The sequence below is a fragment of the Hirundo rustica genome, chromosome 24, assembly GCF_015227805.2.
Source record: "Hirundo rustica isolate bHirRus1 chromosome 24, bHirRus1.pri.v3, whole genome shotgun sequence".
Taxonomy (NCBI): Eukaryota; Metazoa; Chordata; class Aves; order Passeriformes; family Hirundinidae; genus Hirundo; species Hirundo rustica.
The window spans coordinates 447,545-555,234 of NC_053473.1; the positions used below are offsets into that span (position 1 = coordinate 447,545).

Consider the following 107,690-nt stretch of genomic DNA (forward strand, 5'->3'; position numbering starts at 1 on the left):
CACTTGCTCCCAGAGGGGTCCAGATTCCTTTCTGCTCCCTGGGCTGTGGAGGTGACTGCATCAACCCACAATGTTTGGGTCAAAAGAGTTTGGCTGCACAGGGAGGGTGGGAGGGAGCAACACGGCAGGTGTGAGATGAACATACTGGGAGAGATTTGCTACTGCTTTCCACAGAAAACAGCCAGAAGAAAGGAGGGAAAATGACTCAAAGCCAGAGTAATGGGAGAGAGAAGACAGTGGAGAGGACGCACTCCCTAGATGCAGCTTGCAGGGGTAGTGGGTGCTGCTAGAACCCATAGGGAGCCATCGGGGAAGCAAAAGCGGTTTCTGCAGAGTTCTCTGGGATTGTGCATAAGGGTTTCACCAATACCCACCTCTGCCTACCTCTCTGGTAGTGCTGAGAGCTGGAGGCTGACCCTCTGCTCTGCAGGGTGGTGGGTTCACCACCCTGTGGGTGCTGGCAATGCCATGGGGAGACTTTTCCTGTCTCTTCCCATGTCTCAGCCCAGCTCACCTCTCCCTGATTACAGAGGGGAAAGACAGGGCTTTCCAACTTAATTTCTTCAGAAATCACACTGCCTTGGACTCTCCTGGTTCTCAGCATTTTCATTTACACAGGGCACCCCTTTGTCCCAGTGGCCAGGTAGCCCCATGGCTCCATGGACATGGGGCCAGGGCATGAGGTACCCCCAGCACCACGAGCTGAGGGTCTCATCAATGGCAGGGCATCTCCTGTGTGGTTTGGATCACTGGACTTTATTTGCATGAAGATAAACTGTGCATTTGTCTGTACAATTTCTCCTTAAATACTTGGCAACGCTTAAAAAAAATGAAAAACAAAAACAAACAGGGAGAAAAAAAGTCCTAAACCAGAAAGGAACAGTGCAGGCTACAATATCCAAACAGTACAATGCTTGTGAATAAATAACCTCCCAGGGTGGCTGTGGGGACTGCAGGGGGCTGCTGAATCCAGAACTCATCGAGTCCTTGCTACCCCTTCCTCAGACAGCAGGAACAGCGTCCGTGTGGGGATTGGGTGGGCACAGACGCCCACTCTGCCCTGTCCCAGTTCCTAGTTGCCTGCCTCGGCTGTGGTGGCGCTGGTGGCGTTTTTGTTGGTTTTGCAGCAGAAGTACTGGTTCCAGATCTGCAGAAAGGCTGTCCGGAACTTCTTGATGCGGAAGGCGTAGACAATGGGGTTCATGGCTGAGTTGCCATGGGTGAGGAAGATGGCGATGTAAGTGAGGATGTGTGGGGTCTGGCAGGATGGACAGAACAGGGTGATGCAGTTGAGGATGTGCAGAGGCAGCCAGCTGAGCGCAAACAGGAAGAGAACCAGCGCCAAGGACTTGGCGATCTTCAGCTCCTTCCCGTAGTACTTCTGGGGGTCGTTGGAGCTGGAGGACACCTTCTTGTTGAGCTGCTTGCGGATGAGGTTGAAGACCTCCAGGTAGATGAGTAACATCAGCAGCAGGGGAGGCAGGACCCAGACGAAGAAGTTGAAGTACACCATGTACTCCATGCTGATGACTGTCTCAAACTGGCATGTGATGACGAACTCCGTGTGGCTGCCATTCAGCTCCTGAGTCCTCCCCATCTTATTGAGGTTGTTCCAGCCAAACATAGGAGTAAGTCCCACCAAGAAAGAGACTATCCAACAGCAGGCGATGGCCACGGCTGCCCGCCGTGGTGTCACCACGCTCTTATACCTGTGGGAGAGACAACAGCCACAGGAAGGCGTTAGACCTGGGGTGGGATGCTCTGCTTGGGGGTTGTGTGGCTCCAGGTGGAGCAGCAGTGGTGGGGTGGCAGTGCCCGTGCTGGGATAGGAGGATGTTCCTCCTTCCCTCCCCTGGAAGTGGGTAACAGCTTGTTCTGAAAATTGTGTTCACAGGCTGCTTTCCCTGCCTGTGTCCTGGGATGGCAGAGACCCCAGACACAATCTGTGAACTCTGGGGGATGATGCCAAGCCAGGGAGGGCATCAGCACCTAGAATGTGCCCGAGTGTCCAACCCTCATGTCTTGGAGGGGGTTCATGTGCTCTGGAGCCCAGCTCCCATCCAAGTACCTGCACCCAGAGCAGCAGGTCACCCTCTCCTCCCGCTACACACCGACCCTGCCAGCTCACTGTCCCAGACAATTGCCCTGTGCCTGGGGAGGAAATCGCCAGCAAAAGTATCCTGTGGGATGGGCTGGGGTGGAGGAAGGATCTGCGGGTGCTAATGGACCCCTGAGGAAACTTTGGGCACAGCCTGTTCCTCTCCTAATGTGCTTGGATTGACGAAACCCTCTTTCTTGATGGGCTGATGCCAGGGGTGGGAGGAGGAGGAGGAGGAGAGTTGTGTTCTGGCTTGGCTCTGCTCCCTCCCTGATGCCCCTGGGGAGCCACCGGGGCTGGGCTCATCTCCCCAGAGCTCTCCAAGCGGGAAGTGCAGTCTGCTGGATTGATTTTTCCCCTGGCTCTCCAGAATGCTTTTCTTTGGAAGCTGAGAAGATTCTCAGCCCAAGAGTTATTGCTTTCCACCAAAGGGGATTGAACAAAGAATGTTTTTCTGACTGTTTACTGGATCTCTCAGTGCTGCTGGTGTTAACACAACCACAGGGACCATGTGGAGGTGGCTGGCAAACCTGGATTCCCAATCCTGCTGCTCAGAGCTCCCTGCTGCAGGTCTGCAGCCTCTACCTGAGATGGAAATTGGGCATGGAAATTGGGCATTTGGGGCCTTTTTTATACAACCTAGGACCCAAACCCACTCTCCCTTCTCAAGATCTCTCTCACGGGCAAGGCATCAAGGTGGAGCTTGGAGTGGCACAGGCTGGAGGAGAGGACATCAGTCCCTGTGAGTCCAGAGGGTCCAGGGCCATTGGTCCCCCACAGCTTCCCTGAACAAATCTCCTGAGCTCTGGGAAAAGCTTCTCAACATCCCGGTGGCAGCCAGGTCCCATGGGAAAGAGGGGACAATGTGGGCAGCTGTTTCCGCTGAGACTCAAGCTGGCTTTGGAGAGTGATTTATTCTTTATGGGTAGGAGCGAGGGCAGGAGACCCTGAGAAAGGTGCAGGGCAGGGAGAATTGGGGCACAGGGAGGGCAAAGGCCGGTGGGAGAGAACCGGCACTGGGGGTCAAGTGGAGGGAAGGGAAAGGAGGGTCCAAGGGAGTGGGGGGTGGCAGAGGGATGCCAGAGACTCTCACAGGGCTGTGTGCTGACCCCTGCACCCCATGTCTGGTTGCAGGTCCTTGGGGAGGGCTGATGTGCCCTCCAACTGTGACACCCCACTGCCACCTCCCCAGGCTTGAACAGCTTGGGGGGTGACTCCAGAAATAACAGGCCCCCCCCCCCGCCCCGCCCCCCCCCCCCCCCCCCCCCCAGTGCCCCAGTGTCTTCCCCCTTTGCAAACCCTGCAAACTGTGTCCCATTTCTCACTCCTGGGGGTTTCAGGGGTCTTCTGTTGATTCTGCTGGACATACACCTATCCTGGGTGCTCCCTGACCTGCAGAGCTGTGTGGGAGCCGTTGCCCAACAAAGCTGCTGAGCAGCAGCAGTGTCACCGCGGTCCCCAAACACAGTCCCACGGCTTGCAGCTCTAGCTTACCTTGGCAGACAACTGCCTTTCAAAACCAAGACATTATGCCATAAAGATGACTGATTTGTCTCATTTTGCATTAATATGAAAGGGCTGGAGTTTGGGACAGTCTGGGAGGCAGAAACACTGGAAAATGCTGATAATGGCTCATAGTTAATAAATAATCTTATTATTCTCGTCATCACCAGAGCAATTACTAGCATCATTGCAATTTTATTACTGCTGTTATTTTTATTAACAGCTGTGACTAAAACATCCATGCTAATCATCAACCCTATCCTCATCCACTTTGGGTTTGTTTCCTCTGCCTCCAGGGGTTTGAGCCTGACTATAATTGGTAGATGTTCCCCTTGCCCTCCCTCAGTTGTGGGTTTTGACCATCCCTTCCCCAGGAAGATGGGCATTTACCCAAGCCCTCCTGGGTGCCGAGTCTAGGAGAAAGGACCAATGACCACCCAGCCTCATCATGAGACGCTATGGGCAGGAATTGTGGTGTGGAACAAAATTGCCTTTGAGGGTTTGGAAGATAAAGTCAAGAGGCGAAATGGCAATTATTGATAGATCTGTTTGCTCCCTAGGGGAAGGGAAGAGGTGATGGGTGGAGACTGAGGCTGACAAATTGTCCCCAGGGGCTGCACAGAGCTGAAAGGGAGACAGGGAGCAGCTCTCCACGGCAAGATGCCATCTCCAGGAGAGACTGAGGATGGAGCAGACACTGAGGCCCTTTTTTCTCATGGAGATCATAGGATCGTAGAATGGTTTTGTAGGGAAGGGATTTAAATCCCATCTCCTTCCACCCCTGCCACGGGGCTCCAAGCCCCATCCAACCTGGCCTTGGACACTTCCAGGCATGGGGCAGCCACAGCTTCTCTGGGCAGCCTGTGGGCCCTGGTGCTGAGGGGCCTCAGCACCCTCCCAGGGAGGAATTTCTTCCCAATATTCCACCTAACCCTGCTCTCTGGCAGTGGGAACCAGTTCCCCTTGTCCTGTCCCTCCAGACCTTTGTAATGGCCCCCTGGCCATCACTCTGAAGACACCCTCCACCCTGCTTTCCCTTTGGTCCTCATTCCCAGACTAAATTTAACTTCTTCTGCCACATCTTGATGTGTCCAGACCCCCGCAATGCTCTCTGCTGCAGGCATGGGAGCCCAGCTCAGCCCAGGTCCTGCTCTGGAGATGTTCAGCTCTGGGCAGGCAAAGGCCCTGGGACCATTTGAGATATTAGGGCATGTCTCAAAGCACCTAGAGAACAGAGCATTCATTGCTTTCATGGATTTCACCTTTGCCTTCACCTCTGTCCCCAAGAGAGATGAGGGCTCCTTTCCAAGATCCCAGAGGTCAATCCAAACCCAACACTCACCAAACATCTCTTGTTTTGTTTGAAAAAGCTTCAAAGACTCTAGGCCTGGTTTGAATAAAACATGGAGGTTTTTAGCAGGTCTGTGATTAATTTTTCTCTCCACAAAACACTTGCTGTTGTCCAGCCAGTGCCAAGATGTGGCTTTGCTGGTCTTTGCTCTGGAGAGTTTATTGCAGTGCAGTTCCTGGGGAATTAATTCACTAATGAAGACAGACCATTACTAATGAAAAGAAGCTGGAGCCAATGTGGCAGGGGGGAAAGGAGGCCAAGCTGACATGAAGCTCATCTGCAGATGAACACAGCAAGAAAAAGCAGCCAGACAATGTCCTGATCTAATTGAAAGTCTCTAGACAAAAGTGCTTTGATCTCAGAGGATTTGGATTCCTGCTCCTTTCTCCTGGTTGTATCTTCCCTTCAGATCTTTCAGTGTCTTGGAGGCTGCTGGGTGGGAAAAGTCAGATTGTTGGTGTTCAAAGCTGCTCAGAAATGAGAACCTGGAAATGCAAAGTGGTGTCTGGGTTCTGCAAGGGTGAGGTCAGCCACAGCTCAGGGCTGGACAAGGGGGCCCCTGAGTACTCACACAAAGTGGGAAGTGCTGCAGAAGGATCTCTGATCGTAGAGCCTTTGTCATTTCTGATCCTGGAAGTTAAAGGTTGGTTCCTCATAGAATCACAGGATGGCAGCTACTGTGGGTTTGTGGCCACTGGTGGGTGTGTTACCATGTGAGTGGTGGCCTTGGGCGGGACAGAGGTTAACCAACATCAGCCAAAGCTGGTATTTAGATGGACACTACAGCTTGTTTGTACAGATGCTTGGAATGAAGAGACCAGTCCTATCAGCACCCCCTTGGGATACATTGGGATTGTACTGATCCCCAAATCCCAGACTGACCGCTTCTCAAAACCCAGCTGGCAAGTAAAGGCATAAAAAACTGGTCTGGTCTTTCAGACGAGTTAGAAGAGCACATCCAGCAAGGACATTGGTGTTTGGTGGTGCTGGAGCCCCTGTCCTGCACCAAAGTAGCCCAGCAGTCTCGATCAGCACAGCACTTTCAGCCTGACATCTGCATCCTGGCACAGAGCCACTTCCCAGCTCTCCAAAGGGACCTGGTGGACCATGTGTGTGTTGTTTCCCAGCATCTCTGGCTGGTTGGTCTGCAAGAGATTTGAGCTGTGGAAGAAACCTGAGAAGTGCCAGCGGATCCCTGGGACAAGAGGGAGTGGGAAACATGGTGGGAGGGGATGGGCCAGGTGGTTGTGACACTGGAATCCTGGCCTCAGGCTCTACCTTGGGGACCTGATTTTAAAGGAGCTGAGGAGAAAAATCTCTTCCTGGTGCCTCATCCATGTCTGTCTGCTAGGGGTGAGGGACAGTCAGATGAGGACGAGGGCGCCTTTTCTACAGATGCCGCTTTTGGAGGGTTCCCAGGGCAGGAGAGGCACCAATGACAACAGTCACCTTTTACCCACCACTGACATGGGTGGGGCTGCATCCCAAACCTCCAGCTGGAGCCTCTCTGGCAACCACTGAGCGCAGGTCAGAGCTGCTCTGCTTCCATTACCACCAGCTGCCCAGTCCGGAGCTGGCACTGGGACAGCCCAGGGGGCCATGGTGCTCCCGGGGCCATGTGCTGCAAGGAGAGGAGGACACAGGACGTCCAAAGCTGGGAAGGAGTCCAGGGATGGATGTTCCCCACAGCTGCTGGGTCCTCCCACCCACACTTCTGTGAGTGTCCCTGTGTGCTCTGAGCTATGATTCCAGAGATCATGGCTGTCACTGGAGCGCTCTTGGCTGTTACTCTGCCTTGCAGGACACCCAAGCACAGCCAGGACCACCTCACTGAGAGACAGGGAAGGATTTTCTCACCAGATGGTGTCTTTCCTGCTTGGCTCAGCTCTGAGAGCTGGCACCTTCCTAACCTGGCAGCTCAGCCCACACGTGGTGACCTGGAGCTGCAGCCACTGCTGCCTCCCCAGAGAGGACATGGGCATGAGAAGCCTCTCTTCTTTGAGGATCTCTGCTCCCAAAACACTGGGTCTCCTCCACTGTAGCACGAGGACACGATTCCACACCAGGAGGCTTCTTGATGCAAACCTCCCCCAAAGCCACCAGGAGAAATCCCAGAAGCGTGGGGGAGAGTGGGTGTGTGTATCCCACTGCTGACCACCCTGGTCCATCTGCGCTCAGGGTTTGGTGTTACCATCCCAAAATGGTGACTCCGTGTAGGAATGATTCTGCAAGGAGTGCCTGCAAAGCACAAAGAGCTCCGGCCGGGCAAAGCATCTGGCAAGACCTCGGGATGTTTGCAATCACCTCTAATAGCCAGTAATTCTCTAATGGATGCGGGTGAGTGTGATTATGAGGCTGAGGAGAACAAATTCATGCTGCCAAAATTGATGGGCCCCAACACACTGAAACATGGAGTCCCCGGGGCTTAGGTGAGGGCTTCATTAAGTGGTGGTAGAAGCTGGAGCTGGTTCAGCAAATGGCAAGAGAATAACACAAAAAGGGGGTTTTGTGCTTTGGGCATTGTCATGGAAGGTTGTGGAGGGATCTGGAGCATTTGCAGATGTCCTGGGCTCCAAGCAGGGCCTGGGGAAATGCTGCTGCCTTGTTGTGGATTCAGCCTTGATGTGGGTTCAGCCTGCCCTAATATCCGGAGCATCTCTCAGGACCTTGGAGGCATCCTGAAGTCCTTGAGGACTGCAGAGGGATGTGGGCACATCCAAAAGCAGCCCCAGGAACACAAACATCCCCACAGGAAACCAAAGAAATAAGATAGAAAAGAGCTTTATGTGTTAAAATGGTTGGAAGTCGGAATGAAGCCTCTATGGGGCAGAGTAGCCATGCCAGGTTATCTTCAGCCCAGACTGGCAGTACCAAAATGAGGCTCCATCAGGGATGTCCATCCAGATGGAGGTTACAGGAATGGGAAAAGGTGACCCCGCAGCTCCAGCAGAGCCCATCCATGTCCCCCCAACTCTGCCACTCTCCGGATGCCACCAGTCCCAGTAGGACCTCAAAGCACAGCACACCCCAGAGATCATCGATCCTGAGCTTGGCACCTCCTGTGTGGGCATCACCCAGAGCCTCAGGAGGTTTCTCTGCTCCCCCATATCCCCCCACACCCCCACAATGCCCAGCTGGTTCTGAGCCAAACCTGCCATATTCCAGGTTCCAGTGACAGGATTCTGTCTTTTCTTGCAGAGCCAAGGACACTTGTCCTATCACACCTCTGGTCCCTGGGAGCTGGGAGCAGCCACAACATCCCACCAGGCAGGCTGAGCTCCCCACAGCCCCTCCTGGGACTGCTCCTGGCCCCGCTGGGGCTGGATCCGTGCCTCCCTCAGCGTGTCCGTGCTGCTGGACTGCCCCAGCTCTGGTAATGAATCACAGCCTCTGGGAACAAACCACAGGCTTCCAGTAACTGCAGAGCTTCTTTCAGATCACTTGCCCAGCTGTCCTCAGCTCAGAGGTGGGGGTTGAGTAACCACAGAGGCTCCACCACAGACCAGTACCGACAGCTCCCCTGGGGTATCCCAGCGGCTCCCACCGTGACCAGGTGCTGCAGGGGAAGGGGGAACATGGGCGAGCTGTAAACCTCAGGGAGGGAGGGTGGGAAGCACAGAGACCTCACACTGAAGCATCCATCTGTCAGGTTCTGCCCTGGTGTGGAGGAGATGTGGCTGCTGTCCAAGGAAGGTAAAGGAGTGCGAGTCACACTCTGCTCAGAGAGGATTTTCCTTACATCCTACAGCAGCATCCCTCACCCCAACAGCCAATATCAATCCTTTCTGCTCAGAAAACTAAACTTGTTTCCAAACTGAGCTTGCTTTTCAGCCTGAGGCTGCAGCCTTATGCAGACTCTGTCGGTGCACACTCAGATTCTCAGCAAGGACCACTCACCCCGTGCTCAGCCCCTCATCCCAAATGTGTGTGTGGAGGTTAAGCAGGGAGCTGAGATGCCCAGGCTGTCCAATGCCGGAGGGAAATGACAATTTAGTTTGTGTCTATCACTGAGCACTGCTCTCCAGCCCCAGAGATATCCTTCATGCCCCAAAGGAGCTGTGAGACCCTTGCTGCCAGGGGCAGAACCGAGTCCATCCAAGGGTGCTGAGTAGGTGGCTGCTCTGGAGGTATCACCCTCCTGCTGCCGTGTGACAGGGTGAGGGTGCACCCAATGGCCCTGGGCAGTGGGGCACAAGTCCCATTGAGCCATAGTTTTGCATCCAGACATCTCCGGGGCTCCCTCCCAGCTCTACCATGTGTGGTCAGGGCCCTCTAGGACCCCTGAATTTTCCTGAACCTCCGGCTTCTTCCTCCAGGACCCTGAGGTAGGTAGGAGGGAAGTGATTTAACACTATTGGCAATGGCTGCAAAATCGTGAAATGAGCTGCAGAATCTCAGAACTGGTGATGTTCTCTGAAAAAATGTGATTCTCTCGTCTTTTGGCGGCTGCTTTCTGGCAACAATATTTTAAGCAAAGCAAAGTGTGAGAAATGCTGCTTAAAAAAAAAGAAAAGAAAAAGGAAAAAAAAATAAAAGAAAAAGAAGCAGAAGCTGAGATTCTTTTATAGCCCCGGGACTTTGCGAATTAGGACACACAGAGAAGGATAGCTTGGTCCCCAAGAGATGGGGGTGAGGTTATGAAAGCTGCTGGACAGTGTGATGAGCACCATGGACTTGTCTTCAGTGCTTTCCCTGTGCAATGGATTTCCCGGACATTTTTAGTGTCTAAACAGTTTTGTTGTCAAAAATAGGAATTTGCTGTGTGAGCGTCTCCTTGGAGAAGGGTCAGAGTCTGAGGGTGGCTCCCACACAACCTCATCACAGGTGGGGGCAACCCCACCTCCAGCAGAAGACAATTTCAGGCAGAGATGCTCAATCCCACGTGCATCTTTCTCTGGCCAGGATGGACGGGGTTTGGAGCACCCCGGCCTAGGGAAGGTGCTCCTGCCCATGGCAGGGGATGGAACAGGAGGAGCTTTTAGGCCCCTTCCCACCCAAACCATTCCATGATTCTATGACAGTGCTGGAGGTATTTCTCAGCCAGTGTTGTGGTAGGATATCAACCTGCTTGGCCAGGAGTCTCAGGTCATCTTCCCTTGCCATGCTGGGCCATCACCCTGGGGATTTGGCATCTCCAGGAGTGTCACACAACAGCCCTGCCTCTTCTACATCAATTAGCCAGGAGCTGATTGTCCAGACCCAATTCAGCAGAGTATCTGTGTGATTGGATAAGTGAAGGTGAGGGATAAGAAGGGATAAAAGGCAGCTTTTGCCAATCTTCAGTGCAAATCCAGGGCTTGGCTGGATAAAAGCGGTGGGATTTCAAAAGCGGTGGGATTTCAATTATTTCTTGTATTGGACTTGATTTTTCTATGCATTGCATATTTTGGTTCTTTATGCAAAAAAACCTCTTTGAAATAAGGACTCTGAAGTCAGTCATCAAAATTTAGAAGGGAGGGGGAAGAGGGAAGGATGAAGAAAGAAAGTAGCTCTAAAACCCACTTAAAATGCCAAACATGACAAATGTGGCTCTGAGAAATGGAAATGGGAGAGCAGATGAGAGTGCCTGATGTGACTAGGCTCCCTGAGCCTCTGTGGCTCAGAGTCCATCCCACGAAACACTGCGGAGGGAGAACAGTTGTGCTGGGAGGGAGGTGGCAGCTGAGGAAGTGCCCAGTGCCACCACCCTTCCCTGCCCATCAGCGCCACACTGCTACTCAAAGGCCAGCGGGGTGTCCAGGGGAGACCCACCAGGGGAGTCTGAAAAACAAGAGCCATGAAGAGGTAGGAGCAGATGAGGGGCCCCAAGGAGAAGGGAAATGAGGGGGGGTCTTGAGAGCTGCCGTTGTTGTATCTGCATTCAGCCGGACATTGAGATCTGCTCCCCAGATAAATGGGAGACAGGAAACTGGAGATAAAATCTCGATTAAGAGGCACCAAGCAAGCCTCAGAGCAGGGCTGAGGTGGGTCTTTATCTCTCCAATGCAGGAGGACTCAGATGCAGAAAAAAAAGAGAGATCCTAAATTACACTTGGTACAAGAGATTGGTATTGGCTGCCTTTTAATTTCTTGGATTTTACACTTCTCTTGCTAACCTGACTCCTGATTTTGCAGTCAACAACTAAACCTCTCAGTTTCTTAGGCTGCAACTTGTTATTAGATCAGGATCCTCACAGCACAATTTGTCACTGCAAAGGGAACATTTCCTTTCTTGCACTTGACCCAGTTCAAAGATCAGGACATTCAAGACTGAAAAATTGGCTGGAGGTTCCCAAAATGAGGGAGGTTGTTTTCTCCATCCAACGCCGACAGGAGAATTAGCAGTGCTGATGAGATCTACGGTTTCTAAACCTCAGAGGACACAGTAACCCAAAACAACCAGTCCAGCACCTTCTGTCCAATGCAGATTTCCCCTGATTAAAAGATCAATTTCAAATGCAAAAGCAGCTGGATTCATTTAAGTTTTTTGTTAATGAGTTGGTTATATGTAGTTTCAACTGGTGGAAATAATTTTGGAGGTACCAATTTGGGCTAAGGTTGGCTTCCAGCTTCTGGCCAGACACAGTTCCCCCCAAAACCTGTGTAATTACCCCCTCCACACACCATAAAGATGGAAGAAGTAGTGATCAGAGGACATGTGTAAAGCCATTGAGTTGTTTATCTTGGAATGAGCCTGAACAGTGAATCCATATCTCAGACAGTCAAATTGTTAGTGAAGGCTCCAGTTAACACCACAATTAAATGTTCCCTCATCTCTGAGAATCTGTCACCAGGAAAACAAATAAAAAGTGCAAATGCAAAGCAAACCTGAAGTTTATTTGCACTCTGTTTTCTCATTTAGATTAAAAGATTATTTATCCCCTTGGAAGAAAACTGAGGCGCCTTGTTCCCTGGGAGGAAGCAGCTCCATATTTTGATCAGGATGGTGGAGATCTGAGACCCAGGATCAGGTATTGCAGTGAAATGCCTCAGCTGGGCCTAAATTACAGCCCTGTGCATGTTCCTAATGACTCTGGTCTAAATTCCCCAGCAAGGAAGAATGGGCAGACACAGCCCCAGGCTGTCCAGGCAGCCTGGCTGGCTCAGGTCACAGAGGTGAGGGACACATGGACCAGGCAGGACAGAGGTCATGGATATGCTCCAAGGGCTGGAGCCCCTCTGCTCTGGAGCCAGGCTGGGAGAGATGGGAATATTCACTTGGAGAAGAAAAGGCTCTGGGGAGATCTTAAAGCCCTTTCCAGTGCCTGAAGGGTCTCCAAGAGAGCTGAAGAGGGACTTTGGACAAGGGTTGGAGGGACAGGATAAGAGGGAATGGCTTCCCACTGCCAGAGGACAGGGTTAGGTGGGATATTGCTACGGAATTGTTCCCTGTGAGGGTGCTGAGGCCTTGGCACAGGGTGTCCAGAGAAGCTGTGGCTGCCTCATGCCTGGAAGTGTCCAAGACCAGGCTGGATGGGGCTTGGAGCAACATGGAAGAGTGGAAGGTGCCATGGCAGGGGGTGGAACAGGGTGAGCTTTGAGGTCCCTTCCCAACCATACCGGTCTGGAACTCCAGGATTCTATGAAATGCGTTTCCCTCTCCCGAGCCTTGGCAGAGCCAGGGCTGCCTGTGGGTGGGAAGCAGGGGTAGAATGTGGGGAATTCCCACAAGAGCCTCTCATGTGTGGGTCACACAGGGGATGGAATTAGATGATTTTAAGGAGCCTTCCAATCCAAAGCATTCTAGATTCCATGATCCCCTGGAGAAAAGGGGTGTCAGTAACTGCCCATTCTCAACCCAAGAAACTTTGCAGCACCTCCTGGATTCTGGGATTCCTGGTCTTCTGCTATTGGAGCCCTTTGAGCTCCTTCAGAGCAGACAAACCTCCTTGAGCCCATAAAGAAACCTGTGCCCCAGCAGTGCTGAATGTGGGGAATGTGCTCCCTGAAATTAGACCCATCTGAGCTGCACCCATGTGAGACTTTTCTGAATCTGCTCAGGCTTTTCCAAGTCCACCTGGGCCCAGGCTGAGACCTTGGCTCTCCCAGTCAGGACCAGTCAGTGGAGAATGGAGCCTTTGCACTGAGAGAAATGAGTGTTCATTTGTGTATTTCATGGGTAAAGGCACTGAGTGTTGTTACCAGAGCAGAAAAGAAAGAGGAATAATTTAATCCATAGGACTATGCTAATTCTGGCGATGCCTGAGACAGCATTTCTCAGTATTGGCCCCTCACTGTTAGAAAGAGAGCATCACTCCCTCTGTGAACAGATGGGGAGACTGAGCCGCGGAGGGGAGCTGTGATCTGCCAAGATAGACCAAGCTGAATGAGAAAACATCCCTGGTGCCAGGAGCTGGCACTTCCCGTCTTTGAAGGACACCTAAGAAAATCATCCCCATCTCTGGCTGCAGGGAGAGAAAAGGCCTGGAGAAAGCAGCCATGGCAGCAATGTCCCAGCTTGCTGTGCCTTCCTTAGAGGAATGATGGAGAGGTGACATTACCACCCCGGGCAGGGGGTGGGACAGGGGGATATCACCTCTACGTCCCCACAGACTGCTGAGTGAGGCTGGCACCTGGGATCTGTGTGCAAGAGCACCATGGCTGGTGCCAGGGACAGCACACAGGGAGGCAGGCAAGGCACACACAGGAAGGAGGCTGGGGAAGAAATCCCTTGTACTCCTCCAGCTCCTTTTTGTAATCAAAGACTTTGGTACCTGACAAAAACCCAGTCCGAGACTGTGACAGCTGCTGGTCATAGCTGCCTGCTCAGTGCGAGGGGGCAAATCCCAGGCAAGGAAGGGATGGGGTAATAATGGGAAACGCAGTGAGAGGGAGGGTGAGGGTGCAAGGGGGAGGTGTTGCATCCCACAGTGCAGAGAAGGACAAACCGAGACGCCCCAAATCTTTCCAGTGCCTGATCCTGCTCTGCTCTTCCCCACATCACCAAATGCGACCCTTCCTCCCCTATCTGCCCCCATCGCCCACCAGCCCTCAGCCCACAGGACTCTGTGAGGAGGAGGATCTCAGTCTTTCAGGGTTATTTCCTCCTCTCCTCTCTTGCTGGTGGCATCACCAGTGATGTCCCCCCTTACCCCTGCCCTGCCCGTCCAGCCACCCTTTGAAGGGCACCTCTCTGCAGGGCCGGAGGTGCCATGGGGATGGCTCAGCTCGTTGCTGTTCTGCAAGACAGCCCTGGCTCTGGGGGCTTTGTGTGGCTGCCTTAGAGAGCATCCATTGTTCTTTCTTGCCACTGGGCAAGAGCTGGCCTCAGCAGCTGGGTAGCTGCACTTCCAGAGCAGGAACTCCCGGTCAGAGCCCAGGCAGCCTCTGGGACAGCACCTTTCCCATTTCATGGCCTTGAAAGTTCAGGTCACCTTGGGTGAAGAGGTGTTCCAGAAGGACCAGCCCCCTGGGACACTCCTCCCAACCCACTGCCAGTCCCAGTGCTGGGCTCTGCCAGTTCTTGGCTGCTGTGTCCACCCCTGCTGCTTTGGCAGGATCACTATGAAAAATCATTCATTGGTCTCCAGGATAATCTAATGCTGTTCCTATCAGCTCCGCTGTGCTGGCTGTCATCTCCCCAGGCTGAGACAGTGCTGTTGTACCCAAGGGGAAGAACATCTTGAGTTGTCCCCATCCTTCCCAGGAGTCTCTCACTCCTGTGATCCCTTCCACGCTCTGTGTCCTGCTGTCTGCAGAGACCACAACCCTCCCTGAGCAGTGTCTGGGCTTCCCTCACAGCCCTGCAGGGTTTTTCCCTCTCCTTCCAGACAGAGGTTTTCTTCCAGCCCATCAGTTCCTCTCCCGTCTGAGATTACTCTGCTGTGTGTCACGATGGAACTCATCTCCCAGGTTTTTTCACTGTGGTGCCTCCCACACATTTCCCTCTTTTTTTCCACTCTTCTTTGTGTTGCTATGACCTTTCTCTCCCCCCTGCCAGAACACAGACCTGCCAAGCACCACTGTGACACCTTGGATGAGCCATTCCTCCCTGTCAGGCTGATTTCAAGTACAGTCATTAGGATGCAGGAGCTCCATTGATCCCATCCCTGATCCTTTGTCCAGCCCTGTCTGTTCTGCCTTGGAGACCCATGGACCTGCATGTCCCAGGCCAGCCAGACAGGTCCCCTCAGAGCAGATCCCCACAGCCAACAGTCCCTGGTGTTTGGTACAAGCTGCTCTGAGGTGTCCTAGGAGATTTCATTGAGTCTGGCCTCACATGGGTCCCTTCAGATCCGAGTTTGGAAGTGGAGGCTGGTGGGCTTTGTCCCAGCTGTCTCCCACCTAAGCTCCTGGCCAAAATTCCCTTCCTGGTCAACAGAGCCAATCTGGCCCTTCTATGACAGAGTTAAGCTTATTGTGACACCACAAATGGACTAAAAAAACCCTGGTATGATTGACCTGGGGGTGTAAGAGGAGCTGAGGGTGGTGTGGCTGTAGGTGGCCACATGGCACATATCCAACCAGAGCAAGACAGAGGCCACATGCCCGTGCCAAGGGCTGGGCAAGGACAAGAAGACCAGCCCAGGCCCCAAAGCCAGTCACTGGAAAAGGCTCCATGTCAAGAGGGGCATCTGAGCCCCTCTCCAGCCCCAGCCTGCACCCCAGAGTGGTATCTGAGCTCCTCTGCACCCCCTGTGAGTCACTTGTTCCTGCTCTGTCACCTGCTCTGGCTGATGTGGAGTGAAGGTGAGACCAGAGGCGGGACTGTGTCAGTAAAGGTCAGGTGATAATGGCACCTTCCCTGGATGAAGTCCTACATTCCTACATCTCTAGGTGGGGGAAGACCTGGGACCCCATCAAAAGGCTCCTGCACGCCCTGAGCCAGCTCAGCACAGACCGTGGTGAGCTGGGCCTGACTCACCCCAACACCCAGCCTGCAGGGCCAGGCTGGGCTGGCGAGGGCTGGGGCAGCTGAATCAGCAGCTTTTGCTTTGGCAGAGCCTCTTTGCTGGGGTGTTTCCCTTGTCTCTGTGCCAGCAGCTGCACAGGGCCCTTGGACACCCAGCCCAGAGGGACATCATTATCACCTCCAACAACCCAGTGCCCTGGGACACAGCCTGGTCACTCCAGGAAAGGGAAAACCATATCCTGGAAGTGTGACAGGGTGTCTGGGTGTTTCCAGGCAGCTCTGGGCCCTGCAGCTCATCCATAGGTCAGTACCCCGGACACAGGAGCATCTCGCAGCTCCAGTGAGGAACCTGCTGTCTGTCCCACCGTGCCTGGGCGGTCCTGGCTGTGGGTGCTCCTCAATTTCTGCTCCATGGGGACCTTATGGTCCCTCTATACTGCCATGGGATGAGGGAACACAGGCTGGCCATGTCCCACCGGCTTGGCAGCATAGATCCTCTTGGATTGATGGTACCACACCTGAACCAGGGCTATGGAGGTGGCAGATAGAACCTTGCGGGGTTCCATCCACACATCCCCACCTGGTTTGGTGTCTGCTCACTGCAGGATAGAATCCCAGAATCCCAGAATGGTTTGGTGGGAAGAGACCTTAAAGCTCATCCCATTCCACCCTCCTGCCATGGGCAGGGACACCTTCCACTATCCCAGGTTGCTCCAAGCCCCATCCAGCCTGGCCTTGGACACTTCCAGGGATGGGGCAGCCACAGCTTCTCTGGGCACCCTGTGCCAGGGTCTCACCACCCTGACAGGGAAGAATTCCTTCCCAGTATTGAACATAAATTTCTGGGTTTTTTTAGTTCAAGCTCATTGCTCCTTGTCCTGTCCTACAGTTGCGCCAACCTAGCCTGTTTAAGACACATTCAGTCTTTTTTAATATCACAAATAGATACAAACCCACGCTGTGAGGCACCCTGGGCTGTGAAAGGGAAACAATTTAATTTCATGGAATTACTCCTGCAAGGAACACCAGGGCTGGGACTGGATCCTGGAGGAGCCCTGGGCACAATCATGGCAGGACTCCAGTGCAGAAGCAGAGAGGCCATATTGTCCCAGCAAATCTCAGTTTCCACACCCTTCCCTGTTTCCAGCTTCCATCCCTCACCCGTGGGATCATCCTGAGCCAGCTATGGTGCAGCTCAGTGCCTCGGTTTCCCCATCTGCAGATGTGCCCTTGCTGGGAACATGTCCTCAAATTTACTGGTGAGACATTGCTAAGGGTCAATGCCTTACCCTGAAAATCAATAGAAACAGGTAAAACACCCAATGAAAACATTCCCAGAGCAGGGGTTTGGGGTGCAGCAGCAGGAAGGAGTAGGTTTTCATTCATGGCCCTGCAGCACAGCCCTGGCAGATGTGAGCTCTGCTAAGGGACAGATGTGACACTGCTATCGGGGTCAGAGCGATAAACGGGCACGGAGACCACGCCTCACCCTACGGGGAGACACAACGACTGGGAGGGGACAGGGTCCTGCTCAGGAAGCCCATGCAGGGTCTCTTGAGGCCATTCATCTCCTCCTGTCCTTTTGATTCAGAGAATTTGGGAATAACTCCGGATATCAGTGAGTCTGGAGCATCTCCGCACAGGATTCAGGGCTCCCCTCCCCTTCCCTCTGCTCCACTGGGGATGGAGAATTGCACACTCGGCCCCTCACTGCATCCCAAGTTGACAGCCCCAAGCCCCAGCATTTTTTCTGCCATTCCAGGAGCTGGGAATGTTGCTGACAGCCCTACTTGCCTCCCTGCAGCTGCATGGCAGCATCTGGCGCTTTTGGGAGTGACCTGATTTTATGTCTGCCAGTGAAGATTTTGTGGCGCCGCTGCAGCAGCTATGTGAGTTCCCAGAGAGCCTAATCCAGGCATCCCCTCATGAGGGAAGAGCCCTCGTGGCTTTGATCCCTGACTCAGCCTATTCATGGCTGAAAGTTATTCTGTGGATCAGAGAGTAGAGCTGAAAACCAGCTCACCTGGGTATTTACAAGTCTTTACCAGGAACTCAGACCAACATAACCTGCTGGCAGATCCCTGCCCATCTCAAGGGCTCTGGGATTTTGGTGATACTGGAATTGAGCTCCTGGTGCTGCACTGGCACAGCTTGTCCACGCAGCTGGATCTGGGTGCAACAGAGCTCGGTGGGAAATGCTGGCTCTGATGTAGCACCCACATGCTGAGTTGGTGCAGTGTGCTGGAAACTGTGGCTTGGAAACAGCCTCGGGTCTGCAGAAACCTCCCTGGACTGTAATTCCTGCATTTTAGTCTCTATCCCTGGTTCAGAGCTGCCTGTTCCATGGAATGAACGTCTCCACAGATCACTCTCACTTGCTAAAAATATACCTGGAGGAGGGCAGTGAGGGAAGAAACAAAAGAGGTGGCTGCAAAGACCTACCAGTCCCTGAAATTCCTCCAGGTTATGGAAAATGGGAGTGTTCTCCTTGGAAATGAAATGTGCTTTCTCAGGGATAGGGCCTGTGTGGATGGATGGCATCTTTTCACTGACTAATGGAGGTTGAAAGAAAATAGATGAGCTCCTGGGTGAGAGCTCTGAGTCACCTGGATGTTTTTGAAATTTCTCAGACTGTAAAATAGGCCTTGGAAGAGCTGTGGTTTGGGTTGTTCACTGACCTGGTTAGACAGGAAGGTTTCCTAGCACTAAGTGTTGGGAGTGCTCAAAAGATGTCCCATGGGCCCTTAGATGTTTTGGGAACTGGGAATTTTGGCTTAACCATCCAAATGTTCTGCTCCTCCCCATCCCACGGCAGTGGGTACCATTGCTCTTCTGCCAAGACCCTCCATGAACTCTTGGTGGAGGAATCATGGAACAGTTTGGTTGGAAGAGACCTTAAAGCTCATCTCACTCTACTCATGGGCAGGGACACCTTTCACTGTCCCAGGCCACTCCAAGCCCTGTCCAACCTGGCCTTGGACACTTCCAGGGATGGTGCAGCCACAGCTTCCCTGGGACACCTTGACTGGAGAAAAGCCACCTCAGATGTATCCTTCTCCACCACCCAGCTGGCTGAGGGCAACAAAACTTCCCAGGCTTCCCATGACCTAGCCCTAGCTGGCCCCATGCCTGTGGCCCTTGGCAGGACTGGAGAGAAGGGGAAAGAGCGCTACAATCCCAGGAAGAGCCTGAGCTCAGGCAGGAGCCTGGAAAACAGGGAGTCCAGGGGGGAAGTTTCCCCCTTCCCCCTCCATGTCCAGCCAGGAGCTCACAGGTCCCATGCACACCCCCTCACTTCACGCCTTGCAGATACTGTAGAGCTGAGGGATGTTCCTGCTATCCTTGAGCTGTTTTATCTCATTCCAGACAGGGTACTCCTGAACCACCAGACAATGCCAGCGCTGTCCACAGAGCCACCCCCTAACACTGCATTTATCCTGGGGTCTCCCCACACTGTGCTCCAGCCTTCTGTCCCCCCTTTCCTAGAGAGTTCCAACCATTCTGATTTAACTTCCATGGTTCTGGAGGCTCCCAGGTGCGCATTCCAAACCTCCAGCAGCACCAAAGGCAGCTCTCCCTGGCAGGATGCTCCTTGGGCTGCTGCAAGGTGGCAAGGGCAGGGCTGGGAGGATACCCCAGTGCTGAGGCCCAGGCACAGAGGGTGGAGCTTCTGGCTGTGGACTGAGAGACTCCAACACAAAGGCTCCTGCAAACATCAGATTCCTGCAGGTTTTCCCTCCCCGGCATATTTCAAAGTGTTTGAGCTGAGGTCACAAGGTGAGGACCCCCAGGGACATTCCAAGATACACTTGGGCTGCATCCGTGCATTCGGCATCCCCAGCCAGGGGTGGTTTGGCACATCCCAAGGGCAGCAGCTCCTTTTGCTGTGGCCCTTTCCAAAAGGCCCAACCCACGTCTCAGAGCAGAGACAGGTCCCCGAGGCAGAAGAGGCTGGTGCTGAAGGAGCTTCATGCCACCAAACATCCCTCTGGCGCCATCCCCCCTGAAACATTCCTTCGGCATCGTCTCCTCCAGCATCCTGCCTCCACCGGGATGCCGAGGGGCCGGTTCCTGCCGGTCGCCCCCAGCTGGCTGCTTCCCCTCCCTTTGAACTCGTTTCATCTTCTCCAAGCACGGCTGTGAGAGGGAAGTTTGGGCTGGGCTGGGGGTCCCTGCTGTGCCCGGATGGGGGGGTCACAGGCTGGGGGTCCTGCCTGGCTGCTGGGCAGGGAGGAAGGATGTGAGAGAGGAGGGGGAGTTTTCCACCACCAAATCTATTTTAGGTGGTTTCCAGCTGTTCCCGTGGGGGCTGGGACGTGGGGGGCCCTCTGCTCTAGCCTGCTCAGCCCAAGTGATCCTCCTGCATCCCTCCAAAGTCAAGGAAAAGTCCCTCTAGGGGAAGGCAGCATCACTCAGGCCCAAGCAACCAGGAGGGACCTGGAGTTTGTTCCCAGGGGTTGGAGCAAAGGGAGAGAGATTCGTGGGGCATCCCAGTCCCTTGACCATGCTGGGTGTGTGCTGGGTAGAGAAGGAAGAACAGGAGCTGCAAACTCAAATCCAAGCAAGGCCCCTCTCCATCTGATAAAATCTGCCTCTACCTCACAGGAGTGGCCCACATCTCTCTGTGCTTCTGAAGTGGCCACTGGAGTGACGGAGCATTGGATGCTCCTTTGGCATCTCCCACTGCCATGTAGAGACACCCCAAATGTCTCAGGGCACCGTTTCTTCCAGGAGAAACCCACCCTGGGGCCACCAAGTTCCCAGTGTCCCCCCAGGGCTCAGGTCTCCAGCAGTTGGGTCCCTATGTTTCCTGGAAGGGGGATCAGACCCGCAGGTTGTCCCCCAAACTTGCAGCCCAAGGCCGAGGTGTCCATAGGGAGCCTGGAGCTGGATCCAGGCTGCCATGCACCGTGTTCTCCATTCCCTGCCATTCTTCTCTGTGAGGAAGGCACAGGCTGCCCAGAGCAGCTGTGGCTGCCCCATTCCTGAAAGAGTCCAAGGCCAGGCTGGAAGGGGCTTGGAGCAACCTGGGATAGTGGAAGGTGTCCCTGCCCATGGCACACAAATCTTTTAGGGATTCTGTGATTCTGTGAAACGCATTTCCTTCTCCCTGAGTCTTGGCAGCGCCAGGGCTGCCTGTGGGTGTGGGGCAGGGCTGGAATGTGGGGGAGGATTCCCGGGGAGGATTCCCACAGGACCCTCTCGGCCTCATGTGGGTCACACTGGTGAGCATCCATTCTGTGCCAGGCTTGTCTGAGGAATCCCACTGGCACAGGAATGGGTTGCAGTGAGCACACTGCCCATGCCTGTGCCGGAGGGGATGTCCCTGCTCAGTGTCCTGCCTGTCTTAGGGATGAGGCTGAGGCAGATATTCCCCCACATCTCTCCCCACCTGCCTGCAAATCTCTGCCCAGGTCTGGCTGCCATTACTGCCCGTGGCCCTCTAGGGATGCTTGGAGCTCTCCCGGAGCTCTCCCAGGTGCAGTGGCCGCACGCGTTTCCCCAGGGCGCCGCGTGCTGCCAGGTGCTCCAGGCTCTCGGTGCCCACTTTGCCATTGCTGGGTTCAGTGTCACAGTCAGGAATGACACCACAAGAGCTGTGAGCGCTGCAAAAATGCTGTCACTGTCATCCTTAGCATCCTGCAACAGGCTGGGAGAAACTCGAGGCATTTCAGATTGCGGGAATATTCCTTAGTGGTGTTTCCTGTCCTGTGTGCTGGATACAGGACATTACATCCCCTAAAATCATCACGTGTACCAACTGCCAGGAATTCGGGAAGTTGTAGGATCTTTAAGGTTGGGAAAGACCTCTGAGATACTTGAGTGCAACCATTAAGTTGATGAGGTTACAAAGCTTTTCAATATTAAAAGAGGCTCTGAAAAGATAGAGGAAAATCTCCTGCTGCTGAGTGCTTGGACACACAATGGGATCACAAAATTCAGGGTGAAAATTGCATGAGAAAAACCCACCCAAACTGTGTACAGCATAATACTAATATTGCTCCCAGGAAAGCTCCTGGGATCAGGGCAGGAATCTCCCCTGAAAGGCCCATCAGATGCTCAGAGGCAGAGAAGAAATTGAAAATTGACTGGTTTGTTAGGAAAATGCCTGACAGGCTGTGCTGCTCCTGTGGAGAACTCCCACACTGGAGCCTTCCCCACACAGAGGGGATGCAGGAAGCCCAAAATAAGCTCCAAGAGCAATGATAGGGTGGGAATCACTCTGGCGACACTGGCGGGCTGGGAGACAGTGATTGGGAAAATCACACGTAGGGAGGAAGTCGGGAACAGACTGTGAAATCATGTGGCAGGGAGGGGGTAGGCAGGGATTGTGGATTTATCCTACACCCCCTCCTCTGTCTTACACTCCTCCAAGCAGCCTCTTCTGGTGGTGGCTGTGGGAAAATCCCAAAATCTCTGGCCTGATCCCATGGATCTGGGAACACTGAGCACTCTAGAGCAGTCAAGTGATCCCAACACAGGTGCCTCCTGTCCCTGTCTCCTTCCATGGGAAGGTAATTCCTGCCCCAGGAAAGGTCCTACACCTGCTGCGGTCTAGGCAGCACCAGCACACGGGGGTTGGTGCTTTTGTGGGGTGTTTGTGCTGATGAAGGGTCAGGGACCCCTCTAGTGAACTGCCTGAACTGCAGAGGGGTCAGTGGGGTGACACAGGTGCTCAGCTGGGCTGGGCTGTTTGCCAGCAACGCTCTGAGATCTGGAGACTTGCAGAGCTGATGAGCCTGGCAAAGGCATTCCCTCAGAGCAAAGGGGTCTCACAGCGAGGGGCTGAGCCTGGCTTTGCTCGGGGGCACCGAGGCCAGGTGTCACATCCCCTTCCAGCCCTGCTCACAGCCCCTGGCCCCACCGCTACACCCCAGAAATGCATCCCCAGCCCAGCACGGCCCCGGCCGGGAGGAAGTGGGGCATAAAGGGTTAAATATCTCCTCCAGAACCTGCAGAGTTCCAAAAAAGTGCTCAGATAAAGTGTCCCACTCCTTTACATCCCAAGGCACTTGCTCTGGGCTTGGAATGGCAGCAGAAACAGAAGGGGAAAAACAGGGGAAGGAGTTCTTTGCAGAGCACGCCACAGCAGGGGTCTCTCCTGGGTGAGGCTGCCCCGTGAAACGTGCCAGGCTGTCACCTCTGGTTCCTCAAACTCCCAAAGCTGTGTCCCACAGCAAGCCACCCCTTGGAAAGAGAAAAGCTGGGCTCAAAGGCAAACCTGTCGTCCCCCTTCCTCCTGGAGCACCCGGCTTGGGCTCTGCCCTATGCGGGGACACACTTTGTCCTGGCAGTGGGGATCCTGTGAGGGACTGTCCCTCACTGCCAGCTGCCTACCACAATGTGATCTCTGCCCGCACACCCAGCACCCCCTGAGTCCCCAGAAGAAGCTGCTGGAGGTTCCAGGACACCTCCCCACACACCCCCTCCCCGCCCAGCCTGCACCGCTTGCTGATGCAGCCAGATGTGTCTGAGATGGCAGCACGGAGGAAAGTCCTTTCTCCCAGTGCTTCTCCAAGAATTTGAGGTTTCCTCACTCCCTTTTAACCTGCACAGCAGAGCAGTTCCAACACCTCTTCCTACCTGACAGGGATCTTCACCCGCAGGTACCGATCCACGGCGATGGCCAGGAGCGCCAGGATGGAGCTCTCCGTGAGGATGAGGACAGGACAGGCCACCATCAGGCAGGTGTAAAACTCCATCTGGGGTCCGATGTTGATGATGATGGCCAGGGGGATGACCAGAGCCCCCACGGCCACGTCGGCCACTGCCAGCGAGACGATGAAGCAGAAGGTGGCATCCCTCAGTGCCTGGTTCATCTTCACGGCCCAGATGACCAGGATATTGCCTGGCACGGACACCAAAGCGATGAGCACTTCGATGGAGATGTAGGCAGCCTGGAAGGCTGAGATGGGATGTGCCATGATGCTCCGGTCCGCCCCGCACCTGTGGGGTTCCTCGGTCACCTGCAAACGCACAGGGAGGCGGTGAGAGAGTGACATCGCTGACTGAGCTGCAAGCGGGACGGAGCCCGTGCGAGGGGGTGGGAAAAACCCTTCTCCCGTCTGTGTCGTCCCCAGGGGCTCCGGGGCTCCGGCCCCCACCCCCCTCCCACCTCCCCCGAGCTGCACCCTTCTCCACCCCTCACCCATCTCCATTCCGCAGCGCGACCGCTCCCGGAGCTGAAGAGGGAGCGGGAGCCGCCGGCCGGTCCTGGGAGGACGGCGGAGCCCCCCGGCCGTCGGGCCACCCCGGAGCCCTTCGGGGCCGACGGAGCTGCAGCGGGATCCCCGCTGTCCCCTCGCTGTCCCCTCGCTGGATCTCCTCCCTGCTCTGCGCTACTTCCAGCAGCCTCCCGAGCCCCGGCAGCCGCCGCCCGCCCGCCCGCTCCCGGCCCCGACCCCTCTCACCTTGTCCTGCAAACCCAGGGCTTGTTCTGGGGTGCCCTCAGCCCCAGAGAGGCAGCGCTGTCCCCCCGCAGGGCAAGGCGGGGCTCATGCCGGGGGCGGCCGGGGGGACCGGGCTGGCCGCGGCCGCCGGGGCTGCGCTCGGTCCCCGGTGCCCGGCACCGCTCGGCTCCCGCAGAAGCTGCCCCCTCCCCGCTGGAGCCGGAGCATCACATGGTGCCGCCTTCCAGCCTTTAAAGAGCGACTGACCCGATTCGGGGCTCGCCGGCACCGGCAAGAACCGGGGGAGGGTGTGCGAGGGGGCCGGGAGGAGGCGGCCGGAGCGGGGAGAGGCGGCAGCGGGGGGAGCAGCGGAGCCGGTCCCAGCCTCAACGCTGCTGACACGAGTCGGGCTCCTATTTTAACGCTAAAACCGGTTTTTGAGGTCGGGTGTGAGCAGAGGATCGGGGCGGGGAGGGGAGGGCGGAGGCAGAGCCTGAGCTGCGGTGGGCGAGCACCCGGCCGTCCCCGGCACGGCCAGCGCGGCTTAGGGCTGTGCCCCAGGAGGGCGTCGGGAGCCCAGGCAAGACCCGAATGGCCTCAAGGAGCTCTGGTGCTCAGCCGTGCCCTGGCTGACACCGCCTCACCCAAAATCACTTTTGGAGTGGGTGGGGGTGAGACCCCCCCCAAAGTCTTCATCCTCTGAACTGCACTGCCCGGGCTGGGGAGGGGAAGCGTCTGTCCACACAAGGCATGTGGAGGAATGGTGGCCCTGAACTGCTGCTGAGACTGGACCAGACACTCTTTAAGGTTCTAGGAGAAGTTTGGGGGAATGCGGACACCCCACAAATCCCCTCCCCGGGCTGGGCAGTACAAAGAAATGGGTCTGGGGGCTCGATCTCACTGATGGAGTTGAACCACCCAATCCCTCCAGGGACCCCCGGACGTGCACCAGGCACCTGCACAGCTCATCTTACATAAATCACTTCCAAGGAGCGCAGCTGGTTTATCCAAATGCTGCAAGGAACAGGACCTCAGCCGTGGGGCAAGGGGACTCTCCCGACCCCCATCTGCACCTCTCCCTGTCCTTTCTCCCTCCTCTGGTGATACTCGGGACTGGAGTTGTCCCCTGCTTTGCTCTGCCTAGTGAGAGATGTCCCAACCCTTGGATCTGCCCCTCGGGGCTGTCCCTCACCCCTCTCTTCATCAGAGCGTGCACACCCCACAGCAGGGATGAGATCAGCTGTGGGACCATCCCAACCCAGGGCTGATTTTCCATCAGCTGCCGTCCCAGGCAGTGCCTGCTCTCCCCCTTGGGCGAGCGGCCTGCAAAGAGCCGGGGGTTGCAGCCTCCTAAGCCTGTCCCGAGACTGTGGCATTGTGCCACCTCTGGGCGCTGGGCTGTACCAGCAGCAGGGTGAGGTGAGCTTAGTTCGGTCTGAACGATCTGTTTGCTGTGCAGAGAGAAAAATAAACGGAGGCTTGCGAGCTCCTGTAAACACAGCGCTATTTATGGAGCGTTCGCATCCCGCAGCATCTCCTCACACCTCCTCCACTGCAGGGACAAGTGATGCCCCCAACGGCTGAGCCCCAAAATCCAGAGGCAGGGGATGGGATGGGGGTGCTCAGGCTGGGCTAGTGAGGGTGGAAAGGGCATTCCCAGAGAGCCCAAAACCCCTCGCCCACCACCTTCCCAGGGTGAGTGTCCTTGCAATCAACCTCTGGCTGGGAGCAGGGCAGGAAAACTGGCAGGTTCCTCACGGGAGTGCAATGCGGAAGCAAATGCAGGCAGGGCCCGGCCTAATTGTATGCAAATCTCCCAAACAGAGATTAAAACCACTCCTTTTCCTTTGTGGATTTGCAGTTTGTTCTCCCTCCCTGGATTTGTGCCACCGAATGCTCAATTTTAGCAGCACCCCCCCAAAACCACTGTGTTATGCCAAAAAGGAGCTGCTGGCTGTGAACCTGCCAGAGGGGGTCCGAGCTCTCTCACCAGCCCAAACCAAGTGTCCCATGGCATGGGCGAAGGCTGCAGAGGTTGGATGACCAAATTGATCCAGGTGATTGCACAGAGCCCATTCCTAACAGACAGGGATTATCCGTTCATTCTCCTGACACCAAGCTGGGGATGTGTCCAAAGAGTGTCAGGAAGTCCTTAAAAACCCACGAAAAAGAATTTTCTGGTGAGCATCAAACACTGGGAAAGTTATTCAGGTCTTCCAGGTTCTTTCTGGGATTTTTAAGGAGAAAATGTCCTGAGAGCTGCAATGGATGGTGAAGATCCCGGTGTTGGATGATGCTGCTACAGATGAATACCCTTGGCACACAGGGAGAGATGGGATGAGGCGGACAAACAGGGGACATGGTGTGGCTTCTGCACCAGCTCCATGGCAGGAGGGGACAGTTGGCGTCTGGCTTAATGTCAGTGGGATGCACCCAAGGCTGTGGCGTGTTGGGGCTGGCTGATGAGACCAAACCCTGACTGAACCCCCAGGGCTTGGCAGCAGCCAAGAAATGCTTTTGAAGGGAGACAAGTCAGGGCTTGGGGAGCTCATTTCTGGTCACCTTTCTTCAGCTTTCCTCTGGGGTGTGAGCTTCCCCCCCTCCTGCCTCAGTTTACCTAAACAAAGAGCAGCTCCATGGTGCCATTCTGGGCGATCAGGGCAGGAGAAGTTGAGGATTTCCCCACCTCTTCCATCATGGTGACCATTCCACAGCATTTCTGGTCATGGAAAGGGGCCTCTTAATTAGGAAAGTTAATTAAGAGTGTGGCTGGTGCCAGCAGCACAGGGATGTGTGCTTGGAGGGTTGATGGCTCTGAGAGATATTAATTAGGATGACCCCCAAGTGCCATGGTCTGGTGCTTCCACACAGGATGGCACAAGGCAAAGGAAGAAGCAGCAAACAAAGGGAAACCCCGGAGCTTTTCCAGGGAATTCTCCACTGTGCTGAGAAGTTTCAGTGATGCTCATCCCACAGTACTGAGGCCACCGCTCTGTGTGCCAGTGACACAGAGCTCTGGGGACCTCACTCAGGACACAGCTGGTCTATGACTTGTGCTCAGTTTCTCTTCCATTTAAAGGAACAGACGGCCCTGGGAAGCTGTCTGGGGAGCAAGGAGCCCCAAACTTCTGGACGGTGGTGCATCCCCATCTGGGCTTGGCAGGAGATGCTCAACAGCAATGACACAGCACAGAAAACATCCCAGAAGATAATTTAAATGGGCAAATCCCCAAGAGTGGATGAAGGAAAGGCTGTTTCCCTGTGGACTACCTGCTCCCACTGAGCACATCCCGCCCCTGCCACCCAGAGCAGGTTGGGAAGGACAGGTTGGCAGTGCTGCTTGTGCGCTGAGGGAGAAACTGAGTCCTGGGAGGTGCCTGTGATCTCTCAGCCCTGTGCTGGCACAGAGACATGCCCCAGTTCCCTCTAGCCTGGGTAGATGCCACATCCATGATGCTGCAGATTCCCACAGTAAGCAAATGGGTCAGGCCCCACTCGGATCCCTGCCAGATGCCAGCCAGAGGTTGCCCACAGGTAGCTGGGTCACTGTGCCGGATGCCTTGGCACAGCAGGATATTGCTGGGCTTTTGGGCTGCCCTGTCAGGGAGGAGCTGCTGAGACATCCCCGGCTGGAAGAGAAAACTGATCCGAGCGCAGGGAGCCCTGGCAGCGCCAGCCCTGGCAGGGCACCGGGGTAGGGCAGAGGTCCGTGCCGAGGTCCGCCCCCACGCCCCGATCCCGGCCATTTGCCTCGGCACTGCTGTCTCTTCCTCCCCACACCGGTTATTTTATTCCCCAGGGAGCCCCGGGAGTGTTATCACTCCAGGCTGAGGGCCAGGAGCTACTGCTGCCACCGTTTCCAGCTGGCTCTGTGGGGCAGGAGGGGGTTAAACCTTTTCAATCTTGCCAAGCAGTTTCGAGGACGGTTCAAACCCTTCGCCCCCTCTCCAGGGCCGCCCCTGGAACAAACCCAGCGCTGTTTGGCCTCTGGCTTCAGTTGCAGCAGCCCGTGGAAGGGCAGCACAGCGCCAGCTGCCTCCAGCCCCGCTGTCCCGTGGGGTGGGAGCAGGGAGCCCGATGCTGTGAGGGCTCTGGAACACCCAGAAGTGATGACAGATCCTTCTGAGGCAAAGACTGGCGTGAAACAGTGACTGCTCAGGAAAGAGGAGAAAAAAAAGTCTGTGAGGGATGAAAATAGAAAAGGGAAAATGTGAGTTCTGGTTTGCTACAAGGGCTCATTGAGGGAAACTATTTCCTTTGATGGAATTTCTAATTGATCTTTGGGGAAATATGTGGGAGGGGCTGAGTGGGTGTTGTGGGAAATACATGGTGGGTGTTGTGGAGGAAATATATGAAGAGCTGAGCTGGTGTTGTGGCTGGAAGAGCTCAGGGCCACCTCCAGTCCAGGGGCTGTGATGGCCTGGGGACACCTGGAGGCACCACAGGAGTGGTGTTGGGGTTAAGGAGAAAAATGGGATGAAGGAGTGACAGCGACAGTGGGAAATGTCCAAGGAAGACTGGGCTGGCTGGATCGGTGCCCCTGAGTGAGGAGAGGTGCAAAAAAGAAACCATGGTTGCTGCTCCCCAAGCCCTTATCTCTCACTTTAGCATTTTGTCCCATATTTCTATTTTTAAATTCCCTGCTTTTAGCTTCCAGCTGTCACTTACAGCTCTCGGGCTTGGTAATGCAGCTTTTCCCCCCACTCAGACTCTCAGAGGCTGTAACCATCTCACCATCCTCCAAGAGGAAAGCTCTTCTTCCACCCAGCTCCTCCAGCCCCTGAGCCCTGCACCCTGCTGCTGCCCAAATCATTGCCTTCCAACCAATTTAAGGCAAATTCTTTTATATCCATAAATTAATTCACGACAGGAATTCACTGGGTAGGTTCTCTGCGTTGTAGGAAAAGCTGTTCAAACCCTTCGCACATGCCTAAACCTGCAGATTCCCGTGGAAGACGTGGAAAATTCCTTATCAGCGCAGGGGATCCGCCTCCTGCCCTGTTCCACTTCTCTTCCATCTGGGCTCGTTTCCCCCGTGGCCCTAGAGCAGCACAAACGCCCCTGTAGCATCCGAGCGCGGCCGAAAGCAGCGTCCCAGCTGATCCCCGGGGAATGGCTCGTCCAGGACCGTGACACAGCAGCGGGACTTGTGACATTCCGCAGAGCTCACAGCAGGGACCATCGCGGAGATGTTCCCACAGCCACGCGCCTTCCTCGGGGACTGGAAGCCAGGAGATCCTGCGGCGAGCTCGGAGCGCATCAGCTCCGTTGGACGCGGAGCCTTCTGCTGCCTTTACACCCGCTCCGCCCAGGATTGGGGCATCTGGGGGCAGCGCCGAGCCGGAGACACCCAGCCCCACACTGCGGAGCCCCGGAGGAATTCGTGCCCGAGAGCTCACTCGGTGATAGCCCGGACCTGCTGCCACAGCGGTGCTGCCCGGCTCCAGAGGCTGGAGAGGAGGGGAAAGGGGGGGATCCATCAGAGCTCCACAGGCCAAGGGGTGTCAGCAGTTTTGGAGGGCTGACACAGCGCAGATTCTCTCCGAGCTCTGGGGGAGCAGAGCGGGCAGGGGCGAGGGGCAATGCAGGCTCCGCATTCCCTTGCTGGGAAAGGCTGGGAAAAGCACCAGGCTGAAGGGCAGAGACCCCAGACGGCATTGTGAAGGCAGTAACCCCAAATTTCCTCTCCTCACCCCAGAAGCAGCCCTTTCCATGAAAAGCCTTGGCTGGAGCAGCGTTTGCCATCCGTGTCCATCTCTTCCATCCAGGCTGGGCACGGAGCAGGGAAGGAGCCTCCCCGTGACACCCGTGTGTCCTCATGGCGCTCACACCTGCTCACCCTTCCCAAAATATTATAGGGGGGCAGGAGCTGGGATGTTGCACCTCTAGGGATCTGCTGGGATTAAAAATACCCAGGCACTGGAAACTGGGAAACTGGGAAAGGAGCCCAGGGTACCCTCCAGGGGACAAGGGACTTCCCCAGCCCCAGGGGCAACCAAGGCTCCCAGTTTCACATCCCTAAATAAATGCCCTTGAGAGGACAGAGACCCACGTGAACTCCAGTGGCTGAGGGGCTCCCCCCTACCCCAGCCACTGCGCTCCCCAAAAGCAATTAAATCCATGGAGCCAAAGGAGCAGATGGGACATGGGCAGTGGGAAAGAGCATCTGTGAGGGACAGAAGAGAGAGATAACAACAACAACAACAACAACAACAATAATAATAATTTTTCTTTATTAATAATCTTTAAAGTGTTTTATATTTCTGCTGCAGAAGAAATAGAGAAGGGAGCCCCTCAAATCGCACTCCTGTTCTTCCCCATGGGATAAAAGCCAGCTGCTCCCCAAAACAGATTTGGGGGCAAATGTGTCTGCTACAGTTGAGGCCAAAAATTCCTTCTCCAGGACAATCTCATCCCCAAATGAGCAGGAAAATGCAAAGGAAAGTGTTTCCGGGGAGTCCCCCCACTTCCCTGGAGCCTCCCATTCCCAGATTAGGATGTTTTGGCCCAAAAGATGAGTGAGGGAACTGGGACTGGAGCGGGAACTGCAGGAAGCCAAACCCTGGGAGTTATTTTCGGCCGTCAGGCAGGAAAAGCACCTGTTGGGGTCATTACGCCGCGGGAAAAAACAAACCTCGAGATTTTCTCCCATGAGGGGGTTGGAAATAAATAGCTGGGATCATCCCTGCTGGAGAACTGGATCTGGATACAAGGGGAACACCCCACGGGTTTCCAGATCCTGATCCCCCTCTCTCGGCCCCCAGGGGCCCCACCCTAGATTCTGCGGGGAGAAGGACGGGTTGCCCCCCCAAAAAGGGGGATTCAAAGGGGTCTCAGATGCTTTTGGGCTCTGACTGGCGGTGTGTATTCCCCAAACCCGGACTCGGCTGTGGATAAGCGGGCGGTTGGTGCCCTCTCCCGTCCAGCTGCGGCGGCCGGCGGCTCCTGCATCCCTCCTCTATCCCTCCTTCTGCCGTTCCTCCTGCACGGAGCTGGAGACCTTGGCTCTCCCTGGTCCCGTGGGACCGTCGGGCGACCTGAGCAAGGAACGGAGGGTTTATCCTTGGTCACAGCCTCACAAATTTGCCTTTCAAGGCATTTTTCCTCGCAGACAGCCAGAAGTCGCGTTTCCTCAGTGAGTGAGATGGACTGGGAGGAGCTTGACCCCCTGAAACGGGGCCCAGGGAGCACCCCAAAAACACCTACCCCATTTCTGTTCCCTACACCAAAACCCACCAGGCCTCCTCACCCCTCCCAAGCCCTTCTCATCCTCCCGGCTCTCCATCCCCCTGCTTGTGCTCCAGCTGCATCGGCTCTTTGGCTGCCGGACATCCCCGGGCAGGGCTGGCCCGGGGACCCCCATGGGGTGCAGTCGGGATTCTCCTCCAGCCCCCGGAGCGGGGCCGGAGTGGCGACAGCTGGGAATGCGAGTGGGGGTCGGAGTTTGCTGAGGCTCGGCCCCCGGACAGGGGGGAAATCAGAGGCGGGGGGGACACGGAAAGGCTCTGCCTCTGCCAGGGGAATTTTCAGGGTGGGGCATCTCCGGAAGGGCTGGGAGCCCCTCCCTGGGGTCCGGCGCGTCCGGCATCACTGCTGGCATGTCAACGGGGGGAGTCTGCTGTCCCTAGTCCTCCGGGGAATCCCATGCTGAAGCCACAAAATCGTCACAACCTTCCCTCCCTGTCTCTCTGAGTTACCACGGGGTGTTCTTCACGGGGGAGAGAAGCGGGGGTGTCACCCCTCCTTGTGCCAAAATTTGCTGCCACTTGGGGTGGGAGCAGAAAAATACAGGAGTCACTGGTTTATCCTGTATTGACATGAGCATCACAAGCTCCTTTTTCCTCTGTTCCCCAGATACTGGTCCTGCAGCACTAGCCCCAGTCAGGCCATGGAGGGAGTGGAACACGCCCACCACGAGGACAAGCTGATGGTCACCCATCCGGGACACCTGGCTGGCAGCCACCCAGACCCCTCCCTGGCCTCCCTGCTGGTTCCAGGCACCCCGTGTCAGGGCTGTCCCTGCTGCTGTCCCCAGATCCCATCCCCGAGCCTCACGCCCTTCCCTGCTTGGACAGCTGGCCCCTCTTGGGGTCAAACAGCTACCACATGTCACTGCTGAATCCCTCACATTCATGGTCTTCCTCTGAACACCCACCTGTCCTGCAGCTTGCTCTCGCCAGTGTTCTACTCCGGGGAAAACAACCCCTTGTTGACAACCCAAGTCCCCCCTACTCCTCCCTTGGTGACACGTGGGGACAGTCCGGCTGGTGCCACCGTGCAGGGGCTGGAGCAGCCGGGGACACCCCTGGCATGGCGGCGGGGGGGCTCCAGAGGGGAAACCCCACTGTGGGGTTCATTAGTGGGGGTCCTGCTGGGTGAATCCCTCCTCCAGCTGGAATTTGGGGCTAAGGACTGTGAAAGTCACGTCTGGGCCTTGGGGCTGTGGAGCCAGGGAGGCCATGGAGGTTTAGTGCTGCAGTGGGGCAGAGCATCCCCTGATCAGTGTGGGCAAGGAGAGAGGTCAGGGCACCCAGTGGGGTCCCTGGACTGGGAAGCAGCAGACTCCTGGGTCAGGGTACCTGGTTTGGTCCCCAAATGGAGATCCTGATGGGTCAGGGCACACAGCGTGACTGCAGCAGGGCACCCACTGAAATTTACAGACTGGGCCCAATGGCTTGGGATTCTGGGGCACCCAGTATTGCCCCCAAACTGGGATCCAGTGGACTGGGGGCTACTCCGCCACCAGCACCTCTCTTTCAATCCTGCAAAGACAGTTAATAACCAAAATAAAACTGTTCTCTGGGCAGATTTTAGACCTCCATCATGACCCCTGATTTTCTGATGGGGAAACTGGGGCACCTAGATGGGAGTGAGGGGGCACTAAGTGTGCTGAGCCCCATGGGGACACAAGAGCTGCAGGAGCAGCCCTGTCCCACCTCCCTCCCAGCCCACCAGGGAACTCAAACTGGATGAGCTGGCACTTCTGGGGGAGGGAGGGGTTGTCTGCTGGTGTTGTCACCACTGCTGACATCCCTGCCGGGACAGACAGCAGGACATCACCCTCCATCGCTCCCCATGGGCCGGACCCCAAACTAACCCCAAATCACCAGCAGAAGGAGAAGTAGATGTGCAAAGCCTCGGGCTGGGGCTGAACAGGGAGGCTCCCCCGAGCCCCATCCCAGCCGAACAGCTGTCGCCTTCCCAAATCTCCGGCGAGCAAGCACGTCGGAAATCCCGGATGTCGTAGGAGAGGTCTGCTCCACATTCCTCAGCCGAGAGCGGGGACAGGGCCAAGCATCTCCCCGCCGCTGCAGCTGCTCCCAAATATGTTATGACTTGTCACGGTGGCAGGAAGGGATGTCGGTGAGCCTGGAAAGCAAGAGGGGATGTGGGATGGTGGGGTACCCAGTGGGGGTGGGAGCGTGGCTCCGACTGGAAGTGGCATTTTGGTGAATCTCCTTTCCTGTGGTGAAATCCCAGAGGGATGATACCTCCTAAGCCCTGGCTTTCTGCCACTTTTTCCCCATCACCGGGATGGTCCTGGCACCCCTGGTTGTGGATGCTGCTTGGGGCACCCAAATCTCTTCACCAGCCCTAAACCCAGTTTTTTCCTGCCCGTTCCCACCAACGCTTCACCAGTGTGGTCACGGCACAGCCTCGTGCCCCAGGCAGGGATGTGCAACCCGTGTGTGCAGCTCTGAGCAGGGAACAGGGACGTGCACTGGTTAAGGCTCTGTGCCCTGGGAGGGACACTCCCCACGCTGCAACACGATCACGTGTTGAGCCCCAAAACCCATTTTCTGACCATCAGGTGTGGTGGGAGAGCAAAACAGCCCTGGGTGTCTCTCCGTGACTCTGTTCCGTGGACATGGCCACCGGCTCGGGAAGCTGCCGAGGAGGAGCAAGGACAAACCCTCTTGGCTGGGATTTTCTCAATGGATGGGTATTTTTAGCTCTGGGCTCGTGGCCGCGCTCCCTGCCAGCTGTGTCGGGGTGAGGCGTCCTCGCCGGCCGGGGGAAGGTCACCCCGTGACGGATCGCAGCACGTTCTGCCCCGGGCTCACACAGCGTCGCTTTGTGTTGCCTCCCAGCCGCCACCATCCATCACGGGATAACCTGACAGCCGGCAGCAGAGCCCTAATCCCCCCGGGCTCCGACTTACCCGGCGCGCAGCCTCAGCCGCCGTGGGCGCCCACGGGACCGGGGAAAAGCCACGCTCACCCGACTCCCAGCAGGTGCCTTTGAGGGGTGGCGGTGGCCATGATGGGAGCCTCCCTGTAGCTCAGACACGGGGTCCCCTGATGATGGCTACTTGCCTGATGGGGTTCATTATCCTCGATTTGATATTCACCGGGATGAAGCGGCTGGACCCACAGAGCCCAGAGCCCACCATGTCCCTCTGTCGTGTTCAGGACGGATCATCCATGGCACAGACAGTCTGAAGGAGCTGCAGAGCTGCAGCTGGGTGGGCACAGTGCCCATCCCTGCTCCCACATCACTGGATGAGACCTCCAAAGGGAACTGGAGTGAGCACAGCTGCTGGGGCATTGCAACTGCCAGTGGGATCCCTCTTCCAAGTGCCCACCCCACGCTGGCACTGCGTGGCCTTTCTTCCCCATCTCCGTGAGCTGCCTTCGGTTTCCCCTGCCCTCTCAGCTGTGGGGACACAGTGGCCTTGGTGGCCCATTGGGGCTGGCTTGTCCCTCTTCTCCAGGTGAGGACACGCAGCCAGCACTGCGCTACCGGCGCTGCCCATGTTTATGAAGTGACAAATCCTTGGCTGCTCTCCTGTGCAGGTCAACCATGTGCCCATGGAGCCCTTAATGTCACCACTGTGTCTCTCACCCTCCAAACACGCTCCTGCAATTCCAAAAAGCCCTTTTACACCAGGGTGGTCCTGACACCTCTCACCCAGGGATGCGGCTGCAGCTCAAGGGGCTCAACGGGGTCATGTCCACCAAGTGCCACTGATGAAGGTCCCCATGAGTGACTCAAGCTGCTCGATGTGAGGGTGTAGGGCTGATGTGAAGACCTCAGGCTCAGGTCATCCACTTCTAAAGCCTACACTCCTGCCATGGGCACCTCTGCACCCTTGAGGGATGAATCCTGCCTCTTCCCAACTCTTTTAGTGCTTTTACTTCAGGCAGGGGCCAAGCTGATGCTCTGATGCTCTCTGTTTTGTTTCCTTTTTGAGTATTTTGGAGTTTGACTGACTGTGGGGAGCACAGGGACTGTGCTGAGGGTGAACCTCAAGGATGCAGGTCCTGCTTTCCTTAGTGCAGACTTTCATAGATGTTAAAGCCACGGGGACAGCAAATCTGCAGGGCTGGGACCCCAGGAGAGCAGGAATTGGGGTGAGGAGATGTTGGAAAGCTCCTGGCCCCAAAGAAATCACAAGGAGAGAAGAGTATCATGACAGGTTCCAAGGTGAGAAATCAATCCCAAGGGAGCAAGGGTGCTGATAGTGGCACAGGGAATGTACCACAGCACAGCCTCTCAGAGGAGGGGGAATTTGGGGAAGGAAAATCCCAGCAGGGTTGGCCCTGCACTTTGCTGACATTCTTTCCACTGACCGATCCCTCAGCTGGAATCTGGCCTGGAGCAGGAATAGGAGGAGATGGGAGATGGTTTCTGATGCTCCAGATGGGAAAAAAAAATCCACTCTGAATTAAAGAAAAAGCTGGAGAGATGTAGCTAAGCCATTGGAGTCAGCAGGGAAGGGCTGGGGATGAGTTAAAATCCCCCTCAAGGTGCTGCTGCTGGGTGTGCCTCATTTTCCCTATTGGGAATGTGTGAGCAATGTCTTTTCAGGGAGAGGTGTGCATCGGGATGGCATTGGGGCTTTGGTTATCCACAGGTACAGAGGCCAGCACAAGACAGCAAGTGGGATGAGGCACCGCCAGCTAGGAGAGGGTCGAGCCCAGCCTGGCTCTGCTGGAACCTAGAGACACGTGGGAGAAGGTGTCCTTTGGGTTTGGTGCGTGAGAGAAGCCATGGAGGTGGATTTTGTGACAAAAATCTGATAAGGGACTTGGCTGAGCACCTTCAAGAAGCCCACAGCAGAGGAAAGGTTGGGCTTGACTCTGTCCTGCCTGCAGGACAGGCAGCAGGCAAACAGCTTGAACCGGGACAGGTGAGCATGGAGAGGGGTGTCCACAGGGATGGGACTGGAGCCCGGGGTGCTCCCTGCATTGGGATATCTCTCCCAGGTCTGGATTCCGAGGCTTCCCCAAGGCTTCGGCAGAAGGAGGATCGGTGTAACACGGACCAGCAAGATGGGGCCGTGGGGAATACGGGGCAGAGCAGGATCGGGGGGTGGGAAGGGCTAGGAAGGGGACGATGCTGTGCTGGTGTTGGGTCCCCCTGCGGGGAAGGCACAGATCTGAGATGCCGTGGGATTCAGGGGGGCAGCACGAGGGGCTGGGGGTGTCCTGGTCAGGCAGATTGGTCATGAGGCCACCACGGCTCCCCCGAAGCAGCCGTAACTGAAGGGACCAGATGATGCGGGAATGCCGGGTGGGGGGAGCTGGCAGCCGCCCGCCGTCCCCAGCGGCACCTCGGGGATCACACACAGCCCTTGTTCGGGTCCAGCCGAGCTGCTCCCCCAGCGTGCCAGCCCCCTCAAACCCGCCGGGCCGGGCATTGTAATCCCCGCGGGGAGAGCGCACAGAATCACACGGACAAGTTTTGATGTGAGGTAGCAGCTTAGAGTGGGCTCAGGTTTCCTTCGGGTTTTCTATATTTATCTACGTGATTTAATGCCAGCGCCGGGGTTTAAATGGCACCAAGCAGTTGGCGCGGGGAGAGGGAGCAGCCGTCCCCGAGCCGCGCACACATCCCCCAGCCGCCCATGGAGCTCTTCGAGACCAACCCGTATTTCTTCCCGGAGCAGAGGTTTTACGATGGGGAAAACTTTCTGGGCTCCCGCTTGCAGGCCTACGAGCCCGCGGCGTTCCCCGAGCGCGCCGAGGCCGCGCTGTGCGCCGAGGGCAGGGCGGCTCTGGAGGACAAGGAGGCGCTGGCCGAGCACTGTCCCGGGCAGTGCCTGCCCTGGGCGTGCAAGGCGTGCAAGAGGAAATCCGTGTCCATGGACCGGCGGCGGGCGGCCACGCTGCGGGAGAAGCGGCGGCTGAAGAAGGTGAACGAGGCGTTCGAGGCTCTGAAGCGCAGCACCCTCCTGAACCCCAACCAGCGGCTGCCCAAGGTGGAGATCCTGCGCAGCGCCATCCAGTACATCGAGCGGCTGCAGAGCCTGCTCAGCTCCCTCAACCAGCAGGAGCGCGATCAGCGGGACCTGCGCTTCCGCCCCGCCGCGCCCCAGCCCGCCGTGAGTGTCCCCGGCCTGGGCTGCGGGTGGTGCCCCGTGGGGGACGCGTGTGGGGGTGACACTCCCTGCGGGTGGTGGCATTTTGGGGTGACTCCGTGGGAGAAGGGCCGTATGGGACTGATGCTCTGTGGGGACAATGTCCTGTGGAGGTGACTTTCTATGGGACGATGCACACAGGGGGATGCCGTTTAGGGGTGATAGTCTCTGGGGCTGATGCCTGATGTGGGATCGTTTTGGGGTGCCATTCTGTGGCAGAGGTGCTCTATGGGGACAATGCCCTATGGAGGTTATGCCCTATGGGGTGACACTCTATAGGATTGATACCATATGGCAATGACGTTCTCTGGGGGTGATGTAATTTTGGGGTGCCATTCTAGGTGGGCGACACTCTGTGGGACGATGCTCTAGGGGGTCGATGCCATTTCAGGGTGAAGGCCTTTCGGGGGTGATGCCACAGGGGAGCGATTCTCTGTGGGGACATTGCTCTATGGGGGTCATGCCCTGTGGGGGTAACCCCAAGCAGAGGCACTGCAGAAGCTCTGGGGCACCGGGTCCTGCTGTGGGGCGGGACAGGACCCCAGCAATGGGGCCGGGCACACAATGCCATCTTGGGACACTGGTGGGTGTGTCCTGCGTGGGGGCACGGAGACAACGATCCAGCCCTGCAAAGTGCTCACATCCCTGCAGGAAAGAGGCCGCTCCCACTCTGTCCCTGTGAATGGGTGCACAGGGGCCATGCATGTGAGTGACATGTGGGCCTGTGCTGGGGAGGGGTGGAAATGGGGAAAACAAAGTGAGTAACATAGAACTAAACTAAGTGAAAATGTAACATAACATAACGTCACATAACATCATAATAACATAACATAACATAACATAACATAACATAACATAACATAACATAACATATAACATAACATAACATAGCATAATAGTATTAAATACTAAATACAAAGATAGAAATACAAATATGAAATATACAAAAAAAGAGCATAAAATATAAAATAAAATTAACACTCCCTGCTCACATCTAGGCAGAGGAAGGGATGAGAGGGGTGGCACAGGGACACCTCTGGTTTCTAAGACCAAAGGGGCTGATTTGGGCATTGGCTGATGACACTCAGTAGTTGCGTCCTGCCACCGCCCCAGAGAGCCAGGACCTGTCACTCCACAAGATTTTGGTCATTTAGCCAAATTTTTGAGAGGTATTTTCATCTGCTCCCTGGTTCCTGTGGATGGCTGGGCATGTGCTTCCCTGCTGCACTGAGGTTTGGAACTGGGAATGCACAGAGAGCTGAAACTACAGCTACAGGTGCAGGGAGAGGTGATCGATGCAGATGGAATAGATAGATGTAGGGATATGTATTGGTATAGGCATTGATGATATGTGTTCTGTAGATCTAGAGATCATATAGATAAATTAGATGGAGATGAAATTGATAGGGATGTGATAGCTATAGAGATAGATACAAATTATAGAGATAGATTAAATAAATATATAGATAATGTAGACAGTGAAAACAATTATATAGGTTATCTGTAGATACATAAAATATAAATGGCGTCTAGATACTGATTATGGAGCTATAGATAATGTAGATATGGATGATATAGATACAGAAATAAGTAATGTGGATAAGAATATGACATATGGATATATGGAGATACATATAGGTATAGATATGGATATGGATATAGATGATATAGATATAGATATAGATATAGATAAAGATATAGATATAGATATAGATATAGATATATAGATATCGCTATAGCTATAGCTATAGCTATAGATATAGATATAATACAGATACAAATACAAATATGGATATGGATATGGATGGACTTTATCAGAGACCCAGAAGAGGGATTCCTCATCTCCTTCCACACTAAGGGATTTAAGGGCCAAACCAGTAGGTATCCAGATAAACCAATTTAATGCTGAATAAAGGAATGAAAAAGTATTTAGGCTCCATCCTACATATTTGTGGGACTTCTCAGTATCCACTTTAATTCCATAATCCACTTGGATGCCAGAATCCAGTTTCCACTTCCCAGAATCCACTTGGATTTGCAAATGTGCCCAAAACTGTGCTGAGCTGTCCCTTTGTCACTTATGTTCTGAACTGACCCTTCTCCCAGCTGTAGCCAGAGGTTCACATATTGATGCAAAAGCCAATTTTTTTGGGGGAAAAAAGATCTCTGAGAACTTCCTGCTTTAATGGGAAATAAGTCCAAGTGTTAATTAATTATCCCATGCTGCCATGAGCTTGTAGGTCCAAAGTGCCATTCTAGTCTGCTACAAAGAGTTGGGTCCATGGGATTGCTCATATAAATAACATTTGGGTTTTTACCTGAGCTGACACCCACTCCTAGATAAAGACACGCTCCAAAAAAGTGAATTCTGAGCTTTGCTGAATAATGCTTTCATTTTTCATGCTGTCAGCTCTTTTCTTCAAAATAACCACTCAGCCCCAAATCCACAAATCAAACTGCCAGAAGATTTTCCCAATCCCCACCATGGGATGGCCTGAGGGCAACCAGGCCTGTGTCATTTCTTATGATTCTCAGCAAAAAGGAGTTTTGCCCAAGGACATTTGTTCATCTCCAGCCCTTTTTCATAATCAGTGGGGAGATGCTTTTTACCTGAAGTGAGAGGGGAGCCCCATTTCTCTGTGACCAGTGTCCCAAAAAAAGGAGGTTTTTCAGCCTTTATGGTTAAAGGAAGCACCTGACCCTGATGGTTCCTGGGAACCCTGCGTGATGTTGGCTCCTCTGGGTGGGGAGGGACGTGCCCCCCTCCACAGGGGTGTCGTGCTGTGGGATGGGCCCCATGGGGTGTTTGTGGGGCTGCTGGTGGGGTTTGGCTGTGCTGGAGGAGGTGACACACGGTTGCTCTGCTCTCCTGCAGGCAGCCAGTGAGTGCGGGTCCAGCAGCTCCTCCTGCAGCCCCGAGTGGAGCAGCCAGCTGGAGTTCGGCACCAACCCTGCAGGTAACGCGCTCCTCGCCTCCCTGGGGCATCCCACGGCCTCACTGGGCTCTGCAGGGAGTGGGAACAACGGGGACACCACAGCTCTGGAGCGGGGCATCACTGAGCCAATGCCCTGAGCACGAGATGCTTGGAGCAAAGGACAGAAGGAACCTTGTCCTTCTCTCCCCATCCCACTGCTGCAGAGTGATGAGCTCAGAAATGCTACAGCACCTCCTTGGCTCAATGCTTAGCAGTTCAGGGTTCTCCCAGCCCTGATTTCACCAAAACACCAACCCTTGGGAGCTGAGAAATTGGGCTGCAGCAGCCTGGGCCTTGGTGCCTTCTTCAGCAAGAGTTTCATCCCTTGGTTTGGCTTTGCTGTGTTGCTGGGCATGGCTGGGCATCACTGGGCACAGCTGGGCAGTGCTTCCCTTCCTACACCCCCTCGGCAGGCGCTGATCTTTTTTTCCATGCTTGTCATTATCCTCGCTCCTGCCAAATGCACCTGTTGTTTTCCCCAGAAGGCAGAAACTTAAATCTCATTTTCCATTGGAGATTAAAACCTATAAAGGGTCCAAAAATTCCACTCTCTTTTGCTCTCTCATTGTTCCCCAGGGTGGGGGATAGCAGCAGGTCTGTAGGTCACTCTGGCCATGTGGAGGATCATGGGGTCATAGAATCGTAGAAAAGAGTCAACAAATTGTTATGGGTGCAAAAGATCTTCAAGTCCAACCCTCAACCATGTTCACCACTGACCTACACCCCCCTGAGCAGAACCAGGAGCCATCTCCAACACACAGTCCCCATTCCCAGCAGTGTCCTCACCCCTGTGTCTCCCCAGATCCCATTCCCAGCAGTGTCCTCACCCCTGTGTCTCCCCAGATCCCATTCCCAGCAGTGTCCTCACCCCTGTGTCTCCCCAGATCCCATTCCCAGCAGTGTCCTCACCCCTGTGTCTCCCCAGATCCCATTCCCAGCGGTGTCCTCACCCCTGTGTCTCCCCAGATCCCATTCCCAGCAGTGTCCTCACCCCTGTGTCTCCCCAGACCACCTCCTGGCTGACGAGGCAGCTGAGGAGCGCAACCTGCACTCGCTGTCCTCCATTGTGGAGAGCATTGCCGTGGACGACGTGGCTGTAACGTTCCCAGAGGAGCGGGGTCAAAACTGAGCTGGCGCAAACCCCGGCAGCTCCTCGAGATGGTAACGGGGTGAGAGTGAGGTGCCGGAAGGATCCAGCCGCTGGAAATCACATCTCCCCCCGCAGTGTCGTGGGCTGCACGGCTGACGCCACTCGGGTCCCTCCCCGGTCCTTGCGGAGCGCTGCTGCCAGGCTGGAAGAGCAGAGGTGGGACGGGGCAGTGCCGCAGGTCCTGCAGGGGCTCCCCGGGGCCGGGCCCTGCTCTGCTGCTGGCCGGGGATGGGCGGGTTTGGGGCCAATGTGTGTGCTGGCTTCGCTTTGCTGAGTTTTCCAGATGCTCCTTGACCAAGGTCTCTCTCCGGCCAGTGTCCGGTGGTGCCCACCTGGAGCCCACCTGTCTTTTCTACTGAACGCTGTGTGCAGTTGCCATTTAGGGTCTTTTTAATTATTATTTTTGCTAACTTATTTGGATTCTTTTTTAAATAAAAGCATTCTTGTTTGGACGGTTTGGGGTTTCCTTTACTGTTGTCCTGCCCTGCATAGGTCTCCCTGGTTCCACAATCCCCAAATCCAGGTTGGAGACTTTTGTATCAGTAAATCCAGCTGGACCTCAGCACAGCCACTCAGCAGGGAACTGGATGTGCCACACTTCAATCAGCCCTACACAGACCAGTGATTTCACTAGTGTTTAACTGGGGTTCAGCCTTGTGCCCCAAACATCTTGAGGGAGCTAGAGATTAGTGGTATTTTTAATTTGGGCTCTACAAAGAAGGCTCAAAGCCAGCACTGTTTTAAAATCCTGTTTATTGGAGCACACATACATCCTTTCCTGACCTGATCCAGGGTTAGGAGTCCATGCAGTACCAATAATATGACAAAAGAAATAGGGCATCGATATAAAGGGCTCACTGACTCTTCAAATTAAAAAAATATTTAATACTGTATTAGGCAAATGATACACCAAAAAGACGTTGTGACTGTAGAGTCTCTCAGATATTGCACTTCCAGACAGCACATGATAAGTATAAGGTCATTCCAGCCATCAATAAATATCACATCAGAAATAGGGGCCACACAAGGCAAATGTGGCATGAGGAGACGAAGAGATCCTACCCTACGGGGAAGAAATGGGAAGAGTTAAGAGCCTCCTGGACTGACCCCTGCCAGGAGGCATGAGGGGAGAGTATCTCCTCTGCACCCAGAGGGGAAGGGTGGCACAACCCGGGAGCAGAGGGGGCTCCCGTTGTCTCCCTGGGCACCCAAGGAGGGTCCCTCTCCCGTGGGTGCCAGGCACTGTCCCTGTGAGCCATGTGGGGTGGTCCCAGGCACAGTCCCCCCGATCAGGGCACCTGACAGCACCAAAATGAGCACCTTGCCCACCCAGCCCCGGGCAGTCACTGCCCTCCTCACCTCACGCTGGGCCCCCTTTGTCCCACCCAGCACCGGCCCTGGCACTGCCCCAGTGGCCCCAAGGGCAGCTCCTTGCCCGGCCACCCTGGAGGGAGTATTTCCACGAGCCTGAATCTTCCTTGGCTTCAAGTCCTGTGGGCAGCAGCATCCCTGATGCCCAGGGCTTGGGTGAGTCAGTACAGCCCCATGGGAGATTGGCAACATGAACCAGGCGGGAGGGAGGCTTCCAGACATTGCAGACACTTTGGGGGTGTCTGTGCTGCTCCCCAGATGGCACCACACCGGGACGGCATCCGGAGCATATCCATGGCCCAGCCAGCGCGGGGAGAAGTGGGGGGCAGGCCACGGCAGGAGCCAAGGGAGCCGGGGGAAGCGGGGCGTGCACGAGCAGGAGGAACGGGTCCTGTTGGTCCACAGCAGTGACAGTCTGTGGGTGTGGGCTGAGGAACAGGCACAGGCTGGGCTCTCGTCCTGGAAGGCAGCCAGCACGTGGCATACGGACATGGGGATTTGCTGAGGAGCAAAGCGGGAAAGGCCCCGTGAGGATGCTGGCTCAGCTCCACCTGTGCACGCACCGGCCAACAAACCCAGATGGAATCAGCACTGGATCCTCCTGGCATGGGGTAACTACGGGCCAGGGTACAGCAGGATCCCAGAAGCCTCCCTGAAGTGCTTGACCACCCTTCCCTCACCCAAAGTGGGACCCTCATGGGATGGCATCCTGGGCTCCCCAGTGGAGCTGTCTGTCCAAGCGTGGACAAACTCTGCGAGCCTCAGGCAGCAGCATCTCTCCCACCACTGGAGTCTCCCTGGCCCTCCATGGCCAGGCAAACCTCGGTGAGGGCAGCCCCCTGCCTGGGTGCTGCTGGGGCTCCTGCTCTGCCCTGGTCCCCAGGCAGCTCTAGGGCCTCACACTCACCCAGGGCCTGGCTCCCGTCTCGCTGACCCTCAGCACGAGTACGTCCGCACCGTTGAAGTCTCCAGCCTTGGGGACCCGGAGGCCCCGACTGGAAGGGAACCAAAGAGCAAAGCAATTAACGACCGCTCCAATTAGCCCCCAGCTTCCCCAAATTCTATATTTATTGAGCAGCATCAGTGCACTGCAGCCACATGAAGATGAGGGTCAGAGGAAGAGCCATGTTTGGCCAGCTCAGATGCTCCTGAGGCTCCGGGGTATTTGGGAAATTGCCTCTTGCCATCCCTGCTCCTAGGCAGCGAGCACCCTGCTCCCTGACAGGGTGGGATTCTGTCCCAGGTTTCATTGTGCTTAGCCAGATGGGAACTGTAGCTTCTGGGGATGGGGTGGAAAAGCTCAAACAGAAGCCTGACCCCAACTGCTGGATGGAAAGCTGCGACATTTGAGCAAAACTGGAGACAGGAGAGGAGCTAAACCTGAGCTTTGGAGTTGGAAGGTGAGTGCACAGCTTTTTAATTCTCATTCCCACCCTCATTTCTGAACCTGCTGAAGCCAGCTTTGCTCCAGGGGGGAGCAGCTGCTGTCTTGGGATAGTGGGAGCAAGGTGCTTGGTTCAGGGGACAAATTGAGGTGACCTGGCTGGAGCTTCTGCCTCCCTACAGCTTTGGAAGGGACCAAGACATCTTGAAGAAAGGAGCTGTGTGGTGGGGGCAGATCCTGGGACATAAAACAGGAAAGCCAGCAGCATGGGCAGCCAGGGTGTCCTGGGGGAACTCAGGCAAATGGAGCCAGCTAATACATCCCTTTGTGGGTGGTTCCCAAAAGGCAGAATGGGGAAAACTGGCCCAGACTGGGCTCCTGCATCCTGGCAACCCCTGGGTGACATCTCCCACTTCATGACCCAATCCTGGCCCCTAACTTGTCCTTGTAGTTCATAACCAAGAAATCACACACAGGTGATGGTTTCTGAAGTAACCCTTCCAGAAAAACCATTTCCAGCAGGACACAGCTCCAGGATCACATGGATTGAGCATCTTGGGTGACCAGCAAGCTTCTCTCATCTCCCTTCCCCTTCCCCTTCCCTTTCCCCTTCCCCTCTCTCCCCGCTCCTATCCCTTTCCTCTCCTGCTGGCACATCCTCCCCTTCTGAGCAGGGGTGGGAGAGAACCCTCTGGAGAAGGGCTGACCCACCTTCTGGGGGCATTTTCTTGGCTGGAGCAGGTGGAGGGGGCAGTGGCACGAGGCTGGTGACACGGAAGCCAGCAGGGAGGGTCTCAGCAGAGCCACTGAGGAGGTTGATGCTGTGCACGTCCCGTGGGCGGAAGCGCTTGCGCCAGGACGGCGTCCGACGGAAGGTTTTGTCATCACCCTGCAGGGAAGAGCGTGGGAGACATCAGCTAACAAGGGTATGCCTCGATGACCAGCTCTAGCAAAGTGTGGGATCAAACTGGGCCAAGGACATAGCATCTTGCTGGGATCCATGGCATTGGCTTTATCCTTTCCAGCTCATCTGTCTCTTCCCTACAGCCTGCCTGCTAAGATACCTTGGAGACATCAACACAAAAGTCACAGTAAAGACTCCAAAGGATGCCGGGTTCATCCAGAATCCGAGGGCAGAGGAGCTCCAGCCCTTGAAACACCTCCTCTGGACTTGCTCCAGCAGCTCCACATCCCTTTGATACTGGAGCCCAGGGCTGGAGCAGCTCTGCAGGTGGGGTCTCAGGTGAGCAGGGCACAGGGGCAGAATCTCCCCCTGCCCTGCTGCTCATGCTGGGGATCAGCCCAGCACGTGGGGAGTTCTGGGCTGCCAGAACACGTGGCTGGGGCACACTGAGATTCTCATCCACCAACACCCCCAAGTCCTTCCCCAGTCACACATGGAGAGGTTTGGCACTCACATCATCCAGCCTCCGGTCCGTGCCCAAGGCGAGCAGGTTGTTGAACTCCCTCTCCAGCACTTGTCGAGCCTGCAATTAAGCAAAAAATTATGATCCCCCATTAATGGGGAATGTGCTTCCAGCCCAAACTTCTATCCTAGGAAAGCCTGCATGTGGCAGAAAGAGGCCCCACGCCATAGGAGAGCTCTGCTTTAAAAGGCAGAGCTGTGTTAGTGACACTGGTGCAGTCACACCACAGCCATGTCCACACTGGCCATTCTCCTCCAAAATCTGCCAAGGATGCTGCTCCTACCTGGGTGTTCTGGGTGGGGATCTGCAGCACAAGGGCCAGGCTGTTGTGGTCGAAGTTCTCGTCGAGGGCCAGCAGGGCCCCGTGCACGCCGCTCTCCACCAGGTTGTTCCCATACTCGCGCAACCCGATGGACTGGATCCAGTGAATGACCTGGTCATTGGTCCACACCAACACATCTGCACGACAGCAAGGGCATGGCTCAGGCCACCTCACACCCCACTTGTGGCTCTTAGGGGGTCTGGGGGTGTCCTGAGGCCTTTTCCCTTTGACCCAGGATGATCCTGGGACTCTCCTTCCCCAGCCAGCAGCAAAACCAGGAGCTCAGGTGCCACGAAGAGCTCAGTTCAATTTACCAAGCTCCAAACTGGAATAACAGGCAGAAAACAACGGTGAAAATTAATCCTAAGAACCCACGACTGCTGATGTAATTAGGGGCATTATCAATAATGAGATGTAATCCAAGCAGCAGCCAGATGTGTAGGGAATGTCAGGACAGCGACGAGGAAGGGGAGGCTGAGCAAGCTGGAGATATCCCGAGCAGTGAAATGGGCAGAGGAGATCATGGGATGCTCAGGCTGCATCTTTGCTTTCCCCTCCTCCCTCCTCGTGCCTGCCTGGGGTCAGCTGATAAGGGCATGTGGAGCAGCAGGAAGGTCCCTCAGGAGAACAGCCCTGTGGGCTCAGAATGAGTTAAAAATAAGAGCCAGAAGAGAGACCAGCCCTGGGTATCGTCTGGGAGGTGTCTCCTCTGTTCTGGAGCTGGACAGGGGGTGCTGACCTTTGATTTCGTGTTGGGTCTCCTCTCGCCTCCTCTCAAGCTCTTTGCGGTCGTAGTTGAGCCTCTTGAGGCACATGATGCCGTACTGGAGGCTGGTGCTGCAGCAACAGGAGGGGACACAAGGGGACACAAGGGATCACCCAGCCCTCCAGGACACGTGGCTGGGAGGGCCCCGGGTAGGGACCCCCCTCTCTGCATGCTCCCCACACATCCAAAGGAAGCTTCAGGCCAGGGATGGGCCAGGACACAACCCAAAGCTGGAAAACGGGGAATGTCCCTCTCTTTCATGGCAATTCCTCACTCCATCAGTTTGAGCCTGTTCCAGCTGCCTGAGAGCGCACAGCTACAAACGATCCTCACACTTGGTGGCCAGAGAGCGAAGGGGAACCAGCCCTTGGGGGCTGCTCCAGGCTCAAGGGCTCACCCCTGCAGGCTGGGGTCAGGCCCTTGGGTCAGAGTGGGCACTGGGAACCCGAGGGCAGGGGTGGATCCTGGTGTTGGAGCCATGGCTGGGATGGCACAAGCCTTCTCCCACTGGGCTGCTGGCAGACAGCAGTGGAGCACCAGGCAGGATGAGCCCGAAGTTTTGCCCATGGTTTGCTTCACAGCCAGGGGAAGGCCTGGTCCTCTGCAGTTCTGCAGCAGGGAGTGAGGTGAAGGAGAACTTCTGCCCGTAAGAGCTGCTCCAGCTCAGGGCAGTGAGCCCAGCCTGGAAGAGCCATCCAGGGCTGCTCAAGAAAAAGGAGAATCCCTCAAAGGAGCCCCCCTCCTCTGCTCTATGTGCACGCCAGGGCGCGCCGGGGGCCAGGACTCACCGGTGGAAGCTGTCCACCATCTTCAGGTGCACCCGCAGGTCCTTCTTGGTGAGGTGGTCCAGCATCCGTGCATCCACCAGGCATTCCATGAAGTAGCTGCGGTACTGGGGCAGACCCAGGCTGGGCAGCCACTCGTTCCCAATCCATTCGTGGTTCATGTCCCCATAGGCCAGTGTCTGCAGAGAAGCACATGGAGAAGCTGGGGAGAACCCAGGGCTCGGTGGAGCTGCAGAATCCCAGGAAATCAGTGACAGCCCAAGAGGGTCACTGTCCTGAGGATAAACCCAGGCCAGAGGAGTCAGCCTTGGGTGCTACTGAAGGAGCTGGAGGGAACAGTCCTGCTGGTCAAGGTCTGTGTCCTACTCATGTCCCCCTCCCTACTCAGGAGACAAAGCAGCAGCCAAAAGTAATGGCAAGGTATAACTGGACTTTATGAGCAGCTGCCTCTGGAAAAAGCACATTAATTGAAAGACTAAACAAATGAGAAACAGGTCCCAGTGCATTCCCAACTGATTTTTAAGAATCTCTGCTTTAAGAATATCTATTTTAAGACTTCAAACCAAAAAAAAGAGTCAGTTTTGGGAAAAAAAAAACCCACCTAATCACTTCCACTGCAAACTGATTTTGGGTCCAAAAAGGAATTAAAATCCACCAGAAGGAAAGTAAAACACTTGAGAGGGATAAAACCAGAAGAGATGGATCCAAGTGGGACTCTTCCATCACACCTTTTTGGTTCATAAAAATCATCTGTATGGACTTGGGGCTACAGAATAGATGAAAAGTAAACGTGCAGCTGGAATCCTGCCTGCATGGAAGGTGGTCACACAGGTGGGTTTTTTAAACACAGGCTCTGGATCTCACAGAGGTCCCAGGAAAAGTCACTGCCTGGAGCAGAGAAGGGCCCAGGAGGACATCCTGTACCTGAGAGATGGCCCAGAGGAGCAGCCACAGAGTGCAGGTAAAAGTCTCCAAGACCTCGGTGAACACCAGTGCCCCAAACATCCCCTGGGATATCCAGCTTCCCCCTGACCACCCCATGCACCGCCCACGAAAAAGGGTGACCCAGGGACCTCACCTGTGCCCAGCTGCCTTCCTCTGTGTCCTAAGTGTGACACACGCAGCATGTCAACAGAAAGGACAGTGAAGTCAGTACCTGGTGGCCCTGCACGGGACAGGGCTTGCCACATGCACTGTGTACAGAGGGACATGGAGGGGACAGGGGCTTGGGGACCTCGGCCTTGTCCCCAGGGTGCTAGGGACACCCTGAGCCCAATGGGGCTGGCGCCCACCCCATTTCTAAACAAGAATACAGGGTGGAGAAAGAAGGAGAAGGAGAAAGAGAAGAGAAAGGGGACAGGGGAAAGGGGACAGGGGAAAGGGGACAGGGGAAAGGGGAAAGGGGAAAGGGGAAAGGGGAGAAGGGAAAGGGGAAAGGGGAAAGAGGAAAGGGGAAAGGAGAAGGGGGAAGGGGGAAGGGGGAAGGGGGGAGGGGGAAAGGGGAAAGGGGAAAGCAGAAGGGGAAAGGGGAAAGAGGAAAGGGGAAAGGGGAAAGGGGAAAGGGGAAAGGGGAAAGGGGAATGGGGAAAGGGGAATGGGGAAAGGGGAATGGGGAAAGGGGAAGGGGGAAAGGGGAATGGGGAAAGGGGAAAGGGGACAGGGGAATGGGGAAAGGGGAAGAAGGAGGAGGAGGAGAAGGAGATAGGATGAGGCTTGGGCTGGAGATGGAACCACCCCTGGGGCTCATTCACCTTCCCTGGGAAACATGGAGAGTTCTTAGGTTCCCCCCAGGTCAGATGGATGAAAGAGAATTAAGCTTCAGTACATCTGTCACAACCTGCAGGGGGCTGCCCAAGGCAATTTGCTAATTTTTTATTAGCTGTTTCCTCCTTTGCCAACCTGTGCTGGTTTTCTTCAGTCTCAGAACCTGCCAAGGGACAGTGGCACATTCCTGCTACTCAACAAAAGCTTCAATAAAATGCCTATTTCAGAGAACCCCAAACTTGTTTGGATTGGAAGGGACCTTAGAGCTAGTCCTATTCCACCCCTATCTACACCTTCCACCATCCCAGGGTGTGCCAGCCTGGCCTTGGACACACAGTCCCCACAATCCAAAACGCTGCCCTGCGCTGAGACACTGACAGGAGGTGATTGGGTTGCAGAGCAGGGAGTGTGGCTCCATCTCTCTAAAGGAGCCAGAGCTTTTGTGAGCATGGACACATCCCTGCAAGGGACCCCAAGCGTAGGGACACATGGTGGGGACAATGTTTGGGTGTGCTGAGGTCAGTGGGGGATTAGACCATGACTTGAGTGCAGAATGATTTGGGGATCTCGTGTGTCTCAAGATCAGTCCCAGGGTTTTGTCTTTAACTCCCAAAAAGCCAGGCTACTCTGGAAACCCAGCGAAATCCACAAGAGAAAAAAAAAATCTTATGGGGTTTAAGCTACTTTTAGAAATTGCTGGGACATTAAAGGTTGAAAGAGGGTTTCTAAAGAGCTGTAGGGTGCTGGCCAAGAGCTGACATGAGGGATGCCCTTCCCTCTGGGTTCACACACCTGGTGCTGCTCAGACCCTGACACCCCAGGGGCTTCCCCCAGCACCCTGGGGGCTGCCCAGCCTCACCGTCTTGGTGGAAGTTGCCATGTTCTCCATCTCCTCGTGGGTGACCCAGACATTTCCAGAGGACTGCAGGGAAAAGAGTAGAGGCGTCAGAGCAAACCACCAGAGAAACATGGCCTCAGTTCACAATCACCATGGAGTCATGGAATCACAGAATTATTAAGGCTGAAATATCAAGTCCAACCTCAACCCAGCAGCACCACCACCACGTTCAGCATTGAACCATGTCCTCAAGGGCAACATCCACTCATTTTTTTAACACTTCCGGGGATGGTGACCCCACCACTGCCCTGAGCAGTTGTGCCAGGGCCTGACCACCCTTTCCAGGAAGAAATTTCTCCCAATATCTAGCCTGAACCTCCCCTGGCACAGCTTGAAGCCGTTTCCTCTTGTCCTGTCCCTGTTCCCTGGGAGCAGAGCCCAAGTCCCCTGGGGCTATCCCCTTCTGTCAGGGAGTTGTGCAGAGCCACAAAGTCCCCACCAAGCCTCCTTTTCTCCAGGCTGAGCTCTTTTCCCAGCTCCCTCAGTCACCTCTGGTGCTCCAGACCCTTCCTCAGCTCTGTTCCCTCCCCTGGACACATTCCAGCCCCTCCAGGTTTGTTGTCATGAAGTGCCCAGAACTCCCCCAGGATTCCAGGTGTGACCCCAGCAGTGCCAGCACAGGGGACAGGAACTGCCCTGGGCCTGCTGCTACCACAGTGCTGGGACAGTCCAGGTGCCCTTGGCCTTTCTGCCCACCTGAGCACATCTGGACTCACCTGGGCTCATGTCCAACCTCTGTCAGCACCAACTATGCTGGAATCAAGCCAGGCTCAGGCTGGTGGACGATCAGACTGCCAGCTCCTGTGCTTGGAGCTGTCCTGGGAACACCCCACATCCTGGCAGCTCAACCTGCCTGAGGGGTGACATCCCACTGCCTGAGGGGACCCTGGGCTGTCCATGCAGTCACATAGAGCAGAGAATGGACCTTCATTCACCTCTCTTTCAAATTCAGTGTGATATTCAAGGAGCCTGCAGGCCTGTCCACATCAACTGTGACCCCAGAACAGCCATCTGAGGGGGACACAGCAGCCTTCCTTCTGCCAGCTGCAAGTCTACAGATGTGTCTTGGCATTACTCGGCCTCCATTAACCCCTCATGGCCTTTGGGGACCAGCAAAAGACACAATCCCTCCCTCCTACCAAGGGCAGGGATCTGCAGTTGCTCTGAGTTGCCCCAGGAATTTCAGATGGAAATTGCGTTGAAAGGATTGGGGAAAAGGCTGTGCACAACCAAGCTGGCCCCGTACCTCAGGAACATTTGTATTTCTGCTCTTTGGATGGAGTTTTATCCTCTCCAGGGCAGCCAGCCTACGAGTTCTGCTCTTTGCAGGGCCGGCCTCCCGCTGACAGCCCCATGTGAGTGGCAGGAGCCTTGAAACTGGAAAAAGCTTCATGCTTCCAGCTGGGAATGACCTTTGCACTGGAGGATGAGCGCCCAGCGGTTTGAGACCAGTCCACGAGGGGACATCACCCCCACCCACAGCGGTCCCCAGGGAAAGGAGGGCAAGGAGGGAAGGGTCTGGGTGCGCAGAGAGCACTCACTGTGCGGGACGTGGGCGGCGCCGAGGGGCTGGTGAGGGACACCATCTCCTGGATGGCCAGGCGCAGCTTGAGGCGGTGCAGGGCGTTGCTGATGCCGATCTCCCGCTGGATCTCGGTGTCCGACAGGGCCGACATGATGGCCCCGCTCTTGACGTTGGCCCGGCACGCGGCCACGTACCAGGCTGGCATCCCCACCCAGAGCTGGGGACAGGGACGGCAGTGACTGCTTGGCACTGCCGCCCCGGCTAACATGCCAGCGGCAAGGCCACCCTCTCTTAGAGCCCAGTATCGGAGCTGAACGTCCCCATGGCATTCTGGGCCTGGTCGTGCCCTGCAGAGGCGGCCTGTGGGCAGCCCAGCATCCTTGGGCCCGACGGGCGCAGCACAGGGAAGGAGCACCAATGGAACTTTTCATTAAGGTTGGAAAAGCCCTCTAAGATCAGTTCCAACCATTCCCACAGCACTGCTACGTTCACCACTTATCCATGTCCCAAGTGCCACATCCACACATCTTTCAAACACTTCCAGGGATGGTGACTCCACCACTGCCCTGAGCAGTTGTGCCAGGGCCTGACCACTCTTTCCAGGAAGAACTTTTCTGCAGTATCCAACCTGAACCTCCTCTGGTGCAGCTTGAAGCCATTTCTTCTTGTCCTGTCCCTGTTCCCTGGGAGCAGAGCCTGACCCCCCCCTTGGCTCCCCATTCCTGTCAGGAGTTGTGCAGAGCAAGAAAATCTCCCCTGAGCCTCCTTTTCTCCAGGCTGAGCCCCTTTCCCAGCTCCCTCAGCCTCTCTTCATCAGATCTGTGCTTAAACCTAAAGCTCTACTCAAACCACAACTCCACAGGCTCTGAGGGATCCAGGGATCTGCTCTGTTCTCCCAGGACTTGCAGGCCTCAGCCACGTGCATGGACCAAGCATGGTGGGAAATGGTGGCACACACAGACCTGTGGGGACAGCGTGGGGACAATCCACGGGCACGCACCTCCAGCCAGGACACAACAGTGGGGCCATCCCAGTGGGCAAAGGGCAATCCTTTCCTCCTAGCCTCTTCCAGGAGTTCGTGCCTGGCAGGAAGAAAAGAAGCAGCATGATTTATGGGGGGCTTGTGGGGAAGGGAGAGTTCTTGGAAGGGAACAGACCCCGGGCAGTAGGGAGCAGCTGGAGACAAAGTTGTGAAGGAAGCAACAAGGCCCAAGGGAGGGTGAAGGTGAGAAGATTCCCCAGCAATTCCTAATCCCATGCCATGGCTTCCCAAGAGACCAGTTTCTTGCTGGAGTAGGGAAGTTCACTCACTTCTTCCGCAGGCGCCGATCCTTCTCGGCCTGAGCCCCCAGCTTGCCCAGTCCCAGGGGGTCCTGGATGCCCCCCTCCACGTCAGTCAGCAGCACTGCTGGGCAAGCAAGACACCCTCCGGTCAGTGTTATGTCCCCGGGCCAGTGGGACTCCCCCAGGGCCAGTGTGGGCACTGTCACTGTTGCCACAGCAGGGTGACAGCACAGGAGGTGACAGTGTCCCTTTAACCCACCCCCATGGTCCCTCTGCATCCCCAGGAAGCCCAAGCAGACACCCTCCTGCCATCCCTCCTACTTCCAAATCCCAGAATGCCAAAGTCACAGAATAATCCCTTCTGGAAGGGACACAGAAAGATCACTGAGTCCAACAATGCTCAACGTGGAAGCAGTAAAGGATTTAGGAGTGGAAAAGCAGCTCCTGACAAAAGTCTCTGCAAAATCCATGGGGAGGGAAGTAGATTTGAGGACACTAAAGATGAGACACAGTGAAGGAGGTCACTGTCCACACCCCAGCATTGACAGAGCACTGAAGTGACACCATGCTCAGGCCAGAGAGGCCAAGTGGAGGAAACACCAAGCTCCAACTGCCCTGAAGCTGCCATGGCCACAACACCCCCAAACCAGCAGTGGTGTCCCTGCCCCTCCCTGTCACCCCAATAGCACCCCAATGGCAGACAGAGCCAGAGGGTGTGGAGAGCCTGGCACAGACAGGGACAGGGCTGCTCACAGACCCTGCCCCGTGGCCCCTTCTCTGCTCAGCTGGATCAAGCGACCCTTCTCTTTCTTCCCAAACAGGCGCCCGATAGAGGATTTGATCCCCTTCCTCTTGGAGCCCTTGTGCAAGGAGTCCTGGCTGCTGCTGGGATTGCTGGCCTGGTCATCCAGTGAGCTGGGGATGGAGGAGGGAGAGGAAGAGCAAAACCTTTACGTTATTCTTGAGCAGGTCACAAGCCATGGTAAACCCCAGCCCACTCCACATCCCACGTGTGCCCCAGCTATATCCTCAAACCAACAGAGATGCCAAGGCTCTCCACATACCTCTTGCCATCCTCCTGACTCAGGGCAGGGTGGCCCAGCTTCTCCAGCCGCAGCGTCCTGGGTGAAGACGGCGGGGACGTCTCACACTTGATGGTGGTTTTGTCCTCCCGGCTCTCGTCCCGAGCTGCGGGCGACTGAACAAGCGGAGTGGCTGTGAGGGTGGGAGGCCAGAGCCCAGCTCCATCCTTGCCCTGCTGCCTGCCTCTCTCTTGCTCCATGGAGGCATGGCCAAAAGAGCCACCAGAGCCCTGGGGCTTCGCCATGCTCCAGGAATGGCCTGAATGAGAGCTCTGGCAATGGTTCCAGATGCCCAAGCGGATGGGGAGGATGCGGCAGAATGGTTGAGATCCTGGGAATGGGGGGTGAGAGGATGCAGCCCCATGGTCCAGGTCAGGGTGTGGGGACAGAAGCTGCTGGCCCTCATCAGAGGGCTCTGAGGAGCACAGATGGGAATGTCCCAAGGACACCCTGTCGCCAGAGGGGACACAATGTTTGAGGACCCAGTGGCTTTCTGAACCTCCCCATGTCCTGCCAGACCCCCCAGGCTGCCGGCGGGAACGTGTCCAAGCACCTTTCGGGATCCCCATGATTGTCCTGCTGAATCCCTGGGGTCCCCAGCTCCATCCCGCGCCTGCTGCACCCTGACCTGGTGTGGACAAAGCCAGGAGCAGGCTGGAAAAAGGGCCTGGACAAAAACCAACGGGATGGGAGCCACTCACTAGCAGTTTCCTCCGGTGCTTCCTCAAGTCGCTGGGCTGATTGCAAGGGGGAAAGCGAGAGAGACACAGAAAGGGGGGCAGTTAATGGAGCACGCCCCCAGAGCAGTCCCGGGGCCAGGCTGCCAGGCTGGAGACAGCAAACACGGGCACCCCACTGTCCCACACCCCCCACGGGCCCGTGCGGACACCGGGCATCGCTCCCAACTCACAGCTGGACCCCGCCAGCCCCGGCCCCTCCTGGCTCCTCACCAACGTCATGATCCCCATGCGGTCCAGGTCCTGGGCGGCGCTGCGGGAGCTGAGCTTGGGCGTGGAACGGCCGCTGAGCGGCGGGGACGAGCTGGCCAGGGACAGGGCCGTCAGTGAGGTGGGGATGGAGGCCCTCTTGCACAGCTGGGTGAGGTTCAGGCCCTCCATGCTGCCGCTCGTGACCCGCGTCTCCAGCTCCTCTGCACGGAGCTCCGTGGACTCCTTCTCCTCCTGGATCATCCTGTGGGAGTGGCAGGGCTCAGGGCTCCCGGCTCCCCCCCTTCCCAGGGACACAGGACCTCTGTCCTGGGGAAATGCACCTTGGTGCAGTGCCTCAACCCCTGATCTCCAGGAATGGCAGCAAGATACATCAGTATCCATAAAAACCAGAGCTGAGACGCACCCTGATTCCTTTTAATACCTATGGAGGACTTTTTATAAAATAATGATTGTTTGAAATAATGACCCTCTGAGTCAGCACTGGTGCAGATGAGGGATGGGGAGACCTGGCAGGAAGGACCAAGCCCTGTGGCTGAATGTCCTGGAGCCACTTTCCTGGCTGAAGACACACTAAGGCCCCAATTTTAGGCTGGCAGAGTTTCCTGGCTATTTGTTGTCCCCCTGGAGCCATTTCTGCACGAGTCAGTGGTGGGTTTTGGCCATGGTCATACCTGATCTCTTCGTTGATGGCATCCAGCTGCTCCTGAAGCATCATGGCCAATGTCTGGGCATCTGAGTGCCCACCAGGAGAGAGCACATCCATGGAGCTGAACAGCGTCTCACGGTCGTCCTCATCCATATCAGAGATATCAGGGTCGCTGTCGAAGGCGTGAGGCCCCGTGGCCAGGACCCCACCTGCCTGGGCCTGCTCCCAGTCCTGGGGGAACAAGGGCCACAGTCCTACACAGTATTCCCATGTCTCCAAAAGCCAGATTGGTGACTTCCATGCAGGAATTCCATCTAGTGTGACCCCGATGGGAAACCTTTCTGTTGCTCCCCCATCAATGCACCGGGAAGGAAAGGAAACTGCCCCGTGTCTCCAGATCTGAGCCTAAACCCAGGGTGCAGGGCAGGAGCAGACTCTAATGCTGGGGTGCACAGGGTTTACCTTGGCTGGCTCCTCTCTTCGGGCACCAAATCGTCCCTTCTGTGCCCGGGGCAGCCCTGGAGCTGCTCCAAAGGGCTCGGCTGGGGCGTGGACCACAGCTCCCAGCGGGAAGCGCAGGTCGGTGGCACTGCCCATGTGGGACCTGGGAAGAGAGAGCTCTGTGGGGGACATTGCTACGTGTAGGACACCCTTATCCTCAGGCTGCTCCCCTTGCAGTCCAGGCCTCTCGTGACAGAGGAGGAGGAGCAGGAGGAGGAGACGACTGTGGGATGCCCATCCCAGCCATGTTTGCCTGCTCGGCATGAAAGGATGCGAAACCAGGCTCTGGAAAAAGGTGCCCCATTCCCCCCCAGGGGACCTGGAAATGCACTCACAGAATCACTCACAGAATCATTGAATCACAGAGTATCCTGAGCTGGAAGAGACCCACAACAATCAAGTCCAACTCCTGGCCTTGTACAGACATCCCAACAATCCCACCTTGTGCATCCCTGAGAGCGGTGTCCAAACACTCCTGGAGCTCTGGCAGCCTCGGGGCTGTGCCCATTCCCTGGGGAGCCTGGGCAATGCCCAGCACCTCAGGGGGAAGAACCTTTCCTGATCTCCAGCCTGACCCTCCCCTGGCACAGATCCAACCCTTCCCTGGGGTCCCATCCCTGCGCCCAGAGATCAGAGGAATCTGCAGCCTCTGGTGACCTCTGACCTCAGGAGAATCCCAACTTTCCCAGACTATCAGAAGCTCAGCCCTGGGCCTTCCCCTGCTGCTCCCTCCCCCCTCTCTGTGCCCCCATCGGGGCATCCAGCCAGTCCTGCCCAAACCCCCTGCACTGGGGGCTGCTGTGGAGCCAGGGCTGAGCAGGCTCCTCCTGCTGCTCCCTCTCCAGAGCAGCTGGAATCTCTCAACACAACTTGTATCTTCTCCATCGCCACGTACCCAGCAGAAGCCAGCTAGGGAGCTCTACTCCTTTTTATGCTTATTCCAACATTTTCATGAGAAAATACCCTGACGAGGGTCAGTTTCTTCTCCCAGGCAGTGAGTGACAGGAGGAGGGGAAATGGCCTCAAGGGGAGGTTCAGGTTGGATATTGGTAAAAAATTTCTTAATGGAAAGGGTGGTGAGGTCCCAGCACAGGCTGCCCAGGGCAGTGGTGAAGTTCCCACCCCTGGAAGGGTTCAAAAAATGGCTGATGTGGCACTTTGTGATGTGATTTAGTGGGAATTGTGGTATTTGGCTGAAGGCTGGACTTGACCTTGGAGGACTTTTCCAACCTTAATGATTCTGTGATCTCAATGAATAAAATTCCACCTGAAACTTCTTCCAGGTGTGAGGACATGAGCATGGGATCTCCCAGCAGAAACCAGCTGGGACTTCTTCACACTTCTCCCTGCCAGGGCTGGTGCTTGGGACCAGGACCTGGTGAGTGCTATAACAGAGCAAGGCAGCAACTGGACATGGGGACACTTCAAGCCACTCGTGGTGCTCACTCCATGTCTCCACTTTGCCTCGTTGTTCCTTTTGGCCCTGAAGACCCAACCAGGGAGCTGAGAAAGGTGCACATGGTGATTACTCCCCACATACTGTGCCATTGGAGACTCAAGGTTTGTTTAGTTTAAGGTGAATTGAAGATGACAAAAGCAGCAGCCCCAGGCAGATCGTGGTTTTCCGCCCCGTTTGCAGTGCAGATACAGGCCTGAAGATAAAATCAGCACCATGAGCAGCATGGCCGGGCCAGCATGTCAGACAAAGGCACAACCCAAGTTCCAGGGATTTCAGAGCTGTTGACAAGCTGCTGCCCAGCTAAAATCAGATAAAAACACCTTAGACAAAAACTGACATTTCAGCTGGGGCATGATTCTGCAACTCAAGATTTCTGCTGATTTTTCATCTGAGAAATACAAAAAATCACTGAATTGTCCATCCTGCTCTTAAAGACCCATGCAAAGAGGTCCAACACATGCTCCAGACTCTGCTCCAGCACTCAGCTCTCCTTCATCCTCCCAGGCTCTTTCTCACCCTCCCCATTTCTTCTCTCCATGACAGACATGGGGTCTCCAGGCTTTCTTCTCCTCTCTGCTGACAGATCCAAAGCTGGTTACACAGCTCCTCCCCACCTTTTCCAGCCTTGTTGAGAGGGGAATTTTCTTCACTGGTTGCTCCCATTGACCCCTTGCTGCCTTAACCCACACTGGAAGTGCTCAGGGCACGGTGTGGCATGCAGGTGGCTGCAGCAGCACAATGGGGTTGTTGTGCTGTCACCCTCCTTTCACAGCCCCGTTTTCCTGGAGCAGCTCCGGCTATCCTGGTCAGTGCTGGAGGCTGAGACCCGATGGACTCTCCTCTGCTCCTGGTGCCCTGGACTGGGACATCCCCATGTCCCAGCTGACTTTAAATGAAAGGGTGTGGGAGGACCATTGCATTGGAGAAAGATGGGCTTCATTCTCCTTTGCCTGCAGCAGATCCAAAGCAATTCCTCCTGCTACACCTGCCCAGCCCCTGTACTCCACATGGGAAAAAGTCCTTCGGTGAATATGCAGCTTTCAGAGCAAAATAAGTCCTAAACCACTTGTGCAGAGAAAGAAACAATGCTCAGTGGTTCCTCACCCTCGCAAGAGCCAATCTGGGGCCACTGAGTTGGGCAGGGCTATTCTCAAGAGTCTATGTCCCACCCCAGGACACATCCATGGTGGGACAGCACACTGGAGCTGACCCTGCTGTGAGCACCCTGCAGCCCAGCACTGAAGCTTGGGGGCACAAGAAGTGCCAGCAGCACTTTGGGATCCCCAAAGCTAACTGCCCACAAAGCCGGGGTGCAGGGGTTTGCCCTGGCGCTTACCTGGTGTGCACACTCTCCACAAACGTCCCACTTCTGGTCTTGAGCTGATCCACCTCCAGCCTCAGCTTGTCAATCTCATCGGACAGACGCCGCTGTTTGGGGGGATGAGACAGGCAGGGCTCGGGTTTGCTCTGGAGAGCTGCCAGGTGTGGGGTAATCCACGTGCTTGGCTATTGCCATGTTTACATTCCCTTTACAGATCCCCACCCCAGGTTTAAAGCATCTTGGACACATCAGTAAGCACAGGGAATGAGGGTGCTGGGGAGGGAGGATCAGGACAGACAGACACAGGTCCTCAAGGAATGCTGCTCTGGGAGATGAAGAACAGGTCCCACTTAGATGCTCTGGTTCTGCTCCAGACTGCACATGTGAGTTCCCTTGGCAAGGGGTTGGCACTGAGGGACCCCCCCAGCCAAACTTGCTGCTGGCCCTGTCCCTCCTGCTCCCAGCTGCATCCCCATGCTGTGCCCACACCCAGTGCTGGGAGATGCCAGGGGGAGGCTGTAGATGGACAGGAAGGGAGGGGAGAAGGGATCTCCCAGGCACGGCAGGATCCAGTCTGGGGGACAAACAGGCTGAGCCAGAGTGGTCAAAGTGCCAGCAGTGTCATGCAAGTCCCCAAGCTCTGCCCTGCCCAGACCTGAGCAGCCACGGCTGGGAAGCACAAGGAATAAGCACACATCCTCCCTGCAGGCAAGGGGAAAAGCAGCCCTCCTGATGCTCCAAACCATGCACGAGACATGCAGCACATCTCAAAAGCTCCCACTGTTCCAAAAAGCCACGTCCCTCCAGCTTTCTAGCAAGGCTTCTATTGGTTCATGCAGATGGTACTGAGGTGCTTTATCTGAGAGCAGGGGTGAAGGCCTACGGGGCCTCTGCAGGCTGGGCACGGGGCAGATCTTCCCCAGTCCGAGAAAGCCTCAGGAGCCAGGCAGACGCGGCTGCCCCAGCCCTCCTCTATGCAGGGCTGAAGCCACCCCGGCCTTGCCACTGTCCCCAGTGGGCTCAGGGATGGATGAGTGTGACAGAAACACGGAGATGGGACCCAACATGCCTGGGAGGGAACTGACCCGGGGCTCTCCGGGGAGGGGGGTGGCAGCTTCCATCCAGCTACTGCGTGGGTGAGTGTGTGGCCTCCTGCTGCCAGGTGCTCTGGGATCCCAGCTCCTCCCAAACTGGAGCATTTTAGAAGCAAGTGACCCTAGCTGGGGGTTGGGAGTGAGGCAATGCCATCACTGGGTCAGATCCCTGTAGCCGCATTTACCTTGTCATGCTGGTGTTCCTCTATCTGCTTTTGGGTATTTTCCAGCTCTTGTAACAATGTATTCTTTAAGAAAAACCAAAGAAAATAAAAGGGAACAAAATCAGGAAAGAAAAAAGAGAGACCATTTAGGAAATGGCCACGTGGCCTCCCAGGAATGGCCAGTGTGGAATCCCTGTGTAGTGAACACCTGGAAAAGCTCCCCAGGCTGCTCCTCACCTGCCTGTGCACAGGTCTCACCTACAAAGCTCCTGCCTCTCAAGCAGGATGGCCACAGCTCAACTCCTGCCCCACTCTGTGGCTAAGCATGGCCATGGAGGGCGATGAAGGATTTGATGGACAGGGCTTGACAGTTAGGAAATATATCTGAGAGGAGAACAACCCCTTGAGCAGCTGCATCCTGAGGAGAAATGTCCCTTACATCTAAGCTAGGGAGTAGGCAGCAGGGAAAGGAGATGTGCTTATAGAATCACAGAACCATGGCATTGTTAAGATTGAACAGCCCTCTAAGACTGAGCCCAACCATTCCCCCCAGCACCACGACGCCAAATGTCCCATCCATGTTTTTGGAACATTTCCAGCGATGGTGACTCCACCACTGTCCTGGGCAGTCTATTCCAATGCTATAATTCTTTCCTTGAATTTTTTTTTTTTTTTTTTCCCTAATATCTATCGAAACCTCTCCTGGAGAGTTTGTAACTGCCTGAACCAGTTCTCATTTCTGGTGAGTGATGCCAGCCAAACAGGATCATTTTTTGTGCATGAAGGACCTGGATAAACTCTCAGGGTGGGACAGTGCTGGCACCAGACTGGGGAGCAGGCACTGCCTTCACAACATGTCACCACTCTGGTCCCTGTTGCTTGCTGGGGTAGGATTTGGACTCATCCCCGCAGGTTGGGTCCTGCTCTTTATCCAGACAAATCTGCTGAACAACTGGACATGCTGGCACAGCCACATTTGGCTGGGGACAGGAGGAGCAGAGCAGTGTGGGGACAGAGCCGGCCCTGGAGGCATCAGCTGGGGGCTGCACCCCTGTGCTCCAACTTGCTGAGGGCAGGAAGCCCAAGAGAGCTGAATCACCAAGGCCTGACCTCCCACTTCCTTTGTGGGTGGATCCTTGCTTGGAGCCAGCTGCTCCCAGTTAATTCCATTGACACTGAGGCAGCCACAGCTCCAGCTGGCTCCTCCAAGGAAACTCTGTTCCCCCTGACTCAGGTGGGAGATGTTCATGGACGCTACCCTTGCTTGGAGAAATCAGTCTGGACCTGGGGGTAGAAAGGTTTTAAGGCAGCACATGGAGGCACAGGCACTGGGACAGGATGAACACAGCATTTTTTCCTGCAAAATGCAGTTGGGATTTGCTCTGACAGCTTGGCATGGATGGCATCAGGGCTGCACCAGCAGAGACACAGGGAGGCGAGGGAATGGAGCAGGACGAATCCTGCTGGTGTGGGTGGTGGTGGGATGTCCCTGGGAGAGGTAACCGGAGCAGTTCCCCATGTTCCACCAGCCCCAGCACAGCCGTGTCCTGCATGTTACCATTTCTCCAGCCCTGCATAGGCACTTCCAGCCCTGGGCCATGGCTGGATGAGACACAGAAGGGCTGCAGACCCTTCAACTCCCAGAGGAACCCTGCCCCAGGCACTACCTTCTCCTCCAAGGCTGCCATCCTCTCCTTGAGGTGTAGCTGCAGCCTCTCGTTGGACTCGCTCAGCAGCCGATCCACGGTGTCTGAGAGCCGCTTGTTGTGCTCCTCGTTCATCTTCTCCCGCTGGCGGGCCTGGGACAGACACAGTGACATCCCCGTCACATCCAGAGGGGCTCAGTGCCCTCTGCAATCCTGTGCCAGCTGTGGTGTCAGAGCTGACCCACCAGGCCCAGCTTGTGGGGACAAATCCACCTCTTACAGCTCTGGTTGGAACCTCTGTGGTGGCTCTGCTGCTCCCTGCCACCTCCCAGCCAGGGATGAAGGGGAGACAAAAAGGTTTAGGGAGATCACGCCTGCCTGCCCCTCAAGAAAGCTTCTCTTGTGTATCTGCCAGGAATGTCCACGCTGGGGACACTTTCCAGACCCCAATGAATACTGAACTTCTGCATTTTCAAATTAAGGCAAAACATGTTGGGGCTTCCCCAGGAGCATCTGTAACATCATCTGTATGAACAGCCCAGCCCCTGGCTGAGAAGCAAAGAAGCTGGAGAAGGGACAGTGCAGGCCAGGGCAGAGTAGCTCAGCCTCCTGCCCTTTCCATCCTGCTGATCCAAGCCCAGGGGAAGAGCTGCTGGAGCCTCCCCTTCCACCCTGCATTTGGGGTCCCAGCTTGCCCCAGGGTGTGATGCTGGGAGAGGAGTGGGCGTGGAATACTAACAGCAAGTCTTGGATGACTGGGAGAGGGGAAATCGCAACAGACAGTGCCACGAGCTCCTGTGTGGCTCAAGTTTAAGTGATCCTGGTTGGGAAAGGATTAACCAGGCTGTTCTCCCAGCCTGTTCCTTGTAGTGCAATCCAGATGTGCCCAGGTACCCAGGCAGCAAGGCCAGGATCAGGACTTACCCTGGCCAGCTCCTGGTTCTTCTCCTCCAGCTGAGTCTCCAGCTGCCGGAGGTGCTCCTCGATGCTCCCATGCCTCTCTTCTGCCTGGGAAAAGCAGAGCAGCCTGCTCAAACGATGCTCCCCAAAGCCATGAGGGCCCTGCTGCACCCTGGTATCCATCTCTGCATCTGAGTCCTTCCTGGGATGCAGGGCTCTCTCCCGCTGCCTGCGTCCCTGCCAGGGCTCCCTGTGAGCCCAAACCAGCCCTGCTGGCACAGTGACAGGAGCTGGAGGTGCTCTGTGAGGGATTAAACACCATTCCGGAACCCAGAGAGGGCAGGGATGGCCGCATCCATTTCTCTCTCCAGGCCTGCACCCTCCAAAATCCAGCCTGGTGCTTTCTTCATCCTACAGCAGTCTCACCCAAGCCAAAAGGCATCCACAGCAACAGGGCCATCCTCACCTTGGAGAAAGGGGCCGAGGGAAGGGAGCAAACCCCACACGTGCAGGACACATTGAGGTGTCCTTTAAAGGCAGTGCCTTGTCCCTGCAGCAGTGGGGACGGCAGGGGACAGAGAGGCTGTAGCTGGGAAGGAGAGTGGGATGCTTTGGGCTGCCAAGGGCTCCATTGCTGCAGGGGGCGGCCAGAGCCAGCTCCTCCCCTGGTCCCAGCACTGCCCTCCCTCTCCAACCCCTCCCCTCCCATCCCCTCCAGTTCCCAGGCCCCACCACTGCCCCTTGCCTTGGTGAGCGCAGCAATGCGCTGGGCCAGCTCCGCTTCCACCTCGGGCAGCGTCTCTGCCTTTCTCATTGTCTGCTGCAGCTTCTGCTCCGCCAGCTCCAGCAGCTCCTGCAGGTGCCGCGCCTTCTCCTCACACTGTGGGACAGCAGGGTGACTGCCCGGCGTGTCCCACCCCCAGCACCCCTCCTGCCCCCCAGCTCCCCGGGGCAGGGGAACACTTCGGGCCCGGTTTTGGTACCTGGCGGTGCAAGGACTCCTTGTTGGCCAACTCGTTTTCCAGTTTGTCATTGAGGTCATGGATGGAGGTGGCCTCTCGCTGGGCTGCCAGGTACCGTTTCTCCAGTGTGGTGATCCTCTCCTCCATGTCCTCCTTCTGTGCCAGGGCCTGAGGAAGTGATGGGGCTGTCACATCCTGCTCTGTGACAGCATTTTGGGAACAGCAGGGCCATCCAGCTCCTTTAAGCCTCGGGACACCCTGAGTCCAAGGGATGTGAAAACCCCCCTTGACACGGGGATGGGGGACAGCAGAATGAGACAGTGATAAAGGGAGAGTGAAACAATCACAGGAAAATCTTCTAGAGAGGACACAGGTCACTGCCCCAGGTGTGCAGCACACCTGAGAGCCTGCCTGTAATCTCAGGGAAGTCCTGCTGGTGGACCTACAGACAATTTCCCATTGGCAGTGGCCTCTTTGGAGAACACCCTGCACACAACAGGAGTTCCCATCCCTTCCCAGCCTAGTGGAAGCAGCTGTGAGGTCTCTGCTGGGCAGTGCAGGGGGACAGGCACTCACCTCTCGGAGGTCTCTCTGGTACTTGCTGCTCATCTCCTCAGATTTGATCAGATCCTTCCTGGCAGTGCCCAGATCCTCCTCCAGCTCGGCCACGCTGGCAGCCAAGGCAGAGATTCGCTCCTTGGCCTGGACCACTTCAAAATTCTGCTTCTCCAGGAGCTCCTGCAGCTCCACCACCCGCCCAGCCTCGTCATCCGGGTGGACAGAGCCATTGGAGAGACGCTGCAAGGCACCAGAGAGGGAGGTGGATCTTGGGATGCTCCAAAGCTCCCAGGCTGTGGCATTGCCTGCAGCCATCCAAAGTGGGAATGTGGCCCTGCAGGGACTCAGTGAGGGGATGGAAGTGGAGACAGGGGGCTCTGGGACCTCCATGAACAGCCTCCACGAGCCAGGGATGGGGCTTCTTACAGGAATGATGGAATATGGATGGTTGAGGGCTTCCCAGAGCATCTGGCAGAAGGTGTCCCTGCCCATGGTGGGGGTTGGAACAAGATGGCCTTTGAGGTCTCTTCCCACACAAACCATTCTGTGATCTCTGGGAAGCAGAACCCCTTGGAGCACAAATTCCCCCCTCTCAGAAATGGCCTGTATCCATCAGGAAGGGCATTTCCCACGGGACTGGACCCAGGGGAGAGGGAAAAAGGTTTTCAGCACCTTGGAGCCAGCAAGAGAGAGGTGGGAGAAATGACAGCCTTGCTGAGCATGGTCAGAGCAGGGTTTTCCAGGGCTCTCACCTTCCAGGGAAGTTTCGGTGCTGGTTCCTTGGGCTCCCTCTCATCGCGCTCGCCCGCCGCAGGCTCCCGGGTGGAGCCTTGCTGCAGAGCTGCCACCTGCACGGGAACAGGCACTCAGCAGTGGCAGACAGCAGGAGGGGAGGGCAGTGATGCTGCAGCAAGCGCTGCACCAGCCTCCTGCCAGAGTCCTGCTTGTGGCTGCGGGGAACTGGAGAGAGCAGGTGAGGAACAGCCCTGAGCTGGCACTGCTCAAGTCACACTGGATTCCTGGGGGCAGCTCTGGGCCCCTCAGTTCGGGAAGGACATTGAGGGGCTGGAGCATGTTTAGAGAAAGGAATGGAGCCTGGAGAAAAGGAGGTTCAGGGGCTTCTGGCTCTGCACAACTCCCTGACAGGAGGGACAGCCAGGGGGACAGTCGGGCTCTGCCCCCAGGGAACAGGGACAGGACAAGAAATGGCCTCAAGCTGTGCCAGGGGATGGTGAGGCACAAATCTTTCAGGAAGAAATTTTTCCCTGAAGGGGTGGTCAGGCCCTGGCAAAACTGCCCAGGGCAGTGATGGAGTCACCATCCCTGGAAGTGTTCAAAGAACAAGTGGACATGGAACTTCACAATAATTTTCAGTGGGCATTTGGGTGTTTGATCAAAAGTTGGAGGTTTTTCCAGCCTCAATGACTCCCCAGTTCTAAGACAGAGGAAGTCAGAGGTGCTGGGAAGGCTCAGCACTGAGGGAGGTTTTCCTGGTGAGCCCTGGATCCCAGGGCTCCCTCCCAGCTCATTTCACTGGTTTACAGCCAGACAGATTCTGAATCCAGCACAGCAGGAGCAGGAGATAAACACTGGTTCCGTATCCTGCTCTGATAGGAGAGGATGGGGAACGGTCTCTGCAAAGGAGAGGGGCCTGGGAGCCCAGGAAAGACCATGAGATTTATCCTGAGAACTGGAAAGAGGAGCAAAATTTGGCTGGCAGAGGCTGTTGGAATGGCCCTCTCCTTTTGGGAGCAGTGCCTGGGCACAAACTCCAGCAAGGAAAATGGAGTTCATGTCTCTTGAAAAACACTTTATCCCTGAAAGTGTCCAAGGCCAGGCTGGACAGAGCTTGGGGCAACCTGGGATAGTGGCAGGTGTATCTGCCTACAGCAGGGGGTGGAAAGAGAGGAGCTTTAAGGCTCCTTCCCACCGAATGAGTGTAGGGTTCTGGGATTTTGGGATGACCATGGCTGGAGGTTTGGGACAGCAAAGTCCCATCCTCAGGACTCCAGCAGGGAATAAGATGGGGCATGCAAGACGAGATGCTTGAAGCAGTGTGGTTTGGGTCTCTATCAAATCAGGGTAAATCCCAAGTGATCCTCAGCCCCCTGGAATGATTCAGATTCAGACTGTTTTTGTGAGTCAATTCCAAACAGCAAACAACAGGGAAATGTCACCAGTGAGACAAATGGTTTTCAGAATCTTTACAAGGTTTCCTTAAATACAGCCAAACCTTCAAGTAAACATCAATTTTGGAACAAAAGCCTTACATCAAACCTGACTGAATGCAAATACCACACGAAGTGCCAAAGGCAATGGGGAGTATTCCCAGCCCAGCAGGTGCCCAGGTACCTCTTACCTGCCGATGGGCATCCACCAGCTGCTCCTCCAGGGTGGCCACTCGCTCCAAGGCTGCTCGCAGGCGCTCCCTCACCTGCAGGTGAGCGAAACAATGGGAAAGGCTGTCATTGATCTGGGACAAGGGTGTCCAGGATTTAGGCATACTCCCAGGCCTGTTTGTTGGGCTGACAGGCTCAGGTGGATTCAGGTTCAGGATCATCCAGCCCATCATGGGGTGGGCTGAAATTGTGTTGGAGACATCAGGCTGGGCCAGTTCTTGGAGATCTATGGCCAGAATAGCCTGAAGAGGTCTCCTAGCAGAGGAAGGAGATGCTTGAGGTGAATGAAGGAAGAGGAACAGCAAAGACTAACCCAGGGTGTCAAATGCCATCACCCCGAGAGTGACCTGAGGGAGTTCCCTGTCCCCCTCAGACCCAGAGGATCCACTGGGCAGCCCCAGCAGCTCCTCAATGCAGCTCCAGGATACCCAAGACTTTCCTGCTGAGGGCCCCCATGTAACTTTAACACCACAAAGTAAGAGAGGGAGTAGAGGGTTAGGAGAAGGAGCTCTGAGCAGGAGAGGTCCCAGCAACTTTCCCACCTTTTCATCCAGTGCTTTGTGATGCTCGAAGAGCGACTTGAGTGCCTTGAGCACCTCGACCTCACTGGACACGCCGGATGGCGACTGGGCCTGGCGCTTGACCACGGTCATCCTGAGGGAGCGCTCATGCCGTGACACCAGGCACTCCAGGTGCTCCAGCAGGAGCTGCAGCGGGACGAGAGAGGGGCTGTCACTGCTAGGATGGGCCCAGCAGCCCTGGGGTCCCACAGGCACAGGACCGAGGGCCTGCCAGCAGGGTCTCCGGGCTTACCCGGGTGTTGTTGCGCTCGGCTTTCAGCTCTGAGATCTCCTCCTCCCTCTCCAGGAGCTGCTCCCGGCAGGCGCTGAGCTCCCGCGTCAGCGTCGCAAACTCCTGCGGAGAGCGGGCCAGGCCAGCAGGTGAGGTGGAGCCAGCATCCCAGCCCCACTGCTGGACCTCCAGCACGGCACTCCCACCCAAACCCAACCAGGGTAACGCTGCAGGGAACATGGAGAAACCGGTGCCGAGGCACAGCCAGGCCGGGAGGGGATTTGTTCCTGGCTTCCCTCATGCTTTGGACAAGGAGAACACAGCAGCTCAAGATTTATCCCACTTGGTTTGATGTCCAATGACACAAGAAATTGCTCTACAGCTGCAGAGGTGGTGGATGCCATTTAAAGCATCCCAGTCAAGACCACCAACATGTTCCCACTCCCAATGTCCCCTGGATGCAGGTCCCACCTTGGAGCATCCCATCAATCTAAAATACACCACAAAGCCACAGCTGGCCAGGATGAGTCCCCTGGCCCCCAGCCAGCCTCTGCCATGGCCTCAGCACCTGGAATCATCCAAAACTTCCTTCCAAAAGAAAGAGGCTGGTGCCTCAGTCCAGCATGTGGAGGCCCAGCGAGCTGCATATGGGGCACCCCCAGGTCCCGAGTCCCAGCTCAGAGGGATGGGGCACAGCAGGAGATACGCCAGGTGCCACCAGCTCTCGCTGCTGCCTCTCTCTCCAGGGATATGACAGCCAGCAAGGAAGAGCCATGCCCAGAGCAATGCCAAAGGAATGCTGCACACCCAGCACATCCCTTGAGACAGGGTGAAAACCACAATCACACCTGTGCCTGTGTCGGAGGGGAAGGGAAACTCGCTTTGGAGTCCCTCGGATGCAGGAGGGTTCCCTTTCCCTCAGAAAATGAAACCCAGGCACCTGGATGAGTCAGGAGCACCTCCCATTGCTCCCAGTTGCTCTTCAGCAGTGCCAGGCCCAAGTGAGGTTTTGCAGCTGGGAATTCTTAGGGTGAGAAATGCAAATGGGGGAATGTGCCATGAATTCACACCAGGTTCAGTGTTGGGAAGAATTTTAAAAGGCAAAGGATTTCAGAAGAAGCTGAGAAGGATTTGATGGAGCATTAACAAACCAAATTTCAAGAAGGGGCTGAGAGCTGTTTTACAGCATGAAATTATTTTTCACTTTCATTTCAGGTTTAGCAAATAAAACCCCTTCAAACCGAAGCAAAGCATTGAGGCTTAGGCTGAACCAAATGCTCTGCTTAGCTCCAAGTGAAACCTCCTGTGACAGCTGAAGCTCTGAGAAATCCAGAGCTTTTTCATCTGTTTGCCCCAGCCACATTTTCCCTCTCCCTCCCCACCCCCAACCTGTCCCACTGGTGGCGTTTGTAGCCTGGGATAGGTGGGGATGGTGGTGGCACTGGTGCAGCTGAGACCCCACAGTGGGACAGGACCTGAGCAGGTCACAGTGACGGGAAAGAGTCACTGTCCCCATAAACAGCTGCTTTCCTGCCTGTCACCTACCTCAGGCTGCTGCCACCCCACATCCCTGCTCCAAAATCCCTGCTCTGGCATTATCCCAGGGTTCGACGTCCCCCATTCCTTCCCAGACCCCCTCTTGCCCCATCCATTCCTCAGGGACCACTGCAATTTTCCCTCTTCCCATCCCTTCTTAGGAACTGCTCCGATCTGGGATCACCCCCGGCCCCATCCCTTCCCCAGGGATCCCTCCAGCCCTGGGATCACCCTTCCTCTCACCAGCTCTCCCCCAAACCTCTCACCACACCCCAAACCTCATCATCAACCCATCCCACACTCGCTCCGGGTCCATCCCAGTGAACCCATCCACAGCGAACCCTGGGCAGATCCCGCTCGGCTGGGAGCCCGCTGTGGCAGCCCAGCCCTTCCCGGAGGCGCTGGGATGCGGGCGGGCTCGAGCTCTGCGCAGCCCGGCCGCGGGAACACGGCCGCGTCCCGGGCGTTATGCGAGCGCAGCTCCCGAGCATCCCCGCGGATCGCAGCCGGGGTGGGAATGCCGGCAAGCAGACAGCGGCGGGGAGACGTGCCAGAGAGGTGCCTGAGCACCGCCTCAGATTGAGGGATCTGTCACTCCCCCGGTCCCCCAACACGCCAAGAGACCAGCGGCAGGGCTCCAGGAGCTTGGGAAAAGCATCCCGGCAGCCCGGATGGCCCCGGGGATGTCTTCCAGAAGCCCGAGCTGTAAACGTGGGGGACGCATCAGCTCGGGGCTTTTCCAGCACCAAAGCCTCGGGATCTGCAAAGGTGGAAACTGCTTGCTCTGCCCCGTGGCTGGCACGGGCCACGGGCCACGGGCTGTGGGCACGGATGTTCTTCCCACGAGTGAACAGGGCAGGGCAGCGGGATGGGGGGGACAAGGCATTGGAGGCAGCAAGAGGACAGGGGCGGCCAGCACTGGGGACAGTGACCGCCAGCACTCAGCCTCCCCTCCCCACATTCCCTCGCCGTGCCTGTGGCCAGGCTGTACAGATGCTCCTGCAATCAGGATTTCACCCTGAAAGAGGCGATTAAAAGGGAGCAAATCCTCTGAAGAGAGAGGCAGTGCCTGCCGCGGCCAGCCCGGCACACCCGCGGTCAGCAGGTCACAGCCAGGGGTGGGCACCTTCCCTCGGGGTGCTCCTCTCCAAGCCTCCATCCCGACAGGAATGCTGCCTGCACCCTGCACTGCGTGTCCCACATCCTGTGCCAGGCCTGAATCACCCCATGGCAAATCAAAGAGCCCTCGATAACCGTCCCCCCTCAGGGAAAGGCTGCAAAAATGAACATTTACATCAAAAATAGCAATGGCCCTGCGGCGAGCCAGGCCAGCAGTGAGGTCAGCCGAGTACACAGCGCCTGAGTACAATGCCTTCGGAATAAAAAATAGGAATAAATCACTCCAGCACTCGCTTGTAGCCACCTCCCTCAGCCCCAGCTGTGCCAGATGCCAATGCTACCACCGTGCTCTGGGTCATTGGCGCGCACCAGGCGAGTGGGGGACCGTGACAAGCTGTCCCCAGCTCACGGCTGCAGGGTCACACTGGAGTGCAGCCTCCACCCCCATCCACATGTGTGCCATGGCCCAACCCAGCGAAGTGGAGATAAAGAGGATCCAGATGATTTTCCTCTTCCCTGGCCATGGTCAGAAGTCTCCCAGGCAAGGCAGAGGTGCCTGCCTAGCTCTGATAAGCTCTGGGACTAAGCAGGGACACCTATAAACAGATTAGAAAGTGAAGGAGAGGTGCCTGATCTCCTGTCCAAGGGTGGACAATAAGACACAGCCTGGGAGTCCTCTGCAGGAAGCCCAGCAGCTTGGGAAGGAGCCAGTTTGCATTAAAACCAAACCTTCATCGTGCAACTGTTGGCCTGGCCCCAAGTCCTGGGGTAAGAGGGAGCAGGACAGAGGGCAGGAGCAGGACGGGGGATGGAAGGATGGAGCAGGATAGAGAGATGGAGGGCAGGAGCAGGATGGAGGGCAGGAGCAGGACGGGGGGCAGGAGCAGGACGGGGGATGGAGGGATGGAGCAGGATAGAGAGATGGAGGGCAGGAGCAGGATGGAGGGATGGAGCAGGACGGGGGATGGAGGGATGGAGCAGGATGGAGAGATGGAGCAGGACATAGAGATGCTGTTTTCACTGTCGGAGCAGGGAGGGGAGACCCGGAGCACCACACCAGGTATTGAAGTGGGATGCTGGGGACTGGGACTCGGATCTTCAGTCAGCATCAGTCGTAATGGGGGTTTGGGGTTTTCTTCCCTGGCTGCATCGGGGGGAAGGCACAGGGAAGAGCTGAAGGGGGCCAGGAACCACCAGCATGGAGATGGCTGGAAGAGCACAGAGAGGTTTAGGAGGCTCAGGAGGCGAAGGCTCCGAGGCCTGTAGCATGGAAAAGCTGAAATGTCAAAGTCCTCAGCCCAGGGCCCCTTTGTGTCTCTCCCAGTACCATCCCAGCACAGACAGGGATGCAGTGGGATCACACCAGGGCCAGCAAAATTCCCTGTCTGTGGCAGGAGCGTGGCTGCTGCTCCAACACACCCGAGCCTGGGGACAAACTGGCTCCAGCTGCAGGATTAATGGCATTTTAAAGCCCCTAATTGGAGTGATTGCTCCTGACAGGAGTGGCAGGGGATGCGTGGGAAGGATGCCCATGCTGGGAAATCAGTGCTGCTGACTCGGCACGAGAGGGAGAGTCCCATCCATCGTCTGCCCATGTGGCATCACCATCACCCCACCTCTCCTTCGGTCCCAGAAGTGGAGCAGAATGGAGAGAAAATCCCAAATTGGAGACAAGGGGATAAACAAAACCCCAGCAGTTGTAGCATGGGATTACACAGATTAAATCCTGCTGGGTAAACCCAGGACTCCAACCATCACCCACCCCCAGCGCTGAGCACCAGCACCTCCCAGGCCTCCTGGATACAACACTGGGGCTCTCTGAGACCGTTCATGGGGAACTAGTGTCCTCCCTCCATCGGGACGTGTATTTCCACCTGGGATTGCTCAGGGAGGAGCACTGTGCAGCCAGGCAAGCAGGAATCCAACATCTCAGCAACCTAGTCTTATAGGAACACAACCAGCTCCAACGGTTCCACAAAACAGCCAGATCCCTCCATCGTTCCCAAAATCTGGAGATGATTGCAGGGTCTTACTCGGTGGGTGCTTTCCCCCACCTGGAGCTCCTGAGGTTCACATTTACCTGCTGGTCTTTGCAAGTTAACTCAAGATACACTTTGAAGTTAAATGGGATTGTTTGATGTCAGGACCTGCCCCGGCTCTTGGGGGCCCTCAGTTTGAGAAGTCTTTGGAGGTCTGCTCAGCCCAGAAAAGCCAGATCTCCGCTCTTCATGCAGCCCCAGAGGTAGCAAAGGTGCAGCAGAGCTCCACAGAAGGAGTAACTGCGGGAGGTTTCCATGGCCATCGACAGCCCGCAGCCCTCAGCCCTGTGCAATCTGGGCGCATGTTCTCCCCAACACAGATGGGGACAGGGACTCCTGAGAAAGCCCCAAGCCATGACAGCACAGGGAGGAGCTCCATCCCACACAGCACCATGCACTGGGAACACATCTGTATGCACCAGGAGCCCTGAGTGTCACATCCCCTGGTGGCACCTGTCCCCAGGAGAAACTGAGCTGGGGGCTGGGCAGGAGGGAGCAAAGCCAGGGCCTTGGGGGACTGCTGAGAGCACCCAGAATCTGCCAAGGGCTCGGTCCTCGGCCACCAGTTCCCTGCAGAACAAGGGGGCTGGAACTGGAGCTTTCAGCCTGATTAAGTTGCATTCAGCACTCCCACATGAATAAATAAATCATGTAAGAAGCATTAAGGCAGCTTAGTCTCCCCAGGAAATTGCCCTGGAGTTCTGCCTTTTGGGGGCTGAGGGATGCCCCCGTGGATTGAGGGTGGGGATGGCTCAGCCATGCAGCACAGGCAAAGGGGGAATGGGAGCTACAGGCAGGAGCATCCCTGGAGCATCCCTGCCAAGGGGTTTGCCCTGGACAGGCACATCCCCTGCCTGCCCCACGCCTGGATCTGCACCAGATGCACATTCCCAGCCTGTCCCATGCCGACACAGCAGCATCCAGCTGCCACTGCACCCTAAGAGGCTGCAGAGTGCCACATCCCCAGCTGCCATCCATCCCAGCCTCACCAGGCAGTGCATCCCCCAGCCTGGCTGCACTGGGGGACACGACTGATGAGCCTGGGTGCCCAGTCCTGCCCTCAAAAAGGGGTTCTCCCAGAAATCTAGCTTGCATCCCATTCCCAATGGAGTCTGAGACACTGCAGGAAGGTTCCGGGCAAAAGAAGTCACAGAAAAGGAGGAAGAGGATGGGACAGACCTATGGGATGCCCCCACACAGTGCCCTGGGAAGAGACCCGCGCATCCCGGTCCCACTCACCTGGTACATGCACATCCTGGGATTAATCCCATTGGGCAGCTGAGCGCCTTTGCTGCCCGTGTTCATGCCGAGCTCTCATGCCCGGGAGCGAGCACAGGGGGCACGGGGAGCCACCGTGCCCGGGTGTGGAGCCCCCCGCCCGCACAGGGACTGCGGGAGGTAGCGGAAGCTCTGGTAAATTCCCCATGGGATCTTCACATCCCAGGGCGGGAGGGGCCCAGAGGCAGCCCCAGGCAGGCACCCGGTGGGTCGCGGGCACAGCGCTGCCAGCACGTCCCCGTGTGCTGACCCAGATTGCTCCGAGCACACCGCGAGGCTCCCGGGGCCCATCCCTGGAGCGGGAGCCGAGGATCAATCCGCGCATCCCTTAATCCGCGAGGCTGTGATGGGGCGGGCAGAGCGTCAGGGTGACCCGGCTTGCTCTCTTCAGAGCGGGGAGCAGAGGGACCGAGCCTCCAGCACAGGGATGTGCTGGTGGGGCTGGATGCACCCAACACCTGGGGACGTCTCAGCAAATCTCTCAGGAAGGTAGAAACTCATCCAGAGGAATCCCAGGAGCTCCTGGGAAGCACTGTTGGGTGTTCTGCTCTCAGCATCTTGGGCAGAGGCAGGACCAGCCCAGCTCTGTGGATGGAGCAGCTGTTCCCAAACTGCTTTCCTCCATCCAGACAAGGCAGAGATGCAGGGAGCTGGCCAGCCAACAGCCCAAGCTCTGTCCTAAGCTCGTGCCACTAGTTTTGACGCATTTCCCATCTCTCCAAGAGATCTGGTGCTCCAAACCCCAGCACCCAGGCAAGGAGGATCCCAGGTCACAACTGCAGAGTTAGAACAAGCAAGCATTCAAAGCCTCCTGAGTCCCTTGGCTGTTGGGCTCCTCCCACTCCATACCCACAATGGAGCACAGCAATAGCCCCTCAAAATCCCTGCTGCCTCATGTCTGAGTCCTGGGACACTGTGCTGTCCCACAAGACCCCAAAGGGATGGTGGGCAGCTCAGACTCATCCTGCACAGCCCTGTGACACTGGCCTCACCCACCTCACCCTCTTCTAGCCTGAACATCTTTGTGGAAATCAAGTCCAGAGCTCTGGAGTACCTGGAGAGGGCCCTGCAGTTGAATGAACCAGGAGCAGAGCACCAGGAGAAGCCCCAAGGCAAGCTCTGATTCCCCAAGCCCTGGGCTGCTCACTGAGCACAGACCTCAGAGTTCAGCTTCACTGACCTCTGCCCCTCTGCTCTCCGAGATGTCCCAGTCCCCACCCTGCACCTCCAGTGTCCTAGCTCTGCCTCCAGTGTCCCCTTTCAGGACCAAGACTGAGACGTATTAGTCCCACCACCCCACTGGGGAACAGGGCTGATGGAAAGGAGCCCTCCTGGTGAGGGAAGGGGCAGCAGCAGGGCTGCTCTGCACAGTGGGGAAGGAAGGTGATGAATGGTTAATGGTTAATCGTTAATGTCCCCATCTAAGGTGCCAGTGTGGGCTCAGCACTTTCTAACATCCCAAGAAGTTGACTGGAGGCAGCAAGCCCAATCTGCTGCCTGAAATGAGCTATCTGCTCCCCAGGTGCTGTCCCCCAAGGGACTGACTGTGCCCATGGGAAGGGAAGTGAAGGCTCTGCATCTGCATTGCTCTCACCCTGGGGTGTCCTTGGCGTGGTTTTGACCCTTCTCCAAATCCACTCCCCTGTGGACAGGGGGGATTGCACTTCTACCCCTCCCCACAGGCCAGTGAGGATACAGAGGAAAAGGGGAGATGTCCAAGCTGGTCGTGGCTTGGCCTGAGAGAACCGACAGGATTTGCTGTTGGCATGAGGTGCAACACTCGCAGCAGCGTCACCACTGTCACATCAAGCCAACCCTTCCAGAGCCACGAGCTAAAGCCCACATCCAGTTCCCCTCACGTGCCTTGGGACAGGCTCTGCTCGTGCCAGGGGCAGGTCCTCACCTGTGGGAGTGCCGAGTTCAGCTGCCTCTGCAGTTGGTCCCGCTCCCGAAGCGTCTCCTGCAGGCGGCTCTGGGTGACAGCGAGCGTCTCGCGCGTCTCCCGCAGCGTGTCCAGCAGCTTGTCCCTCTCGTCCAGCATGTTCACCATCAGCTGCTCAAAGTCAGCGTCCGCCTCCGAGCCCTGGGGGGGGCCCAGCGGGTCCCCCTCGCTGATGGTGGGCATCACCTCGCACATCATGGCTGGGCTGGCTGGGGGAGGCTCCCGACAGGACCGGGGGTGTGCCGAGCACGGGTCACATCACCGCGGGCTCCCGGGGGCCGGGAGAGCCAGCGCAGGAGAGGACAGCGGGGCGCTCAAGGAGGGGCACTCCCCCTCCCTTCCTCCTGGGTGCTAAGCAGCAGCTGGCATCACTCCAGCGGGGTGCAGGGATGTCCTGAGCATCAACGGGGTCCTCGCAGTGACCAGTGTCCCGCTCGCTGCTCGTCTCTGGTGGCTCCCGCTGCCGCCTCTCTGGGGTCCCGTGTGTCACCTCCCCGACGCCTTCCCAAGGGGCTGCAGCATCCGTGAGCCACGGGCTCTTCAGAGGGGGACAGAGCGACCCTTGAGGATTTGTTCCAGTGGAGAGCCCAAGCCAAGAGCAGCACAGGGAGGGTCCAGGGAATGTCTGGGCTGCCTGGACATGCTGAGAGGAGCTCTGGTGAGGATGGGCTGTTGTCCCTAAGCCTGGATGAGGTTCCACTGCTGATGTGGAAGCGTGTCTCCGTCGGGCATCACAGCTCTTCAAACACCCAGCAGTGACCTGCGGCACAGGGGACAGAGATCAAATCCCTCCTGCTGCCCCCAAGATGAGACCTGCCCAGCCCTCTCTGCCCCACATCAAACCCTTGAGAGCTGCACCAGGTGGGCTCAGCCTCTGCACAAATGGGCTGTGCCAGGCTGTGCCCCAGGTGCCCACTACACCGAGCCCAGGATGGCACCAAGCTGCAGGAAACAGCAATGCTGGCACCCAAAATCCCACAACTGTCTTTGGCCTTGACATATTCTGGGCCAGAATCGCATCCCCTCTGTGGAACTCCTGGCTGCCCAGGGCCCCCGTGGTCCCGGTGTTCCCCAGCCTCAGGGAATTTGCAGAAAATCAGGCCGCAACCTGAGTTTGGCTCAAACCTGGCAGGAAGTCACAGCAACAAATGAGTTGAATGATTGGATTAATGCTCCCCCCTCCTCTAGACAGATGTGCAGGGCCCAGCTGTTCAGCGACAACTGAACTCCAGCACATCTTCCCTTGGTCAAACCTCTCCCAGTGGATGGAGGCAGAAGCATCCCCAAAGTCCTGCCCAAGCACAAACACCCGGAATGAGAGGCTGGAGGGGAGAGGTAGAGCTGGCATTTGTTACTATAGGCTGGATTAAAGCATGGCTGGACCTGAGGACCCGGCCCAGGGGTGATGCTGGAACCCACAGCCCCCCCTTCCCTTCTGCAGCCCCAAACCACCCCAGAGAAGGTGCCAGGTGAGGATTCACATTCCTGTGGGGGAACTTCAGCCCTCTGCAGCCAGGTGAGCGTCCCCAGCAGCAAGGGTGAGTGTGACACTGCCACACCAGCCACCGTGGGGACCTGCCCACCCCGGTCACCACCTGTGCCAGGGTTCAAACCACGGGCAGGGCTCAAACTGAGCGGCAAAATGTGGCAGGCCCAGGGTGAGGAGTGCTGGTCTAGTGCTGTTATCAGGGCAGGCCCTGCTCCAGTTTTAAACTTTCCAGATGAAACACTCAAGGAAAGGTCTGAATATTCTGAGTCTGTGGATGCACCTGAGGCTGTGGCTGGCCTGTCCCTGGAAGTGTCCAAGGCCAGGTTGAACAGGGCTTGGACTGGATGAGTTCTAAGGTCCCTTCCAGCCCAAACCAGCTGTGATTCTGGGTCACTCCCCCTCCAAAGCTCCCCCTCACACACAGATAAAAAGGACAAGCACACAGGCCTGGGCCAGAGAAGCCTGTTCTGACCCTTTGGGCTGGGATGAAAGCTTGTGTGTCCAACAGCTCAATGGCACAGCAGGGACCTGCCCTGACGAAAGGTGACACTTGTGAGGAGGTGTGTTTGTGACACCAGATACTGCCAGGGCAGGGGAATCAGAACTCTGCTCTTTGGATGACATTGGCTCATCAGCTGAGGGGAAGTTTGACACAAAAAACTCTCTAAAAATAGAGAATCTCTGGCAAAAGCAGCAGTCTCTCACTGTGCATCCCGTGTGATGCTGAGAGCCAGCTCCAGCACACAGGGACAGAGGACAGGGCTATCCCACAGGTGGTATCCTCCCCTCCCTTCACAGATTGGATCCTTGAGTGGGATAAAACATATTATGGACATGTAACACCGTCCAGAAGCTTTGAGGGTTGTTCATGCTCCATCCTGGCTGTCAGGACCTGGATGATCAGGGTAACTGTGGATTCATGGGATAACTGCACTGAGGAGAATCCATTTCTGCAGCATCCCACAAAAACAAGGCTGGTGGAGGAAAAGGTGTGGAGTGAGGGACCATTCCAGCCCCTCTCTCCTTGGGTGGAGTTGTACATGAGCTTCATCCCTGTAATTAAACAGGGAAAATGCTTTCCAGTTCTCCTGCCCCTTATGAACAGCCCCAGGGGTACCCACAGGCATGTGGCTCCCTGTCAGCTTTCCTGGGGGTAAGATATCCCAGACTCCAGGGAATCCAGGGCCAAGGAGAGCAGAAACCAGTCCCACCCCAGGGCTAAGCCCTGTTAATTTGGCTGCAAATGAGATGACTTTCATGCCCCCTCCTCTGCTGTACCCCTGCCTGTGGGATGAACATGGAGAAGGAACATCCAGGGTGGGGAAAGTCTGGCAGTTCCTGAGCACGACTTGAGTGGCAAAATGAGCCACGTGGGCATGGTCCCAGCCAGCTGCTGGTGGGGAACTGGGAGAAACTAGCAGACTAATTAAGAGATTTTAATCAAGACACAGAGGGAAGAGCCCTGCAAGCCCTCAGGGAAGGGAAGTGCTGCAGGGAATGACCAAGACATAAATCTGACCAGAATGATGATGGGATAGAAATTTATCCCAGCTGCAAAGGAGAGACACATGTACCATGAGCAAACTCTGCAGATACCAATTCCAGCAGGGCCATGGTGGCTTCCTGCGCCCCATGGAGGTCATCCAAGGGCCTGGACCCACACAGTGCAGGAGGAGGCACAGATTTACAGCCAAGAGATGATTTTCTTCCTGCTTCCCCCATGGTTGAGCTTGCGCACAGGTCGTTCTGGTGGGGTTTTGTTTCACTGCAAACCTGCTCCTGCCCACAGTGACATCCTGTTATTCCTGTGTGCTTGTGCAGATGGGGAGATGAGCACAGCCGGTTCCTCAGCCTGGAGAGGGTGATCACAGAATCACAGGGATCTTACACAGCACCAATGCTGGTCCAGGATGAACTCATCCCATTCCACTGGTCCCCAAAAGCATCTGTTCCGTGTCCCTGAGGATGCTCAGTGAAGCATCAAACTGTCCTGGACAAAGCAACATTGGTGACCCAAAGCTCCTCTGTGCCCAGTGTTTGGGGATGTTTCCACTCAGGGAGGTGACACAGAGGTGTAAGGCAGGAGCTGCTACAATCCCCTGCAGCTGGAGCAGCCCTATGAGCAGGGTGAGACCTCCTACCACCACAAAGAGCAGCCAAAATCCCCCTGACCGGGCCTGAAACCCCCAGGCAGGCAGTGACAGCCAGCCCAGGGCACTCAGGGCTCTCTGTGCCTCCCAGGACACTGCTGCACCATGAGAATCCCTCTGCCAGAGGGTCCCTGGCAGGGAAATCCAGGGGGATGCTCTGCCACCTCCGAGCGTGGCTCTGGACACAATCCAGCCCCGTGTGCCCATCCCGGCTGGAACCATGGCAAGTCCAAGAGTGGAAAATTCCCTGCACTGCAGGGGAACTGTCTAGAGCCATGGACAGACACCGAGCTGCCTCCAGCATCCCCATCACAGATCCATTCCTTCAACAACCACAGGAACTCTCCTGCTCCATGGATTTGTAAGTAATCATTTCTGGATTCATCCACTGCAGCTTTCACAGCAACACCACGAGCCCCAGGAGTAGCCAGGGCTCTGGGAGGGGCCAACACCCAGAGTCAGGGCAGCTGCAAAGGGTTTATTTGGGATGGCACCTGAGGGAGCCAGGACCAGGCTGCCTTTGATCCCTGCTGTCTTCATGGCCTGTGGAGCAGGGCATGAGTTCAGTAACCAACAGGCAAAGGTGAGCGTGTAGGGATGTGCACACAGGGGTACAGCAACACCCACATATCCAGGGATGAGCACACACGCAGGAAAGTGCAGGAAGTCCCTTTCCAACTCCCCTCATCTGTGTCCCATCTCAAACTTTGGGCTTTTCTCCATTCTCCAAAAGCAAGAGAATCTCACCTGCTCCCAGGTGCCTCTCCCAGGAAGCCCAGCTGGAGGGGGCACACACGGTCTGTCCCTGCCCAGCACAGCTCAGCAGTCCCCAGGCAAACCCACACATGCCAGCAGTCACTCTGAAGGACCTTGAGGACTTCAGTGTGGGTGACAGCCCAGACACCCCCACACTCTGCTGTGCCTGCAGCAGCAGCGAGGGCACACCCAGGGCAGCTCTTTGCTGCTGGAGGTCAGAGGGGTGTGAGCTCACTCCCAATTAATGCCTGTAAATCTCAACCTTCCACAGGTCTCTGGGAAAACTCCCTAAATGCTCCTGCCTGGCTTTAGAGGGCCTTAAGTGCTGGGATAATCATTGGGTAGAGCTGTGAGGCTGCAAGGAGACAGCTGGGAGCTGAGCAAACAGACACTGCACAGCTCCAGCCCTTGCTGGGTATTTTTAGTCCCATGGGGCTGCCAGGCACAGGCTTGCTGGGAGCAGGTTTCTTGCCAGGGAAAATGTGCTTGCTTTACTATCCCTCCCCCCTCCACCCCAAAATGATGCCTTCCCCCATTTTTGGGATGGAAAACAGCACAGTCACATGTTGCCTGCTCAGAGAGGCCACTTCCCCACGATGGTGCCCAGACACGGAGCAGCTGAAGGGGAGCAGAAGTGGGTTTTGCCCTGGAGCTGATGATTTGCGCAGCACAGCTCAGCTGAATCAGGCTGCCCGTGGGATGCTGGATCCCAGGGAGCACCCTGGCTTTCCCTTCCCAGTGAGGGTGAGAAGCACCCACAGCTTTACCCACACACGGAGGATAGAGACAGCCTCATGTTTGCTCTCTGAACAGCTCCCATCCCAGCCCTGACAAGAGGAAGAGAAAAGCCTTGGTGGCTGTGTCAGCAGGACCAGCACCCAGCAGGCTGCTGCAAAGAGGCTTTAACGCACTCCTTGGAGGCAACAAGCTCTCAGAGACTGATCATCGCATAAAAAAGTCACTCTGATCTTTTCTGCTCCTGGAAAATCCTCCTCAGCTGCCCTCGGCCTTGGAAAGGCAGAGCCCAAACCAGCACCCCTCACTCCCAGCTCCCTGGCACAGGAACAGCCTCCTCTCTGCCCAACCAGCCAAACTTGGGATCCAGCACCCACACTGACTTCCCCTCCCTGCCAGGTCCAGGTGGGACCAGAGTCTGTTGCCCTTGTGCAGTTAGTTTTACCTTTCAGGAACCCTTTTAATGCATGAGAATTCAACGTGACCCCAGGACAGGCTGCAAGTGTTGTATCCTGGCATTCCCAGCACGCTCATCCCAAACTCTGCCCCTGCAGACAGAGCAACATCCCAGCACAAGTCCTGCCCACCCTCACTGAAGTCAGACACCACTTGGAAGCAGCCAGGACACGTTGAGCCACCAATCCCCCCTTGCCCTCCCCAGGAAAGGTCAGCAGTGACCTGCTGAGCAGTGGGATGGCAGAGGGGAACGTCCTCACCATCTCTACCAAGCCACAGAGCCCATTTCTCCTACCCTCAGTGAGAGATGTGGTAATCAGAGGTTGAGAAAAGGGAGATTATTCCACACACAAGACAAAGGGGATGCTGAAGAGCCCTGGCTTGACAGTAGGAATCACTGATCCAAGTGTAGGACCTGGATGTATTCGCCTGCAACAAGTCTTGGAGCAGCCTTTGCCACACGCTCCTGTGGTTCATGGGCTGGGATTTCACCTCCCAGGTCCCCTGAGACCCCAGGAGAGGTGCTGTTCATGCCACAATGTCCAAAGCATACACCAGCTGAGTTCCATGAATGCCAGGAGCTACTTGGATCCCTCTGCACAGCTCCACAGCCCCCAGGAGCCCCTCTCTGTCCTTCCTTCCCTCCCTCTGTCCCTGTGCCCACGCACAGACCCCTTTCCACACACTCCACATGTTTCTTAGAGTTTTACAAGCCTGGACTGGGGCGGTCCTGCTGTGATGTGAAGCATCCTGACTTCTCCATTCTGGTTGGTACCTGGAGAAAAAGCTGCTTTTCACGAAGAAAACCAATCAGCAGATAGAGCCTCATCCCAGCTTTTCTCCCAAGTCCCCTCATTTATTCCCAGGATACACTGTGGTCTCTTGGGACCTCCAGTCCCCCGAGAGGGACAAGGGAGATCCAGTTTTCCGCGGGGCCCAGATGGTGACAGTGCTCCCACATTCCTCAACGCAGCCCCGCCGCCGGCACGGAACTGCACAGATGGTCCCTGGCTGGTGCCAGGGGCTGCCCGTGGCCAGGACACCCAGGGATAACAAGGGAAATGAGGCATTCTGGCTGCAAATAAGGTGCCAGTTTTGAGCAGCAGAGGATTGGATGCCCATTCCAAAAGGTGAGATGGATTTGCCAAGATCGGGGCTGGGAATGTGGTGGAGACCTGAGAAAAGATGCAGCAGTGCCTCCTCTCTCATCCAGGTCTGGGAGGTCTCCCGGGGTCCCCACACCTGCACAATGTGTCCTTTGCCCCCAAGAGGACAATGGCCAACTTGTCCCTTGTTGGAGATGCAGCAGTGGCAGAACAGGACATTTGGGCAGTGTCTCCAGGGTTTGGAGCTGTTTCAGATGTTGAGAAGCCCTGAGTGCCCCTAAAGGGTCAGGACAAGGGACACTGCAAACAATAAAACGCAGCTACTCCCAATATCCTGCCTTAAAGGACACACTTCTGCCCCAAAGACTTGCTCTAAACCCATGAAGCAGTTCCCACCTCAACCCTCGCTCACTCAAGCTGCTAAACCAGAGAAGAATCTGTGAGGAAAAATGTCCACATTTGATTTCTTAGCAGGGAGCAGTAAGCGCTAGCATTGTACAGGTATTTATACTTCCCAGTGGGAGGGGAGGCATTACACACCACTTCCAGAGGGTATTTTCAGAGAGCCACCTGCTCCTTATTGTGCAGAGACACAATTGTTCCTCAGCAAAACCTTGTCAGACGAGGAGCTGAAATCTGTGCCAGGCCCTGCAGGGGAGGAGGGGGCTGAACCCCCAGGGCTGCACCCAAACGTGGTCACACAGACATCTACAGGAACCTACAGAAATCTGTCACCTTGGGAGGTGTTGTGGGGGTCACACTGGGGGGGCCTGACTCAGTTTCTCTGTTTCCAAAGTGGGCCACGTGTCCTGCCCTGACCCCAGAGCAAGGCAGGATCTCAGGGTATTCCAAGGAGGAATGTGGCAGGGCTAAAGCCACACCAGCCTCCTGTCCTTGCACCTTGGGGTGATATGACAGACAGAAACGGGCCTGTGGGGGCTCCAGCCTGGATGATCCCTCTGACAAGTGGGATCCCCAAGCCTGGCCAAGAGATTCAGCAAGCCCAGGCTCACCTCGAGACTTCATCCCTGGGTTTGCAACAGCCAAAGACATGGCTGGGAGGAGAGAGGACCACAGGTCTGAGGATGCTGCTGAAGCCCTGAGGATCACAGGAGCCCATGTGGAGGCACAGGGAGTGTTCTGGAGGAGCATGGGGATGTGGTTGCTGGAACATGAGCTGGATTGCACTCTGTGGCACGGTCAGCATGAGGGGTTCACCCGAACCAGCAAAAACACAAACCAAAGCCCCCAAATCCTGTAATCACGTGCCACTCCAGTTACCTGCACCCAGCAGCATCACTGAAAGACAGGACTGTGGAAATCCTGGAGAAATCCCAATTCCTGTGGTGCACAAGAGACCACCATGTGCCCAGGAAGGGAGGAGATGGATGCACCTCATCCATGAGACCAAGCTCACATCCCTCTTTCAGGATGTGGTCTGCACTCAGATCCATCCTCAGGGACAAGGAGGGGTTTCCACAGCCACCAAACTGACACGAAAAAGCCACAATTCCGGTTACAATCATTTCATTTTTTCAGTTGCTGCTCTGCTGTGTGTACACATGGCTCATCCATCCTTTTGTTCCACAACTTTACAACCAAACCCCCTGTCCTTTGCTCTGTTAGGCTGAAGTCACAGAACCCCAGGAGCCCGGAACAGCTGGGGTTGGAAAGGACCTCTGAAGATCATCTAGTCCAATGCCCTCTCAAAGCAGGGTCAAACCCCAAGCAGGCGACACAGGGACACATGCAGGTGAGTTTGGAATGTCTCCAGGGAGGGAGGCTCAATGCCCTCCCCAGGCAGCTGTTCTGGTACTCTGCCCTTCTCCATGGAAAGAAGTTCTTCCTTGTGTTGAGGTGTTGAGAGTTCTTTGATCTCTCTCAAGGAAGGTTACTTTGAACAGCAGCAGAAGGAAATGCAACCATTATGGAAGCAGCACATTGAGGTGAACCAGCCCCTGGGTGACTCTGCCAAGGAAGGCAGCACTGGGATCCATCCCAGCAATCGGGCTGGTTTCAGCCCAAGATGGATGCAGACTCCTCTTACAGGGTACAAGGCACAGGGAAGTGATCCACAACAATTGGGAGAAAATCCTGTGTTTGTCACAGAGGGGGCATCATTGCAAAGGCCCCTTACCTTTGGGAAAGTGAAGCTTCGTGCCTCAGTTTCCCCATGAGTAGGGTACAGCTTCAATCCTTGCTGAGACACAGAGGAATGGCTGGTGATTTTCCATGATTTCACTAGAGTTTTTGCCATGGGTACATCCCTCCTGTCCCCATGACACTTCTGTTGAGGAGTTATCTCATCTGGGAGCCTGTCAGGCTGGAGCCGGGGGCCTCCCCCTCACTGCCAAACCAGCACCTGCCCTGCTTTAGTCACACCCCATGAGTACTTGTGGTGCTAATTTATTCAGCGATGAGGGAAGAGTCAGCAGCTCCAAGAAGGGCTGAGGAAATCTGTGCCACGGGTGCACCCAAGCCCTACCAAATGCTGTAGAGGTGCTTCTTCACTTGCCTGGGCCTGCTGCTGTGTGTTCTTTGCTTTCATATTGCATTTCATTTTTACGTTGGGTTTTATAATGCTTTGTTCTGCACTCCCCTGTTCTCCTGGAAAATGTAATATCCCGAAGTTTGTCCCTGCCCTTCCCCCAGCCCATCTCCCACGTTCTTCCCAGTCCCCTTCCTTGAATGCAATCCAACCCTGTTCCATTCCCACCGTATTCCCAATTCAGTATTGGTCTGGCCCCTCCCTGGATATAAGCCACAGACCATGCGGCTGGCGGCCTCTTGGTTCGGGCAGTGGGACAGGGCTCATGACCCAGGCTGGGTCTGGGGCAGGAACACAGAAGAAAGACTGAATAAAGCCTTGGTTTCACTCCCCGGATCAAGTGCAAACCTCCTTCCTTTGCTGCCGACGGGGTCTCGCTCTCGTGCTAAGGGAAAGGTTCTCAGCCGCCTCCTGGGTTTAAGGACCCTGAGGAAAACTCCTAACTGCAGCTTGTCTCAGGCTAGCCGAGGGGAAAACAGAGCAGGGAGGTTCCAGGAGAGACAAAGCCACACGGGTCCAGCACCCACACCCAGCCCAGGGCACAGGGGAGGCTGCTGCTTGTAAAGAAATGCCGGGGCAAAGCAAACCCCACATGCACCTGAGGAGCTTCCATGCCTGGTCTGCCCAAAATCCAGGGTTTCCCCCGCACCAACCCATCCCACTGGAATCTCTTCCACACCCTCAGCAGGCCCTCCCTGCCACCAGCCTCAGCAGTGATAACCACTCCCACACATCAGCTGTGTATCTGCCCAGTTCCCAGTGTAAAACTTGGCCACCAAATTTCCGCTCCATGGTGGAAAGGGAAAGCGGCTCAGTGAGCTCCCCAGGGCCCAGAGTGAAATCCTACTCCCTGCCCTGCTTGGGCAGGTCTCCAGCATTCTGCCATCACAGAATCATGGAATGGTTTGCTTTGGAAGGGACATGGAAGCTCAACCAGTCCTCCCCCATGCCATAGGCAGGGACACCTGCCATGAGACCAGGATGCTCCGAGCCCTGGCCAACCTGGCCAGCCACCCCTCACCAGACTCTAAATTATGAGTGAGGTTGAGCAAGAGCCCAGGGAGGGAGTTTGGAGTCAGGGAAGAGGCAAGTGGGGCTTTCAGTGAAATTTGGGAAGTGTTAGAGGGTGTTCAGAGCCACAGTGGACAGAGCAGGGATGTGTCCAGTGCTGCTGGCTCCAGGTTGGACCGTAGCAGGCTCAGGAACACATCCCTGCATCACAGTTTGGGGTTTTGCAGGCACCACAACCTGCAAGGAAGCACCAATGGTCCTGGAGCACAACCTTGGCCCTGGGGAGGCCTCCAGAGCTCAGCAATTCCCCACCAACCACCCCGGCACACAGACACCAGCAGCAAGACTGTGCCCCAAGTTTCCCTTGTGCTCCCCATTCCACCTGCAGACAATTCAGGCAGAGCTCCCCTCTCCTCCATCCTCCCAAGTGTGGAAGGTTTTAGTTCTTCCTGTTCCAGAACAGCGGTAACATCACGGCTTGGGCACAGGATGACCCCAACCAGAGGGGACTGGGATGGTTTCAGTAACTGAGGTGATGGGTGGTGGGGAAGATTCTCCTTGTTTTCATCCCTTCTGCTGTTCCTTGCCTGTGCTAAGGGACTTCAGCAATTACTTAATCCCTTTGCTGATAGCACAGCTAGTTCCTAAGGAGCTTTTGCCCAGATGCAGTGGTGGGCAGTGGGACATGAGCAGGATTCTTGGTTCTGGCCACTCAGGCTTTGAGGATGAGCAGATCCAGCACCAGGACAGCTCTGCAGCGTCTGGCAAGGAAACCTCACAGGATTTACAGCACCTTCACCCCTCCTGGGACATGTGAGTACTCAGCTCCATGTAGGACAAGGCAGGACTGTGCAGTTAAATCCCTGCCTGACTGAAACCTGCTTTTCTTCCCAAGCACCCTCACACCACAGATAACCACAGCCCTCCCTTGCCAAGCCAGACTCCTTTCGCACGTTGGCTGTTCCCCGATGGTTTGGAAGGGGTGGATGAAACCCAGCAAGGAGCAGGCAGAGATGGAGACAAACAGCCCTGTGCACCCCCAGTCCAGGCTGGAATGACCCCAGTGCTGTTCCCACGGCGCCCGTGCTGGGAAAGGCCCAAGGCAGCATCAGCTCCTGATGTCTCATCCCTGACAGCGACAGGACGTGGCAGCAGCAGCCGTGCAGGGACATCTGAGGACAGTGACCTTACAGGGTGGCTGGGGGCAAGGCTCAGGCACTGGAGCCCTGTCTGCTCTGTCTAAATCCACATCGAGCAGGGTCACAGCTTCAACCCACACTCTTCAGGTGCAAAGTGAGCCCCCAAAATGAGCCCCAGCCAAAGCCCACCTGGCACATTCAGCACACCTGGCACACCCAGTACACCCGGCATAGCCAAAGTTACAGTACTGCAGGAAGGACTCATCCTATTCATCCTATTCCTATCCGGCATTTTAAGCCCTGTTTCATGCAAGAAGGAGTTTCTGGTGGAGTCTGTGCCCTGCACATCCCAATTCCTGTCGCAGGGGAGGATGTGCCCACTCACTGCACCAGTGAGGCAGAGGGCCTGGAGATGCTGTGCTTTAGAAGGAAAATCCAAGTTGTTTCTCTTCAGGAGAATTGTGGGATTAGCTCAGCCCTTATTAAGCATCAGAGGAGCCACAGAAAGCTCCTCAAAAATAGCCTGCCATGGAAAAACTCCATCTGGAGCTCATTCCTCCTGGATATAGACCACAAGGAAGATATAAGTGATATAAAAGTCCAGCTCCCTCCAGAAATCCCGAGTATTGGAAAAGATCAGGAAGAATAAATCAAGGTTTGTATGAATGTGACAAGCTGTGTTGGATCCAGCAGGGAATTCTAAGCAGAACTCCTGAGGGCTTCAGACAGCATGGGATGAGCAGAGAGAGGGACCAGAGGAAACACTGGTAACCATCGCTGCTCCCCTCTTTTGAGGACTGGAGAAAACAGAGAAAGCTTCAAATCGAGGGAAGCAACACCAAATTGTGTCAGAAAATGTGGGGAGTGTGGTGGTTTGCAGAGGGGTGGCAGCCCCCCATGGCAGCAGAACTCTCATCTGGCCAAGTATCATCTCAAAATCCAGCACTGGGCATTAGTTCAACTCAATTTCTAACTTGCTCCCTCTCAAAATATCAGCACCGTGGAGCCCAGCTAATGCAGTGTCCTTGGTGTCCCCAGGCACTGCCTGGCACCAGAGCCTCAGGAGCTCTGCCCTTGTGCTCACTGTGCTACCCACAGGCTCCCATGGTCATCCCAGCTCACCCAAGGGGAGCCCAAACCATGCCATCATCGAGCCTGACCCCTTCTGTCCATCACTCCCAAAGGTCATCCAAAAAACACTGGACCCATTTCACCTTTCAGCCCAAAGCCCCTGGGAACAGCACTCTGCCACCCGCAGTACTTTGGGGGCTCCTGCATACACTGAGTTCACAGGATCCCAGATCTTTAAGCCCACCCTGTTCCACCCCTTGCCAAGGGACACCTTCCACTATCCCAGGTTGCTCCAAGCCCTGTCCAACCCAGCACCAGGAACGATCCCCTGAACAACCCCAGGAGGTTAGAGCACAATTTGGCCAATCCATGAGACATCATCAGGAAAGGAGAGACACATCTGCAGCTCAGCAGGCTTTCAAAAGGAATGAAATGTGAGTAATTACACTGCTACACCACTGGTGGGAAGAGTTGCAGGTGGGGTGCTTTCCTACCTGGTCCCCCTGTGTGCTTCTGCGGACACTCAGAAGGGTGGGGCCCAGGACACCTTAAACTCCCTTGGGGAGGAATGAAGGAAGGGGGATATCCCAATGCCCTGGGAAACGTCTGCTGCCTGAGCTGAGGATGTTGTGTGCTCTCTATTAAAAATTAAAAGAGCATACCAAAGCTTACAAGGCTTTGCAGCTGAGCAATGCTTTCCAGAGGGTTTAGTGACTATTTCTGCAGACAGCTTTAAATTTCTGGCTCTTTCACAACACAGTTTTGTACCCTGTGCACCCCCCAGTGCCTGCTCCTGGAGATGTGGGAGCAGGCAGAGCCCAGCTCCAGCAGCACTGGCTGGGGTGGGTTCAGGCCATCCCTGAGCCCCAGGACTCAGCAGTGTCAGGCTGTAACTCTGCAGAGCTGCAGCCCCTCCAGGGCAGCAGAGGCAGAAAACCCAGCATGTGTCAGGACTGGTGTGATGCTCACCCGAGCAGAAGTGACTCCCTGCCCAGCCTCCTGTGTCCTCCTCCCACCTCCACAAGTTGAGAGCTGCCTGCAGGCACCAGCCCACCTGAGGTGACCTTCACCTGTCGTGCCGATACAGGGACGTTCACTGAGTGATGCTCACGTGTGAACACCTGATAGCCAGAGTTCCCTGACCTTGTCTCCTCCGGGTAAATGCACCAATTTATCTTCACCAGCTCTGGAAGGTGCCTGGTTTGGACAGCTACAATCACTTCCCTGCTGAAATACAGTGATTCCAGGCTACCATGAGCTGGCACAGCTTTGTTTCCAGTCACAGAGAAATGTGGAATGTTTTTCCCTGCCAGGACCTTGGGGTTGCTTTGGGGGTGGAAGACTGGGACCTATCAGAAAGCTAGCCAAGATATTGGCAGTGACTTTGGGAAGTACCCGTTCAAAATCCTCATCCCTGGGAAGTCGCTCTCTTCCTTCTAAGACAGCCATGAGGTGACATCGTGGGCGCCAGGGGGGCCAGGCCAGGCCCGGCCGGGCCTCCAGGAGCTGCTGCCTGGGTTGGGCCTCTTCCTCCCGGCTGCCAGCAGAAAAGAGAACAGCTCAGCAATGCCACGTGCTCACAGCTTTGTGGCAGCACCTGGATGAGACTGAGGGGTAGAAAGAGTTTCCCTTATCGGCACAGCTTTGCATCTCTAGAGCCCTGCAGCCCGGGGCAGAGAGCACATGGCCACTGCAGGCCTGGGCAGATTGAACCCTTTCCTAGCAACATGGAGCTTCTAAAGCACAGCCCTTCCTTAAGAGAGAGAAGAATAAACACAGAGGGTACTTAGAACAGACACCACGTGAAGTCAGTGGATTAGAAGTGAAAGAACTGATAATATTATTGGAATAGGATTGAAGAAGTGGACATTTTTAACTGGACTTCTCTGGGGGAAACGATGGAGAAATGGACTGTTCTTTGTAGCATCTTAATGTTGTCGGGGAGAATGCTAATTCTAATCAAAATTAAGGACTGATGTGATTGAGATTTAATTGAGAACTTTAAAGCCCCCGCTCCTGGGCTGAGAGGAGGTCTCAGCCTTTGAGACAAAGATAATTTTAGACTAGAAGAGGTATTTGTAAACAGTACCCCAGATACACTGAGAGGTCCATAAGTAGCCAAAGAAAAAGGCCACTAATAGATAGAACAGCACAGTCTGCAAATGCTCCAGGGGTTGCAGATGTGTGACATTAAGAGCCACTGGACTATTTTGTCTTGTAACAACTGTCTCCATGAAACTCTAGAGAGATTCTTCTCCTAAAGCAATGAAAGATTATGCTTAAATGATGAAACTGACTAAAAATCACAAGTTGTGTCTTTTTATGTCATTTTGTAAGAAAGTTAATAGTTTGTACAGGGAGAGAAGAGTGTTTTGAAGTTTCATTCTGTTTTAGTTTGAGTTTTCTTTTTCCCAACTTTCTTTCTTTTTTTTTTCATTCTTTTAGTGTGTGTTAATAAAACTATTTTGTTCATTTTTAAGCTTAAGCCTGCTTTGTTTTTTCGCCTAATCTCTCTCCTACAAAAAAAAAAAAAAAAAAAAAAAAAAAAAATCCCCCAAAAAAACCCCCCAAAAACCCCCACCCAAAATTTGGCAACCAGAATTTGGTGAACATTAAACCACGACACAGGCCCGCTCACAGGAGCGATGATTGCTGCTGGGTTTCACCTTTCCACCACCATTAGAGGACCTTCAGCCCATGCAGACACAGCAGCAACACCTCCCTGGTGCAGGAAAGCACCCAGTGCATGCACTTAGAAGGATGGAATTTACCCTGCATCCTACTTACATGTAACTGGAGGTGGGATTTTTGTTCCTTGCCCTTTGCAAAGTGTTTGTTCCTTGCCCTGCTGAGGAACATGGACTCTGAAGAAGGTGGTGGACTCTGGGCTTGCCAGGCAAAGCAGACCCAGAAGCTCTGGGGATGCACATTAATACCCACCCTGCAGATCTCCCACCCTCATTGCACAGCATGAGGCGCTGTCCAAAGGCCCCTTCTGCCTTCCAGCATCACAACCACAGTTGTTGGTCACCAACTTTCAGCTCAGCAGAGCCACCTTCACCTGCCTGGACCTGCTCAGAGCAGTCTGAGCTGGGCTGGGCTCACCTTCAGCAGTGCTCTGTATCCTGACAGGTCATAAAGCCTCTCCCAGAGTGTTTCCATCCCGGATGCAGAGTGAGCCTGAACAGGATTCATCTCTCCCTACAGCCAAAGCCACCTACCTCCCAGGCACTGGGTCCCTTTGGCACTTTTACATGTCCAAATCCTTCCATGCATAGAGCAGGGATGGATCCGAGCCCACCCTGCCCCATGTTCTCGGAGATTTCTGAAGAGCATCAGAGAGTTCTGAAGTCTGAAATGAGCTAAGGGCCTAAGTATTCCAGAGCTAAGGTGGAATCTATTTCCAGAAGCTCAAGGACCAAACATCCTCCCAAACTGGTTCTCATCATCTTCTCTACCCTTTGCAAAGCATGTGGCCTCCTCCAGGTCTGGAGAACATGGGACAGGGCAAGGCTCTTGCCTTTTTCTGGCAAGAGTGTTTCTGGGTCAATCCAAGTCTCCTGAGGGGAACAGATGGGTTTTCTGGTGGGGACTGATGTTCTGAAAAGCAATTACACATGAAGACATCCCCAACAGACTCTCCTCTGCTCTGGCCCAGAGCCCAAGTCATCCTGGGTTTGGATTTTAATTAGCCCCGTTTTGGAATCTGCTCTCCCTTCCCTCCAGATAATGATTTAATTATTACAGACATGTCTTCAAATTAGCAGCTTCCTCAGTGGATTATTCAGACCTCCTCAATTACAGAGCCCAACTCACCACCATCACAAGTGAGGCTGAGAGAACAAAGGTAGCCCGAAATGCTTCCTGGAAAGAGGAACCAAGCGAGCACCCGTACAAGCAGGGGGCACTGCCAAGCCCTTCTCCTCTGTTGATCCAGGTCTCTCGCACAGCTGGACAGGAAACCTCGCTCCAAACCACACCCAAACAGCTGCATCATGTGTGACCATGGGTCTGTCTTCCCACCCAGCACAAGCAAGGTGAAAAGGATGTGGGACGAGCTGGGACATGGAGCACCTCTGTGTATCCCCCTCTAATGGAATCACAAAATTTGGGGATCCCCCAGCGGGAGGGACCCTGTGGGGAGCTGGTGAGGACCCACTGCCAGACTACATGTAACCCTGTGCTGGGTGTCACCCGGTAAGCTCCTCAACTTGGGAGGGACCACAAGTGAGGTGGGGTCAGGCAGGGGGCAGGGAAAAGGGGCCAGGAGGTAGGAATGGCAAGTCCAATCTCCTCCAGCAGTGGGACTGGGCAAGGGCCTGGGGTTCAGCCAGGCCCCAGGCCTGAGGGACACTGGTTGAAGAGAAATCAGCAGAACAGGCTGCCAAAATAAATATCAGAGGTAAATGCAAAGTGAAGAAAGGGGGAAACCTTCAGAGTGCAGCTCTACAGCAGATTTGGTGCCAAGGAGCACAAACTCACCTGCACAGGAGAGAAGGCCCCAGCTGAACTGCCAGGCAGACACATTGCTCCCTCACTGTGAGGTGTGGGCAGAGCATCTCCAGGCTACACAAATTCCCAGCAAACTCTCCTCCCCAACCTGGCACAGACTCACAGAGTATTCTGAGCTGGAAAGGGCAATCCCTTTCACCAGGCTGGGCTGGGACAGGAGGGGACACACTCAAGAGGTGCCCTGTCCCTTGCTGAAAAGGGCAACAAGCTTCAAGGATGCCCCAAGAAGCACCTTGGTCCTTTTCCACTGACACACTTGAGCTCCTGACTCCACATCGTGCTTCTCCCAGGGCCCCCAAGATTGCCCGCACCAGCACAGCTACAATCCCCACATTACTGCCAAAGAAACCAGATTTTGCAAAAGCCACTGGGAAAGCTCTGTTGCCTCTCCCTGCTGTAGCATGGGCAGGAGCAGAAAATCTCCTCTGGCTCCCCTGTCACTGCAGTTTACACTCCAGGAGATCAGCTTAAAGCAGCTGCAGCTCCTGCTGCTGCAGGAAAAGCCCTCGAGGACAGCCACGTGTGAGTCTGCACCTGCAAACACAGCCCAGGCCTCCCGAATCCCAGGCTAACCCTGCATTTGTGAGTCTGGATCCTCCTCTGCATCCCTTCCTGAGCTCAGGAAAAGCAGCTGAGCAGCACAAAGAGCCTGGTGCTGCAGCCTGTTATCCCAGCTCATGGACTGGGGATACTGCCCTGCTGTCCCTCATATTCCTGGTGGGATTCACAGCCCTATTCTCTGAGCAGTGAGTCTCAGCCCTGCACCACAGGCTCTGTGCCTCTCGTCCCTCCGGGGTGTCTCCTGGCTCTGTCCTCTCCAAGAGCTATCACAAACAAACCTTTGAGCATTGCAAGCTTTCCACCCCATCAGAGACCAACACACCCGAGAGTAAGCAGGGGGAGAGAAAAGGCCACGATGCAACAAAGCTTTTGGTTTAATTTCCTTAAGAAACCAGGCTAAAGAAGACGGACATGGAAGCGACACACGAAAAAAACAGAAGGATTTTCACTAACCTGATCAAACCTCCTGGAATATGATAACAGAGGCAATAACAGACACCTCCCCTCTGGCCAAGGACAAAGAAAGGCTTCCTAGTTATGAAGAGGATGAAAAAAAAAGGAGTAGAAGAAAGGAAATGACACAAAAATGGCTGAAATGTCAGCTGTTATTAAAAAGCCTTCACCTGGAGAGAAATAATGAGTGATGAGAACAGGAATATGATGGGGAAGCTGAACAGACAGAGAACAAGTGAGGGAGCAACCACCCAAGAATGGCTCTGAAAGCCACACTGGTGACTACAGGGGTGGGCTGACCTCGAGAGCTGTGCCTGGGGTGACCTGTGAGGAATTTGGGAGGCTGTGCCTGTCAGGAGGGTGACACCACTGCTGGTGACAGCAGCCCCAGGATATCCCCCATCCCCGACGAGTCCCAAAGAGGCACAGTTAAATCCCCCCAGATTTTGAACCATCCTTCCAGAGGCGCTGCTCCCGCTGTGCTCGCTCGAGGACAGGGACACTACTGCTTCCCCGGGGCAGCTGCAGCTCCAGCAGCACGGCTGGGAATGCAGCCGCCAGAATCTCGAGTGGAAAAGCAGCTGGCATCACACGGGGGAGGGGGGGTACACCCAGCCCTGTGAGACCCTAGGGACCATCCGCCGCTGAGCCGGGAGGGAGGGGAGTGCCGGGGCACTGTCACTGTCGCTGTCACTGTCACTGTCACTGTCACTGTCACGCAGCACTGCGGGACCGCTCTCTCCCGCTCCCAGCCACAGCAGCTCCATCCCCGCCGGGAGGTCGGGCCGGAGAGGACACAGAGCCCGTCCCTGCTCCATCCCGCTGATCCCCCCGGCATTGCCCCAGCTGCCGCGCCAGGAATTCTGCAGCAGGAGTCGCTCGCATTCCCCGTAGCACCCTCCTCTCATCTCCCTCTAACACCTCCCAAGAGCTGCGCTTGTGGACACACGGCTCCACCCTGCCCACCCCGGCAGAACCCCGGGCGTGGCTCCCGCAGCCCAGCCTTGCTTTGCCCCACATTCACACCCACGGTGTGGACAAAGTCTTCCGAATCTGACAAGATTCACTTTTTGGGATGCAAGAAGTGAGAGTCAAATCTCCCACATTTCCTGCCAGAGTAAAGTCGAGGGCAGCAGGGATTTGGGAGCTGTGCCGGCACAGAGGTTGGACTTCTCCAAACCCAGACTGTCACCTTCAGAGGAAAATACAGAGGCAGTACAGCCATCCCAGTGGCTGCCATCACCTTCAGCATCCTCCTCCCACCACGAGTCTGGACCAGCTCTCCCCTGCCAGCCTGCTCTGGTCACTGGTGTCATCAGCACCTGTCCTGGGCCTGGAAGTCCTCTCATATTTACAGAAGTTTTGGGTACCACCGAGTGCACTCAGCAGCTGTGTCAGAGTGATCAGCCTCAATTCATGCCAGGGGGATGTACGGGGGCAAAAGGAAACCATGAAGGTCCCAGCTGACCTGGGGACTGGTTAAACTGGGTGCTCACAAGCAGCTTCTGATCATGGTTTAGTGGCCATGGTGGTATTAAGTCAAAAGTTGGATGATCTTGGAAGTCTTTTCCAGCCTTAATGATTCTGTTTGGGGATTTGATTCTGTGATTTGGGGATAAATCCTGCAAATTCTCACCCTTTTGGGAGAGCACACTCAGACAAATGTCCAGCTCACGAGTGACCACACAGGAGCTGACCAATGTCACTCTCCTGGTATGCACTCTCCACCTGCAATAAGAGAAAAGAGAGAAAGCTCCAGGTGCAGGCAGCAGCATGGGAAGATCCTTCTGCTTCCTTCCCCACACCAGGGTTTTGGCAATTTGAGGCACCCCACAGCAGCCCACAAGGAGTCAAGAGCCCTTGGAAGGAGAAGGTCCAGGCACTGAGTGATGGAGGACATGACACAACTTGGTCTGACAGACCCTGGTGGCTCTCCTGGATGGGTTACTACATTTGTTCCCAGGCCAGGGCAGTCACAGCCCCTCTCTGGCATCTCCAGGGATTGGATTTCCTTCGAGTTGCAGTGGAGAAAGGAAGAAATCAAGCAGCCAGTGTTTGCCAGCTGGTGGGGCTAATGACTGGTTTCCTTATCTCTCCAGCCTTGAAAATAAACATTATTTTCTTTGCAAGACTGAGGGAACTATCAGTGCTTGTGTCCATGGCCTGACTACAATGCAGCAGGGTGCAGGGCTCCCAGGGAGCAGCCAGCCCTGGGAGCGTGTTCTTCGAGTCCCTGCTCCGACACTGCTGCATTCCAGCCCCCTCATGAACTTCCCAGCAGAAAACAGGGCATTCACATGGAGATGGAGACGGGAAAATCCAAATACCTTCAATCCAAGGTCTCCTAAAGAAACAAATCCCTTTAGAGCATCACTCCTGTTTTACAGCTCAGCACCTCCCATGTGTGCTGAACTTTCATTTGCACATCCATCGCATCCAGCTCTGCTCCCAAATCCCTGCTGGTGCCACAAAGCCAGTTTGTCACTTCCTCCCAAGATCACAGCACGTACACCTCAGCCCTTGGCTTCATTCAATAGTTCACATTATGAGCTCTCCTTGCTCTACCACAAGCCAGCAGGATCAGGAGGCTGAAAGCTGCTGGAGGGAAGAGCCTGCTGCCTGCACACCAGTCTGCCCAGTGCCCTGTGTGTACTGGAAACACCAGCAAGCCCTCTCCATTCACGCACTGAACAGAGATTGTCTCTCAAAACAAAACAGCCGGCCACCGTTTCTCGAAAGTTAGATGTGAAAAGGTAAATTGTGTATTTACAAAGAGGACAGAAAAGACACCCAAAACACACACAAAGAGTTAACAGAGGGTTTTGAGGGTATTTTGCTTGATGCTACATGAAGTCCCCAAAACTCATCCTTTCCTCAGTGGGATGGGCCCTCAGTGGCCACCAGAGAAAGTGCCATCATTTCCCCCCTGGACCCCACACCCCTGATTATGAACACACCTCACAGCACAGAGAGTAAAGGTAATAAATGTTCATTTACCCCCAAATGGATGCAGCTGCTGCATTACCTAAGGGCCAGACCTGGAGGGCAGAGCGTGAGCCTTGGGAGCACAGCAGATGTCCTGCAACAAGCCATGAGCAGTATCTCAGGCAGGAATGAAGGCTGTGCAGTAGCCAAGTCCTTGGAGAATTCAAGCGCTGGTATTTTTAGGCAGCAGGAGGACATGTGGGAGAGCTCTCCCCGTGCAGGCTGATGCCATTTGCTGCAGGGCACTCAGCATGAGATTTATTGACAACGTGTGATTTGAAAGCAACACTGGCGCTCCTGGAGAGCCCGGCAATGATCAGCAGTGTGAGGCTCATGGCAGCCTCAGTTTAGGAGACAAAATTTCTCTACAAACGTGTAAACACGGAGGACACATGTAACAAAAGCCATTTCTGCTTACAGGGATGATCTGGCTGCCAACTCCAAAAATGGCCACTGTGAAAGTCTGCTAACTAAACTAACTAGAAGCAGATGATCAAAAGCAGGGACAAATGCTCCTTTTTTAATATGGCAGCCCAAAGTGTTGGTTGTAATCGAGTGATTATCATCCAGGTTTTGATGCTGGGAAGAAGATTCTCTCTCCATCAAACAAAGGCTGCTCTCTGGGTGGCACATCTGGATGTAATACAGGTAACAGAAGCAAACCCTGTCTGGATCTGGGATCAAGGGAAAGACAGCTCAGGTCAGGAGAGATGAACTTGCGGGCTCTAATTAAACCCCCTGATAGGTTAAAATGAGTAAAGCCATGTTATTGAGCACATGGTGCATGAAGAGCCCAAGCCTTCGGAAGGGTTCTGGGAGGAGGCTCTCCAAAGGATGTGGCAGTGACTCGAGACTCCATCCCATGTCCAGTAAAAGGCACACCTGCTTTCAGGTGCCGTGATGCTGGGGAGGAACATGGACAGCAGCTCTCCACAGGCATATGGGAATCTCCAGAACTTCCACCCACCCCCTCTCTAGCACAGCCAGGTTTCCCAAACAGCAGACCTTGAAAATTTGGGTTGGTCGACACTGCCATGGATCCTTCAGAGGCTGCTTCCGTTTGCTGCTCCTCTACCCCCACAGGGACTCCTCAAGCTTCCCCAGCCTGCTTTAGCCCAAATTGCTGGCAGATACAGCCCTGGGTGCAGAAGATGTCGGGATCACGTTCCCTTTGCCCATCCAGCAGCGCATCCAAGCTGGACACTGCCTCCATTGATGCTCCAGTTCTACAGCAACCTGGAGGGATGGGATCTCTGCTGCTGCCAGCATCTCTGCACAGGGACACAGCCAACAGTAATTCCATCCTCAGCTGGGTGGGAGACATGTCACCGGCACGCTGGGGTGGCAAAGGCTCCAGAAGCACTATATGCCAGTGATTCCCAGCCTGGCAGATCCCAATCCATGGCCAGCTGTGGCCACACCACAATGCCCCAGGGAAACATTCCCTTCTGTGGATACAGGAGAAAAGTAGGCTTTGACAGTGCCACCCTCACACTTCACTCCCACCACCCCTTCCCAAGAGCAGGAGCTCAGCTTCACAGCATGCCAGGGAAAGCAAACACAGGAAGGAAAAACCCAGCAGCACCAGCGCCACTACAACCTGCAGAGAAACTGTCCCAGACACTGCAGCCCTTCCTGAGCCTTGAAATTACGCCACGCCCAAAAAGAGCCCTGAAACAGCTCCCTGCACCCCCCAAATCCAAGTGTCACCCAGGGAGACCCCAGCTAAGCTGGGTACTCCTTGGAAGGGCACAGAGCCTTCCACCGCCCCAGGACACAGGACTCAGGTCTGTTCACAAGGACAGAGGACGAGAGGGCACAGAGTCTGTGTCCCCTAGACATCTGAGGAACCCGAGTGGGCTCACAGGACACAGAGCCTCCAAAGTGGTTCCTGAGAGCTCCATCCGCAAACAGGAGCATCATCCCCCAATGTCTCCCAGGGAAACCACACCCGCACACGGCACTTGGTGTTATGTGGGGCAGTGTGGGACCAGAATAACTCCTCTCCTGGATGATCAGCGTGTGGATAAATCAGCCGCACACAAAAATAACTTCTGGACATTTTGTGACTCCTTCCTGAAAAACAGTTTGGGGGAGATGCCTGAAAGAAGCCCAGAGCTACTTAGCTACAGCTGCCAGACACTGAAGTACAGGGCAAATTAAGTGGATTATGGATTTTGTACAAGCCCATCTCTCCCCGCTGTGCCTGCAGCCCTGACACTGGGAATGTCTGCATGGGGAGCAGTTCTAGGCACTACCACCAAGCATATTTAACTCGTGATCAAGAGCCTGGGATCAGGTTTGTGACGCCTGTGTTAATGCTACAGCAAGGCTATAAACACCTTCCCAATTCTGGAACCAGAAAGGCCAGGCTTTGGCAGGAGAAAATCCATGTGAGGATGCTTTGCACTCATAAGACTCTGAAAAGGTAGGAGTTGGGCCAGACATCCCCTTCTTCCAGGCTCCAGCCATCCCATGTTCAACACAGCTCCTTCCTCTGTGCTATGGACGCCCCAGGCACCCCACGGCCGCTGAGCGTTTGCCATGTCCGAGCACATCACATCACGATGCGGCCACGGGGGAACCTGGAATTGCAGAGAAAATTCCACCGGGAATTTCCACCAGGAAAGGATGGAAATGAGAAGCTCAAATGCACGCACGCGGCCCATGGGCAGCAATTCCGGGAGGGGCCCCGTTCCCCGCCGTGTCATCCTGCCCTGGCGAGGGATGCTGCCCTCTCTGGAAGGCGAGGATGTGGAATCCAGTCAGGAAGAGCCTCCCTCCTTCCCTCCCTGCCGCACGCCCCGCGTGCTCCGCGCCCGCTCTTTGCAGCACTCGGCCACGCTGACAGCGCCTCGCCTCCGCACGGAGGAGCCGCGCCCGGGCCGCCGCCTTCCCCGGCACGGCTCTGCTCCGGGAGCACCGGCAGGGAAAGGCACCCCGCAGCAAAAATCCCCGGGAACTGCCCTCTCCTGGAAACCGCTCGACACGAACAGGAGGGTGGGGAAACGAGCTCTCATCTGCTGCTTGTTTTCTTATTTCTTTTTTTTTTTTTTTTTTTTTAATTTTTTGGATGCAATTAAAGGCAGCCACTCAGCCGGCACCTCCTCGCGCTTGCTAAGAGAAGCGTGGCAGGAACTGAAAACCAGGAGCAGGAAAAAAAAAAAAAAAAGAAAGAAAGAAAAAAAAATCTGCATTTCAGATAAATTCCAGCCTTGTCAGTCCTGCAGGATTACAGAGCTGGAGACGGTGACCCACAAGCTGCTTAAAACATCAGGGTGAAGATTCAGCTATGGAAGGGCAACGTGGAGGACACAGGGCCAGTCCCCTCCTGGCCAGTGGCTTTTGGAGAAGGTTTGACACCCAGCTCCCAGATGCTCCTGAGGGATGGGAATCACTGCCCTGCCAGTGCTGTCCATGGCTGAGAGGCAGCAAGGCTGCTCAAGGCACAGTTTTGCACAAAAATATGAGAGACATGAGCAGCCACTTCATTCATAAAACCACAGCATGGCTTGGCCTGGAAGGGACCATAATGCTCAGCTCATTCCAACCCCATGCCACAGGCAGGGACAGCTCCTACTAATCCCAGGTTGCTCCAAGCCCTGTCCACCCTGGCCATGGACACTTCCAGTGATTCAGGGGCAGCCACAGCTTCTCTGGGGAACCTCTCCCAGGGCCTCACCACCCTCACAGGAAGGAATTTCTTCCCAATAACGAAATCTCTTCCCTTTAGCGTGAACCCTCTTGTCCTGTCACTCAATTTCTTTATGCAGAGTCCCTCTCCAGCTTCCTTGTAGCCTCCTACACAGGCTGGGAGGGGCTGTGGGGTCTCCACACAACCTCTTCTCCAGGCTGAACTGCCCCAGCTTCCTCAGCCTGATTCCTCAGGATATCCTCACCCTACAAATGAACTCAAGACTTTTACCCTGTCCCCACAAGGGTTTCAACCTGCTTGACCACACAACAAACAAAAATAAAATCCAAGTATACCAGCACAACTTTTTTTAGCAAAGAGCCTTGAATCATTTTCCACAACTTCTGCTCCAGATGGGCCCAAGCACAGACCTGTCCCCCAACTCTGCAGTTGTTCCATGTGATATTTTCCTTCCTCTCTCCCAAATGCCAGCCCATGTGAGCACACCCACACGAGCACCCACCTCCAAGCCTTTCGTCTGCTCAAAGAGAAGGCCTTTAAGCACTGAAAACCCCCAACCACATCCTCCAGGAGCCTGGCCAAGGCTTGGACCCACCTGCAGGGCCCACAGCAGAGCCCTCAGCCTAGGTCAGGTCTGTCACCCACACCTGGTGCTTGGTACATCCCAAAAATCACCCCTAAGGAGGGCACTGTCATTCACACCTCTCTGGGAAGGAAGCTGGGCAATGGATCCAATGGCCTTCTCCTCCAGTTAATATATTCAGAGACCTCACAGCTCAGTTTTGAGAGCTATCTGGGAAACCTCTGGCTCACCAAAGCATCCTTAAGGAGGAAATGAATTGTGAATTAAGGTTTCAAGGTTAGATAAAGAATATAGTATCTTTCTGCTTTGCTGGACACCCTGAAATGACACTCCCCAAGCAGAGGATAGACACTCATGTCAACATCTCTCCATGTGCACAGAGTGCAGCCCTCCAGAGGTTATTCCCAGCTGGGCCCCAATTTGAGTTCAGCTCCCTCTGAGGCTCCAAGAATGCCTCTCCCAGCTCCAGTATGAACTTCCAGCTCCAGCAGTGTCAAGCTCTTTCCCAGCACTGGCTCACGACCTCCACATCCTTACCCAGCACAGCAGGACTCACCAACTCACACCCACTCAGCCTCCTCCTCATCCCTGTCCTCATTCCCAGCCCCCAGTGGGAGCTGCCCCAAAGGACAAGAAAGAGATGCAAAAAGGTCCCTCCAAAGAGGCAGATGAGAAGGGTTTCAGCCAGGGGTTTTATTCTTGGTGTTTTCTGATACAGACAGGAACCCAAATCTCCAGCACATCTAGTCCCTCTGCATCTGCACTGGAGCTGCTGCCAAGCACAGCTGGACCAAGCCACCAAGACCCGCTCACCGTGTAGACACAAAGCTGCATAGGGATGAGATGTTTAATCCCACATCTGCCAAGCCACGGCTGAGCTGGCCATTCCAGAAAGCCAAATCTGTCCATCAGTCCCACCACTGGTGTCTCAGGAACCTGCCAGTTCAGAGGCACACCCACCCTCCTGGTGGTGACACGGGTCCCAGACAGCTTCTGGTCTGACTCCTGGGAAAGAGCTGCAGGAGGAGCAAGCACTGAAGCTGGGAAGACACCTGTGCACCTGAGCACCACAGGGTGCCAAGGAGATGGCAGCAGGGACCTGTGCTGATGGCTCCCTGACAAATCTCCAAGAAGTCCCTAGAGAACAGTCCTCCTCCCCAACCAGCACACACAGGGAGCAGCACACTGTGATGTCCCCAAGAGCACAGGTACCTGAGACTCTCAGACCATCAGAGACACAAAGACACCAAATTTCCATCTCCTGCTGCATGGGCAGCACCACAACCAAGAAACTCCAAACCACAAAGGCACATTCATCCAGGTGTCACTCTTAGCTCATGTTTGCCACTGGACTAGCTCCTGCTCACACAGTGGCTTGGTGGTATCAAACCCACCAGGAAAGCCTCTCTTCCAGCATCCAGCAGATGGTGGCAAACGAGCTAAAATGAACATTTTTGCCAACCCTGACTTGGCCAAAACTAGGGCCTCCCCGGAAGGGTTTGCACAGCTTTAACAAAACCCAGCTCCCTAAGCCAATTGCTGCTCTAATGATGCAATTTAGAGGATAAACAAGCTCTTCAAGGCTGGTTATTCAGAAGCAAATGGTGCTGTCTGGAGGCAGCTTGCTGCAGCCGTGATGACACCAGCTAACACAGGCTGGGAACCAGTGTGGGCACAGCTGGAGCTAGCCAGGCTGGCCGGATGCTCTCCTGGTCTGGCCCTGAGCACATGGGCCAATGTTCAGGCTCAACCAGGTCCGTGAGCATCTTCCCAGTTTCGAGCTGGCCTAGCTTGGCAGGCATTTACCTGGTGCTGAGCTCCTGGAGCATCTGTGTGGCAGCATACCCACAAGCCAGTCCAGCCCAGAGTTTGGAGGCAGGCAGATGCAGTGGGGCTGCCACAGAGCTCGGCACTGGGTGGATGTTCCAGGGCTGGAGGCAGCACTGAGGAAGGCAGGAGGAGACAGCGCTAGGAAATCAGAGGAGCAGGAGAAGGCCATGGTAGGACCAGGATCACCAGCATTTCTGCCCTCCTCTCAGTGTAAGGTAGAAGCTGGGGAAGGGGATGCAAAGGGATGGCTTGGGAGCATATGGGGAGCTGCCAGGGTCAGAGAGCAGCTGAAAATCAAGGCCCCCTCTCCCCGTTCCTGGATTAAGGAATCACTGCCCCCTCCCTGCCCCTCATACCATGCGGCCTCAGGGGATGTGCCCACCCCTTCACCCCCCTGCCTGCACACCCAGTGGGGATGGGGCAGCACATCTCCCCGGCTCTGCCCCCGGGCCGGAGCCAGTGCACTGAGGGGAGCAACCCCGGCTCAAATGCTCGATCTGCGAGTAAAGCCGGGGCACAGCAAGAACCCCTCCAACCCAGCTCGGGGTGAGAATGACACCCCCAGCTCAGACTCAACCCAAGGGAAATGCGGGAGATCAGCACACCCTGACCCAGACACCTCCTCCAAGGGGTAATGGGGTGGGAGATGAAATCCCCACGGAGCGAGTCAGCCCCTTCCCGGGGGGGCAGAGCATCGCCAGGGGCATGGCAGGGCTGAGCATCCCCACTGCGGCCCCGCCCGGGGGACAATGGGGAGCATCCCCGGGGCGGGCGGGGAGGGAGGGGGAGAAGAGCAGAGCATCCCCGGGGGTAGGCAAAAAGGGCAGAACCCCCCGAGTCCAGCCCCACCGGGAGGGTGCTGAGCATCCCCACGGCGGGGGGCAGCAGAGCATCCCCGGGGAAGGCAATAGGCTCAGGGTAGAGCCTCCGAGTCCGGCCCCATCGCGGGGGATGAGCACCCCCCAGGCAGCCCCACAGAGGTCACGGGGGCAGAGCTCCTCCCGGGCGGCCCCGCACGGGGCTGAGCATCCCCCGTGGGCAGCGCGGCCCCGCCCGCACTCACCGCCCGCCGAAGTCGCTGGAAGCCGCCGCTGCCGCCGCTGCCGCCCCGCCCTGCCCCGCCCACTGCGTCACCGTCCCCGCCTGGACACGTTCCCGGACACGCCCCCGCCGGCCCAGCCGCAGGGCTTGGGGGGGGTCGGGGGGTCGGGGGTCCTCTCGGGGCAGGAACCTCCCCGGCGGCAGGATCCCCCTGGAAAAGGGAGGAACCCCCCCCATCTGGGCGTTAAAAGACTTTCAGGAGTGACAGGAATCCCCCCAGGGGAACTCTCCTTGAGGGTAGAAACCTCCTTGGGGGGCAGGAATCCCCCCGGGAGGCCAGAAAACTCTGAGGTAGGGCAGAAATGCCCCTGTGGGAGCAGGAAACTCTCTTGTGCGGAAGGTTCCTCCCTGGGGGAGGTACAGGAATCCCCCTGGAATGGGCAGAGAACTCTCCTGGGGGCAGGAATCTCTTCGGAGTTTAAAAGACCCCATAGGGGCAGGACTCCCCAGGGGTCTTGTCCAGCCCCGGAGGGAGGGAGGCAGAAGCAGACCTGGGCTGTGGGATGTCCCAAGCCCTGGGTGCCCCTTCCCCCCCACCATGTGGGGAGCAGCAATGGGGCCAGGCAGTGACCTCCAGACTCTGCCACAGCCCCCTCCTCAACCTGCAAGGCTCAGTCCTGAGCCCAGGGGGGAATGAGATGTATCACCACGGGATCCCCTCAAGGATAGTCTTCGGCATCATAAATGCAATTTGGGATACAGGGCACCCGTGAATGTCAGTGGGAGTGGCCAAAAGCCCAACCTGCTCCATCATTCTGCCCTGCACAGGGGCATCCTTAACAATTAATTTGGGGGCCTTGGAAGCACAGCCCCTGGCACAGCCTTTGGGATCCCTCAGCAGTCCTCACCCAGCCCACCAATGAGGAGCTCCTTTCTGTGACCCCACTGGGAACAACTGGCATCAGTAGCATCAACACAGAGCAGCACCTTCCTCTTTCCAGGAAGGACATCGAGCTCATCCTCAGGATTTTTGCTGGAGGACCCTGGGGAGGTCTCACATAAATGCCACCAACCCACAGGAGGAGGGAGTGTGCTGGATCCACCTGCCAGCCAGACTCGGGAACAACTGCCTTCAATCCCAAGAACATTTCATCTGTTTTCCACATGCCAGAGTTTTCTAAGCCAAGACAATCTTCACTTTTAAAAAAATAATATTGTGATACAGTTCTCAAATAACAATGGTGAATAGGATAATCCAAGGAAAACATTGTCAAGTAAAGAGGTGGGTGTAGCCAGCACCATCAGGAGCTGGTTTATTGACTGCTATCCACATTAATTCTTATCCATTGCCTTAGGAACAGATGGATTAGAAATATCGTTCTGTCAAGGAATGGCCTTTCCTGCCTGGGATTATCAGAAATTTTCTCAATCAAATGTGTTCTTTGCTGATAAAATGCTCTTTGTGTATTTAAGAAATGCTGAGAGAAATTGGGTCAGGCAGGGAGGTTATGGACATCCCAGCTCCTGGCCATGCCTGGGAAGCAGAAGGAATGTGGGTTTCTTGGATTTGTTCACATTCCATGCTTTATCCTGCTCTGGGGAGGCCCAAGAGCTGACACCACAGGTGTGAAAACATCTCAGTGTCGTTCCAATCCTCTCCTGAAGTTTTGTAGGAAAGGGGCGCAAGTGGGAGTGCAGCAGTCTGGAGTGTGTAGAGCCATCCAGGGAGAATGGGGCAGGGCTGGGCCCTTTGGTCACTGTGTAAACCCCATAGGAGAGGAACAGGATTCCACCAGCCTGCCCAGTTTACCCCAGGACTGGGCATGACTCCCAGCCAGCTCCTGGCAGTGCCCAAATCCCCATGAGTGCAGGGCACAAGCCCTCAGGGGGACACAGGCCCTGAAATCACCCTCAGACCCTGGGCTGCCAGTCACGATTTCCCTTTGCAGATCCCCTGGAAACAATTCCTCCCCCATAGGATGGCACCACTCCTTCAGCAAACTCCAAGCACGCATTTCAGCCCTAAAAAATAGCAAATACAGTTTTACAGCTGGTGGCCACCCATCACTGCTCCCACCACAGAGGTGTGGGTGGCACTGGGAGGCCATAGAGTGGGCTGTGCTTGGGCACTGTTCAGTGGGTGTCTCCTGGGAGTGTTCCAAATCCTCTGAAATCATCAGGACAAATCCCTCCAACACTGTCTTTTTAGTGTAAGTGGCATTACTTTATCCTTGGCCAGGGTGTGTCTCCACACAGACAGAAATAGAAAACTTTTTCACCTGCTTACACATTTTTAGCAAAAAAAATCAAAAAACCCCAAACCAAAATGAACAACAACAACAAAACCCCACCAAAAATAAGTTCATTTGTTCTAAATTCCATGATTCTCTTATAAATCTCTTTCATTTAGTACTATTCTATCCTCTACTGGTTACTGATTTCTCACTTCTTATGTTAATTAGTCCATCTTTTTAGTCTTTTTAGTATTTTTCCAAAGTAGGAACTTTCAACACATAGATGGAATCTTTGTTCACCTCTTCTTTATCTTCAGGTTTCTGCAAAATGTCCTTGTGGATCCGAAATTCAACATTCCAGACATCCAACCTCACCAATATGTACTTCTCTCCCAGGCTTTGTTCATTGAAGCATTTCAGACTTAGTTTATCAAAAATTCATTTTCAGTACTTTCCCCAATCTGTGTTCCTATGGAAGTGGCTCATGGCAACTTTGCTAAATGCTGGCAAAGAGTAATTTAAAAATAACACCTTACTTAATATTTATGTATATATACGTTATGATTAATTAAAGCAATTAATTTAAAATCAAATAAAACTGTTAACTAAAATTATTATTTAAAAGTTCCATTGTTTCGAGCTGGGAGATGTGTCAGTCAGGGTGATTATCTCAGAGTTCCTCCTTACTGGAAGCACTGGGGGAGCCTGCAATCACCCCCAAACCCTTTTTCCTGGGGCACCAATTGCCTCAGTGACCCTCCCTGCTGAGAGGATGGGTGGAATCCCCCCAGAGCCCTCCTTATGGGGATGACTGGGAAGGGCAGTTATCTCAGAGCCCCTCATTGCTGGCAGGGCTGGAGGGCAAAGAGGGGCACAGTTACCTCAGGGGCTCTCGTTACAGGGAGGACTTGGGGGCAATTCCTTCAGAGATCCATGTTCCTTGGAGAACTGAGGGCCCACTTCCTCAGAGGCCTTCGTTACTGCGAGCACTCAGGAGGCAGCATCCTAAAAGGCCTTTGTGACTGGGAGTGAGACATTAATTTTGAAGAATTAAGGATTTTTAGGAAAGTTTAGATAACAAGTTGCTGAATTAGCTGAAGTAGATAGGTAGGCTTAGTTCACAGTTAACAGAAGACGGATCTTAGATAAACTATCCCGGATTTAATAACTCATTACTTGTCAGCTTTATGTTGGTGTAGCTGTGTTGTAACAAAACCCAAAATGTTGTAAATAGGACATAAGGTAGCTGCAGATTTCGTGCTTGAAGAACCCATTGAACACAGGAAACTATAAGTTTTACCAAGGATTCATTTATCACGAATGCATTGAAAAGGTAGAAAGGTCAGGACAAGGAAGACTCATCTTACTTCTTCATTTCTGGTGACCCCTTCACAGAACAGACCCCCGACTCATTTTAGGAAACAAAGTATGCATGCTTAATAGCCTTTTTGCCAATTAGCATACGAAGAGACGAATGGGAAGTGACATTCGTCACAGTGAGGAAGGGGTATGAATATGCATTTGTATTTTGGGTATTCAACACTTTTGTAAATAAAAGGCTTTGAAATTACCTGTGAATTTCGCAGCGTGTATTAGGGAGCTGTCCCGCACGCTTTCTAACTTTTAAACTGTTAGAGAGTTTTTATCCATCACAGTTGGGTATCGATACCAGATCAATACACATATTTCTTTAGTAAGTCAGGATGACCGGGGTGCCCTTCACCTCAGGGACCCTCAGTACTGCTGTGTGTGGGGATCCCCTCAAGGTTACAGTTACCTCACAGACCCTCAGTACTGGAG

General features: G+C 55.4%; 3 protein-coding genes across 12 annotated transcripts; 1 reads left to right on the plus strand and 2 right to left on the minus strand.

Annotated features, from left to right (window-relative positions):
• Window positions 1-749: 749 nt before the first annotated feature.
• On the minus strand, window positions 750-24,324 carry ADORA1 (adenosine A1 receptor). The gene is made up of 3 exons (XM_040085527.2): window positions 24,195-24,324; window positions 23,368-23,750; window positions 750-1,709 (listed from the first exon to the last, which is right to left on the minus strand). The coding sequence occupies exons 2-3, from the start codon at window positions 23,706-23,708 to the stop codon at window positions 1,073-1,075; spliced, it is 978 nt and encodes a 325-aa protein (XP_039941461.1). The 5' UTR covers window positions 23,709-23,750; window positions 24,195-24,324; the 3' UTR covers window positions 750-1,072.
• Window positions 24,325-36,986: 12,662 nt separating this feature from the next.
• On the plus strand, window positions 36,987-41,823 carry MYOG (myogenin). Its single transcript, XM_040085589.2, has 3 exons — window positions 36,987-37,500; window positions 40,412-40,493; window positions 41,519-41,823. Exons 1-3 carry the CDS (start codon window positions 37,024-37,026, stop codon window positions 41,638-41,640), a joined length of 681 nt encoding a protein of 226 aa, XP_039941523.1. The 5' UTR covers window positions 36,987-37,023; the 3' UTR covers window positions 41,641-41,823.
• A 574-nt stretch (window positions 41,824-42,397) lies between these two features.
• PPFIA4 (PTPRF interacting protein alpha 4) lies at window positions 42,398-103,728 on the minus strand. Of its 10 annotated transcripts, none has more exons than XM_040085651.2 (31): window positions 103,679-103,728; window positions 75,537-76,335; window positions 67,683-67,784; window positions 67,412-67,576; window positions 66,830-66,904; window positions 65,223-65,318; window positions 64,489-64,710; window positions 63,934-64,080; window positions 63,696-63,830; window positions 62,975-63,058; window positions 62,072-62,203; window positions 60,426-60,488; window positions 59,162-59,253; window positions 56,328-56,469; window positions 55,891-56,096; window positions 55,220-55,460; window positions 54,971-55,006; window positions 54,252-54,385; window positions 53,945-54,102; window positions 53,215-53,308; window positions 52,904-52,985; window positions 51,920-52,120; window positions 50,340-50,402; window positions 48,795-48,821; window positions 47,720-47,895; window positions 46,905-47,002; window positions 46,127-46,302; window positions 45,835-45,903; window positions 45,128-45,305; window positions 43,940-44,027; window positions 42,398-43,533 (listed from the first exon to the last, which is right to left on the minus strand). In XM_040085651.2, the coding sequence occupies exons 2-30, from the start codon at window positions 75,771-75,773 to the stop codon at window positions 43,969-43,971; spliced, it is 3,690 nt and encodes a 1,229-aa protein (XP_039941585.1). In that variant the 5' UTR covers window positions 75,774-76,335; window positions 103,679-103,728; the 3' UTR covers window positions 42,398-43,533; window positions 43,940-43,968. The 10 variants fall into 10 exon arrangements, with proteins under 10 accessions (XP_039941585.1, XP_039941584.1, XP_039941582.1 ...); XM_040085650.1 differs by having other exon boundaries at window positions 42,398-42,724; window positions 53,215-53,311; XM_040085648.1 differs by having other exon boundaries at window positions 53,215-53,311.
• Between the last annotated feature and the right edge of the window lie 3,962 nt (window positions 103,729-107,690).

Bases quoted from the DNA above. Each gene is read 5' to 3' on its own strand.
- ADORA1 (XM_040085527.2), bottom strand. From the start codon at position 23,708: ATGGCACATCCCATCTCAGCCTTCCAGGCTGCCTACATCTCCATCGAA. The intron at 1,710-23,367 runs GTAGGAAGAGGT...TCTCTCCCACAG, and splicing joins CGGGTGAAGATCCCTGTCAG to GTATAAGAGCGTGGTGACAC.
- MYOG (XM_040085589.2), top strand. From the start codon at position 37,024: ATGGAGCTCTTCGAGACCAACCCGTATTTCTTCCCGGAGCAGAGGTTT. The intron at 37,501-40,411 runs GTGAGTGTCCCC...GCTCTCCTGCAG, and splicing joins CCGCCGCGCCCCAGCCCGCC to GCAGCCAGTGAGTGCGGGTC. The intron at 40,494-41,518 runs GTAACGCGCTCC...GTGTCTCCCCAG, and splicing joins GTTCGGCACCAACCCTGCAG to ACCACCTCCTGGCTGACGAG.
- PPFIA4 (XM_040085650.1), bottom strand. From the start codon at position 75,773: ATGATGTGCGAGGTGATGCCCACCATCAGCGAGGGGGACCCGCTGGGC. The intron at 62,204-62,974 runs GTAAGTCCTGAT...TGTCTGTCCCAG, and splicing joins AGAACCAGGAGCTGGCCAGG to GCCCGCCAGCGGGAGAAGAT. The intron at 59,254-60,425 runs GTAAATGCGGCT...CCCCCCAAACAG, and splicing joins AGGAACACCAGCATGACAAG to CGGCGTCTGTCCGATGAGAT.